Below are 107,535 nucleotides of genomic sequence, written 5' to 3'. Positions count from 1 at the left end.
TTTTTCCCTCCCAAGTACTTTACACATTTAAATAAACCATGGTTTGTTTTTTTAACCTACATACCCATGTCTGACATTATTTAGATTTCTTGTTGCTTTATCTTGTCACACTCTAGGGACTCTCTACTGCCCTTGTCTGTTTGCATGTGACTCCCGCTTGGGACTCTTAAGTCACACTGAAAGGCAGAATTAGCACAAAATTCAATTACTACATAAATAAAAAGATTTTTTTTTTTCTTAATACATCCAGCGCTGCTATTGTCGTAAATGAACCGTTGCAATGAAATGTACAGGGCAGTTCTCTCCCACCTTGTATTCCGAACAGATGAAAACCTGAAGTGGACATTTAAAAACATTTTCCATGTGGATTAATTCAAAGGCCTATGAAAACCTTAGGAAAACTTCTGTTTCCATCAGTTCACATAGTTTTGTGGCAAAACAACTCCTCTGTAGCTCTTCAGGGTGAAGAATAATGTCCAGGTCTCACACTCAGCAGAGGCTTTTCTTGACTGGACTGTTTGACATCAAAGTGTAAGATTCTCCCATTGGGCATGTTGTCCAGTGGAGAAACTTTGGTCTCCTTATGGTCCTTAATCACTGCTCTTTCACTTAATCATTCTCTGTTCAATTGTGGCTAAAGACTAGAGATGAGCCCTAGAAAAAGTCTGGGAGGAGGGGCAGGGGGACTTCTCCCATCAGTAATGAATCCTGGATAAGTCATCTTCCACATCCTGGAATTTGTAGGACCTCCAAACTATTACGGTGCCCAAACCAGCTCACAGCAATGGTTGGATGTGAAGGCTGGGGATTTGCTGAAAGGGCTTAGCACACTCACCAAGAAGGGCTCAGCTCCTGAAGTGGTGCTCTGCCTAGCCTATTGCATAGCTATGGCAACTATGAGCGAACAAGTCTCATTTCAGCTCCGATTCTCTGATGCTGTGAAATCTTGTTAAGAGCTTCTTAGCATTCAGTAGTTTCCACCTACTTTCGAATCTGAAAATTGCTGCTAAAAGGGCAATTAGTATTGAAGGTCATTCCATGTTATTTATTTTTTGCTTTCCTGGGCAGAAAGACTTAATGTGTCACGCTTTTCACTTCTCTTATTTTCACTGTTAATAGGACCAGGTGGTGTTGCTTGAATCGAAAAGTTCAAGGGCTACGACCAAAGCATATGGCTTCTATTTATCTGGTTTGTCTGTCCCCTCCTGCCAGGAGATTATGCTTGGCTGACAAACTGCATGGCAACAACAGCAACAAAAATTCTGAATTAAATGTGAAAAATAAGATGTGTTTCATTCCTCTGCTGGGAGGAACATGTGCCAGCGAACGTGTGGTACTCCCCCGCTGACAGAAGAGGTTAGAGGAAATTAGGCGACAGTTTTGGAGAAGGGCAAACTTGCAGAAAGTCAACATGTGTTTCTTCCTAACACTATCAACGAAGAATGAAATGAGAAAGGAATGGAATTGTTTATTGGAGCCTGGTTTGCCCAGTCAGAGCTCTTCCATGATTACATTAAATGAGAGTCTCTACACCCTAATGGTGAGAGAAATTATCTTCTAGAACTGGATTCATAAAGGTCGGTGAGCTGGTTCTTTTCTCAGTTACGACACTGAGTGCATTGTTCTCCACGGCATTATTGTTCTCCACTGGTACAACTGAGAGAGAAGAGGAGGCCCTAAAGGGTTTTTTTCCCCCCTCTAGGATTTCTTCACTAGAGAACTAGGCAATCCACAGAGATCTGCAAAAGTCGGTGTTAATTCCAGCTTTAGCCCTCACTCTTCTCCTTTTACTGAAGATTGGCAATGCTGAGTATTTACTTATCCTCTAACTCCTCAGTGTTGAACCCCATCCCCATTTGGCTTCAAACCATTCACAGATCTGGCAACGAATAGCTCAAAGTTTCTGGGCTTGGGCAGCAACAATATAGCTGTTCCCTGGCTGTGTATCACACAAAAGAATGTTCTTGAAGAGAAACTTGAAGGAATTCATGGAATGAAAATCACAGGAGGAAGTTGCTACAGCTGTGCATGCACAGCAGAATTCAAACACCCTTTTTACAGTCACGATGCTCTTCAAAGAAAAGAGAAGCAAGGAAAGCGCCAGGCTTCTCAGCCCCAGGATTCAGGTTTTAGCAGAGTCCTTTACAGGAAGAGGAATTAGCTGTGCCATTTGGTTCTGCTTCTGGACCTCAGTGATGTTTGAATCCTAGATTCAATTCTGGCTAATCTCTAAATGCAAACATAATGTTTTATTTCTACTGTTACGTACAGGCGGGCAGTCGTATCAACACATCCGAGCCCCAGCACCACGCCTGGCATTCCTAGGCATTCCAGATCAGCTTGTCCGTCCTGTCTGGCAGTAGTTCCACACTTACACCCTGAGCAGAACAGGGGTTAACATCTATCGCCAATAATGAGGAAAAACAGGGGATGGATGTTTTGAAAAAACCCAACCTGCGGTCTGGACTCACTAATCGCTTCGACAGCTAGGATCTATTTTTAAGACGCAAGACTATTTCAAACATCTCTTTCTAAACAGGTGAGGATCTGTGCCATCTGTTGGAGGAAGGGTGTGAAATAGCACAGCATGGATAGCAACACATCTTCCCTCCGAGGAGAAGAGCTGTGCATTCTGGAAAGGCCGTAGAGATACTGCTGTGAAAAAAAGAGAGCAAAACGCTCTCTGCATTCTTACCCACTCCGGTGGATTTATGCTTCTCCCTTTGCACGTTTTTGGGGCTGGGGGTGCATTAAATGACTTCCAAAAGCCAGAGTGCTAAGCTGCGTCCTGCCGTTTTTAAGGAGAGGTAGGGGCCCGCTGGGTTGCCGGGGGGAGCGTCCCGGGGGGGCGGTGGGCTGGGCCGGGCCGGGTGGCCGCGGCGCGGCCGTTCATCGCCCGCGGCCCCTTCCCGCGGCCGGCAGCTCCCCGCCCGTTCCCCGTGAGCCGGGACAGCAGGTGGGTCAGACCTGCCGGGGCGGGCGGGCAGAGCCCCGCGGGGGGAAACGGAGCGCAGGGGCCCGGCAGCGCCCTGACGCGGCCCCGGGGTCCCGGCACGGGGCGCGGGTCCCGCAAGGCGCCGGGCGGGCAGCGGGGCCCCGGCAGCTGCAGCACGGCCCGCGAGAGGAGGAGGGGCCGCCCCAGCCGCCGCCGCGCTCTCCCGCCGGGGCCGCTCGGCTCCAGAGAGGGCCCCGCCGTGCCCGGCCCGGCCCCGGGCCCCGCCGCCCCCTCCCCGGGCCCGCGGCCAGGCGCGGCGGCCCCGGCGGGGCGGGGCTGAGGCGGCGGCGGCGGGCGGTGCAGGTAGGGCCGGGGCAAGGGGCTGCGGCGCGGGGCGGGCCCGGGCAGGCGCGGAGGGGCGGCGGCGGCCGCTGGCGGGACGGCGGCTTCTCCCCGCGGCCCCGCTGCGGGTCCGGGCCGGGCCGTGCCGCGGCAGGTGGGGGCTCCGTGCGCCGCCGCCCCTCCCCGGCAGGGGGCAGCACCGCCCCGCGCCGCGCCCCGCGGCTCCCTGAGGGCGGCGGGGGGAGGCCCCGCTCGCGCCGCGGCCGCGCCGCCGGCCCCGGGCCGCCCCGGCCAGGCGCGACGGCTCCGGCGAAGGGCTGAGCGGGCCGGGAGGCCCCGGGAGGCCGCCGCCGCGGCGTTGGCGGGGCAGGTGCCTCGGCTGCGGGGCGGGGGGGGCTGCGGGGTTGCTCTCCTGGCGGAGAACCGGCCCCGCTGGGCAGGGGACGGGAGGGGCCTCAGGGGACACCCGCGGCGGGTGGAGGGGGGGTGTGTGGGGGGCACACACCCGCTCCTTCCCGTCGCTGCCGGCCGGCTCCCCGCAGCCCGGCGGTCCTGTCGGTGCGGAGGGCCGGGCCGGGCCTGCCCTGCCCCGGGGAGGCGGTGGCGGCCGGCAGCGCCCGGCCCTCCCCCTGCGAGGGGCTCGCCGCCCTCCGCCCCCCCGCCCCCCCCTTCTGTCAAGGAGCGGTTGGGGGGATTTATAGGAGTAACAACGGCTCGTGATGTCAGCCCGTGCCTAAAATAGAGAGGGATAGACTGCAAATCCACGGCTCGAGGGCTAAAACCTTCCAATCCAGCCTCAGCCAACACCGCGCCGATGTGAAGTCACCCCCACCTCTCGCACACGCACACGCACGCACCCCGCGGCGAGGGGAGGGCGCCGGCGATCGCAGCCCAGGTGCCAGCGGCTCCTCGCCCCGCCGGCCACTGCTGGGGGCCGCGGGGCAGCGGCCGGTGCCGGGGCGCGGAGAGCCCTCGCCGGGGCGGCGGCGGGCGGGGGGAGAGCCGCGGAGCGGAGGTGCCGGACTCCCGCCCGACGGAGCCCCCAGGATTACAAGGAATTGCGTGCTTGTTCCCAGAGGCGAGCGAGGGTTATCCCCAAGAGCCAAGCTCCTTCGCGCCCTGCTGCCCAAAACAATCCCTTGGAGTGTTGAGAAGACAGGGGGGCTTTCGGGACCATGGCGTCGACAGAAGGGTGAGGGGGACCGTCTCTTGGGGGGGAGGAACGGGAGGATGAGGCGGGGGTCCGTCATTGTGCTTTTGGTAACAGTTTCCTGTCATCTGCTTCATTGCTAATCCTCGCCCCTCACCATTCCCTACCGGAATAATTAGGCAGTGAGAGGAAAAGAGAAGCGGACATTTAGGAGAGGGAGAGAGAGGGAAAAAAAGAATTTCAAATATGAGCCACTGGAAAGGTTTTGGTTTTCCTCCTGTCACTTCTGTATTTAACCCCTGGAGCGCAGATCAAGCTTAAACCACCTGCCTGAAAGAAGTCCCAAGCGAATGCTTAACTCAGAGGTGGAGGGGGGAGCAGCCTCCTAAATAAAACAATAATAATAATAACAATCAATAGTTCCAAAAGAATTGAGGAGCTGTTCCTCCACCCGCCCCTTAAAAAGGCAACAAACAAATCCAACTTCTCAAGGAGTTTTGCAATTTTGCAGTTTTGTGCCAAATGCGTTACAGTGCTAGCAAGAGAAACGCTGGGAAGGGCAAAGGGTTATACAAGAGGCTTTAAAGAAAAGCAATCACAGTTCAGCCCTGGTAGCGTCCCTTGGAAGAAAAGCTTTGTCCCTACCCAGGACGGGACTGCGAGGTTCAGCCGCTTCATCGCTCTGATGGGGCTGGGGGCTTGTTTGATTTATGGAGTAACTGGTAGTAGGAAAGAAAACAAAACCTTTCTTTGATCTCTGGTTGCCCTCTTATAATACTGGCTAGTATTAGATTGTGTCTGGTGTGAGCCTCCGCTTTATCCCTGGATGTTGTCAGGTTGTATCAGCATGATCTGCTCTGGATAGGACTCTCTGAGGACAGAGTGCAAAAGGAAGCTCTGTTTATATTGCTTTTGTGTCTCCCAGGCTGAAAGACTCACTGATCTGATTTAAATAACCTGACACATGTCTGGGAGGGTGTGCACGCAAGTGTCCTGTTACCTGGACAGAGGAGGGGACTGGCTGTCTGCAGAGTGGCCCCTGAGCAGTTGGCCTGGGAGGAGCGGAAGGTTAGAAAGTACAAGCTCTCGTTGCTTTAGAAAAAGGACAGTCCCCCAGGTCTGACAGAGGGCAGATCTGTGGGGCTTTTCTGGCTCTTCACTGGACTGTGACAGAGGTAACTAACTTACTGTTTGCTACTGTCTTGGCTTTGCGGGGGATTTCTGCTCCAAATTTGTACAATCCTGTTTTGCTAGCAGCCCAGCAATTTAATCTGCCCTGTAGCATTTGCTGTGACAATGAAATCACTTAACTAAATACTGTCAACAAATAATTATTGGAGCCACGAGGAGGAGGAAGCAGGCTACGTGTGTAAGGTTGCAGCTCTGTCTTTTCTGTCCCTTCTGTATCCTTGGACTGTCCCAAGTTTCGCTCCCATCTGGGCGCTCTGGTCACCTGCTGTTTTCATTCCCACATCAGGTGGCTGTAGAGGTCAGTGCTTGTTTCGGGCCAGTGGGGGAATGTGGGATCTGTTGTGCAGGGGTTTAATAAGAGAAAAAATGCTGAGAGGTGGTTGTGTTAGAGGCACTTGTCAACTTTGGATGAGAGGAGGTTTTAAATGTGCGTGGAAAGAGAGGTGCTTTTAAAAGAAGTTGGCTGAACAGGTGGGCTGAAAAAGATCGGAGCACCAGAAGCAGAAAGGCTTCCATGGATGCATGCTTTTGCTTTCCTTACTGGACAGAGGTAAATTGTCAGGGTGAGAAAACAAATGAAAAATTTAGGCTTTGCTTTCAAACTTTTTAGGAAACTTCCCTAGATGAAGACAAGCTGAACCTGTTTATTTGGTATGATTCAACTAGTGCTCGGCAATAGCTGAAGGAGGTGTGGAAAACAAGCTGAGTGGGAAGCATTTCACTTGTCAGGCCCTTTTTACCAGTGGGAACTTCCCACAAAACTGAATTGTCAACTTTCCCTCCCCTCAGGTAAAAACCTGAGGGTGGAGATAAGCTTTACACTCTAAGGTCAGCAAACTCAGGCACTGTAAGGATCATCAGGGAAAGTGAATACTGACCAGACCTTGCTCAAGAAGGGCTTTCCACCAGCACCAGCACCAGCACAGGGCGGGGGAAAAGGCAGCAGAAAGCACCTGTTGCTGCAAGCAGAACCGTGTATCTATCTCAGGCACACACAGGTACACGGAGAAAGACCTGCTGGAGTTGGGGACAAACTGTACAGCACACTCCAGGTTTATGTCTGCTGGCTAGAAACTTTTGTTGAGATCTGAAGTACATAAAGGCTTTATTTTGTTGTGATAGAACTACTCCAACCACAGTCATTTATGCAGTGTGTTATTTCTCCTCTAACAGGGGACCTTACATAAAATCTCCAAATTGAGGATGTCAAGGGTATGACAGGATACTCGCCAAACAACAAAAGGCCCCGATACATACACAGAGGAAGGCAAATCTGTATCCCATTGTAAAGAAGTAGTGGTAACTTAGACCCAGGATTTGCTAGAAAAGATTTCCTTGTCCCGTGCCTTTACAGTCTTTTTTTCTTTTTTTTCCTTCAGTGTCTTATTTGGTTAAGCTTATCCATGTATGCAAATCTGCTGCCCAAATCTTTCTGTTCCAAGAGGATGACGGACAGTGGGAAACTTCAATCAGTTGAAAATGAGAATGGAAATGACCCCCAACATGGCAAAATCAGACCCATGGGTCCTCTGGGTCTACCTTGCTGTAGTTCCAGCTAACGGGGCTTTGGCTTGCCGTTGAATACACTCTGTATTCTGACTGTTAGGCTTTTCTTTTACAAAATCCCCCGATAAAGATCTCATCACTAAGACTGAGTTTTAGTGTGTCGCCGGTGCTGAAAGTGGCAAATAGCTAGTTCAAGGAGGAAGGGCTAGGACCAAGTATTGATACTGTTGAGGGTTGCTTGGTTTGATGTTCTCCGTTTAAACATCCTCTGCTGGCCATGGCGCTGGCCATGGCTGCAGACAGGGTGCTGCTGGGGGAGGTGGCCTGAGCTATGCTGCATCACCTGTCCTGAGTCCTTAGCGTGGTTCAAAGATCCAGCGACATCAGCTCATCTTCACAGACTGTGGTGTCTAGCATAGGGCTCGGTGTGTGGTAGGTTGAGCCTTAGGCAGAACATTTAAGCATTTCTTTTGTTTTTATGGATTCTGAGAGGACCTAAAGGTTAAACAAGATTGATCCCATTGATGCGCATGCTTGCCTTCAGACGTTTAAGCAAGGTCCTAAACACCTTGCTTCACACGGTTTTGTTATGGCTCTCATCTCTCGCTTTAGTGTTACTGTTTCAAAAGGGAAAGAACACAATACCTTGCTACTGTGTTGATTTTTTTTCTTAAAAAAGCACATTTGTATAACCTAGGGATAGGTTTTAGATGTTAAATCACCATGTAACTTTGTAACTCAGATGTTAAACTGTGAGTGTTTACATGATTCATTTTATTTAATCTCTTGGAATGATGCCATTTTAGATACTCTAAAAATCTAGAGATGCGTTTGTATTTTGTATACCTTTGAAGAATGGGAGTTTCAGGTGTGAAGTTTGGGTTTGGGTCTGTTCCTTCAAGAATATAGCCACTAGGAGACACTATCAGTGCATCTATAGTAGTAAATTAAAGAGAGGCAGAGCAGGTGTCTGAGCTGGGAGCTCAACCCTCTGTGTGCAGGTCAGCCTCGGAGCAGCCCCACCAAGGCTTTGGGCAGGCAGCCCTCTCCCAGCTCACATGCGTGGTTAGGGACTCAGCGCGGACCTGCGGCCGTTCCCAGTGGGCAGTTTGGATGTGAAGAGTTTAGTAATACTGATGTGGACTCTTTCATTTCTGTTGGTCTCAGTGCTAGAGAACAGTCCCGGAGCAGGTTTATGCAGAGAACAGAGATGTTACCCTGATGGATACAGGGTACACAGTTAACAGGCAAGTCTCTGTGTGTGTGCGTCTGCACCCTGCTGCAGAATAAATCTAGTGGTGGAATAGTACAATGAAATGTTATTATGTTTGAAAATACAGAAGTCTGGGTAATTGCTTAGCGTTGTGATTCGATTAGTGAAATAGTTTTAAGTGCTTCTCAATTTTATATACACTTAATACAAATGGTGTTTATGTAATATGAAATGGCATGGATGCAGAGCTCCCATTCTGTTCTGAGTAGCAGATATATTGCACACAAGCTACAGAAATTCCTGTCTTGATATCTGACTTTATCAATATCTCACTTAACAGGAAAAAAAAACCCACAAAACACCCCAGCTGTGGTCCATTCCTCCCCTTCCAACTCGACTGTTCCTACATTCTTCTTCTATAGATAATCTCTGTCTTCATCCCAAGTTTCACTGTCTCTGAAGCTACAGTTCCACAGTCATGAACATGGTTTGTCTGTACTGCCTGATCACCAAACAATATCAGTTTGGTCCAGATCAGGGAGCATATAATTTGATTTCTCTAAAATTAGCCACAGCATATAGTATGGAACTTATATGGGTTTTATAATAGCTGTAGAAAGATGATTATTAGTCAATTCAACATAAAGTTCACACAGGAGGCACAAATAATACTTTACCTGGCATCAAGCCCTGTGGATGCAAGTTAACCTGTCAACATTTTTTGAACAAATTTGAACCTTAAAGATTAATTCATTATACAGGATTGGTCTTTTAGTCATGCAGCTGTGGTGGTTTAGGATCTTGGAGTAGGAGTCCTAAAGCCATTTGCTGCATTGTCAAGACAAAGCCTGGAAGGGAGATTGCCAACATGTTTCAGGCCTAGCCCAGAGACAATGGGACACACCTAGGTGAGTCAGAAAAATTAGCTTTGCCTTTCATGGTAGGGTTCGGGCACCTACACAGGAGAGTGGGTTTTCAGGATCTGCCACAATATGTATAACAAGCGCACCCACAGATTTCTTGTCATTTGAGTTTTTGCTCTGTAATTTACCCACAAAATTCCTCTAAATGGAAACTTGATGAAATGTGCTGGCACAAATATTTAGATACTTCAGAGGATGAAATTCTCCAAGTGCTCTCACTTTTATGTGGGATTTGAACAGCATTGACTCATAATGCAGATGTTTTACCCTATGCTTTTTCTCAGACATTTTGTGGGACAGATGGAGTGGGTGTAGCCTATTAATTAGACATATCAGCTGTGGCTCTGACCTCATTGCCGAGGTCGGATTGTAAAATCTCTCATCGATTTCAATAAAATAGAATTAGGCTCTACAGAATATATCTCATATTCTTTAAAACTGGTGTGATGACACAGTAGTGCTCATGCCCTCAACCTTCAGTTTGGCCTCGAGCTACACTTTCAAAAAGAAGTTGTCACCTAGACATTAACTCAGTTTTTCTACTTACCCAGATGCTCAAGGATAAAAATACTTCTTATAAAGTCTACAGGGGCATATTTATTCTGAAATATTTGGAAAAAGCGTGTTATAGTATTGAATTAGATGTACAAAGGCTAAAGGGAGATAGTGCTTTCTTAAAAAATGGCTAAAGTTCTCAAAAGTCTTGCCTTACCATAGCTTTCCGTGAGGCAAATACATATCCTTACACCCTCCTCCATGGACATTCATGCAGGTGTATATGTACAAGTGCACTAAGAACGCAGCATTCAGAGCAGGACTGCATTTCTGTACTAGCAAATTACTGCATTTAATTTTTCTTCTTCGTTTTCCTGTTTCCCCTTGATCTACAGTCTATCCCAACAAAGATTGCTAGTAACTGTAAATTTGTGAGAAGTTTTTAAAGGGTCACAGTTTTTCAGTTAAAAAAGGCTGTCATTAAAACGAGCATTTCCCGTTTCACCTGCCTAGCGGTGTGGTTGGCATGTGGTTCCTGCTCGGTGTAGGTGACAGCGGGAGCATCAGGGCTGCGTATGCCAGGCACACAGAGCCCTAAGCTCAGCCTAGCCTGCAGGGCCAGGCTATCTCTGCACAGGAGCCAGCTCTCTGCCTGGGAGGGGTGTGGAGAGAAGGTGCAGTGCTAATGGCTGGGCCTTCATCTTTGGTATCTTCTCATTTAATACCTTTTCATTTTCTGTACGGTTTAATTCCCTTCCCCAGCCCAGTGTGTTGCAATACCTGCTGTTTAAAACAATTAGGTGTATGAGTTCTTGGACACACTGGCAGGATCTGTCAAATCCATCATCTCTGTTATTGTCCATTTGTTAATGAAAACTCCTCTCTTGCCAAGTCAGTACAATATGTCACACTTTAGCCTCCAGGTCATTAGTTTGAAATGCTATTTCCAGTGGCATACAAACAATGAAAATAAGTGTGCTTTTATATATTTAATCCTACTTCTATATTAATTTCAAAGCCTCTCAGTGTACTTAAAGCTTTGAGACAATTAGCTACAATACATGTCTCAGTGCTTGGGAAAGATAACAAACTAGATTCAAAGAGCATCATATTTTCTACCTTTTATCTAGAACATATTTGATCCTGTGTAAGCAATTCCAAATTGCTTCCTTACAAGGAAGAACAAAATGGAACCAAGACATAAAAGAATTAAGGAACACTCCTGCTAATTAAAGGCATCTTTAGGAGAATATCATGAAGTTCACAAAAATGCAGTATTTCAGGTTCACTGACATGTCTGAGAAATCAAATTCATTGTAGTGTTTTAAAGAAAAGAGGGTGGAAGGGGAATTTAAAAATGAAAACCATTTGATTTCTACTTCTTTTAAAAAAGGCTTAATATCAGCCTAAACATATTAATTTCAAACCTATTTTTCAATTGAAAAAAAGGTCAATGAAGAAAGAAAGACTAAAATGAAATGGCAGGGGCTCCAATACAGAGGAAAACATTGTGTATTAAGGAAGCATTTTGGGTTGACTAAAACAGTATTTCTGGTTTTGTGTGGGTTTTTTTCAAGTTTTGCTGACAAACTCAAAGCTTATCTTTTTTAGTGTGACTGCGACTGATCTATTTCTTGACGTTTTAAAAATATAAACAGCAAGTCAAAAATCAGTAATTTTTCCAGGCTGCTTTCTCTTCTGTGGCTTTTTTACTATTTAATTAACATGAGTTGAACTCTGGGCTATCCCTGTAGGCATTTAAATTTATACAGAATCATAGAATCATAGAATAGTTTGGGTAGGAAGGGACCTTTAAAGCTCATCTAGTCCAACCCCTCCTGCAATGAGCAGGGACATCTACAACTACATCAGGTTGCTCAGAGCCCTGTCCAACCTGGCCTTGACTGTTCCAGGGGTGGGACATCTGCACTTCTCTGGACAGCCTGTGCCACTGTTTCACCACCCTCACTGTGAAAAATTTCTTCCTTATATCTAATCTCTGTCTACCCTTTTTCAGTTTAAAACCATTAGCCCTTGTCCTGTCGCAACAGGCCCTGCTAAAAAGTTTGTCCCCATCTTTCCTGTAGCCCCTTTCAGCCCTGGGGGGCCACTCTAAGGTCTCCCCAGAGCCTTCTCTTCTCCAGCTGAACCCCCCAACTCTCTCAGGCTGTCCTCACAGGAGGGAACTCCAGCCCCCTGAGCATCTTCATGACCCTCCTCTGGACCTGCTCGGGTAGGTCCATGTCATTCTGCTGTTGGTGCCCCCAGAGCTGGACCCAGCACTGCAGGGGGAGTCTCACAAGAGCACTCACACTGCTCTGGGTGCAGCCCAGGACACAGTTCACTATCATCTGAGCTGCGAGCGCATACTGCTGGCTCATGCCCAGCTTTTCATCCACTAATACCCCCAAGTCCTTCTTCTTGGGGCTACTCTCAATCCCTTCATTTCCCAGCCTGTGTTGATACCAGGGGTTCCCCTGATCCATGCGCAGGACCTTGCACTTGGCCTCTGAATGGCACATCCCGTCCCTCAGGTGTGTCATCTGCACCACTCAGCTTGGGGTCATCTGCAAACTGACAGGGTGTCACTGCTGAAGGTATTAAACAGTCCTTGGCCCAGTACAGACCCCTGAGGGACACCACTCATCACCAGCCTCCATCTGAATATCGAGCCGTTGACCACTGCTCCCTGGATGTCACCATCCAGCCAATTCCTTATTCACCAAATACTCCATCCATCAGACCCATCTCTCTCCCCTTTAGAGAGAAGGATGTTGAGGGGGACCGTGTCAAAGGCCTTACAACAGTCCAGATAGACAACATCTGTAGCTTTTCCCTTGTCCACTGAAGTAGTCGCTCCATCACAGGCCACTGGGTTGGTCAGGCAGGACTTGCCCTTGGTGAAGCTGTGCTGGCTGTCTCGAATCGCCTCCCTGTGCTCCGTGTGCCTCAGCACAGCTTCTAGGAGGATCTGATCCATGGTCTTGTCAGGCACAGGGGTGAGGCTGACAGGTCGCTAGTTCCCAGGGTCCTCCTTTCTACCCTTTTTAAAATGAGTGCGGTGTTTCCATTTTTCGTCACCAGGGACCTCACCTGGCTGCCACGAGTCTTCAAATATCATGGAGAGTGGTTTGACAACTACATCAGCCAATTTCCCCACAGACTTATGTATGTTCAGGTTCCTCAGGAGATCACGCACCTGATCTTCTCTTGCAGTGGGAGGGATTTTTCTCCCCCCCCCGCATCTTGCGGTCCATCCACTCGAGAGGTGTGGGAAGAGAGGCTGCCTGTGAAGACTGAGGCAGAAGCGTTGCTGACTGCCTCAGCCTTCTCATCATCCATTGTTACCAGATTGCCAGTCTTGCTCATCAGGGTGGGGTTACGCTTTCTCTGACTTTCCTTTTCTGGCTGACATACCTGTAGAAGCCCTTCTTCTTATTCTCCACGTCCCTTGCCAAGTTCAACTCCAGCCACGCCTTGTCCTTCCTGGCCCCATCCCTGCACAACCGGGCAGCGTCCCTGTGCTCTTCCCAGGATGTCTGTCCCTGCTGCCACTGCCTGGGCATTTCCTTCTTTCCCTTTTGTTCCACTGGCAGGTCTCAACTCCGCCATGCAGTCTCTTGCCTTCCTTCCCTGCTTTCTTACACTGGGGATCAAGAGCTCTTGCACTCTGTGGAATCACCCTTAAAGATCTGCCAGCTCTGTTCTGTCCCCTTGTCCCCGAGGGCAGTTTCCCAGGGGGTCCTCCTGACTAACTCCTTGAACAGCTGGCAGTTTGATTCCTAAAATCCAGCGTCCTGGCTTTACTCTTCGCCTGACCCATAGCCCTCAGGACTGTGAACTCCACCAGGGCACGATCACTGCAGCCCAGGCTGCCTCCGCTCTTGATGTCACCGATCAGCTCACTTGCGATGGTGACCCGCAGGTCCAGTATCGCATCCCCTCTGGGAGGGCTGTCTGTTACTTGGCCTCAGATTCATCCTCGATGCACTCCAGGAGTCTCCTGGACTGCCTACAGCTCGCCCTGCTACTTTTCCAGCAGATGCTGGGGTGGCTGAAGTGCCCCGGCAGGACGAAAGCCTGCGAGCACAGCGCCTCCTGCAGCTGGAGCACGAAGGCTTCGTCAGCTGGCTCCCCTTGATCGGGCAGCCTGTGGTAGGCACCAACCACAAGGTTCCCTTTGTTGCCTCGGTCTCCGATTCTTACCCATAAGCTTTCAGTCTGCCCACCCGTGGACACACTTCAGAGAGAGCTCTTCACACCCCATCCATTTCTTGGTGTAGATCACCTGTCCCTTCTGCACAGCCTGTAGCCATCGACAGCTGCACTCCCCACATGGCATTCATTCCACCAACTTTCAGTAACGGCCACTAGGTCACAAGTTCCGAGCAGCACAGTGGCTTCCAACTGCCCCTGCTTGTGCCCACGCTGCGTGCATTGGTGTAGAGACACTTCAGCTGGGCTGTCGGCCGTGTCACCTCCTCAGAGGAACATCCCTTAATTCCTTTGAGGCATTTCACTGCTGTTTTCCTGTTGGCTCCTAAGCTCTTACTCAACTCCGTAAGACTTCAGGAGTGCTCCTGTAGCCAGCAGGTCTTGGAGCAACAGGCCGAGGGCCTTGCCAGCACCCCATCCCTCTGACCTTGGCATGTCGTCCCACAGCTTGTCACGGGTGAGCCTGGTATTATCCCCCTCCCCCTTCAAGGCTAGTTTAAAGCTCTGCCAGCGAGCCCCAATGCTCGTGAGCAAATGCCACCTTCTCCCTTTGAGAAAGGGGAATCCCATCTGATGCCAGCAAACCCGGTGCCGTGTAGGCACAAAAGCCAAAACTGTGGCAGTGACACCAGACATGGAGCCATGTATTAATAGACTCAGTGCATCCATTTCCTCCACTGTCACTGCCCACAACTGGAAGGAGAAGGGAAAAAATAACCTTTGCTCCAGATTCCCTTACCAACCACCCCAAGGCCCTGAAGTCTCTTTGATCGTCCTTGGATTATGTGTTGTGGCTTCATCACCACCCACACAGAAGAGCAACAATTGGTACTAGTCCAAGGGCTGTTCCAGTCTAGGAAGTTTCTTGGTGATGTGTTTAACCCAGAGAGGCAGCAGACTTCCCTGAGAGGAAGGTCTGTCTGGCATATTAGACCCTCTGCTATCCTCAGAAGGGGGTCACCTACAACTATAATATACATTTTGTATATGTATACACATGTGTGTGTGTGTGTGCATATATATGTGTGCCTCATTGCTCCATTGCAGATAGTGTCTCCTTTTTTAGCCATTTTATGTAGTAGACTTTGGTGCTGTTTCTGTCATATCGGTGCATTTTAATTCCATCTCTGTCATATATCTCCATAGTAACATTTGGCTTTTTTACCATTAGATATTAATCTACTTCCCACACTTTCATTCATCTCTGTTGTCATTCTTTTATTTTCAGTCCTTCATGGCTTCTGTTTTGTCTTTTTTTAATAATAATTCTCTTTCCTGGTCACTAAACAGTGACAATTCACCAAGACTTTCTGTGAAGACAGCCAGTTGAGAAAAGGTTTTGCCAAGTCTTTATGCTTCAGTACGATTTTGTTTAGTTTGGATTAATATGCTTCTCGCTCTCTGGCTGCATACAAAGGCATATCTAATTCTGTCTTCAGCTGGTTTACTGGTGTTACTTCCAAAATTGCCAGAAAGTTTTGAGCGCTTTTCCTGTCAATCTCAAAACCTCTTAGTGTATTTTGCAGTGTTGGTTTTCAGAATGGCTCATTTGCAGCACTCGTTTATAATACTGGTAACTATGTAGGCATAGGGGCTGCTTGCCTGTCTACTGGGTGGGCAGGATGCAACTGCCATTACCAAAGCCAAGGTCCTTGAGCTCCAGCCAGGATTTGAGCTTTTTCTTATCCTGTCATAGCTCATTATCAACTGCATCCCCAATAAGAGATAACGGACAGCACCTCTGAAGCAAGTATTTTGGGGTGTTTGTATTTAATCAGTCATCCCTTTGTCATATCAAGAATGATGTATCCAAGTGTAAAATCTGTGTAAGAAGATGGTCAGTTCGGTACCAGAACACTTAGAGAGGGTAGCAGTGAAACCTGCATTCAAACTGACACTTGCTGAAAGTGTAAATGCATTAATTTATCCCTGTACATCTACCCAAGGGAAGACAGGTAAACAGGTCTAAGGGGAGCTATATCACCTTCTCGTTCACATTTCTGTGTGAATTGAGTTAGTCTCACTTAGCCCCACTGCCAAATTTATGCTTTAGATCTGAGAGCGACTGCACCTCTGTGGTGCTTTACCTGTGGCCTCCTCAGCGTTTTTTGTATGTGGTTTCCTGCTAGTGGACTTCATCTCCGTCACGGCAGAAACCCCTGGTGTTTGCCTTTCCAATCATTCTTTGTACTTTCCTCCTGCCGTTTGCTGTGCTAAACCCAGCAGCTGAGTTAAGTTTGGATCTTGGAGATCTGCTCTCTCACAGGGACAATGACGGAGATCACCGATAAACAAGTCACATGCATGGCTGAGCTCCTGACACACTGCACATGGTTCGCAGAGGCTGTCTGTCAGGTCCTGTGTGCAGACCTCTCCATTCCTACTCCTTTGGGCAAGTGTGTCTGATGCAGCACCCTCTTAGAGGGGTTGACTGACACCTCTGTTACACCTTTCCAACCTGGAGGAGCAACACGATCTGGGACCAGTTTAGATCCTGAAGGTGGTGTAACCGTATTAGCCCAGTGTTGTAGCCAGGCTAATGACTGCCTCTTAGCCAGGCTAATTAGCTGGAGCACGGGACAGTGCTAGTATGGATGTCCCAGGTCAGACCCATACAGAGCCTGAAAGCCTGTTTCTTGACAGGTTTCTCAGTCCAAGGCAAAAAAGATCTATGTTATTTCTTCTAGAGGATGAAAATTATGGCCAGCATTCGTGAGTTCTACTAACCACCAAGTGTCTAGGACTGTGGCTGCCTTAATCTAAAAAATGTCAACACATGTGACATGCAACTGGGGGTATGAGCATGGACTAGAGGCTCTCCAGAGGTCCCTTCCAACCTTAACTGTTCTGAGATTCTGACACCACAGATACACAGTACTCAGCTGTCTCCATGTAGTGTCCTCATACCTCAGTTCTTGGACAGGGCTGTGATGCCACACACTGCTGGCACACCATACTATGTCCATGTTACTAATTTTTCATGAGATTGGCTTCAGGCTATGTATATATGAATAATAGTCCAGCCCAACAGGAATAGTTGGTCTTGATAAGTCCACACCACACTGATTAGTATGTGGAGAGCCTTAGGTGTGCTCCTAGAATGTATTTCCTGGTGTAGCTTAATTGAAAAGTAATTCAGTGCATCAGCCCCAGCACAGCTCTGCAATGCAAACCAGAGTGCAGCAGTGGGCATCGTCAGGAAGTTCATTTGTGAAGCTCACTCCTGATTTGGACTAAATTGTTAATATAAGTTTACCCCCAGCTGGTTCTTGATACTCCTCAGGTAAGTGCTCCCCAGTGGGCTGGTTCCTGGAAGGTTCTTTTCATCTCCTGGATACTCCTGTGCGTGCTGGCAGCGCGGCTGCTTCTGCAGCCACAAGCTGAGATGCTCTCCTGGCCTACTGAGGCATTTGCCTACATAAGCTGCTGGCAAACAGCACTCAGCCTGCTCGTCCTGAGGAGCACAGACTGGGGCAGAGCACAGCTGGAGGTAAACTGTAGTCTCCAGTCATATGGAATGTGGAGGCTTCTGGTACAAATTCATGCCAAATGTGCCGAGGGCTCTTGGCCCCATGCAATGGGAGAAGCAGCGTACTGAGTATGTAGGGTTGTAGTATACTTCCTCCGAGACAGAAAGCTATCTCATTAATTAAGCATCTGGTCCTTATCTGTGTAAGAACTACTCTTGCTATAGTAACTGAGAAAAGATTCGTCCTTAAAAGCACACATGTATACATAAACACATGGCATCCCCACACACGCACGCATATGGGAATTAATTAACACCTGGCAGCTATTTATATCACAGCAATCTAGGACAAGAAGTGAAAATCAAATCCGGCTCCCTCACCTGACATTTTAGGGGGGCTTAGAACAAGCAGATGGCCATGTCCCATGCTGGAAACTGCCAGGAAACACTCTTCCTACTGATATAAAAAGTGCCAGAGGAACCTTCACAGCTATTAGGCCAAAAGTGTTACAAAACCTGCCTCACTGTAATACCAAAGCACCTCAGTAGCAAGCCTTCCACTGCTGCCAGGATGAGCTGTTCCTTCCTTCTTGCTTTCTTTCCTGGCCCATTCGCAGGCGTATGTGGTGTTCTGCTGAAGGGGATTCCCAGCTGCCCTGAAGGGAAGGTGCAGGACCCTCTGACAGGCACCGTACTGGGCTCAAAGTTAAGGGTAAAAGGGCCTATAGCAGTCACCGTCTCTTCAAGCCAGTTTCTGGAGTGCCTTGAGGAGGACATTCCTGTGTCCCTTTTCTGGGAACGAGTTTGTGTCACATGGTGGCACCCTTGCAAACTGAATAACGCTTGAACTCCCACTGCAGCCTCTCTCAGGGAGGTCTAGGGGTCTTCACCCTCACTCTGTAACCGAAGCTTGATTGGCTGTCAGATGTTGAGCCCCTGATTATGTCTGTCTTGAAATCAGTGAATAGGTGGAAAGACTTACTGGGCAGAGGGAAACAGATAAAATCCACAGGGATGATCTGGTATTGTAAGCCATGGTTTTTTTAGGTAACCTGGCAGTAAACGCAAAATAATAGTGCAAAGAGTACAATTGCAATATGTTGGTTGGTATTTATCATACTTGGCTATTTTTGTCAAGATACTTTTTTTTTTTTTTCCTTTATAATATTTAGCAATGAGACATTACTATCAGTAGCAGTTAAGGATTTTGTGAAACATAAAGCAAGAATATACACAGCTAAATGCAGACCGAAGGAATCCCATTCTGGGCACCTGGATTCTTGCCAGCTTCCTGCCTTAGACAGTGGTGTTGCATTACCAAGTGCTCTCAAACAGTTATTTTGCCTTTCCACAAATGAGGTAGGCTGTTGAGTCTAGGTACCTCAGTTTCGTAACTGTGCGTGCTTTGGAAGTCTCTGTGTTTTAGGAGATAATCCACTTGAGATCTTGCTGTTCATTATTGTGCTGGCAGTGTGCAAAAGCCTGGGCTGGGGTTCAGAGCCCAGCCATATGTTAACTGCTACATAGATTTACAGTAGAAGGACGGAGTTGTCTGCTTTGGATAACTTGCAGTCTCTTACAGAGATCCAGCAAACTGCTGCAGTGAGAGCGTGGCAGTGTTTATTACCAGAACTTCTTTGTGCGCTGCATTTTTATAGCTAAAAAAAAAAAAGATACCATCAGTTGTTACAGACCTTTGACGTAGCAACCCCAGTGAGAACAGGAGTAAGGTGGAGTCCAAAACCAACTCAATTTGTAGGTTTTGTTTATTCACTAACCCACAGAGAAGTGTTTCTAATTCAAGTAACAGTGGTGTTGGTTAATCTGGATGTATTGTCCAAATCAGGAGAAAAGAATGCGTTTTCCTGGCTTGAGGGAATAGTTAAGATGTATTCATAGAAAGGCTCAAATGTCAGTATCTTTATTCCTGTCCATTTTGCCCTCAAAACATCCCGCAGAGCCGGCATATGTAGCCCTTAACAATAAAAATGTGAAGAACCATAATGTTTAATCAGTGAAGATTTCCCCTGTGTCTGAATCACTTCATCTGGATTGCCATTTGCTTTGATAGTACGAGTGATCTTCTGCTGTATGTCATGCTATTCAACCTGCAGATGAAACTGGTTCACTCCTTAGACTCCTTGACAAATTGATGTAACAACAGTGTAAGATTGATATAATTGACTTGAAAAAGTGTCAAGTGACAGTTTAATTCTAATGGCTGGTAACAGTTCATAATATTTTCTATTCGGGCTCTGCACTGAAGGTACAAAATTGTGATACCTGAATCAGTGTAGCAGCCTTCATATCCCTCCTCCTCATGCAAAGGAGGATTTCAGCAGTCAGCACACATCTGGGATCACTGGCTGCTCCAGACAGCCGTTGCCTGCTGAGTGCTGGAGGCAATGGGAAAAAAGACCTAGAGCTCTCACCTTAAACTCACCGTCTCTGCATCTGCAGGGGGGGCACTGGAAGTGGTCACTTGGAAGCTGGTCAGAGCTGATGAGAGGAACCTGCCAGAACAGGGCATGGCTTGGACAGGCACATGGAGTGGGAGCTCTGGGGGACAAAGCAATTGCCGTCTTGTAATTGTAATCTTGTGTGTTAATGCCTTGTAATTACCCTGGGTTACGCAGTGACCACACATCATCCTCTAAGTGAAGTATTTCCATAATTTTAGACACCATAAGGAAATCATAGTAGCTGTCATGTACTGTTTCTTCATTATTTGCAAGGGGGAGAGAAAGGCAAGAGAAGGAGGGTTTTAACTTCCAGCTAGTTTCCCTGCTATTTATACTTCTCTGCCATCAAGAAAGATGGTAGTTTTGGCAGCATCCCTTCTCATCTATGGCATATCAAGAGTGGGCTCATCGAGGTGTTGTTTTTCCAACCTGTTTATTAGTAATGCTGTGATACCAGAATGCCTAAGATGCGCCTCTTTGGGACTAAAATGACATGTACAGAAAGATTGATGTCTTCAATTTATCTTCCTGTTGAAAGAGAAATCAGAGACATCTTAGGAGAAGCAATGTATTCTCATCTTTATAGATGGAGAGCTAAGGTGTGTGGTTTGCTTCGCGTCACACAGGAACCCGTGACTGTGGACAGGACAGTTGTCCTGTTGCCATGGCCGGTCAGGTAATGCACAGCTGTTTCCCACACTTGCCATCCCAGGTGATGTTGGTTGCCCCTTTTCTGTCTGACTAGTGGATGAGGGGCTGAACCTGCTTCTTTGTGTGGACCTGCAGTGGCTTCCATCTTCTTGTGACAATACCAGGTTGTCTTCAGATTTGTTGAATTGTTCGGGAATGCTTAAGTTCTCCTTTTGCTTTCTCTCAGGTTCTTTTTTTTCCCCCCAAAGCTTAAAATATCTGAAAACCTGGTGACGACTATTTATTTTTAGAGGCAGACTGAATTTCTCAGAACTGCTGTTTCTAAGCACTGTTGTAAAACTGATGTGTTTATTAACAGTGGCTGATTTGTAAAACTAGGCTTTTAGACATCAAGAGTACATACCTGAAGAATAGATAGGACATTTCCCAGTGACAGGAAATACACCAGTGCCAGATGTACATCAAAGCCACCATGGAAAGATCCTTATTGGCGGATGACCAGCTTATCACATTTCACAAACCTTCCGTCACTGTTTGTTTGGTGGACTATTGCAAAACAGTACTCAGGAAAAGGAAAGTCAAAACCTATCTGAAGCCTATGGTTTATTTAACAATTCCTGGCATAATGTGTCATGTTTCAACAGAAAGATTCTTTCTCATGGCTTATGCTCTTGATATAACTTTAGATTCTGCCTAGCTGGACAGAATAGCAGAAGACAGAAAAGCGTTGGTCTATCAGTTGAATAAGAAATTAAGGAAGCAAGATAACACCCCAGTAGGGCATTTTTTACATGGCAAAGTATAAAAGAATAATGGAATATTGTGTTTTCTTGAAACTGGCCATAAACAGTTATTGTCAAGGGTCATCCTTGTTTAAAGAAGATGCTTGCACATTTGCTGAGACATGGAAGTCGTTTTTACATACATAAAAGAAACACGTGCAAGCATGCAGTGACTATTACATCCAAGTGGTGATCTGCCAGGTGTCTCTAGGACATAACTGATGAACATGGCATAGTTTTAAATTGCCCCATTTGCTGTACGGCAATATTCCTGTTAAAAGTGAAGATGGCGTAGCTATTGTTTTGTTTGTCTGTCTGGATACTACTGGCCTCAGAACATATTTCTTAAAGATTTGTTAACAGATTCTCTCCACTGTTTCACCATGTCCTGAGTTCAGCGTAAAAGAAGTATTTGGGTTCTGTGGAAGTGATCTTCACCATCCCATCCCTGTATAAATTAGAATATTCTAGCAAGTGATTTAATTTTCAGCCTTTGGGATCATTTATAATGGTTAGTGAGTGTACTAGACATCCTTGGCTTGTATTTCATCCTTAACAAATCCTTTGTCCACAGTCTCTGGAGAAGGTATAGGAGTTGGCGAAGCTGTATCAGTATCTTTCAGTGTCTTCTCAGATGAGCAGAATTACATTCTTGATTCCTTTTGAAATACTCAAATGAAGTACATGGAACAGAAAAGATTCCAGATTTTAGCCTTAAATCTAGTCCTTTTCTAAAATCCTTGAGCAAAGCTAACAGTCGTCCCTGACAAGTTGTTTCCTGTTAGTGTTTTGAAACCATCAGCATTAACTTGCTGTAGTGAGTCATGTTTGTTTTAGCAAGTGCTAAGAGGTCTTGCAAAGATTAGGTAGATTAGCAGGAACAAAGTCAGAAAACAGGCAGACAAAAGGCACATTGAATCCCACTAGGTCTACAGTGTATAGCTAGAAATACTACAGTAAATACCCACTGTAGAAGCAGTGATTTAGCTTATCAGTTTTGTGGACAGTACTGGATCTGATTGCATATTAAAAAATCCACTCACAACTCAGCAAAGGAGCAGTGACTCCCCCAGCAGGGAGGGAGACCTCCTTTGACTTACTGTTCAACATTGGTAACAACAGTTAGTAGTGTCCACCTTTATCTATGGATTCCATATCAGTGACACCACTCAAATATGTTTCAGTGGGTTTCAAATCAATGCACAGGTCTATATTCTATATGAAGATCTCAGAGTTTGTAAGTTTTGTTTAAAATGCATCCTTCCAGGTCAGTGAGATCATGCATTATGAGTTTACCTGTGCAAAAATGAAAAATGAAGAGTTATATTTCACCATCTAGTTATTATTTGCCCATAACACTTTTATTATGTTTAGTTTCTTTTTTTTTTTCTTACTCGCCCATTCACATACAAAGTGGGAGTCTCCTACAGCTAGTTTAGTGCCTGTATGGATAGAGCTTGGATAGAGCTTGTCCCGAAGATGCTTGTGGGGCCCTGGCAGGCTCAGTGAGCGGGCTCTCTTGTGCCAGTGGGTATTCTCAGTGACCGGGAGTGCAAACACCCACGTTCATGTGGACGGAGTGTTTACACACAGTGGACCTGAACATGTCTCACTCTCTATTTTTTGAACAGATCAAATAGTGACCCCTTGACAAACACTGAAGTAGGATTTAACAGTTCTGGCTACCAGCTCTGTTCTGCTTACACTGTAAGCCTCTATATCCTATTTTTTCTTCAGACCATTGGCAATAGTTGGTCACTTGAACTAGAATCAGACTTGATAGCTGTTAGAACTAATTCATAATACCAATGTCAGGTTTTTATTGAAAAGGAAGTGAGAAAAAAAGTCATAGCAGGATTTTCACAGTGCTGTCCAAATACTTCTTTTAATAGGTGAAAGGTAGGTATTCTGCCCATTTGTTCCTTTTTAAGTCTTTTCTCATTGCAAGAACAAATAAAAATTAATTGCAAAGGAATGTGAGGAAGGTGGTACACATTTAATTGCAGCTCTCCTGGCCAACTTTGCATAGTTTATTTGGGTTTGCCAGTACAGTCTGCTCTGACTATTTGCCCGTGTTCTGGCAATCACTTCTCGTCAGTTACAATAGAGGAAAATTTCTTTTAAGGTTTACTCTTCCTTCAGTGAGACTATGGCCTGTGTGGCTGGCAGGAAGAAAGCAGTGTCAGTGGAATATGCTGGTCTTTTTGCTTAAATCCAGACTTTCATAGAATATGTGGTACGTGTCAGGCATAAATTCTGATGCTTTGCTGGATTACCCATTGATCTGAAAGTCTGTCTTTAGAAGTCCTTCACAGCTACTCACAGACATGCTAGCACTCTGTCTGGTAATGTATCTGCTTGTCTGAAACAAGCTATCTGGCTAATTGGCTGTGTACTCACTACTCTGCATTAATTTTTCACGCAGACACACTTACCCCAAAGCAAAGGTGAAGTAGCTGACTATACCTTGAAAGTGCAGGATAGCCAGCATTGTACCTTTGCCTGCACTGCCCAGTGCAGGCGAGCCTTAGAGTTGTAAAGGCTCTGTTGTCCTAAATGATCACATTTTCTTTCAATTCACTGTGAGTTTCAGCAGCTTTGTTTTCTTTGGCTGGGTCCTGAATGTGACTGCCCAGATGAGGCCAGGAGATGGGGTTAAAGAATTGATTTTGACTCTGTTGGTTTCTGACTACCAGCTAGCAGTACATGAGACACTCTGCAAGTTTGAGCCTGGCAGCTAATAAAACCGCTGGATTTTATGCACAAAAGGAATTTGACTCATATGTACTTGTCTTAGAAATACAATGCAGCTGTGTTGGAGCGACAGGCCTTTACTTGTTGCAGACCTTGCCCTGTTCCCTCCGTGGTGCAGTTCCTTCATGCTGTGGGTGTAAAAGGAGCAGGACACTTGTGAAAACAAGTAGTGTGCAATTGCTTGTGGCTCTTTTTGAGGAAAAAAAAACAAAAAACCAACCAGGTAGAGCTCAGAAACGTTCATGTGACATGCAGAAATGGGGGCTAAAAAGTTAGCATTCCCAGTTCTCCCTTCACAGGGCATTTTGTTAACAGTAATTGCTGCCATACAGTAATATATAACCACAAGGACACAACACAGCTACATGGGAGGGTGTAATTAGCACGAAAAAAATGATGACTTGAGAAAACCAAAGCAAGCCAAGTAGATGCTAATGAGACTGTGAGGAAAGTGCCATAAATAGACTAATGAAACTCCATTTAGGAATACACTGACAATACCACTTCCAAGTTGAAGTTGTGGAGTGACACTTTTTCCTGCCTTAGAAAAATACAAACCTGGAATTCAATTCTGCCAACACATGGACGGAAAAGACTCACCATATTAAAAAAGAATAGAATTCATAATACTCAGATATGCTTTATAAATATACAATATGACCTATTTTGATAATTACATCTGTAATTTTCTTCAGGTGCTCCCCAAAGCAGAAAGGAAAGGAAGTGGTGGTTCATATCATAAAACCCAGCTAATCACATTTTTTTAAGAAGTCGAGGAAGATCAGTCTCTGCTGCTCCCTATTTGCTTAATGCTGCTCTATCTGGATTTAGAGTAACATTCTGGAAGAACTCAGTTTGGGACATGCAGGTGGATGCTTGAGGTACAGGAAGAGTTAGGCTTGGTCAGAAACAGAGCTGAAACTTTGTTATTGCCTCTTTGAACTGTTATCCTCAAGGTGCAGATCTTTTGAACCCTTCCTGTGCTGAGGTCGCTCTGCCTGTGCCCTGGGCTGGAGGGACGCGAGGCAGCTCCAGCTGAGGAGGCTTGTGTGGCTGCATGAGCCCAGTGCTGCGGCCGAGCTAGTGTGCCTCGACTGTCAGCTGGGATTATTAGCCTGTGCCTGGTACCATGCTAACCCTTTTGGTCAGCCTGAGCAGGGGCATCTGTTTCTGCCTGCAGTATGCTGCTCGAGCCCCCCGAGTCAGGGCCGAGGTACACCAGCCTGTCTGTGGGCTGACCTCGGCGCCTTACCTGCTGTGGCCGGAGGGATGTGGTTGTCACAGAGCTGAGATGTGATCTCCACCAGGTCTCCAAACAAGAACCTGAATCCAAAGGCCACCCCACCAAGAGCACCCATTCCCTAGGAAACTAAAATTCTGTCTAGACAATTAGATACCATGCTTAGTGCATTTAATATGATACTTTCAATGTGGATAGTCATATTCTAATACAACATAAGAGAGTATGAATTAACTTTCTCACCTATTACCCTCTGCTCACTACTGCCTTATTCACAGCTTATCCCGAATAGTGTATGCAGAGCTTCTCTTTCCTCTTCATTTGCCTTTTGGAGCTTAGTCATACTCAGTTTCTCTGATTTTTTTTTTCTTTCCTAGCCTTAGTTTTGAATCTGAACCATAGTTACCTGATGGCTTTAGCATGCTTGTTGGCTAGGTCAGAGTGAATTCAGTGCTCATGTATAATGCTAAACAAGAAACCCAGAATAGATTTCAGTCAGTGTTTGTCCATGCGTAGGAAGGTCTCAGTGTTGCTTCTGTACAGTCTTCCAGAGATGCCTCCAAACATTCAAGCATCTGATTTGCGCATGTTTGAAAAATCTCATCCTGTCTCTTGCAGGGCATGAATCCAGGCCCAACAGGCAATTTATCCTTTGGCTTCTCCCTGCTGTGTCTACCACAAGTAATGTTTTCGTGGTTTGTGGGACTGCTCCCTAGGAACTGAAATCACTCATTTCACATACATCACAAAACTGCCATTAGTGGTTGTGCGTTTTGGTCACAGCCAAGACAGGGATGAGCCCAGCTCCATTAGGCATCCAGTTCCACTTTTTTTGCAACACTGACACCCTCCACTATGTAAAAATTCACCCCGCCTCTCCCAGAATAGAAGTCCTAATGATGTTACACCATGGTGTTGCTACATCCATCATAGAGGAGTGGCTCCATTAGAGGAGCAAGGCTGACTACATGTGTGCAACTCACGCAGTAGTGAATTACATGATGTTAATAATAATGGCTTCAACCTGGTAAAAATGGCCTAAGCTACAAGACCCGTCTGAAATCATGGGCAGCCACCACAAAGCATCCCGTGTCACCATCCTCCTGACTTATTTTCATGCTCCAGGGAACTGAAGGAGCTGTGCAAAAATGTGACACAGAGTTTTATGGCCAAAGGACACAGACTGGAGCCATTCTAACTCCACACTGAGGGTGGTTGTGTGTGAGCATGTATGCCCACACACAACTGGTGCTCCATTAGGAGAAACAGATCCTATTACAATGTGAACATGAAACCCAGCAACTATTTTCCAGGAAGTGCAGTAAGAAAGAAAATGGAAACGAAGAGTATTTATCATTATTTTCTCTTAGCGAGGAGTCCATGCAGACAGTGAGATGTATTTTCTGTTTGTGATTACTGGTCATCACTCTACTGACTTCAGTGCAGTTCTGTCAATTTACATCAGCACAGATGTGACCTTGTGCTTGCCTCAGATTTATAGAGACAATCCATCATTCAGTCAGCTGCAGACGTGTATTTTATGGGGCGACCTCAACTTTAGTGTATAAATATTTACCCTTTGTCAAGACATGCACTGTTCATGTACAAAGCAGACCAAATGGGGTTTTATGAACAGAGATCTCAGGCATTACTATGGCAACCTAATACTGTCAGTCAGGACTAAATTGTTAATGATTTTCAGCAGCAGAAAATGCAAAATCTTGTTCCTGATGACTGTGTACTGTGGTGTCATGTTTTATTGAGGAAATAGTGCAAGACTTTTCTATCACTGGGATTTCACAGTACGTTACGTAAGCTATAAGATCCTTTTCCTGTTCTTTATATATTTTTTCCTGAAGTTTTGTCATCTGCTCTTAAGCTTTAAACAGCTCTAACCATTAACAGACGGGCAGAATGAGTTATGTTTAAAAGGGAATTTCTTCCTCTGAGCTTCAAAATTCCAAAGTAAAACTCACTTTAAAAAAAATTTGTCTCGAGAATGCCTCCTGACATTTAATAAATTACTATTTTAAATTAGAATCTGGGTGGTAACTATAAAAATCAAAATTTAGGGAAAGAAATGTGTCTGATGCCTGCTAGTTCTTGTTACAGCTTTTCTATGCAGAAATACCATGGTTATAAAAGTATAGCAGAAGATTTTAAGGGGTTTTTTATACATTCAGTAATCCACAAATTTATTTCCGACCAATACATATGTAGGGAAAGACTGTAGTGTTCTAATTTTTGACGAAAATGGAAGCTAAATTGATGAGCTCTGAATTTCTGGTTTTGCACTATTTATTAAGAATTTTCATAATGGATTTTCCTTGCTCAGATCTGCCCCCCCCCCCCCAACATATTTCAAGCATTTTCTTTTATACAATTTCCTGGAATTTCTTTTTAGTGTTTAGTACAAAATGCATCATGAGGATAAGAGAACAATTCACTTGGAAATGAAACCTGCCAGTGGTGTGATTTGAGGGCAGAATATTTTCCATCTTTAATATCCAGATCAACATACACTTCTGTGTTCTGGTATTGGCAAAGACAGCAGCTATTTTTTGAAGGGTCAGACAGCTCTTTTAAGCTTACAAAACTGGCTGACACAATGCTTACTTTTTCAAAAGGCTCTGAATAACTCCTGTTGTAGGACTTTATATTACTGCTTTAAAACTACTTAAAGATGTGATCCTGGTTCTCAGTTTTTCTCATGTATGTACAATCAGTTTTCCTTGGTTATTCAGATTGTTTTTATTATTAGTCTTTTCTCACTAAGGGATTTGATTGGTGTTCCAGGCAAAACTTACATTTTTGGTAGTGTTGAATATGTATTACAAAAAATGGCAGAAAGTTGTTAAAATGTAATTTAAGAAACACAGAAGTGTTAACCTCCAATATTCATGGTCTATGAATGTGTTCTAGGAAAATACGGGTGTTTAACAGATATGCCAAGGAGGAAATTTGGTAGATGTAGTTATGCTCAAAAATACTGGGGATGTGATCCTAAATGTTGAAACAACTAGATAACTGAGTGATCAATCACACCGTAATTTTTTCCACCTAGGACTAATATGCCCCCCAAATGGTCTGCCCCAGGTAGATGAGTTTTCATGTTAGATCTGGAAGGGTTGTACGTGGGTCTTTTGCAAGGCTGTTGCTTCTGGCTGGAGAGAGATCTTTCTTTCCCAGATGAGGAGCTGAGGTAGGATGCAATGCGTAACTCCACCTTGTGCCTTGTGAGCAGGGACTTGTGTCTTTGGGCCAAATTCAGAGCTTACTGTAGGGTTTTGCAGCTTAATCAAAGTCCATGGATGTCTTCTCCTTCCAACCCCAATTCTTCCCGTTGAGATGGCTTGTATGCTCAGTTGTGGCTATATGCTGATAATTAATGTCATTATCTTTATTAGTGCAGATTTTTCTGCAGATCTTCTCTTCCACTCTTCACACTCTAGCTAGGCTTTGATATGCAGGAGTATGACCAAAGACAGGTTTTATGTGCAGGGTTTGAAATACAAAGCTGATGGTCTATGACAGATATTATAAGCTCATCAGCCAAACAGACAAAAGCTATATCTGCCTGGTTGTCTATCACAGGCCCTTAACAAGTTCTTTGGAAAAAAGATAAAACGAGGAAATCAGAGCTGTAGGATGCCTCACTTTGCTGAGACACCTGGCAGGTGGCATTGATTATTTCTAGGAAAAGCAATAAACTGAAGAGTTGGCAGCTTTTTTGACAGCTGTTCAAGCTGGATCATGCTTCACTGCAAATTTATAGAGGTAGCCGTGTGATCCCATTTCAGAGGGAATGGGAGACCTCAGCTGTTGAGCAAAGCTGGGAGCAGATAGGGCCAAACAGCCAACCTTGAATGAGTGGCAGCACAGCAGGCCTCCTGGAGAAACTAGACAGGCAAAGCACAGACTCTTGGGTTTTGTCAGGTTTTTGTTAGAAGGAAGTTTTCTGTACTAGGCCACTGAAATTAGAGGGAGAACAGTTATTGACATAGGAACGAAAACCAGTGATTTTAGTGGAATTTTTGTGTAAGTTGCCTGTGCTTATCTGAGGACATCCTTCTGCTGGGCTCTGAGCTGAGATGTAGTGCTGCAGGTTGAGAGAAGTATTTGTACCATCCAGAAGGGAAGGAAACGAGTTTGCTTGGTCCTTGTGAGGTATAATTAGGAGTAATCAGATGGAAAAAAAAAACAAACAACAAAAACACGAGGGCAAAACGAGCTGTAATTTATGGAAAAAAATCCAAATGTATGCATGTATTTATGTATTAATGACGAGATTCATTAGACAGTTTTGGAGATTCTCAGGGGCAGTAGTGGAAGATAAATTTCTTAAAATTTTAATGAACAGGCTGGGTGACTCACAAGGCACACCACCTAGGAAGGTGCCTAGGAAGTGCCCAGATGACATACTAGATATCCAGTTTAGAGCTTTAAATGAGAGGAGAAAGGTCCATAGGCACTAATGGAAATTTAAAAAATCCATCCCTCCTTTTTCTACAGTGGCATCCCGTTGTTTTCTGGGGATTTGAGACCTTGCACCAGGTTCTTTCTGGAACACTCAACATGCAAAAGAGGAAGGAGAGCACTTGTTTATCTCCTGTTTCTTCATCATTTCAGCATCTGCACCACTGCCCAAAAGCCGCCTTTTATCAGGAAAGAAAATATTCCTTTCCCATTTAGGGTGCAGTCCGTGGTAGGGAACGATCTTTTTCCTAAGGCCAAGGAGTTATCCTGAAGTGCATCGACAACTAGACAGCGAGGAGGAAAAGAGGTGGCCTGTGGAGAATGTGAAGGGCCAAAACATTAGCAGTGGGGTTGTTCTTAGTGATTTTTTTAGCTTTTCAGTAAACCCGGATAGAATCATGATTTGGGAATATTCAAGGCAACTCCCTCTCACCTGTGACTGAAAGAGGAAACATTACAAATCAGATGGCAAAAAGCAGAGAAAAGGAGAAGAAGAAAAAAGGAAAAAGGGAAATAAAAAGAAAAAGATAAAGCAGAAGAAAAAGAAAAAAATAAAAATCAGTAAACCTTCATGACAATCCCCAAGCTTTGGGGATAACATGTCTGTTTTGCCTGAGCTGTGTTGATCAGGCCGTAGTAGCCCTCCCACAGGCAGGCTGGTGCGCAGCAGCGTGCGGGTGAATGGGGAAGGCCTGGGCTGTGCATGGCCTTAACGTACTGCTTTGGACACAGTCATTGCTTCACAACCCAGATAAAAACAGAGATTTCCCAAAACCCCCAGAAGTTCTGATCGTAACAAGAGCAATGCTGCTTTTTGCTATTCCCCACCCATCCCTAACATTTGTATCTTTTCCTCCTTCCTGCAGCCAGCCTCCTCATCCTCGCAGACAGCCCATGGCCATCGGCTGTCTGCAGGTTGGCATGTGTTAAACCCTACCCCACTCAGCTCATTTCCCTGCAGGGGTGTTAGGGGGATCAGCCAGGAGATTTAAGAGCTGAAATTCATGTCCCAGGAAGGGTAAAATACTACAGGTAGAGTCTTGTTTATAAGCTTTCATCAAATATTTTGGGAGACATCTACTTGCAATTATGAGGCATTCCCCTGCCCAGAGTTCAATAAACATCTCAAGCTGAATAGTACAACTAGGTGTCATTTCACCAAAAAATGTGAATTATCCAGTGTTTTCTTGTACTTGTATCCTCTTAGTTCCCTCCCTGAAATGGGAAGGAAAGGAAGATTACTTAAGCATGGAGCAGAAGAGTTCAAGCCTGGTTTTGCAATGACTGCTTTCATAAGCAGACCCTCTGAGGTTACTTGGAAGAATAAAGGCTGCATTCTTCCTGTCTGCAGAGCACATCAGGGAGCTAAAGCCAAGCCTTTCTTTCTTACTGAAGAAAATCAGACTAAGGTCTGTGCCTGAGACATGGTGAAATGGGGAGGTGCCTGCCAGAGCCCCCCCATTTTCCACATGGCCATTACTCAATACAAATGAGGAAAACATGTTTGGTTCTCTACCTCTACCCAGCTGGGAATAATCCAAGGTGTAGGCTGTCACTTTGGGACAGATGGAGTCGGCTGTTTGTCTTCCTCACAACTCCTCAGTGTGTGAAATGGCCTTTCCTGTACCCATATGGTCACTGCACATGTGGATTTCTGCCTCTGGGATCTTCCCCACACTGGAGAAATCCCTCCTAATTATTGCATGATGGCCAAGTGACCCTTACCTTTATGCTACCTGCAATAATCATACCACTGTGTTTCCCAGTACAAGGGAAGGTGGCACTCAGAATTAGCAGGGGCAAGGCTGTGAACAGGAAAGAGGTGTGTCTGTCTGTATCTCTGGCTGTCTCCCTCTGTCTCACAGGTTCAGGCAGTGGAATTGCCAATCACAGGCTCTGGTAGAAAGGCTTCAAAGACTGTTGATGGCTATGGCACTGTTTTTATTATGTATTAATATTTAACAATAATATATATCTAAAAATGCACCATTCTGTACATTGAAACGTGTTTCTCGCTCAGCCCTTCTTTTTTTCCTAACATCCTAGTTAGAGGGGCTAAGATAAAAGCAAGAAAATCTGAGCAAGCAAATTGATAAATGTTTTCCTGTCTCTTTGAGATGCAGTGAATAATTGCAGGAAGAGCAGACATATATGTGTTGTAGAGCTGCTAAAAAGACCATGGTAAGAAACAGAAGACAACTAAATGCATGTGGCTCTCCCACATTTTCCAGGTTGCGCTAGGATCCCAGTGAAGTGCTGCATGCCTTCTGGCTCTCCTCTGTGCCTGCCTTACCCTCTTAGTAGGGTAAGAGTAGATATAAAAGAGGATTATTTGAAAAAGCATTTATTGCCTTCTTGCAGCTCACCACCAATCTAAGCTAAGATTTATCAAGAGAGCAGCCTAGTCTGTGATGCAGCGAAGATTAGATGGGCTTTAACATTAAACACTTCGGAAAAAATGTTCAGTAAAAATAAACTGTCATGCTTTTATCCATGAATAGGTACAAGGACAACAAATAAGACACCAATGCTTAAACCAACATGGAATCACAATGCAAGCATGAATAAACACCTGTCTTATTTTGAGATGTGTAAAGTATGAATTGTAATACCTCTGCATGAGATGAGGTGTGGTGGTACCCTGGATTTCTGAAGTAAACAGAAATTCTGCGTAATTAATGATTGAATGGCATCGTGTTATTAAACAAGCATATATATATATATATATATATATATATTTTTATATATATATATATGTCAGTGGGAATCTTCCCACCTATGAACAACACTGAAATCTTCGGTGCCAAAAATGCCTTGATATTTGGAAAGTGGCAGGGTGCTTTACATCCCAAACAACCCTGACACCACTGTTAAGGATTTAGCATGACAAACCTGGCTCACAGAGAGCACCCTGACTCCTCTTCTAAGCACAAACTGTAAAACACATTCAATGTCAGAAGCAGACTGGTAATTAAATTAAATGCAATCAAGGAACCAAAGCCTTTTGCTCTTTTGTTTGTATTAATGCTTATTGTACCTTAGTGGAAACCAAAACAATACAGTAATCCAACCATTATAGTGTCAGGAAATAATGCTGCAAGGGACCTAAGGAGGTTTTCCATCTTTCATCTGAGACAGGATCAGTCATTCTGGTCTCATCTCTGACTGTTTTCTGTTTAAACTAGAGGGTCAGTGAAGGACATCCCCTGCCTCTGCAAGCTACTTCTGCAGAGCAGAAGAGTTTTTGTAACACCTAACCTTAGCCTTCTTGTTAAATATTATTTTCCTTCTATCTACACTACAGCCACAGACAGAAAATAGTTTTTGTCCCACAGAGCAGCCTGTTTCATAATGGAATGGTTTTCTGATCCCCACTTGGTGTTATATCTTAAATACCTAACTTTGTATGGGGAGAGCTACTTTTGTTATATTAAATCTTACAAGAGATGCAGTCCAGTACTCAGTTCCCACTGTACAACCACAGAATAACATTCCCCTTTTGTTCTGACCGTAATAAAGCTATCAGTCACTTGGTTTTATAATGTGGTATTTTAGTGATGGTTTGCTATATTCAGCATAACCTGTTTCCATTTCACCAGCAGGGAATATTCAGGGCCTCTCTTTTATATACCTTGCAAAAAGAACCCTTGTTTTGTGAAAACTTTACCTTTTTACATCTGTTCAGAGAACCGACTTTAACTCTCAGATCATAAATGGAATTTATTTTGCTTCTTACCGAAGAATGTTCGGAAGATGCCTTTGGGGACTAGCCCATTTTGCCGTATTACGGTGTTAATGTGTCTGGCACTTTGGGAGAAATCTAATGATAGTCTGCACTCTGCACCTCAGTGTATGCTCTCAAAATCACAGACTGGCCTTTGGATATAGAAAAATGAAAAGTGAAGAACTTTGGAAGATAGAGTTGATCACACTGTTCCATGGGCCATCACTGGTTGATCACTGGTCTGTGAAGTGTTCTTCATGCTCACATAAGGGAGTGTTGTCATTAGGACAGTAAGGCCAGTGATGTCTGTCTGATTTTTCAATATTTGTTTTCTTTCTAGAAATCTTACTTTATTTGTTCTACATTGTAATGTAGAAGAACTCAAAGAGTTGCAGTCAACAGCTCAGTGTCCAAGTGGAGAGCAGTGACAAGTGGTGTCCTCAGGGGTTGGTGCTGGGACTGGTGCTGTTTAACAGTCTCTGCTGGGGACATGAGCAGGGGGATCGAGTGCACCCTCAGCAAGTTCACTGATGACCCCGAGCTGTGTGGTGCTGTCAACACGCTGGAGGGAAGGGATGTGCCATCCAGAGGGACCTGGACAGGCTGGAGAGGTGGGACCGTGCAAACCTCGTGGAGTTCAACAAGGCCAAGGGCAAGGTCCTGCACATGGGTCAGGGCAATCCCAAGCACAAACACAGGCTGGACCATGAGTGGATGGAGAGCAGCCCCAAGGAGAAGGACTTGGGGGTGTCAGTGGGTGGAAAACTGTGAGCCAGCAATGTGCGCTCACAGCCCAGAAAGCCACCCGTGTGCTGGGCTGCACCCAGAGCAGTGTGGGCACAGGGCGAGGGGGGGATTCTGCCCCTCTGCTCCCCTCTGGTGAGACCCCCCTGCAGGGCTGGGTCCAGCTCTGGAGGCACCAACAGCAGAAGGACACGGACCTGCTCGAGCAGGGCCAGAGGAGGCCACGAAGATGTTCGGGGGGCTGGAGCACCCCCCTGTGAGGACAGGCTGAGAGAGTTGGGGGGTTCAGCTGGAGAAGAGAAGGCTCCGGGGAGACCTTAGAGTGGCCAGTGAGGGACTTTTTATCAGGGAGTGTAGGGATAGAACAAGGGGTAATGGTTTTAAACTGACAGAGGGCAGATTTAGATTAGATGTAAGGAAGAAATTCTTCCCTGTGAGGGCGGTGAGGCCCTGGCACAGGCTGCCCAGAGCAGCTGTGGCTGCCCCCTCCCTGGAAGGGTTCAAGGCCAGGTTGGACGGGGCTTTGGGCAGCCTGGGCTGGTGGAAGGTGTCCCTGTCTGTGGCAGGGGGGTTGGAACAAGATGATCTTTAAGGTCCCTTCCAATCCAAACAGTTCTGTGATTCTGTGATTATATAATACTGGCTGTATTTTGGGAAGAGCCTTGAGTTGAAACCTGGTGATGCTCATTGTGAATAAGAGTGACAGTGTCTAGCTGTTAGGTGTTGGAAACATGAGAACAGCAAAACCAGTGAGAAATATGTAAAGCACACATTCCCTTGACACAGGGTGCCCAGAAAGCACAGGATGGGATGAAGGTCCAATGATTTGTGTTTATCGTGTCACCGAGGGGGAATGCGAAGCAGGGCGTAGGCTGTGCAGTCCTATTCTTTATTTTCAAGGACAGATTTATCTCCTGCTCTTTCCAGTAGCCTGCCAGCCTTGTTCCCCATCCTCATTTTGTTATCTCACAAAACCCAGCTGCACCCCTTGCATTGAGCCAACCTTGTTTCTCATCCTCCCTTTTTTCCCCAAAAAACCAGTGGTACCCCTGGCACCAAAGAATGTGTTGTGCTGTTACTCAAAATTAACGACCATGGTCCCACCCACTCACACATACAAACTAAGATAAATACTACCCCAAGTTGCTATCTAACTTGCAGGGACGATAACCCGACACCAAATTGGAGGGACAGATCGATGGGTTTGTGCTCTTGCTCCCCCCAGCAGGGACGCCTTTTGGTAAGATTCCCTCGGCTACGCCGAGTGTTTACCCATGAACCGTGTGTGTGTGATTGCAATTGTTTTTCTTTTGTGTAGTGCTACAGAGCCAACCTGCAGTGTGTGCATTTATCACAGGCAATCTTAAAGAATCTGTAGATGTTGCATGAAAATAAACCATACTATTCATGAATCTGACGGCTTCTCTTGAATGCAACCAGACTTACAGCACGTGGGCTGTTTGGGCTGGGTCAGACCTATAGTCATGGTCCCAACTGGCATACCTATTAAGGGATAAGTCCAGCTGCCCCTAGCCCCTCTGATCTCTGAGGACCAGCTAGAACACAAGGGGATTCATCTCTTACCAAATTTATTCTCCCCCTAAATGCAACACTAGCTCAATATAAGTTGCAAATCTAGGTGGCATATTCTGCTTTGCTAATAACATGTTTCATTTTCATTATTCTGCTTAGCCATAAATGGGATTTAATTTGCTAGGCTATCTTAGCTTCCCTTTGTTTTCCCTCTGTAAAGACACCATTTGAGAAGTGTAATTAGAACACAGTAAGAGCTTAATATATTGTCTGGATTAAAGCACCCTGCTTTTTGATGAAATTTGTCCTAGAATCTGACAATAAAAGCACAATGGTTTATGAAGTCAGCAGTAAAGCATGACTGAAAAATGTTGAGATGATTATCCATTGGTAGCTAAGTAAACTAATTGAGCAGACAGCAAAATGCCACATTGTTGGTCAGTTTAGTTCTGTGCTGTTGTAACTCTCCTAAGGTGAGCGGTATAACAAAATTTAAAAGTAGGAATAAAGCCTGTGCTGACTCTGGCCTAAGAGTTGCCTAACTTTGCCTTAATTTTCATTTCATGTGCGTTGCTGCAATGCCGAGAGTGACTCCAGCGGTCCGTGTTCTCGCTACAGTTCTCACTGACTACAGTACAAACCATCTGATGCCACAGCGTAAGGAGAATTAGACTCTGCAAAATAAGATTTCTCCAAGACTGGTGTAATAAACCTGAGGGTCAGGTCATTTATATACTTTTTCTAAGGACAATATTTTTAAATGTCATTGTATGAATGACATTTAAATGTCTGTTCTGTGGAAAAGGCCTACGTATTATTATCATTGTAACACAGTTCCTGAGAATCATTTCTGATTTGTATTGGGGTGACTGGGATCTAGCATTCTGAATTAGGAAACACAGGATGGGTTGTCATGAAATAACATTATTAAGAAGTACATTAAGGTTTGTGCTAGCTGGTATTGTGTCTAGGACTCTGCTTTGGAAGACAGCACCTAGAGTAGCTTACATCTACCTGGGCAATTATGCAAAGTTATGGTGTATTGACAGTCACACACTAGCTTACCTTGCGTGACCTTCCCATGTTGATGATCTTTGAGTCCTAATATTAACTTTGTAAAATAAATCCTGCCTAGAAGCTTTGTCAATGTCAAATCCAGGGGAGTAGGTTGAGACAGAAGAAGGTCATAAAACAGGCAAAAATTGTTCTTAAGAAACATCAGAAATTCTCAACACCATATAATGATGCCTTAGAATTTTCCATACAGGTCTTTAAAGTCTGTTTTGCCTCTCAAGGCAAAAGGTAGGCAGCATAAAATACATGTGTGAGGTGATTATACCTGTGCTTGAAATGAGGAAGTTACACTACAGACTGATTTGCTGTCTGGAAGACTGCTGGGAGGAAGGGGCAGGAAAAAAACCCCACACTGGCTTTTAGTTTACATAGCTAGAATTGTTGAGGGATGCTATGCAAGGACCTTGAATACAGTAATGGTCAGCGTTTGCTTTCACTGGAAGACAGTCTGTGGAGAGCTCTGGTCTATGTAAGGACTACCAGAACAGGTACCTTGTCTACTACCACCAGCCCAAGATAAAGACTGTACTGCTAAGCTGTGAGACTTTCTCCTGGGTTTCTGTCCTGAGGCAGTTATCTGTGTGATTTCCAGGCTCAAGAGATCATCTGCGAGCACAAAGTGGCAGACGCCTTGAGGCTGTGCCATGAGTCTCGCCGTGCTCGGTGCTGCATCAGCCCACTGGAGTCACTGCAGCGATGGGTCTCTGGCGTGCCGTCTCCTCTGCCAGGGAGCCACTTCCCCTACACCCCTTCAATCAGGTTTCCTTATTGAAGCACAAATAAACCAGCAGTAAACCTGCTGTATTTCTGTAGTGGCCTTCAAACATGCTTCTGCATCTTAACAAGGCTGTTGTGGGCAGCATTACATTTACTGTGCTGGAAGGTGAATGGAGGTACAGAGAAGTTCAGCAGATCACCAGAGTAACAGGGAACCCATGACACACTCAAGGACAAGTCTCAAGGAGTTATAACTCTAAAAAGTGCTAGTGAACTAATTAATCAATAACTAGTTTATCTCCACTAATGTCAGTAAACCTGAGATGGCTTACACCACTATAAGTTTTCCTTTACAAGTGCCAAATTGTCCTAATAATTGCCATGGTAACTCATACCCTGATTCAAATTCGCATTTAAAGAAAAACACTGATAAAAAGAACTGGCGTGTATATCTTTGTCTTTCAGCAGCTGTCTTTTTCTCCTACAGAGCAGTCGGTGATGCCTAGAAGGAACTGTCTTCAGTTAGGCCTTTGAAATAGTTGCCAGGTATCATAAAATTCCCATGTATGTTTCTGGTCCCAGACCAGTCTTTCTATCAAGTCTGACACACAACTTCTTTCTGGCAGGCTGACACTTTTTCCCAGGGTTCATCAGTTGTGGGTTTTGGGGGTTTTTTTCTTGGCTAGATTTACAAAGGCTAGGCCTATGGGCAAAGCTTCCACTAACCTTAAAGGAAAAAGGATAGCATCAGGAATGTAACTCCTCTGTGTTTTCCTATAGCCATTGTAGTTTTGCCTTTAAAATATGTCTAAGACACAGAACTAAACATTTTCCTGGACTGATTGTTTTTATGTCTCTTTCAAACTGACAACTATGTATATTCTTAATGTTTTTCAGATTCTCATGAACTTTTTATGTTTTCAATGAAAAAGAAATAAACAGATGCAGAGATCCTGTTTGTTTTTCAAACCCAGACTGAGTAGTCTAGAAGGAAAGAACACATCAGCAAAATCTGTGATGCAAAACGTTTCTAAAGGCAAATGTTCTGAATAACCTGCACCCTGCATGTGTAAAACTAAATAGGAAACTTTCAGTGTATATGGGCTGGTAGTAAATCATGCTGGCACCTCCTCTTGTTTTGGTCACAAGAGCACTCCCTGAAACAAGGGGACTGGTTGTTCTTCTGAGTTTATTTCAGCTCATGCTAATATTGCATGCTTTAAAAATAAATCTGTTCCTTCATTTGGAGCTAAGCTATACACTACAAAAAAGTCACAGGGTGTTCTGCTTAAAGAAGTAATTAGGTGTTTGTTTGACAGTATTGTGTGGAACCTATTTTCCCCCAAGATATTGCACGTCTACGCTCAGTATCCCCAAGAGGAACTTGCATAGCCAGTTCTTTCCATGCTTCAGTAACAAAAGAGATGGGAGTACTCTTTGATGTCATTGCAGACCCCAGCTGGTGAAAAAACAGGTTTGAAGATGCAAGTATATCAATACTGAAGGATTTTTTTTATTCCTCAAAAACTTCGTAACGGAGCTAAAGAAAACGGAGCTGGGGAGTATAGTGTAAGTCTTTGGTGTTACAGGCAGGGAAAGAATGGATTATTATCTGTGAGATTGTAGGGAACAACTTCCATACTAGACAGAAGCAGAATCACTGGTCTTAACAATTTAGTTAGTCTGCCATTTTGAACAGAGCTTTATGTAATGAAGCCAGTAACGTGCAAAGCGGATGAAGGACTTGGATTTTTTTCCACATTCTTATTCTTTGTTGTGTGTAAGGGAGTGCTAAGGCACAGATGCACACTGCATGCAATTGTTAATACTGTGTAAAGATGAGCGCAAGAAATGAGGTAGAGGCTTCTCTGTTCTGTGTACCCTCAGCTTTAAATGTTGTGTTTTTCATTACAAATGCCAGGATGTTACAGTTGCCAGCCTGTGTAGGTTACTGAGAAAGAACCCAGTTGCTGAGTGTGAAAATGTACTGTGGGGCCCGGCCAAACCTCTGAGCAGTCTTCCCACCATCACTGTCATTCTTTTGTGTCCAGAGGGAGGATGGCATGCTCTCCAGATGTGCTCGCATCTGTTTGTTTTGGGTTTTTTTCCAAGCAAGATATAAAACAAAATCTATTGCCAGCTGCATTGTTCTGCTTGTGCAACTGAGGAGAGATTATGCATAAAGCCAGCAATGAGTGAAGGAGATTTGTATATACAAAAAAAAAAAAGGGATAGGCCCTTCTTCCTACTCAGGGAAATCTCTTTCCTGGCATGCAGCTCAAGATTTTCAGAGAGCAAGGAGTCCACATCCTCCTATCAGGCAGCCCTGAGGTTTGAGTACTTTCTCTAAAAATCACTAAAAGAAACAGGGATCCACCATTAACTTTAGTATGGTTTGGTTCAGGTTCAGAAGCGTGGAGCCTTAGAAGAAGAGAGGAGATCTTGGTTCTGTTTCAACTTGTCTAACCTTTAGCAAGTCACTCAAGTTAGAGCCCTGCGGCTGTAGGTGATCGTGCAGGTCTGAAGGACTGTACCCAAGGGAAACACGCTCTGCTCACACATGCAGGAGGATGCGTGCTGTGCTGCCTGCTGCATCTGGCCATCTCAGTGAGTTGGCATGGAATAAGCAGGGCCTTCATTCAAGTCCTTTTCAGCTTCCTTTGGAGAAGCTGCTGCTTGCAAAGCACTCACCTTGTGTAACTTGAGCTTTGGATTTTTCATTAAAATATAATATGATGATGGTCATGCAGCTGAAATCAACAACTGGCTGGGTCATGCAGCATCAAGATGTGCCTTAGAGGGCAGGACCATAATACTAGCCCAGAATGGCATAATTTGAACCTATACTACTCCTATAATATTTTAAATGATACCAACTGCCCCAAGTCCCAAGCAGTTTTAATGACAGTCATCAGTTCTGGTCGTTGTGATATCCAGTTACTTTTCCTGTCTGTAGCCTTTTTATTGGACATGGAAAAGGTCTCCTGAGGCATCTGCTCAAGGGGAATGGATCCAGTGGTAGCTGAGTGAGCTTTAAGACAGTTTGGGACAAGCTGAGTAACCAGACAAGCTGTTTCTTTAAAACCTTTAGCCTTGTCATCTCAGACAAGCCCATGAGATCTTGACACCATCTCGCATGTACCTGAGCCAGCACTCAGAACCTGCACATATCACACAGCCCAAGCACTCAGCTCTCGAGCTTCCACCTACTGAGCTCAGTCTCTAACGGCTGGGCATGAGGAAGATCTTCCAAGGTAGTGTCTTGCTCCTTTGAAATCAGAGGTGAAACTGTGTTATGAGCATGAGCAGAAGTGCATGAAGTAGATCACAGAACAAAAGCATCCTTGTAAAAACTACCCATCTTGTCCTCTCTTCATGCACTGCATGAATCCATGTGACAGAGCTCACCAGGACTACAACAGACTCAGAGTTGTGATAGCTTGCATCACTTCAGAGGTTTCACAGGCCCTAGCAAATTCTTTTGAAACAGCATTTGGTTTTCCCCCCATGTTTATTTTTCCTGTTGTTTGTTTTAAAGCGTGAATCAAGGTTGTACCTATTTCTTCATCGGTAACCAATCATGAGACAAATCTGCAAAAAACAGCAACTAAGCAGAGGGTGACCACAGGGAGGGCATGTTGTTTGCTGGCTGCGAATGTGTCTACAGATACACCTCCTGAAACTTTATTAAAACAGAATCTAAACCAAAGCTACTCCATCATAAATAACATTTTGTTCACTCCAGCACTTTGAATTGCTCAATAGTACAAGCTTTGTGCCCCTTGAAGGTTTGAGGTTTGAGTGTACCTGTGGCAAAGTTTGCTTTGGGTGAGGTATTTTTTTAACTTTTATTGTAGTCAAGTAAGAGAAACTGTCCTTCTTGAGGTTCTGTCCTTACCTTTAGAAGTTAATAGTTCCCATTAAAATTTCCCTCTTGCTGTTTTCCTTGTGTACACACCTTTAATGTGAAGTTGTGAAACTGGAGTGAGGACACCCACATGCATTCACAAAGAACAAAGGCATCGTTCACTCAAGTTGTTTGCATTGTTTGCTTTCATACTTTCTTATTTCTTTATTAATCTCTCATTTTGAGTCTTTAACCTACATTTCATACTTCTCTTTGGTTACGGTTTGCTTGGCACAGGTATAGCAAATTCAGCTGTTAAAAAAAATAAATGTTCTTCCCCTGATGACTGGTTGCAGTGAAATAAAAACGTTAATTCAAGCTGAAGTGAGATTAAGGTTGAAAATTTCAAGCAAGTAGCAGGAAGAATTAAATACACGTGCACAGTGAGAGAGCCCTTCTTCTAACACTTCTGGACTTTAGGACAAAACCAGACTCCCATGTTCCTTCAGACCTATGTGAGTGCTGCAGCCCTTTCTGGACAGACATGCTACTTTTCCTGCTTCAAATACCACTTGTACACTAGAACTACTCAGGTGAATGAGTCTCACTGAGCATTAGTTAGTGTATTGGGATCATGCTCTAGTAAGACAGTTAATTTTAAAAGCCCCATTTGCCTGCTTCTAGGTGAATGGGAAGTGAAGAGGGAGCGCAGGTGAGCTGCTGCTGCTTCCTTGTGCAGCACAGTGGTGTCTCCCAGCCGTGCCAGAGGGGACAAAAGGGAAGACAACTGGCTGCAGAGGAAAAGAGGTTTTGTATCCCTCCAGAGCCATACAGTTGCAGTGCTTCTATAAGACCCTTCTCACCACTGCAGTGCCCTACATCCTCTTGTAGCAAAGGATTTTAGGGGTAAGCTCTCCTGTCTCCGCAGCACCTCACACAGGGGTGATGTGAAAAGGCTGATTATTTGCTTGTGGAAAATGGCAACACACAAGAAATGTCTGGTTATTAATTCTCTTTCCTTCACATATCTGTGATGATAGACATTTTCTTCATGGCACTGAGCACTTATGCCACCAGGCATTAATCCTGTGCATTACTGTGGAGCACATGCTGAAGCCGTGGGTGACTGGCACATAAGAGACACAGGGGCCGTGATGTTCTGGCCAAACTCCACTTTAAGCTTTATGTTAAGATCCATTTTCACAGCACCATTTACACGACACTGAGAAAAAAGCATTGAAAGTGTGGACATTTCTATTGTAAAGGTTCCTCTTTGGCAGTTTTTTCTCCTTCTACATTGAAGTAAAGTAAGAGAAACATTTCAAGCCCATGGCCTGTAGGTTGGGCTGCTGGACATAAGGAGGTGAACAAAAGCCAACAGTGACTAGAAACATTGAGCTCTGCTTTTTTTAAAACGCTGTTTATGTTCAGCACAATTTTCCACATGAATTTCAAGTTGCTGGAGTTTCACACCAGATAAAACATAGTCAGTTTATCAGTATATATTTAATTTTTAAATCCTAATTGGTGTTGGGATTTTTGTTTTCTTTTTAAGTTCATAACTAGTCTATGGGTTAAATCTACTAAATAACATGGAATGGATGCAGGATTTTATACAAGAAAATATAAAATCCAGCACAGTGACCACGAAATAGAACGGGTAACTTAGCTTCTCCTGTTGTCTTTCTGGCACGTAGTGGTGGGACAGGAGAAACAAAAGTTTTGGGTTTTGTTTCATGCCATTTGCTTTTTTCTCCACAACTGCTGCACGGAGGTAGATTTGAAGGATTCAGGTTACCATTATGCAACTTGGTGGCATGTTTTCAGCGCCTTCTCCTTCAGTTGTGTATGGATTCTTTATTTTGCTTCATCTCTCTGTGAGAGATATGTGTGAAAGGAACTGCCTGCAAAAAATCCGGGTCAAGTACCAATTGTAGGAGAAGTGAGGAAATTTGAAAGTAAGATTGTAGTTTTGTGTTGTCTAATTTTTTTGCAAATGAGTTTTCAACTTTCCTGTTCACAGTCAAATACAACTGCAATGTTATGTGCTGCTTTCCACCTCGTGCTTCTGTGAAAAAATTTCTCTGACACTTTACTCTGCATGTGCAGAGTTTCAAAAGCTCTTTGAGAATCTGTAGAGTCCGAAGCATTTCTGCTGGTTTAACAAATTCTAGCATATTTGTTAACATAAGCATTTCTGGGTTTAGGAATGCTAATATTAATCCTGACCAATAGTGACAGTAACTCCTAAGGCTGCTAAAACTTTTCCACTATAACTTTATTTTTAATTGCTTATAGATTTTGCTTTTGAGGGGAAAAAAAATTCCCTAGATTTTTTGTGAAACCATATCTGCTGTAATTTTTTTTGGTGTCAGTATGAAGATCCACTACACTATGATCTCGATCATAATTCACGTGACCCCTAGTCAGGAATCTGAAAGAGTAGAAATTGTAAATCTGCTGCTAATTCAGCTTCTCACTGAGGATACACACTGAGGAGTGGTGTAATGAGCATGTCTTCTGGCAAGTAATGATGACATGTTTGTTTTGGTTTTGCATGTTTGCATTTGGTAAACCTTCCGGGATTTTTCTTGCTTATATTTTATGCAAAGAAGGGCACGTATATATTGTTTTATTTCTGTTGGACAACTGATGTGGTTATGATTCAAAGAGAAAAGTATAACATTGCATCAATAATGTTGTAAGTCACAACTAAACTAAAACATAGGGTTTCCAGAATTCTAGTCTGTTTCATTTCTTTTGTCATAGAGATATGGCCCGGGGATGAAGGGTGTTTAAGAAAATCAGGGCAATTTTGTGAATCTGATTTTATAGCAGATGTTTAAACTGCCTGGAAAGTCTGTGTGAGGAAGGAATATGTAGGCAGAGATCTTGAGGCATGCTTTATTTTCCTCCTGTGGAAACCTCATCACTTCAAACTAAACTTGGGTCAGAACTACATTGGCTGAATCATCAAACTGTCTCAAATGTGCTATGCTGTTGTCTTGCAACAATAGCTGTAATTTGGGTACCCAGGTGGTTTCTCCTTAATAGGCCAGGTTAAAGGTCATACTATATCTTGTGATGGGATGAGTGAATCATGTTAATGTCCCTTAAGCAGATAAAAATATATGGACCTGAGGTAATCGGAGACCCTTATTTAAGCGTATCTGAACTGAAATATTTTGTTCTGGGAATGTAAACTTTCCCTTGATGGATTTTTCTCAAGCCCTAAATTTTGACTAAGCCCTCACTTAGGAGTAAATAGACACTCAGTTGAGAGACATGGTAAAGTCCCATCTAATAAATTCCTTTGCATTTGGGGAAATAGAGTATTGCTGAGTTTTATGTACTACTAATTGTGGTCACTCATAGAGCCAGGTCTTTCCTTCCCATCCACATCTATGCATCCAAGAGAAGGAAATAATCTCACAGAAGTGACAGGTAAAAAAAACACAACAAAGAAAAAACCCAAGACATTAGTGGGCTGAGGCCTTTAAAAAAAATCATATAAATCATATGTTAGTGAGAGGTGGCAGCTCAGAAGAGAATTGAAATATAAGGATATTAAAGGGGCAGGCAAGTGAGAGACAAAAAGGAGATGTACTGGCCTTGGTTAACTTGGAAGACCTAATTGATAAAGAGGAAAAACATGGTTCAGGATTCAGCATGAAGGTGAGCTTTCTTTTAGGTGATGCTTATTAACAGTCTGGGGCATTACTATAGAGAATATTAATCCGAAGAGCTATTATTTCCAGGAGAAGTAAATGGGTCTAGACTGTAATGTGCTAGTCCAGTGACTTTGTAGAAAACTTGTGAATAATTTTGTTCTTAGACTCACTTCTAAGCAGAAAAACATCTTTTTGTAAAGTGTGGAGGATCAACCTTTTATATTCCAAGATAAGAGCAAAGGGAGTTGAAATGTGATCTTTGACATACAATGAATGAAGTAAGGGGCTTCCCCTTTTAATTAGACAGTGTCTGTCTTATACAGTCTTAATGGCAATAACACTTATTTCTGTTAAATATAGAACTGGAAAGAAGAGATAAAAAACAAGTAGATGTTACCAGGGATATTTAAATGAGCAACAGAAGACTGGTTTATCCAGTGAGGGTGAGGTTATGCCACAAGGTACTCCTTGTGATCAATTTGCTGCTGTACAGTAATTTTCAGTTTTTGGGACAGTGACCCAAATGTTGTACCATCAAAGAGGGCTAATAGCAAGTGTTGGTGGGATAGCGGATAGGTCGAAGAATGAGTGATTGTGAACTAGTTTCTGTTGGGTGTATGCAGTCTAAAGAATAGGCTTTTAGTCCAGAAGACGTTTGAAGCACTTTGCTTAAGATGAGCTGCAGTGGCTTTTTGGTTACACATTTGTCTTGTGCCTAGATGAAGAACTTTGATTTCCAGTGCCTCTCCTCTTAAAATGACATAAAACACAGCTTAAATAACTTGTAATAAGATTTATCAGTCATCTAGAGAAACTGCCTAGGGAACAGGCCACAGGGCACACGGGAGTTGCCCTTTGGAAAACCATGAAATATGTTGGGTTACTGCTGAAGACAGGTATATGCTGGACTTAAAGTCTTTCTACAGAAACATCAGCTTCTGCTATTTAACAGTTGCTTTTTCTTATTTTTATTGTTGATAAACTCAGCTCACTGGTAGTCTCTTACTACATCAGTGTACCACAAGTAATTGAATTGGACACAATGGCCGTTTACAGATTAAATGAAAGGGGGCTCTCTGTAGTCAGCTTTTCATTTCCATCTAGGACAGATGCTTCCTTTTGTATAAGAAATCCCCCATCTCTGTTACCGTTCAAGAATCCTTTGGGTTTTCAATGGAGAGCCTTGTGGCTCATTACAAGATTACATGTAGCCATATCACCCATAGCAGAGAGGAAAGAAAGGATTTAGGAAACGACCAAAGACAGTTTCACAGTTTCAATTGTACTTAACACTAAGGAGATTCTCCTAGGCTAGTGTACTTAAAATTGCATTCAGGGCATAGTCTGATCCCACCAAATACTGGAATTTAGCTAAACTCTTTTGGTGCCTAATGAACCCTGTATTGTAGAAATGCATATCAGGGATGAAATCTAGATAGCCTTCACAAGGTAAGTACTGTGTCTGTCCCTGCCTACTTGTTCTAAAGAGCAGCACCTGCTTAAAGCAGACCAGGTCTTGCTGATCTCTGCAGCAGCTGTTAGCAAACCCAGTACTGAAACCTGGACCCTTGTTATCATGACAAAAATGGTCTAGGACAGGGGAGAGAGGGGGAAACGGCATTAGAAAATTTTGCTTGTTAGGAAGGTTAGAGGCACAAGACCCAGCAACGATCAAGTGTAAGAATTGCCATTAAAACTTTTGCACTGTTATAAGGGGTCTCCCTAACGCTGTTCTGGTTCTTCTGGAATTTAGCAGATCTTGATAAAGTAGGTACCAAAAGCACATTCTGGACTCTACTTCTTGCTCAAACTTCTGCAAAGATTTTAATGGTAACGAGTGTAAAATCAGGGCAAAACCTGTTGGCATCATGGATAGCTGTGGGTGCTTAGTTTGGATATTTCCTCTCCTCTCCATAGTTCCTGATAGGTGCCAGTGTGAAGTACTTCTGAGGAAGTTTTGTACACATTAGCTCTAATGTGTCAGATCTAGTGTGATGGGGATGGTCTGAGAGTCCACAGAGGGTGGTTACTGTAGTCCACAGTAAGCCTTCAGGGAATGCACAATGGAAACAAAATGGTATCGCCAGATTACAGCTATGGAGAACTGGGAACCCAGGAATGGTTTGCACCTACCTCACACTAATACAAATGGCAACGCAAATTGGCAGAGTTGTGAATAATTCTGCTGGGTCTGTTAGGGTTTCCTTTCAGAATGTTGGTGGCTTAAATATGGGAGACACTGGGGTACAGCAAAATCTTCCTATACAGACTGTGTGCCAAATTAGATGCGTTTTCACTTTTACTGCATCCTCTACTGAAAGCAGAGAGAGAAAGTGGGATTATGCAAGAGTGCATGCACAACCTGCACTGAAGTTCTTTAAACTGCTTGAGCGCTTTAATTGTGCAAAAGCCAGAATTGCCAACAGGATCTGAGAGCAGAGAGGAGGGCAGGGGCAAAGCAGTCAGAGAAATATTTTTTCCTCAAAGATAGAAAATCCAGCAGAGGCCTCAAATGTACCCATAGAAAAGAAGCCCAAGCCACTGTTGGATAGCTTCATGCAGGCTTCACTAATCCCAGAGTACAAAGGTGAACTGTGAAATACTCCCTTTGTTCTTACCTCTAAGAAAATAATAGAAGGAAAATTTTATAGCCAACAAACCTTTAATTTTAGGAAGCCTATTTACTGCTTTACCTGCTTAAATCAATGCTTGATGTCAGCTTGTAGGAGTGGTCCTGAGAAAGGTGCAAGAAACCTTCTCTGTCAAGCACATGTGAAGCATTCCAAGGGCACTGTTTCATCCTTGCTCCCGGTAAAGAGGAACTGGCCTATGCCTTTAGGATATAGCCTTGTCCTTTAGCAGTTTGTGTCCTGCCAGATGTAACCAGAGTGAAGGGTATAAAGTTTCCAGGATTAATGATGGCACATTATCAGCTGCCAGAAGATGGGCTGAGCAGACTGTGTCCTCTTTGAGAAATTTTAGCAACAGGCAAGTCAGATATGAGTATCTTTGCAGCTCTAAGAGCTATAAAGTGTTTACAATATTTCACGTGTCTAATGGGTGAGTGATGGATATCAACCGTGTTGTTTTAACCTTAAAAATTTTAGTAACATTCTGTTGAATTATCTTAACCTTCCCCTTCTTTTAGACTACATGGAGATAAACCCTAAATAAGTCCAAACCGGGACTTAACATGTTTGACAAAAATACGTCTGTTCTACAAAAATACTGTGTTAACAAAGCAAACCAACTCACCTTTTAATGAGGTTAAAAGAAGATTGGCTGCTAGTGCAGGTGTGCATTTCATCATCCCGTACAATCTGTAACACTTCCTGCAAGCGCGATAACAAGATGAGTAGTTTTCAACTCGAATGATGTTTAAGAGGAGGAAGAACAATCAGAATAATGTTTCTTCTTCATATAGACAATACAGGAAACTGTGTAACAGGCTCTGGCAGAGGCTTGCAGGAGGTAATGCAGCTGGAGCAGAACTCAGGCTCCAACTTCTGCTTGATACAGATAAAGCCAAAATAAGTAAGGGCAGGAAAATTCGTATCTTCGTTCTGTCTGGCTTTGGCATGCATGAGCTAACAGGGGATGCATGAGCACAAATTGTTCAGGGATTTAGGTAGAAGGAAACTGGGGTGGTGTCAGATGAAGCTTCTTGGTCTGAACCAGCTCCTTCATGCATTGCCAAGAGATTCCTGGGGCTCTAAAGTCTGTCTTCTGGAACCTGAAAATGTGAAAGTGTTCAAAAGCAAAGAAGAATGGCAGAGTGGGAAGGTCATTCTTGGAACAAGGCTAAAGCTTTGTTTTCTCAGATAAGTTCAAGGCCAGGTTTGGGTTGGACAATGTTGTCATGTCTCAGTAGAACATGTCCCAGTGAATCCGAATGAATGGATTAGCTAGGAAACTTTTTGTATTACCTGGTAAGCAAGATGCAAATGTTTGACTATCTACACAGAGAGGATTAGTCATGGACAGAGTAAGGTTTTTTGCTTAATGCATTTCCAATTCAGGAATATTTATTCTATTTCTCTGAATAGTTTTTGGCTTATAACTCATTCACAATGAGTTGTGTGTACCTGAATGGGTGTAGCATGGCCAGACCTTCAACAAGAGGAGGTTAAACCTCCTTAAGGAAACCTCTGAGCAGTCTCCTGGCAGAACTGAGAACAGTCTATCCTCATCTGGCATAGGGCTGGCCTGTGCCCCCAACATATCGCTTTCTGCCCTGGAGAAACCATAATGGCTCTCAGTCTGCAACCCTAAGAGAGATCAAGGAGGACCTGGGGAATTCCTAGGGTGATGTCAGTGTTAAGGAGGAGCCCAAGGTACTCTGGTAGTCTTGTTTAATGGAGCAGGTTGTTGGCACTCATCCTGTGGCCTTTGATTTTTCCATCATTAGCACTAAGCTATTCTAGTATAGTGGATAGTCAAGCCCCCTGTTTCCAGAGATGAACAGCTAAAAGAAGGAGAAGCTGAGAAACATTTTATTTGATAAAAATATACAGTCAAAATGCAAAGATCCTATATTGTCATTCGAAGGTGGGATTTCATACATGGATACAACACAGTAAGGCCCTGTTTCGTAACTGCTCTGTTGTATACTTTCCCACATAATTGCCTATAGCATGTGTATTCACCCTTACTGTTCGCACTTCATGTTTATTTTTAAGCATAGGTGAGGAATGTTTGTTTATTTTCTGGTCTAACACCTATGCTTCCTGTTATAAATAATCACTTGCAAAACACCTGTGAGTCATTATTTGTACTACTAACAGATTTGCAATTAAGGCAGTCTTGAAATGCATGGAAAATGTTAAGGGTATAAAAATCTTTTGCATTAGTCTTTCCCATGAAAGTGATCAAATTGCTAAAACCGAGAGCCAGAGGCAAAAATGCAGAGGTCATTAATTATGGTTCTCACTAGCTGCCTGGTTTGTGAAGGCAAGGTCTGTTAGGTAACTCAGACTCGTATGACACCAGTAAGCCCGGTGGTTTGAGTTGCTATTCAGTGCCATTCTGCCCAAGCCTCTGCTGGCTGCTGCAAGACTGCAGCAGCTCTCAATCCACTTGGGGAATCAAGAGTGGAACTACATCAAGAGAGCTGTGAGCAGTAATACCGTCACCGTAAGCCATGAGCCATAAGCTCCTGTCACTCTGAAAGTGGACACGTGTTATTACCTGGGCCATTTCAGAGCAGTCTTCTTTCTTCTGAAATGGAGCCCTTGTGCTCTTCAGGTTACTAGAAGGAGTCACGTCCTCCTGATCAGTTGAAGGTGCTTTTTTTCATTAGGTATTTTAAGCCCCACTTGCTGGAGAGTTTAAAGCAGAATAAGGGAGATGGAGTCAGAATAAGAATAAATCCAAATATAAAATAAAGTGAATAGTATTATAAAATGATTTCATTGTCACCTGACAATTAAAGCCCAGAAGTGAAGAAAAATAGAGGAAGTTCTCACTGTCCCCAAATTTATATTAATCTGTGACAAAATTTGAGCTCCGTGCAGTCCATAGGAAATTGGATTTTGGTTTAGTTGTTTGCCTTTTGGCACCACATATCAATGCAAACGATACTAATTTTAGAAGAAACACATAATTTTGTTTTACCACCAAAAGGTGTGCGCATTCATCTCCAACAGATGGGTACTGTGTAGCAAGAGGGAGAAGACATCTTTCTCTTTGTAGGTGGTGTCATACTTACTAGGCAAAAGCCTTCTGAAGAGTGCTAGAAGTAAAGCGTCACAGCGTGCCAGGGAAGCTGAAGATGGTATTGTTTCCAGTGGACTTTATCCCCCTGCAGCTGGCAGGGGAAGTTCATTGCAGCCAGTTGAAAAAACTGTACTTCTCCCCCTTGAAAGGTCAAGTGAACCTGTCAAGAAATATAAGAAGTGTAATAATTATTCTAAGAGCAGCAATGCATTGGTTCTGGCTTGAAATTTGCTGAATGTTGCTCTCAGACGCTCCTGAGAAAGTGCCTTTTACCCGCGTGCTGGAAGCCTGCCTGTGCGTGCAGCACGGCGCAGCCGGAGTTTCTCCGCGGGCGGGTGGCGGGGGCCAACGAGGAGTGGGGAATGGCCACCTGCTACTGCATAGGAGAGGAGTGGGGACAGATCAACAGGGGACAAGAGACACAAATTGGTCAGAGAAAATGCTGAGGGTGCCTCTGCAAGAAGTTAATCCTTCGGTGTTTTCTCTGGGGCAAACATTTTGATTTTCATGAATCTGCTGGTTTCCACCAGCTGAAGGAGCTTGCTTATCACATTCGGGGGTGGCCACAGTGCTTGTGTAAATGTTCTCGAGGACACGTGTGTTATGAAAGAGAACGTGACCAGTGCCGTATGAAGGGTGCAGTGACTGAAAGGCCATGGGAGACATTTGCTTGGGTAATGACCTCTGGCCACTCACAGAGAAATGGGGTGATACTTGGGCTGCACCAACAACCTAAAGAAAGATTAACAGCAGAAGAAACTGAGTTAAGTGTTTTGAGAATGGCAAGACCAGCCTGTTTAAATGTGTGACAATAAATACAACCATGACAAACTATAGTTTTAAGTAATCAGAACATAGTGAGGTTAGTATGTCAGACTTGAGCTGGGCAGAGAGAGAGTGGGGAAGAGAACTGAGCAAAAATATGTGTTAAGTTCAAGTGACTCCCTGATGCCTGAGGAAGGTCACACAAATGCACTATCACAGATTTTTCATTCCTAGAACTTCAGAAGTATTTCAGTGGTACAAGCTTCGTCCTTGATTAGTGTCACTTTTTAATTAATCAGGCAGGAAAGTACCAGAGACTGAACAGACTCATTGTTAACTTTTTACAAGAAATAGCCTAATAAATTCTGGGGCTATATCTTCCTGCAGTTCACTGGTTAGCGACCAGATCAGTCAGCCAGATAAACATATACTTAACTTTAAGGACATGTGTAAGAAATGCTGAGCTGACACACAGCTGTGTCCCGGGAGATCACTATTCATTAGATTAAAAGACCAAAAGATTGTATTTGGGTGTGACATGTCCTGTTCCGTGTATTTACTCTGACATTGGCCCAGGGACAGGCCAGTGGACACTGAGGGGTGTCATGCTTCACACAGCCCTTTACTAGCCCTTTTCAAACTCACTTGAAGACATCCATTGCTTAGATGTTTAGTGGTGTGGGCTTTTTTATTTTTTTGGCAATAATTTCCTCTAAAAGTGATCGAGATTTTCCACAGCTCTAACTTTAGGTAAACATTCGAGTGACTTAATAGAAATCCCAGTAAAAACTCAATCAAAGCCCTTAGGATTTACCTCATGGGAGTTCATTATTGGGCTTAGACATTTTATTCCTTGGACTAAAGCACTACATCACCATTTTGCTGGAGATAATATTTACATAATATGCTTTGGAATTCAGTATGTAAAACATAGATGTAGTAAATGTGGTTGGGGTTAAGATCATTCTGTAATTTGTGATTTGAGATGTAACTGAGCATAACTCAAGCTAAAACTGCAAGCTTTCTACTCGTAGAGCACGTTCTACAAGGGTTCCCAATGCCATCTAAGGCTCAGCCTCTCCTTAAGCAATCTGGATTACAAGTCTCACAAGCAAGACTGGGAAAAATTGCCTGTGATGTGTGCTTGTTCTTTCTTTTTCTCTCCTTGTACTGAAGGAGTCTTACAGTTTATGTCTGGATAACACTTGAAATCCACAACCCATAGGCTGATGAATACCTTTTGGAAAATACTGTACTACGTGCTCATCTTACAGTCATGTCCTGGGTATCTAGAGCTGCTCACTGTCAGAGATTTCCAACTGGGTTGAATGAGCCCTCGAGTTTGACCTGTCCCAGTCTTCATATTAAAAACCATTAGGGTAAGGAGCACAGAATAATTTGGAAAATTAACCTTTTTAGATTTCCACTAACTTTGAAAAATTAAAGTTTCCATGGTTGAATTTGTCCAAGGTTAAAAAAATCCATCCTAGTTTTCACAGAAGCTATTGCGTCCTCATACAGTGACAGTAGTTGTATCATGCAGAAACCCAGTTGTTGCAGCTCAGAGTAATGAATCCTGCTGTTGAGCCTCACAACTTTTGGATATAAAGATTTGTCCTCAACACATATATACTAACTGTGTTACTCTGTCTTGAAGTGGAGCATCTCCCTAAGAAGGCACCACCAGGCTGAACTGAAGTAGTTCAGCCAAGGCTACGCAAAGTGTTGTATTACATTCAAGTGGACAACACTAAATAAGCAGCAAAAAAAAAATAGTCAAGAAAATGTCTTTCTAGGATAGAGACTTATGAAATAAAATAAATCTTCTTCCTGCCAAAAATAATCTTCTTCCTGCCAGCGCTGATATTCTCTCAACCCTTCTGCATCTGTAAAATGAGTGTAAGCAGACCTGGGGCAGACAAAAGCAGATCCTTTGATGGAGTGGCGCATGTCCCAAGGGTGTCATATGTATAATATATAAGGTAGAAAACAACTCAATCACCCATCTTCAGACCCATAGTCTTAAAAATACACTTCTTTGTGAAAGCTATTTTGTATTTATGAGCTCTCATCTTAATACTGTTGCTTTTCTTAGTGTAGTTTCCTAGCAGAGATCTCTGATATGTTGATAAGGAGGGAACAATATAAACAGATCACCCGAGCAACGTATTTATCTGAATGTCCATTCCATTTCATACAGCTACTAGAATAAATTCCTAGTCCATGTCAAGAGGAAACTTTTCCCTCTTTTCCCAAGAATGTGGTTGCAGTGTGTTTACTACTGTTTTTCATTTGTTTTAAAGATACAGTATGAAAAAAAGGCTCCAAACCCTAATTACGAAGGCACATGACACAATGAAGAATATGCTGTACACTGGGTGAAAATTGTTGCTGCCTTCTAGGATTTCCTCTGTAAGAAGCCTTTTTGGTTCCAGCAGATGGCACGCACTCATCAAAGCTTTCTGTGTGTGATCTTAAGTACTGCTCCAGGGAGCATGCTGTGCTGTACAGCTAAAATAATGTGTCACAGGAGACTCTCCTATGCTACACTTGATTTCTATAATCTCTTTAACATACTACAAGAAGTTATATGTCTTCAAAACTAAATTTCTTTGCTTTTTCAGGGCCCAGCCCAACTAATTTTTGTTGAGACTGTTTTCAAGGAACATGAGACAAAGCAATTTTGTCAGTGTAATAGTTGTGATTAAAGCAATCTGAATGTCTGGCTATAATAATAGCATATTGGCATAAAAAGAGAAGCAGGGATTCTGGAAAAAAAAAGAAACCAAAATGAATAAGAGAAAAGGATGACTAGAAGTTGCTTGAACAGAATGCATTTAAAGACAGAATATGCCATATGGTGAGAGAAAAAGCTTAAAATGTCTTTTTTGTTTTTCACCTTGTACGATAACATTGTAGTGGTCAACAAATACAGTCTGTTTATAATGTTATGCTACAAGACCTGTGCACTTTCTTAGAGGTTTCTGACACTCAGAGATTTTGGTGGTAAATTTGCTTTATAGCTGTTTAAAATTTCCTTGTAAATCAGATTTTGGAGAACAGCTGAGAAACACCATTATCTATAGTTGGAGCAGAATTAACATCTGTTAGAATACGTAGGAGCAAACTGGGACTTTGAGTTTCTGTACACTAATCCAAATTCTGACATTTTCTGCATAGAAGTTCAACTGTTTTCTTGTAGTCTCTTTAGTAGTTGCTCTTTGTGCAAACAGTTTCTGACCCTATCCACAATACTTTCTGGAAGAGAGATTTCCCCCACAGGAAGCACTGAGAACTGTTTTAGAACAGAATTAGTGCTGGATTCAATATTATGTGCTGGCTCGTGGACAACATCCCATGGAAATGAATGCATTTTTTAGTGAATTGGTTGCTTTTTATTAAGGTTATCTGAAATCTAGTCAAACTTGGGTCTATTTGTGCCCTTTGCGGGGTTTAGAGGAAAATAGTGAAAATGTGAAGGGTCAGACTTCAGCCACCAGAAGTAGGAGGGCAACTCTGATTTTTTTTTTCCGTCTTGATTTTTCTAGTTTTTCTGGTTGAATGTGTATTCCAAACCTAGCACTATCCAGTCACTTCTCAAAAAACATTTACAAATTAAAGTTTTTTTTAGTACTTTGAGAAGTAACTAGTTGTATATATAGCTTCTGGAGCATACTGGAAAAGAAAGATAAAGCTTTGGTGTGAGAGGGAACTTTCTGTTTGCAGGTTAAAACAGTGTCATCCGATACTGAAATACACTGTATTTCTTGAAATCACCTGGAAGTTTATAGCACTTCATCACAGCATATCATTAGTAAGACTCCTAATGCATCTGATGGGTAGTTCCATGCTGCTGTCAAAGCTATAGTGAACTTTCAAAGTGGGTACTAAGAACAGTAGTCATTACAGGCCAAGCAAGGAGGGTTTTCCTCTTTTTTTGTATTTTGTTCTGCTCATGGACACATATCATACTTTTTAAAATAAATCGTTGATATATAGATTGGTGAGGAAAAAAAAAAGCAATTAAGATAGGTCTTTTTATCCCTAACAGTGTCTAGAGGAATGCTAATAACTGTGTTCAGATTTAGTTAAGAATTACTTTACTATAGAGCTCTGATTCAGCCATCGGAGTTGACATGGCCACTAGAAACTTGTTCTGTGCAAGTGATATGGTCCAAAATCACGAGTGTAGCTGCTTTCAGTGACAAACCCGTGAGAATTTACTGCAGGAAAAAAGTGTTTCAAGAGCCATCACTCAAGGATAAACTCATAGGAGAACTTGCATTTTGTTTCCCATTGTCATGACAAAATTAATTCTTGCTATCTCAATCAGAGCTCCTCGTTCAGTCTGCATTCCTGTGAACTACTCTGAATTATATAACAACCCCACACACTTCTACTCCTTTCTGTCCCTAGCCAGTATGTCTAGGAGCTGCTATGTTTCTGATCTTCACGCATTCTCACTGGCTTAATCTTTGCTCAGTGCACTTGAAAACCTCATTAATTCCCCAATCATTTCATAGCCTTTTTCTCTGAGCTTTCTGGCACACCCGAGGTAGAAGCAAATGCAAGATCATGATTTTACTTGCCTCTGAGTTTCTGAGCATGTAAGTAGATAATTTTTTGCACAAAGCACATTGTTATTATATCCTTTGCTAATAATAATATGATTCATCTTTAATTCTATTACTTTTCATCTCTGCCTCAGTACATAATTCTGGAGTAATGAAGCATGCAAGTTCCCAGGTTGTTACACCACTATAAAGCCCTATCAGAAATTTGACAGTTAAAAAAAGATATTCCACGTGTGCATCATTACATAAATAAATCATAATCTTTATAGTGTATATATTATACTGTATGGTTTAAAACACACTTTCTTGATTTAGACTGTGAATGGTGGATAGAATACATACCCTGTAGATATAAATGCACCTTGTTTATTCCAAACAAGAAACAAACTGGCAACCCTCCTTCCACAAAGAACTGTTATCCTTTTAAGGTCTGAAGTGTAGAGTAAATCTGAATTTTTACCATGTCATAGTAGAATTTGCTTTTTTAGGTTGATTAGACTTGAGATTAAGCAGAGATAATAAACAGACAGAGCTGGAGCTTCACATAAATATGTCAGAGCCAGATTTAAAGACTTGTTAAATAAAAAGTTCACGTCCAGATCCTCAGCTGGCAAACAGGAAGAATCATGGAAGCTTTTTCTTTATCTGATAAAATGTGAGCTATATTCCACATTCTGTCTTCCTGCAAACCACAGCTACTTTACCAAGGCAGTGTAATTTCACCCTGGAGACGCTCACAGGGAGGGGAGCATAACACGAGTCTTTGGTTGAGTGCATGCAGCAAGAAACACTTTTGGGTCCTTCAGATGTTTCTGCAAGGAGTGAATTTCTGATCACTAGAACTTTCGTTCTAGTAAAGTGCTGGAGATCTTCCTTGCCAAGAACCATGCAAGTCCACGGGACACCTGTCTTGTGTGAGGTCTGGATAACTACCTTGGCTTTGTTCTTAGGAACTGTAACTTAATCTCCTCTGTCAGGCTTTGTAATGCCACTAAATTAGAAAGTTAGTTAACTCGCTAACATGCCCACACACAGACACTCTGACACACACTCTCTTTGAGGTTTTAAAATCAGGTTTTCATATGACTAGGTGAGAGATGCCCAAAGGCACTGCCTTGTGGGGTCCTACAGCCAGCGGGTTCATGGCTGCCTGGTGGAAGGATACCTGTAAAGCTTCCCGTGGCTGCCTATCAGACCCACCACTGCAGCAACTGCCATCTCTCTTCCTTTCAGACATCTAGGTGTTATCCTGATTGCTTTCTTCCCTGCCTACCTGACACTCCCAAAGCATTTCTAAGTATGCAGTCACGTAGCTGCTTGTAAAATACAACTGTCTGATTCTAACAGAACCATTGTGGTTCAGTGTGATCTGTTGGCTTCACGTGGTTTATGGTGCAGGATTCCTGAAAAGTGAACTTTAGTTGACAACCTCTCCCATAGGAACTTATTTTCTTTTCCATATAATATGCTATAAATTCCAAGTTTCAAGTTAATAGGAAAAATCCTGCACAGGAAGAGACTTTATCCACGCTCTGCAGTCTGTCTGAAGAGACTATTCAAAGCCATGTATGTGGTCATACACAGGATGTGTGATTCTGAGTAGAAAACAATTAATTCCTGCCCAGCAGATCCATCAGATTCTCTAATTGTTCAGATGTGTTGCTGCAGCCCAGTTAATACATAAATCAATACATTAGTCAATCAGACATAAAGAAACCCTAGGAGGGAAAAAAAAAAAAAAAAGTTGTGTCTGCTCCATGGCGATAAGTATTTGTGTAAAGACCTGGATAAAGGTCTTTACAAGGACCATGTACTTCTAAAAAAATCATGTCACATTATACTTCATTCTCCTTTGCTCCTGCTTTCACGTGGTCTCTAGAGTACCCTTTCTCCAATTAAGTTTCCTGAGCCAGATTCAGAAGCTGGTGGAACTGTTAAGGGAAGCATCTAGTGAGTAGAAACCTCCTGCCAATTCTAATGGGGTTTTAAAAACACAAACATATGGAGCCTAAGTTCAAAGATTGCAAGCTCAGGTAGATCGTGAAGAGTTGTTTTCCTAAAAGACCTCATGTAACAATATTTTTAAAAAGATAATACATGTAACTGCTAACTAATTTGGAGATAGGAGTGGGTTCATATAGACAACTCTTCCCTGCAGGTTCAGTAAGGATGCTGCTAGTCAGCTATTTATATACAGAATCATGGAATCATTTAGGTTGGAAAAGACCCTTCGGATCATCAAGTCAAACCATAAACCCAACACTGCCAACTCCACCACTAACCATGTCCCTAAGCACCATGTCCACACGTCTTTTAAATACCTCCAGGCATGGGGACTCAACCCCTTCCCTGGGCAGCCTGTTCCAATGCTTGACAACCCTTTTGGTGAAGACATTTTTACTAATATCCAACCTAAACCTCCCCTCTTGCAACCTGAGACTATTTCTTGTCCTATCGCTTGTTACTTGGGAGAAGAGCCCAACACCCACCTTGCAACAGCCTCCTCTCAGGCAGTTGTAGAGAGACATGAGGTCTCCCCTCAGCCTCCTTTTCTCCAGACTAAACAACCCCAGTTCCCTCAGCTGCTTCTCAGAGGACTTGTTCTCTAGACCCCTCACCAGCTTCGTTACTCTTCTTTGGATCTGCTCCAGCATCTCAATGTCTTTCTTGTAGTGAGGGGTCCAAAACTGAACACAGTATTCAAGGTGTGGCCCCACCAGTGCTGAGGACAGGGGACAATCACTTCCATAGTCCTGCTGGCCACACCATTTCTGACAGAAGCCAGGATGCTACTGGCCTTCTTGGTCACCTGGGCACACTGCTGGCTCACATTTAGCCAGCTGTCAACAAACACCTCCAGGTCCTTTTCTGCCAGGCAGTTTTCCAGCTACTCCTCCCCAAGCCTGTAGTGTTGTGTGGGGTTGTTGTGACCCAAGTGCAGCACCCAGCACTGAGCCTTGCTGAGTCTCATATAATTGGCCTCATATTCTGCTGATTAAGGATACCAATTAAACTCAGAGACCAGAGTGAAAAAGCAGGTGTATTTTACTAGTGATTGCCAATGTAACAGTGTAATACAGAAAACATGCAGTAAGAAAAAGCAGAATAGTGCACTTAAAGCAGCAAACAGCAAAAAACAGGGTAATGCATTAAATCATTACTACACGAGAGAGAGAATGGAGATTAAGAACAATACATCACCACTTGCATATATTATCATCACCCAGCCCCGCAGTGGCTGGGCAGCCCCGGTCACAGCGAGGGTTTGCAGAGCCTGTCCCGGCAAGGGGGAAATCCTACGCGGTGCCTCCACCCGTAGCTGAGGCTGCCAGAGTCGCTGCAAACGGGCCCAGCCTTACAGACCAGAGATGGACCAGCCAGAAAAGCTGGCACCTTTGTTTTGAGCAGAAAATTTCTGGTTTCATCCTCCTGTTGGATTCCACCCAAAGCCTGGCCAGGGCTCAGGGGGGAAACCAAGGGAGTTTCTAACAAGGCCAGATCCTTGGGTTCTCAGCCTTGAACAGGCTGAACAAGGGAAGGTGGATACATTCTCTCCTCACTCCTGATTATATTTTGTCTAAGCTGCATCTTTCACTAGCGAGTTTACAGACTTTGTTAATGATTACACACTAAACAGCTTCGGCTTGGGGCCTGTTGTTCAGGCTTCAGTACTTCAATGCTTTAGCACTTTCTACCTCAGCATACGTGGTTGTTGTAACTCAGTACCACACCTACTAGCACAATGGTTTTCAGTTCTAAAATATACAGGATTCATCTATGGGTCAACTCTGGCTTGGGCCGGTTGTCCAGGCCTTAACACTTCACCTCAGCCCATGGCTCCAGCCTGTCCAGGTCTCTCTGCAGAGCCTCCCTACCCTCGAGCAGATCAACACTCCCACCCAACTGGGTGCCATCTGCAAACTGACTGAGGGTGCACTCGATCCCCTCGTCCGAATCATCAATAAAGATGTTAAACAGGAGTGGCCCCAACACCGAGCCCTGGGGGACACCACTCGCGACCGGCCGCCAGCTGGATTTAACTCCATTCACCACAACTCTTTGGGCCCGGCCATCCAGACAGTTTTTGCCCAGCAAAGAGTACACCTGTCCAAGCCATGAGCAGCCAGTTTCTCCTGTGGGAAGCGGTGTCAAAGGGTTTACAAAAGCCCGTGTAAACAACACCCATAGCCTTTCTCTCATCCAGTAAGCGGGTCACCTTGTCATAGTAGGAGATCAGGTTTGTCAGGCAGGACCTGCCTTTCATAAACCCAGGCTGACTGATCACCTGGTTGTTCTGATATGATTATACTCACTCACATGATTATGTTAAACTCACAGATTGTATACTAAATGCTATCTCAGAGGAAACAACATCATTGTAAAATGATCTACGGAGAAAAGTTCTTCTCCCACTGCAAAAAGACAAGTCATGCTTCAGGGTGTTGCTTGTAATACCAGTCCCTAAGCCAAATCAGGCTTCATGGTAAATGACTAAATCTCCACTCAGAATTCATTAATGTCTTACAAATAACAAGAAAAAAACTACATAATGCAGTTAAAATTCAATAGAAGGGCTTAGTGGCAGCAAGAGGCTTAAAATAAACCCCTTGTTAATGCAGACTAAAGCTTATGTTACTCTTGGTTTTAGTGGTTTTGTGTGGTTTTTTTAATTTTTGTGAAGAGGTTGTGACCTGACCAGAATATTTTATTGACGTAAACAACATTTAGCAACTGGACATCACATAGCAGGAGTGATGCCAAAGTTAATGTATACTTTGCACAATAAAAGTATTTTAGCTCTTTTCATATTATCATATTGTGGCTGTATATGATGAGGTTTACCAGCTCTGCTGTGGTTTGAAAAATAATCTAAGAAAATAAAACCCCACACTACAGCACATACCATGGCACAGTGGCACAGTGTATTGCCAGATCGTCTCCCAAAAAAGCTCAATAGGTGTTTTATTGATATTAATTTAAGCAGCAGACAACTCTATTTCAGCTGAAACTAGAAGTTCCTTTGTAGGCTGATGCTTGAGCCCTAATTTCACAAGAGCTATGGCAGACTGTCTGGACTCCTCACACCCAGCTAGCAAAATTCCTCTTGTCCTCGTGATGTTCCATAAGTTTTTCTAGTCACTCATTTTTCATCCAGCAACCAGAGCAGACCCTTTCCTACATATGGGATAGGAGTAAGCCAATTGTGTGGGCAGGAGCAGATCCACGTTCCCTTCCCAGTGGTGAACACAGCAGGTGATCCTCCATCATGAGTGTAACACTGTCTCTCCAGGGAAAGCGGAAGAGATACGACACTGACCCAAGCCTTGCTGCTGACAAATACCGTTCAGGGCAGATTAAGCTCTCATTCACTGCCATGCAATTCCACTTATTGCTAGGACAAGCTCTCTTGGTGAGAATTCACCAAGATACCTATGCACCAAACTTCACTATACCATTTTTGCCATGACTTTTCAGCTGTGAGTACATTTGAACCACCTGTCTGAGGATTAAGTGGTTGGCAAGAACACATTTGCAACTTGTTCACTTTTTATTCCGAGGTCAAGAAAGCTAGTTCAAGTTTCTACCCTGCCCCCCCTCAGAAGGCCAGTCCTCCTAGAACAACTGAACAGATATTGAGATTTATGCCTGCTGTTTCCTCATTGCTTCAGAAGAGAACATCTAGCTCAAGAGATGTTCTTATACCCTGAACTAAAACTTAAGCTAGTCCATCTAAGGTTTTATCAAGAATAATAACTCTTGCAACCTAAATTGAAGTAATTGCTACAAAACATAAACTGGTGCTTTATTCATGGTATTCCAGCAAGAAAATATTATTTCCCTAAATCCTTCCGAAATAGTTGTTGAAAACCTGACTCTTTACTAAATAACCCTTAATAAACATCCAAGAGCTATTTTGTCAGGTCCCCCAAAATATGTGGACAACATCATTCTGTCATCCTACTCTAAAATAGCCCTTTACAATATTAACAAGAACCTCTGCTCTAAACAGCTTGCTTACCCACCCCAAATTAAGCTCCAAGGCAGTGCTAACCAAAGCAGACTTTTATACTGAGAATTACCTGCTTGATTAATTGACACAGTTGAAATGCCTTATACAGATTAAACACAGTCTCTGCTAATATACCCTGTCCACAGCATCTGTTTTCACTAGCCCTGTTATGGTCTTTGTCTATATTTTTCATTTAGATGAAAGATTTTTTTTTTACTTCCAGACTCTAATCTAGCTTTTCTAAGCTGGGTATTTGGGAAATACAGAATTCTTTCCCTATAACTGAATGAAAATAAAAGCACACTGTCACTCAAGCACTGTATAAATTGTTAACCCTTAACTTTTGTGAGGAAATGAGTTATATTTGTTAACCAATGAAAAGAAGCAAACAGTTTTTCCAACCTTTTAGGCCTAGAAACTTCAGAGGGAATACAAGAAAGAAGCAGTTGTAATGAAATAGAACAGCAGACTTTCCCAAAGGGAGGTAAAATAAAACCTAAGAAAAATGCTTAGAGGAAATGGGAACAAAAAATCCCAGGGACCCTGCTGTTTTAATAATGTTTTCCTGCATTTTGACGCCATTATGCATAACACCCAGCAAGAGAAAAAGACTACAGTTTAAAAACTGCAGATAAATAGATTGTCTCATATAGCACTGTATATCTCATATGCTAAACTAACTGTAAGTATTCAGATAGTCTAAAATCAAATGCCTATGAACATATTTTTTCTTGTACCTTGTGCATACTGTGGGTATGAGGGACAGTGGAAAGACTAAGTAGCTAATTTCCTGACTGTTCAGGCAAGACATTGTTTTCTTTGTTAAAAGGCAGTAAAATTGCAGTTTAATTCTGATACTCATTTCTGTTAATACACTTACATATTGCCTTGGCATAGTAGAGTGTGCTTGAAGTCAGTGAAAATACAGATTGTGTTCACTTTGAGACACTTCTGTATTCTCCTAAAGTGGATAAAAATCAAATCTCCAGGGCTCAGAGGAGTTCCGCTCCTTTTCTGGGGATAAGTGCTGCCTCAAAAGGGAGAAGAATAGGTGACACTGTGTTAGGCAGAAGATCATAATAATTCAAAAGCCACTACATGTGTCTGGCTCTTGGTATGTGCAGTTTCATGTGATGTGCTGTTTCATGTGACTACATATTTTCCTGTATTTGGTTCATTTTTTTATAAATACTGTCAATGTTTTCAAGCACCCATAGTTGGCAGAAAATATTACCTTCCCTGAAGGTCTCCGTTCTTACAGTTCTCTGTGGGCCTATTTTGGAACTTAGCTGTTTGGCTGCTTGTCACTATGACACATGAAAATAATGAACAGAATTAATTTATGTTATCATGTTCTGGGTTCAGTGAAGTTAGACTAAAAGAGATTTTGGTCTGATGGGTTTCAGATGAGCATTCAGAATGCTTCGTTTGTTTGAATAGCCGCAGGAGCTCAGTGCAGTGGAACAATGATTTATTTAACCAAGGTAAGCATTTGCATGTTTGAAAGATCACAGCTGTTAAAATGCATTCTGCACTGTTTTGTGATACTTACTTATGTACAGAGGTACCGTTAACATCGAGATCGCATTAGTGGTGTTCAGTTGCTTAGGGGGGACTCATGTTGTTGTACACTTCTGGCTTTGTATGTGAGTCACAGCACTGCCCATGAGTTGAGGCGCAGTCAAGCTCCACTTTGTCATCCATTAATTTGTTCATTCAGTGAGAAAATCTGAAGCACAAGAAAGCCTTATACATATTTAAGCCCCTTCCCTACATGCTTTAATGTGGCACTACATCCTTCATGGTATGGAGAAAGCTGTGCCTGTGAGCATGCACTAATGTCAGTGACAGACAGCAGAGGAGTAGGACAGATCCAGAGGGATTCGGTCCGTAAGGGCCCAGATTCTGCCCTAACTTACATCTGTGCATATTCCATTGATTTTAATAGGAACTTCTTGCAATTATGTCATTATGTGACTGCAGGTTTCAGGTGCGAAAAGTTCTGCATTCTGCTGGAGCTAAACATTGTTTACAGGATGCAAGTAGAGGCACAAAACCAGCACAAGGAATGGATGAATACAGGCTCTTTAGGGGGGACAGGCAGGGGAGATGAGGAGTGGGGGGGTCACCCACTCCACAACCAGCTGGAGTGCATGGAGCTCTGCTTGGGGATGGGTGAGGTGCCAAAGGAGGGCTTATGAGTCAGGGTTAAAGAGGGCAGGGACAGGTGACATTATAGTGGGGGTCTGCTGCCGGTCAACCAACCAGGAGGACTGAGCAGATGAGGCCCTCTATGGACAGATAGGAGCAGCCTCATGTTCACAGTCCCTGGTCCTCATGGGGGACTTCAGCCACCCCAATATCTGTTGAAGGGACAACACAACAGGGCATAAGCAATCCAGGAGGTTCCTGGAATGCCTTGATGAGAACTTCCTTCTCCAAGTGATAGAGGAACCAATGAGGAGAGGTGCTGTGCTGGACCTTGTTCTCGCCAACAAGGAAGGACTGAGGCAAAGTGTGAAGCTCAATGACAGCCTTGGCTGCAGTGTCCATGAAATGGTGGAGTTCAAGATCTTTAGGGCAGTGAGGAGAGGGTGCAGCGAGCTCACTACCCTGGACTTCAGGAGAGCAGAGTTTGACCTCTTCAGGGATCTGCTTGGCCAAGTAGCATGGGATAAAGCCTTGGAGGGAAGAGGGGCCCAGGAAAGCTGGTTAATATTCAAGGATTACCTTCTCCAAGCTCAGGAGTGATGCATCCCAACAAAGAAGTCAGATAAGAGTGTCAGGGAGCCTGCGTGGATGATCAGGGAGATCCTGGATGAGCTCAAACACAAAAAGCCTACAGAGGGTGGAAACAAGGAGAGGTAGCCTGGGAGGAATAGAGAGAAACTGTTGGAGCAACCAGGGATCAGGTTAGGAAGGCCAAAGCCCTGATAGAATTAAATCTGGCCAGGGACATCAAGGGCAGCTAAAAAACCTTTTAGAGGTACATCAGTGATAAAAGGAAGACTAGGGAAAATGTTGGCCCTCTCTGGAAGAAAAAGGGAAACTTGGTCACCTGGGATATGGAAAAGGCTGAGGTACTTAATGACTTTTTTGCCTCAGTCTTCACTGGAAAGGGCTCCAGACACACTGCCCAAGATGCAGAAGGCAAAGTCAGGGCCTGGGAGAATGAAGAACTGCCCACGGTAGGAGAAGGTCAGGTTCAAGACCATCTAAGGAACCAGAAGATGCACGAGTCCAATGGACCTAATGAAGTGCATCTGCAGCTCCTGAGGGAGCTGGTGGATGAAGTGACTAAGCCACTGTCCATCGTATTTGAGAAGCTGTGGCAGTCCGGTGAAGTTTCTGCTGACTGGAAAAGGGGTAACATAACCCCTATTTTTAAAAAGGAAAATAAAGAGGACCTGGGGATATACAGGCCAGTCAGTCTCACCTCTGTGCCCAGCAAGATCACAGAGCAGATCCTCCTGGAAATAATGGTGGAGCACATGGAAAACAGGCAGGTGATTGTTAACAGCGAACACGGCTTCACTAAGTGCAAATCATGCCTAGTGAATTTGGTGGCCTTCTACGATGGTGTTACAGTGTTGTTTGATAAGGGAAGAGCAACTGATGTCATCTACCTGGACTTGTGCAAAGCATTTGTTACTGTCCCACACAACATCTTTGTCTCTAAATTGGAGAGACATGGATTTGACAGATGGACCACTTGCTGGATAAGAAATTGGTTTGGTCACACTCGAAGACTTGTGGTCAGTGGCTTGATGTCCAAGTGGAGATCAGTGACAAGTGGCATTCTTCAGGGGCTGGGACCAATGCTGTTTAGTATATTTCTTGGTGACTTGAGTGCACCCTCAGCAAGTTCACTGATGACACCGAGCTGTGCGGTGCTGTCAACATGCTGGAGGGAAGGGATGTGCCATCCAGAGGGACCTGGACAGGCTGGAGAGGTGGGACCGTGCAAACCTCGTGGAGTTCAACAAGGCCAAGGGCAAGGTCCTGCACAGGGGTCAGGGCAATCCTGAGCACAAACACAGGCTGGGCCATGAGTGGATTGAGAGCAGCCCCAAGGAGAAGGACTTGGGGGTGTTAGTGGGTGGAAAACTGAATATGAGCCAGCAATGTGCGCTCACAGACCAGAAAGCCACCCGTGTGCTGGGCTGCATCCAGAGCAGGGTGGGCAGCAGGGCGAGGGGGGGATTCTGCCCCTCTGCTCCGCTCTGGTGAGACCCCCCTGCAGGGCTGGGTCCAGCTCTGGGGGCACCAACAGCAGAAGGACACGGACCTGCTCGAGCGGGGCCAGAGGAGGCCACGGAGATGCTGGGGGGGCTGGAGCACCCCCCTGTGAGGACAGGCTGAGAGAGTTGGGGGGTTCAGCCGGAGAAGAGAAGGCTCTGGGGAGACCTTAGAGTGGCCAGTGAGGGACTCTTGATCAGGGAGTGTAGGGATAGGATGAGGGGTAACAGTTTAAAACTGAGAGAGGGGAGATTTAGATGAGATCTAAGGAAGAAATTCTTCCCTGTGAGGGGGGTGAGGCCCTGGCACAGGCTGCCCAGAGCAGCTGTGGCTGCCCCCTCCCTGGAAGGGTTCAAGGCCAGGCTGGACGGGGCTTTGGGCAACCTGGGCTAGTGGAAGGTGCCCCTGTCTGTGGCAGGCGGGTTGGAATTGGATGATTTTTAGGGTCCCTTCCAATTTAAACCATTCTATGATTTTGTGACTCAATGCATAAGAATAAAGTTCATTTTCATGAGTCAGAGGTCAAAGAGATTTTCATCATCTAGTAACTGGATAGAAAATTTCTGGTGCAAAATACTGATTTTGTCATGTGCTACACAAGAAGCTTCTCTTACCCTTTACAGAAGTTTTTAATTTCATTATTGTTTCCCCTTCTCTCTCCACAACATATTCAAAAGCCTATAACAATACTTTGTCTTTGGTCTGGTGATAAAAATCTCATTTCTAAGAGCAGTGCTCACAGGGCATATGCTTTGATAATTATCCTTTGTGGTACCATTTTTCATGTGATGATATTCTTCTGTCAATACTTTTAGTTACTGATCTGCATGGTTGTCGTATTTTAGTATTGGTTCTTTTTCTTTAAAAAATCCATACCAATCAGAATTTCAGTCCATGCTGAGGGTTCACTTACAATCTTCAGGAGCTGGAAAGTATAAACCCCGTATTTTGCACTTGAGGGATGCACACAATATGGTATTAAGTTCCTGGATATTTAGGAATGTCCTTAAAGAGCTTTGTGTCCTGAATTTCCTTCTCTTAGGGGGTATTTGGATATCTACATTTTACGTGGCTGAACTTTTGAGGAAGATGGTTGCTATCATGTAAAAGCTCTGTGTTGTTTGACCACCTCAAGCAGGGCTGGCTTTGGTTCATTTGGAGTATAATCCTGAAGTAGTCACTGCAGCTGTGGGAGTAGGTCCACCATCCTTGCCCTTTATGAAGCTTTGTATGCTTACCAGACTGGGAGTGGAAGGGGGATCTGGCCAGAAAACAACATGCTGTCACTTAGGAATGGATGGGAATAGAAATAAGGCTTGAATACAAGAACAGGACAAGAGGCATGCTTCTGTGTGGGAGGACATATTTCAGCAGTGGTGTCAGGGGAGTGACATGCTGCTGTTGTCGGTGGATTAGAGAAAAGGCCCACAGCTGAGGAAGCAGATATTTGTGAGGTGACTTTCCGTTGGACGGCATGAAGCTAATAGGCATGGCATCAGGTGGGAAAGAGTCTGGGAAGCTAGACTAAACCTAGCCCAAAGCAAAACTCTAGAAAGACATATAACATCACCAAGGTGCTTCTGTTTACTATCCAGCAGGGACAGGGAAGGGATCTGAGCCCTGTACTCGGCACTGGTGAGGCCGCCCCTCAATGAGTGGGTTCAGTTTTGGGCCCCTCACCCCAAAAGGCCATTGAATGACTCGAGCGTGTCCAGAGAAGGGCAACGGAGCTGGGGCAGGGTCTGGAGCACAGGTCTGCTGGGGAGCGGCTGGGGGAACTGGGGGGGTTTAGTCCGGAGAAGAGGAGGCTGAGGGGAGACCTCCTGGCCCTCTGCAACTCCCTGCCAGGAGGGTGCAGAGAGGGGGGATGAGTCTCTTGAGCCAAGGACCCAGCACCAGGGAATGGCCTCAAGCTGCCCAGGGCAGGGTCAGGCTGGCTCTGAGGAAGGATTTCTGTGCAGAAGGGGCTGTTGGGTGTGGGAATGGGCTGCCCAGGGCAGGGGGGGAGTCCCCATCCCTGGAGGGGTTGGAGAGTCGGGTTGACCCAGCGCTGAGGGATCTGGTGGAGTTGGGAACGGTCAGGGTGAGGTTCATGGTTGGACTGGAGGAGCTTCAAGGGCTTTTCCAACTGCGATGATTCTGTGATTCCAGTTCACCTAATTATTTGCTAATGGAAGAGCCTCCAAGATCTTCTTCTGAATTACTTTCAGCTGTCCATATTTCAGATTTTCAGAGGAATATATGATCAACCTGTAGTGAATAATAGGTGTAAACAAGTTATACACTCGTGTTCAGAGTGCAAGTAAAATTAGATGCAATCTCCAGTTTCAAAGTTTGGATCCCAAGTTCCTTGACTTTGTGGCACACTTCCACCAGTGATTTCATGGCTCTGTGACCCATGTGCATGAGAACTGTAGTCTCATCTTTCTCATAATTCCTCAAATAACTGCTATGCACATTATCCCCTGGCTAATCCTTATGTATCTCTGATACTTGAATTCATAAGTCTTCAAGAAGGAGGCATGCTTCACATATAAACTCTCAGAACGTGCACTGATATTCCCGTTTGTTATTCCACCATCAGCAGTACATTTCCTTGCAACCATCATTGTAAAATATTTAAAAAGGTATGAAATAAAATTTATAACACTTGGAGGGCTTTTTCCCCTTTAAAAAAAAAAAAAAAAAAAAAAAAAAAAAAAAAAAGGACTGTCCTCTAATGCATTTTCTGCTGGTGATACTTTTTTGACAACCAAATATATTGGAAAGAAATGCTGTTTCACTTTGAAAGGGAAAATCATGGAACTATTTGCATCAAAATGACTGAATTCTTATTACAGGTCTAACCGTAACTTTCTGAAGACAAGAAACTATGTTATATATAACAAAAAAAATGTGTTGATTCCCTGGAAGTGGTTTAATACTGAGAACATTGAAACTCTATATATCTTTGCAGATCTGTTTTAGGTCTGTAGACCTCAGTCTGCTGTTGTAGAGGAAGATTTGGTTTCCTTGTTCTAAAATCTTGTCCTAATCTGGCATAAGACCAGATCTCAGTATATATATTTTCTTGATAATAAAAAATTTGCTTTTTACCCATTTCTCATATTTAAGTAGACAGCCTTAACTTTTATGGAAACTGTATGTTTTGTTTGTTGTAGTATTTTTTTTTCAGGTACATTTTAGTATTGTGTATATAAAAACAGATTCTAATGACTTCGCAGGAGTTGAGAAAGTTAGAGGCATGGCTTTCGAAGTCCTGCACTCATGTGCATATCACTTAAATATAAACCAGAGTTAGTCAAAAAACTTTTTCCTCTAAGCACTGCCAATTCAGTGAAACCAAAGGTTTTCTTGGGGAATGTGTAGTTTTCTGCCTTATTTTTTAGTAGCAGTTGTTCAAGTCTCATTAGAACCAAGTTGAAAAAGATTCTTTTGACCTCAGCATTCTTATTACATTATAATAAAATATTAATGTTGAAATGAAACGTTTTGGGAAGATTAAGCAAAATATTCTGGAATGCTTTATTTTACAAATAAATCCTCATTTTAAAATCTTTTCCTGAAATGGAATTAAATAAGGTATTGAAATCTCCATTTTCCTGCTAATAGAAACTTTGTTTTTCAGCCAGCTCTCCTACTTAAGTAGACAGCCATGATCTTTGGATCATGAATTTTCCAGATCAAGACCAATAGTTTAGTCCGTGAAACCATTGGGATGATGCGTCCAATGAATTAATTCTGTTTACATCTCCACCATTTGAGAGATAACTGTAAAAAATACCTTAAAGCTGCACCTTAGAAGGACAAACCTTTGCCATTTCAGAGGCTTCTTCAGAGCAGTATATATACGGTGTGTGTGAAATGTGGGAAGAGATGGAATATGCGTCAGATTCCCCAGTTACATATGATGGAAGTAATCCAGACTTTCCTCTCACTTTGGCACCTTGTGCTATAACTTTTACTTGATTTTCATTTTTTTATTCTAGTGCCAACAATATGCCTAAGCAAGTAGAAGTGCGGATGCATGAAAGTCACTTAAGTCCAGTGGAGCACAGATCCAGGAACATATGTGTGCAGTTCTGCCAGTCGCTCCACAGGAATCTGCTCCTGACTCTGACTGTGTTCGGTAAGCTGCATCTGCTGCTCTCGATGTTCTCTGGGCATCTGTATTTGCTCAGGTCGGTCCTGTCTGTGGTCATCTGCTGTTCCAGCTGAACAGCCAGAGAGTAAACGGGACGCCCATAGGCATTGTCGCTTTAGGTCAGGTGTGCAGGGGATTACTGACACAACAGGGAGCTAACCCACACCAGGCAGATAACATTCTATATCTGGTTTTGAATGGAGTGTAATCTCAGTCCCCAGGCCTGTCAGATCAATGCCATTCAGTAGATCGAAACGCACTACTCATTTTTTCTGTCAGTTATTTGAAAAAATGCAAAAACTCTTAAAAGTTTCCTTGCCTTCATCTTTTATCTCCCAGTTCATTCTCCAGTGCTTTTAAGGTTTGTCCCCCTCTCTGTAGCTGTAAGCCAGTGCTCCGTGATCTCATCCTGAATATTGCCTCTGGCTTTAGCAGCTTCCAAATATGGAACAGTTTGACATTTTATTGTGGCTCACTGGCTTTTTGCCTGTTTCTTTTTCACTGAAAGCCTAACGGACAAATGCAGCAAATTCATAGACATACTCTATTTTGTTATTGTTTGAAAGACCAGCTGCAGCTGGTCTTGAGCTGCACATTTCACATCCATATTTTTCAGCCTTCAAAACCCATTCTTCCATAGTGTTTAGACAGTATTTGCTTTGAATCATCTTAGAAGTTTCTTGATGCGGTTCCAGAAGAAATTTTAAATACACATACATTTTCCATTGTATCAAGCTGGTCCTTCGGAGAGTCATAGTTGCTGCAAATCAGACTTTGCTGTCAAGTTTTACTACACTGGAGACTCGGGCTTGGGATCAGGAAAACAAAGGCATCCTGGATGTAAACATAAAATATCCATTCACAAAGACCATGTTATGAAAGTAAACATGACCTTTTTATTCGTTAGACTACGCTTTAACAGCTTCAGTCTGGGGAGAGGAGTTTAGGTGTTATCAATGTACAAACCTAAGTAAGTGATGAAGGGATTGTTTGGGATTTGTGAATGCTAGCACAAAGAGAAGAGAAGGATGGAGAACATCAACGGGAGGGAGTAATAAACAAGTATGAAGAATCAAGGCTTCTTCAGTGACATGTGCAGTGTTCCAGATCAGACACTCCCTTCCAAAACCCCCCAAATGAAACTTGAATCTGTTTTCTTCACAAGACTATTCTAGCTTTCCTGCAGGGTTTGTCTTAGGCTGTAAAATAGCTCCTCTTGCTGATCTTGCTTTCAAGTGGTACCATTCTTATGTTGAGAGCTAGATGTCATACTCTGAAGAGCTGGGTCTGAAACCTGGCTCCTCTGTCAGTTCTGTATGGCCTTATATATATCACTTCACACCTCAGTGCCTCAATTTTGCCGGCTGTAGAATGATTATATGAACATCATTTTATGATTATATGACACCAAGCTGTGTGGTGCAGTCGACACACTGGAGGGAAGGGGTGTGCCATCCAGAGGGACCTGGGCAGGTGAAGAGGTGGGACCGTGCAAACCTCATGGAGTTCAACAAGGCCAAGGGCAAGGTCCTGCACATGGGTCGGGGCAATCCTGAGCACAAACACAGGCTGGGCCATGAGTGGATTGAGAGCAGCCCCAAGGAGAAGGACTTCGTGGTATTAGTGGGTGGAAAACTCACTGTGAGCCAGCAATGTGCGCTCACAGCCCAGAGAGCCACCCGTGTGCTGGGCTGCACCCAGAGCAGGGTGGGCAGCAGGGCGAGGGGGGGGATTCTCCCCCTCTGCTCCGCTCTGGTGAGACCCCCCTGCAGTGCTGGGTCCAGCTCTGGGGGCACCAACAGCAGAAGGACACGGACCTGCTCGAGCGGGGCCAGAGGAGGCCACGAAGATGCTGGGGGGGCTGGAGCCCCCCTGTGAGGACAGGCTGAGAGAGTTGGGGGGTTCAGCCGGAGAAGAGAAGGCTCAGGGGAGACCTTAGAGTGGCCCCCCAGGGCTGAAAGGGGCTGCAGGAAAGGGGGGAGAGACTCTTGATCAGGGAGTGTGGGGATAAGATGAGGCACCACAATTTTAAACTGACAGACGTAGATTTAGATGAGATCTAAGGAAGAAATACTTCCCTGTGTGGGTGGTGAGGCCCTGGCACAGCTGTGGCTGCCCCCTCCCTGGCAGGGTTCAAGGCCAGGATGGACGGGGCTTTGGGCAGCCTGGGCTGGTGGAAGGTGTCCCTGCCCGGGGCAGGGGGGTGGGACTAGGTGATCTTTAAGGTCCCTTCCAACACAAACCATTCTGTGATTCTATTAATTATATTTGACTATCCCTCACTGTACTGCAAGGCCTACACAGTATTAGTAAACCTCAATAACATTATGGTTTGCGGCAATTATGTATTTGAAGAAGCAAAACAGTACATTAGGTGTAAGCTCAGCTGGCAGAAGATTCTAGATCAGGACCAGTTCTCTTTAATCATGAGATACATGTTAAGCATGTTACATCCTCATATTAATCAGAAGCTGATTCCAAAACCTGTTTATATCAAAAACTGGCTGCCTTGTTTAGCAAAAATTAGCTGCATTTTTCTTCTAGGCTGTTCTGGGTAATCAACGTGTATTCAGATATATATATGTTACCTACCTGCTCTCTTTTATTCTTCTTCCAGGTGTCATCCTGGGTGCACTGTGTGGGGGTCTTCTTCGTCTAGCAACACCTATTGACCCTGACATCATCATGTTAATAGCCTTCCCAGGAGATATACTTATGAGGATGCTAAAAATGCTGATCCTCCCTTTAATTATCTCCAGTTTAATCACAGGTAAGTTCTATTAGCCATAAATACTTGAAGATGCTTGCTACAGATATCACCTGGTTTGCTTTTTGTGGTGTAGGAAGAATAGGGTGATCCTTTCAGGGATTTTGCAGTTGCAGTTTGTATTTCAGAGTTAACGTCTGATTAACTTAATTGGCTTTAATACGTAGGTGTTCCAGTGGATTTATTTTCAAACACATGCACACATACTACCTTATTGAACATCAAAAATTTCTTAATACGCTATTTCACCTAATTCCTGGGTTGGACCTTGCAAATAAGGTGGCATGACACTAGCGAGCCTAGCCTAGCCTGTGGTGTCACCCACGCGTCATGACCAGTTTACAGCAGTCATGGGCAAAAGGGTGGTATGATATCTTCTCTGTTTTTCAATACCTCTTCTGTGATTAGATGGACTCTCAAATGGTTCTCTTTAAATTAGTAGCAGCAGTCACTGTTCACATAAGAACTGGAGAGAGAAGCTTCAGTAATCTATCTGGTGGTGAAAATTTCACAAGGACAAAAGTAGATACTTGTAGGCAGTCATTAAACTTTGCAAATTATAAAGGATTTTATTTGATTATTATTGAATTGGGTATTGAGTCTCAATGTATTTGTTTGTTTCTTAAAATAAAACACCTGCAGGACTGTCTGGTTTAGATGCTAAAGCAAGTGGCCGATTGGGTACAAGAGCCATGGTCTACTACATGTCCACCACTATTATTGCTGCTGTGCTGGGCGTGATTTTGGTTTTAGCCATCCACCCAGGGAATCCGAAACTCAGGAAACAGCTTGGTCAAGGGAAGAAGAATGATGAAGTATCTAGTCTGGATGCTTTCTTGGATCTGATCCGAAACCTGTTCCCTGAAAATCTAGTCCAAGCATGCTTTCAGCAGGTAAATCTTTCTACTCTTTGGTAATACTTTTTACATCTTTTACTTACCAGGGATGTCTGTAGAGTTAATGTCATTTTTTAGGCAAGTGACCGAAATGATGATGCGCAGGTCTTAAGTCTTGAGCGGGTAAATGAAAGAACATTACAGCTGCTTTGGTTTATGTTGTAGTTATTTAAGTTAATAGTTTTTTTAAAAGGAGATGATTTTCGGTAAACTTGTATCTTTTTCCTCACTTTTTGTACAATATATATAGTCATGAATGCTCGCTTGGGGCTGAACAGCTGATGCATTGTGGGATCTTTCACCCAGATTGAATCTGATCTTGGTTGTTAGTTACAGAGCTGATGGTTCTGCAATGCCCTGTTTGTAATATATGGATAGTCTTCATTCCGGCTGGTTGCCAGTGGAAATGTACCACAAAACCCACTCTCATAATTTCTACTGCTGTATTAAGAGTTCAGACGAGGTGGAGATGGTACCGTCAAGCAGCTGACCCACCTACAGGTGGCTCCATCAGGCCAGGTTTAGAGCATGCTGGGAATGAAGGATGCTTGCATCATGTGTCACTTGCTCTGTAGGTAGATAATTTTGTCTAAAAGCTTTTCACCGATGCTTAGTCAAGCCAGCTTCTCTTCGAGGGGTAAAAAAATTAAAATGCGTGTTTCCTAATGTCTGCTTAAGCCCATTACTTGTATGTAAACTGCTTTTTCCTACAACTAAATTGTTTGGCAGTCATGCAGAAATTGTTTTTTTGGATGGGACAAGGTTTGTTGCCAAACCTGTTCTTAAGTGTTCCCATGTGAAATGGCATGATAGCTGGAGTTGTGTTTATGGCTAAAGAATTAAGTGAAGAGGGGGAGGGGAGAAGCAGCCATGGCGGGTGGAAGAATGGAGGGCAACCTAAGCTGTCAAAAGGGCTTGAATTACTTAACTTCTTCCATAGACTTCCACATAAAAACACATAGTTCCTTGGGGATTTAAAGAGAGAACATTCTCAGTATTTCCAAGTCATCATGGGAATGTCAGTCATGTGGTCAAACTGTGGGTGGCTTAACATCACATGTAATGTGAAATGTATTTTTGCAAAATTGAGTGAGGAGAGAGCAGGGTGCTTATGGATTTTTCTTCCTTTCCCTCATTTGAACTGTGGAAAAGAGGAGAATCAAATTTCTGGTCAGTTGAAAGTGGTCAAATATCTCAACAAAGGGACAAAAATGTGGGAGAAAGAGGAATTAAGCTACCCGTGTCAGTTTTCTTGAGGCCTCAATATTGCTTTTTCAGTGTGAGTAATATCAGTGCTTAGATCACCAATTCCATTGATTGTTTTTTAAAATTAGTCAGAAAAGCTACTGAGCCTTTTGGCTTTCCAGTGTTTAATTTTATCAGATTCCAAACTAAGTGCCAGTGAAAGCCTCTGCCATAAAGTCACCTTTCATTTGCAAAGTCATGCTCCCTTCCAAATGGAACTTGTGCCTTCTATTAGCCCTTAGCTTCTCAGTAAGGAGCTAGGCTTTACTTGTCTTTTTCTTTATTTAGGAAGAAAACTAATTGTTTTTAATGGTGTTAGCATGTATTTTCTCTTCCTACATTTATCCATGACCATTCAGTGTTTCCAGGTTGCCTTAGAAGGAAGCAATTTTTTGCGGAAGTCCTGCAAAGAGTGATTTTGCAGGGTGCACAGCAATGGTACTGTGTAGCTGTGGTCTGTGGGGGAGTATTCCATGCCTTCCCTTGCAACCAGGCAGAAAGCAATGAAGGGATTCGCTTGTGATTTTTAGACAGTTCATTTGCAAACTGAACTCTGAACCATCATGGGATTTCTGTGTATCTTGAATTTTTGTATAGTCCACAAGAAAGTCTTAATTTATAGTGAAAACTGCTATTCCAGAAGAGACTTAAGATCCTTTGTGCCATGAAAGAGAATAGGACTATCATCTATAAATATGACAGTGACATTTAAATGGTTTTCTGGCCTCAGACGTTGTTGGCAGAATCTGAACTTGATGTTAGGCTCAGCATTTTTAGTGGCTGTAGCCTTGTGCAAAGAAGGGCTGAGGACCTTTGACTTTAAGTGACTAGTGGACTTTGTGAGCTTGTGAGTCTAACATTTTAAGTTTAATTTCTGTGACTCTGTTCTTACATTTTGGATACCTCACATCAAAACTATTCTGTTGACAACATCCCTCAGATAAATTTTAACTCAAAAAAAAAAAAAAAGTAAACATGCAGGAATGTTGGGTTGTTTCACGACAACTGAAGAATTTCTCATACAAACCTACGTAGGTTTTCTGTCTACATCTCCCTCTCTGGATCTGGACAGCAGGTACTACAATGTCCATCTCAACAGGAAAGAGGTGCAAATGTTCTTTGAAAGCCTAATGCACTGTTCCTGATGTCTTGCTCAAACATGTTTTTAGGAGCAAGGAAAGTAGGGAGCAGGTGGGAAACCATGGCAAACTGGTCATGCTTCCTAATCATTTTTTCTGTCCCAGAGCCATGAAGAGGTAGGAAAGGCTCAAAGTGTGAAGTGGGAGGAGAACATCCCTTCTAAAAGCTGCAAGTCACAGATCTCTTTTTCCACTCCTTCCTCCCTTTTTTGCTAGCTGTAAACTCAAGCACATTTCACCCCCTACCATTCCTTCCCAGCTTTCTCTTGACCCTGCCAGGAGTGGTCCAGATCCATTGACATCTTCTTTTTGAGGTGGTCAGATTTGATTTAATAGGTATCTGGCAGCTTTCATAATTTTTCTGTTATCTGTCACTCACCATATTGTAATTAGAGAGCTCAGAGGACTGTGTGTATTCCATTTTGAGCTCTCACAGTCAGCAAGTGAAGTGTTGGAAATGTTCTAAGTTTTTGATTCAAGTTAACCATCAAACTGTAATAACTTGAGCTGGGCAGACTATCCTCAATAACAATCCTTACTGCAAAGTTGCTGCTGTAATGGATTTTAGAGGTGCCTGCCTTTTGGTCCTCAATGGTATCAGCATGTAACATACAGTCTGCGAAGCACCATTTGTGAACCATCTGGACAAAGGGGCTAAATAGCTGTAAAATGTTACATTGCAGTGTAAGGAACAAGTATTTGCTATACTTTTCACACTAGAGTCATGAGGAAAAGTCCCAGGACTTTATGACACTTGGAACTATTAAAAAAAAAAACCCCACTTATTTTTGGAAGAGGGGGTAAGAGGTTGTGGAATGCATGTCTAATCCTTTAAAAATATAGTTCCTTGGAATTTAAAGTGAAGATTCCTTTTATTATTATTTCCTGATCTCCCATATGGATTACATTCAGTCTGTTTCCATTCTCATCCTCCCTTTTTAATGCCTTCAGATCCAAACTGTCACCAAGAAGGTGCTGGTGCCACCACCCATTGAAGAACCAGCTAATGTCACCGACTCTGCTTTTGCTATGATGAATGAGACAGCACCACCAGAAGCCCAGATGATCATTAAGAAGGGACTTGAATTTAAGGATGGCATGAATGTCCTGGGTAGGAAAACTTTTTGCCATTGTCAAATATGTACATCATATGTATGACACAGCTTTTGGCTGTGCCTGGGTAGTCAGTGTTGTCTGATCTGCTCTTCAGTGCAGGTTTAGTCTCCCCAAATAATCATCAAATGTTATAACCTACTGGCTGCCATTTGGTCTCCGAGATGAAAATCTGATGGTCTTACTAGAAATATGACTGTATCACAGAAACAAACAAGTGAATTATTCTGGATTGGCAGCTTTGCAGGTATTGATTGGAGTACAGTGGGGGAGCATGGAGGAGGTACCCAAATTATCCTTTCATCCTAGAAGCAGCTTACCTAGATTAATACTAATGCATATTGGCAAAACAGTATGGGGAAGAGCTTCAAGAGCCAGTGCTTTACCCACCTCCTGATGAATCTGAGCTCAGTTGTTTCCCAAAGGTGTCTCAGGCACGCTGAACTAGGATTTGGCTTGAGGCAGAGTCTGAAGTGAGAGGTGAGGTATGAACCGCACCACCCAAGAAAAATCCCAGAGAGGCTTGACACATCTCTGAGTCACAGCTCCCTCCTTCTTTCATCTTGGCTGCTGACCTTTACCAGCTGCAAATTAGGAACAACTGTCGTTATGCCATCCTGTCTGGACAAGCCAGCAAGTGGGGGTGGTACAAAGGCTTTGACGATCTCCCACCCCTTCCTGAAGCACCTGTTTAGACTGGAGCGGGGGTGTGGGGGAGCAAAGAGCTGCCAGAACTCTTCTATTTTCTCCTCTGTGCCTAGACTCACCATTTTGTCAGCGCAGAGAGAAGTGCTCCTCCTTTACCTTCTTAGTTTCTGGTTGTGGGTGAAGTCAGTCACAAATTAGCTCTCAATTTGTAGCCTCATTGGCACGCCTACTCTTGAAGATACCCATGCTCAGTGTCAGCATGTCCACAGGGCTGAAGCTGGCACCCGTGTTTATAGGCGTCATCCTCAAAATGGGACAGTATGTGGCAGTACCTAAACTACTGCTTTATCTCACCACTAAGCCATCACTTTTTAGGGGGAAATGGTCCCTTTACGGGTTGCCTACAGCTGCTGTGCCTGCAGAGATTCTCCAGGTGCTGGTGAGTTGGTTGGCAGGGGCTGCTTTGCTTAGATGTGGGGGAGATAACATCAGCAAGCTGATCAGAGATGATCTGTTTCTTTGCAAAGCAGCCTGCTCTCCAAGAGCCAGGAGCCACTGCATTCTGCCTGCCTCCATGCCTCCTCCTTCCACTCAGTGTCTGTGGGCAGAGGAGCCACTTTCTTTCAAAGCTGCAAATTGGCATTTTGCACCCTGCGTGAGGCAGCAGCTCATTGCTCATGCTGTTACCCTCAGCTGCCTTTTTCTCTCCCGGAGCTCTGCTTGTGCATGAAAATGAAGCAGTATTTCTAATGTGAGAGATGCATTACATTCAGTGCTGGACTTGGTTTGTGCAAGCTCTGTCATGGATAAAAAAGGAGCTAGAAGGTTGAATACAATGCCTACAGAAAGGAGTTACACAGTTTAGATGGGGGATTTGCTGTAGTATTTTGACCATTGACTCTCAAATGTTGCTGAGCTTTTTAGTGTGGTGTGGTTTGGTTTTGAATGAAGTAAAAATGCTGGGGAATTGCCATCCAGCTTGCATAAACTGTACAAGCCAGGCAAATTCCCGCAGATATGAACGAACTTGACTCTTATGACTAATGTAGCAGCTCGTTTGGAATTAACAAACAAAACCACCTACTAGCATTTTCTGATGCGGAGCCTGAGTTCCAGGAAGTTACTTGGTCTTTGACTGAAAAGCTTTTCATCATTTCTCTATGCTCTGCAGCACACAGACATACACTTCACTTCCCTATTCAAGTGACTCAACAAAGATAGCTTGGTGCTAAAGAATGGCTTTATATCCAGGAGACTGGATTAAAAAAAAAAAAAAAAACAAACAAAAAACCAGAGAAAAGTCTGATTGCTAAACTCAGTGTGAGGATATGAGGCAGCCTGTCTTTTCCCAGATTACTGGTAGCTGAAATTCCCTTCTCTTGAATGCTTTTGTGTCCTGGTGGGTTTTTCCTTGAGAATTTCCCAGATGAGTTAACATGTTTGTTAAATAGTGAACTCATATCATGACTGAAAGTTCGGCCTCAAAGGGTGGCTAAAGATTCAAACCATCTATCAGTATCAGTTATAATCCCACTCTGGGTGCTGAAAATTGCTGGATGGTAAAGGTGAGCATTTGAGACACAGCTCCAAAGTAATACATGACAGAGGCACCTGGTTTTTCACCCTGATAGTCCAATACTCCAGATTTTTACACCTTAGCATTTAAATTTAGGAGCCAGATGTTACTCATATTGAATTCTATGATTATGTATCCACTGATACCTGGTTTCAGTGAGGTTAATCTGTTCAATGGGAGTTCCGTGGTTTAGCTTAAAGTGCAATACCCACCTTCTCCTCCCACCTCCACCTTCTTCAACTGGAATACTCCTGGCCTGCAAAAGTGATGTTCTGGGGCTGGTTTTGCCTTTCCCTGTACTCCAGGACTGGCTAGTCTGCAGGTTGAATCTGTCAAAGGACTTTTGTAAAGATCGAGAAGAATGCTTTTGGTCTCTAATGACTGTTTTAGCAACGGAGACATGATATGGTGCTGTGTTGCCTCTCCCATTTGCCAGGGGCTGTGAAGTTTCTAAGAGTTGCATGGCACTGAGGAGATTATGGCATAGATATTTTTTTGATGATCGGATCAATTCAGGAAAAAACAAAACAACATAGTTGAACTGTGAAACTGGAATTTATTAAAATATTGAAGAATAAAAGATATTATGAATATGATCATGAAAGTTGAGAGTGAGTCCATGTTAAAAAGTCCCAAGAGATGTGTAATATACTATGGTTCTGAAGACTGGATTAGCAGGTAGTATCAAGACAGTGACTAGACGCAAAAACTTCCTAAAAAACATGGGTTTGCTTTTTTTTTTTTTTGTCTTGCAATTTTTTCCCAATAGGTCTGATAGGATTCTTTATTGCTTTTGGCATTGCTATGGGGAAAATGGGAGAACAGGCCAAGATGATGGTGGATTTCTTCAACATCCTGAATGAGATTGTAATGAAGTTAGTAACTATGATCATGTGGTAAGTTTGAAGTTCTAATTTCTAAAACAAAACAAGATTTAAAAAACCCTCATAAGACCATCATATAGCATATAGTGACCACAGTTTATTAGTAAACAATGTTGTTAAGTAGTTAATTTGTTTAAGCCTTGAGAGGTATCTTGGAACCACAACAGCATTATTTCTATTTTCTATTTGGTGAGGATTATTCAGGCCCCAATTTGAAATATTTCTGAAGGTATTCTGTTCTTTGTTTATTGAAATCCAAGACATGCAGGTACCAGCAAAGGCCTTCAAATGCCACATTGATTATGAAGTTCATTATGCAGAAGGACACCTAAGCAAGCAACAACACCCCACATAAGAACATCCAAACATCCAAATCTTCCTGGGACATCGCTCCTGGGATACCCTGGGATATTCCCAGGGTAGTAGCTAGGAGGTATAATTACAAAGAAGCCTGGAAACACACTTTAGTCACTGTCTTCTGTAGTAAAAATATTTGACCACAAATAAATTCCAGTGGTTTTCAGTGATGTATAGTCCCTCCACCCATAGTTTCTGCAGCAAGTGTCTTACAACGTCTCCACAGTGAGGTCACTGCAAGGTATCCATCCTGGGTTTGAAGTATTCCCATTTGTAACAATGGGACCTGTCTTGCCTTCAAGGGAGTGACTTTACCCATTTAAGACTGAGCCCTAGTTTACATTTCTGGAAGGGCATTCTCTCTCTTTTTTGGAGATGTTTCTTCTGAGGGCTTCCCCAAAGTTATTTGTATGCAGTGCCAGGTGTGGCCATATCACACAAAACCAGTTTATCAGAACATAAAAACGCATTGCTACAACTGGCATTGTACTGCTGTGCTTCATGTCTCCTGGGTCTTTAAAAGCAGAAATAGTCACTCCAATACAGCACATGTATCGTGGCTCATTGCTCCCTGTGATTCCCTGGTGTCCCTGGAAGTGGTTTCCTGAGTTACAAGGCTATAGTATGCCTCTTCTGTGGCTCTAGATGGACACAGCATATAGAAAAAGGAGCAGGGTGCCTGAAGTGCAAGTCTTCACCATCATCAGTGTTTCAAAGGGAGACTGTTAGGCAAGAGTGATGCAGATAGCCACAGCGATGTGGAAAGGTGTGGAACAACAGAAAGAACTTGAAGCAATGACTTTGCGTTCCTGCTATGCTTCAGCTTTTCTGTAGGTGATCTTGCTGCATAAAAACACAGTTGTTCACAAAACCCTACTACTTCCAATAGTTACTGTAACCTGCTGCTCTCGACTATATAGAGACGGTGACTATATTCTCTTCTCCAAGAGCTAGAATTTACTCTTACTTCACTTAGCACCAGTTGTACACCCAAGACATAATACCTTGCCTACAGTATAAATTTTCTGTTGTATTCAAGTGTTGCAATGGCAAGAAATCATTCAAGTTTCAACAAATTCACTGCAAATGTTTATTTTTTACTGGTGTACTTTTTATTTCTCTTTTCATGACAAAGGAGATTGATATTGGGAATTCCACTTATTCATTTCTGTCTAGAATTTTTAAAGAAATGTTGTGGCCACAAGCAGGTGTTTTAATGTGTTCATAAAGACAAATGCACTTCTTTATGCAGAGTTATATTTGGTCAGGTTTATGATTTCTCTGCACAGAGAGCTGTAACTCCCGTGGCAACCCCAGAGTCTCAGGAACATGGCATTGCTACACAGACACGAAACAAATCAGACATCTGGCTCTGACGCCATGTAATTCTTCATAAGAAATACACTTCTTCAAGTCCATTGAAACATGGCTTCTTATGATATACAGCTGGCCTTGCATTTCAAGTGACGGAGGGCTTTCCAGGTTTTGGGCACATTACTTGAGAGACCACGAGATGTTTCTTACAGAAAACATGAAGCACTTTTTTATTCCGAAAGTCAGTTTCCTTTGTATTGTCTTTAATTAGGCATCCAAATCACTAATCACTTACTTTTGAAAATATACATTACCATTTATTTTCAGAGAGGCATTTTTTTTACTGTTTCTCCACATTACACACATTACTTTCTCCCAGCTTAAGTTTTATAAAACAGAGAGAGAAAGTGAATGTCACTTAACATTATGTAATAAAGTAACTTTTACCAATGCAGCTATAAATGTTGTCTTCTATCCGTGCACTTCCAGGCATGAATATATTTTTCACTATAGCTGATTATTACATTTTAAAAAATAATATCCATTCATTTCAATTTTTTTTTATTAATGAACTGTGCTACCATTATCACCCTATTTAAAATTTCCATTTATGCCATCAAGGAATCACATGACTGAGGTGACAAAAACCCTACCCTAAGTAAGAAAGCACATAATTCTTCATTAAATCCATAAAAGCATTTCTCCAAATTATTGAAAGAGCATAATGGAAACATTTGCAGCTTTCAAGACAAAAGCAATTAATTTCAACAAATAGTTTAACTGAAGCAAATAATGCAACTCCCTGAAACCAGAGAAGCGATGGACTGTAAAATTTATGTATTAAGAACAAATACTAGACTATTCTTCATAATCATCCAAGCCTGTAGTATTCTTGTACAATGTTTTTCCAGGATCAAAGACTATTCCGGAAACGTATATTCTGTTTGATGGCATGGAATAAAATGAAGTAGATGGGAAATTTGCTGGAGATGGCCTTTATTTTTTTAAAAGATGTGAAAGCTACCCCTTGAATTTCCATCAATTCCCGATCTGCATCTCAGTGTTGAGCCTGAGAGCCCCCTACTCTTTCTCCAGTCTGTACTCTGTTGAGCACAATTTTTATGACTATGCTGCAAAAACTAGTTCTGTCTATGCTTGTTCTCTTTCTCCAGGTATTCCCCTTTGGGCATTGCTTGCCTCATCTGTGGAAAAATCATTGCAATCAAGGACTTAGAAGTAGTTGCTAGACAACTTGGCATGTACATGGTCACTGTGATTGTGGGTCTTGTCATCCATGGAGGGATCTTCCTGCCTCTGCTCTACTTTGTGATAACAAGGAAAAGCCCATTTTCATTCCTTGCTGGGATTTTCCAGGCATGGATCACAGCACTAGGCACAGCTTCCAGGTACACTTGAGAAATAACAGCTTGGTTTATTTTTTAGCAGATTATTAGCTGCTGTTCAGAGATAATACATCTGCTGTTCTGACCTTTGCTGCAAAATCATTTTATGCCATTGAATAAAAACTATTTTTGATCCAGCCACGTTGAAATAAATAAAAATAACCACACGCCTTTGGGATTTTTTAGCAAGGTCATACAGCCAACTGCGGAGAGTTGGGAGATCCACTTTTTGGTTTTGTTTCTGTCACTGGCTGAATGATTTGTGAAAATTGTGTTACCTCTGTACTTGTTTCCTCAACTAGGAAACAGTGATAATTCTATTTATTTTGAAAGCATGTTAAGACCAGTCTCATTGTATTGGAGAAAAAAAAATAAACAGTGCTAGGTTTTGAGAAATAAATGAAAAAACATCGTATTTTATTCTTTCATCCATTTTGGCAGAGTAAGGGGACTTCAGTGAAGAACTGAGCATTTTAGACTGATTCCTAATGCACAGAACAGACTCAACACAGTGTGTGGGCAACTCAGCTCAGTAATAAGTTGATGCTTGGCATTGGGGCCGTTAGTAGATCTTGTGTTGAAAATATTTTTCAGTTAATTACCATATTTTAAAGTGTTTTTCTGCAATAAATGTCTTATTTCTGAAGAAAATTTAATCTTCCATTTCAATTAAAAAGGTGAAAACAAAAAACCCAAGTTCAAAACTGACCATGAGAAAACTGAGCAGTCTTCATTTCAGAAATGCCTTGAAAGAACCGTAATTCATCTGCCTCTTTGGGTCAACCCAAATGACTGTGCTGAACAGCTTCTCCCCTGATGAACAAGATGCTCTGGGGGGTCCTTGCTGATGTGCATAAATATCTGATGAGACAGTGTACACAAGATGAAGCAAGACTCTTCTCAGCAGTGCTCGGTGACAGGATGAGAGGGAGTGGGCACAGACTGGAACACAAGAAATTCTATCCTGAACACAAAAAAATCTTTTTATTGTGATTTACTGTGACAGTGATTGAATGCTGACACAGGTTTCCCAGAGGGATTGCGGAGTGTCCATCCACAGAGGTACACAAAACCTGTCTGGGCATGGTCCTGGGCAGTCTGCCCTAGCTGCCCTGCCTTGAGCAAGGTGCTTGGAATAGGTCACCCTCCAGAGGTGCCTTCCACACTCAACAATTCTGTGGCTCTGTGATAAACAACATAGGATTATAGGAGGTATAATCTGGCCAGGATTAAACCACAGTTTCCCTAAATTCATTGAAGTGTTTGAGTTTCCACTTAGATTTCAATACAAAATTTACAGTGTCCATACACAGGATGGGGTTTTTTTAGCATGAAGTAATGTTTTTCTTCTGGAGGACCAAAGTGGAAAAATGAAGGAGATTCAGAGTGATTCCAGCATATGGATTTACTTGGATACTATCTTTACCACCTGACTGCTCTCCAGATCTGAATTACTGGCTAAACAGAAGCGGACTAGTTCATAGCACCAGCACCACAGACAAGTGACCACATGACAACAACCACCATCATATGGTCTAACCCGGTACCTCTGGAAGTTTCAAATGCTTCCTATTCAGGGACCTATTAAAGCTCTCTGGCCAGGCTGAGGAACCATGGAAGGCATCTACGTACTGTGCTCTTCTAATAAAGGAACCTTGTCCCCATGGTCTGCCCGCCTGTCCTTGCTCATGGTGGCAGAACCGAAGGGGCAAGATATTTGCATATTCTCTGCCTGCTGAGCTCGTCGGGGTTCATGGCAACAATGGTAGGGCATGGCTGGTACCCATCTTGTTTAACAGTAAAGGTAAGGTGGGACTTGTATTTCTGAAGAAAAAGAACTTTATCTGGTTGAGTTTCAATGTGTGTCAGTGAACGACATTTTATATTCTATTTTTCTTTTAGTAAGATATAGGAATACCTTTGCTGTAGGAGTCAAAGTGATCCTGGAATTTACTTGAAAACTGACTAGTAGTTGTTGTCTAAACTCACAGAATATTAAGCATTTGATTACCTTTGATTAAAAGCACAGTAAAATAAATCATAATTACAAATACATTTGTAAAGGTGCTAGGATGCAAGTGATTGGTACTGTGTAGCCGGCTTACTGATACCTGTTAAAAAAATCACCTCTGAACAAAGAATGGTCCAGTCATTTGAGCACAAAGTGGGGATCTAGAAGCTTGTATCTTCTAACTCATGTTTCCATAGGTGTGGAACAAGAGCAGTCATTTAGGAAGTGACTCAGGCATCTGCCAATTCCGAAGGGTTTGCGTTTTCCATAGATCCCATGCGAGATAGGTCAGCCACAGGTGCTTCTTCCAGATAACCTACAGCGTTTATTCTGACACTACATTTTTATAGTTAGGTATCTCACTCATTCCTTAAGCTGCCTTTTTCATGGTTTAATTATCTGTAAAATGGAAAGATTACATTTTTTGTACCCAATAGCATCTCTATGGTAGTGGATGAATGAATGAGTTGGAAAGACCCTGAAGTTGCAAGGCACTAGCACCAATATGCTGCAAGTATTTATCTGAGAAAATTTGGTGAGTCTAGTCTTTTATTCTTCTATGAGCAAATTAGTATTTTTGTAGGGGCAGTGACACCAGAATTAGTAGGATACAGTGGTGAAGACCTTTGAGAGATTCTCCTGACTCAGCTGAAGAAAAGCAAATAAACCGCAACAGATGTGCTCCAGCTGCTTCTGTATGAAACACCAATTAAAAGGAATTTCCCCAGGTCAGCTTTCTTTTCAGAACAGCTTCTCAGGCAATGACCAACTTAATTTAGTGGTGGACTTGACCTCAGAGATAACACAGAAAAGTAAGGAACAAAAACATGTTCCTATGTTGGGTTTCATGCACAGTGCAGCAAGTCCTTTGCCTGAAGCAGGCAGACCTGCTAGGGAAGGGAAGAAGTAGAAGCTATTTGAGTCTATAGGGAACAAGATATTTTCATTTATAGGGAACAAGAATATGTTCTGTTTTCAGCAGTATTTTTTGATGAAGGTGTTTGATTTTGAGCAAGTGAATGTCATAGCCTTAACTATTCCCACAAAGGCGAGGAGGCACTGTGGATCTGTGCAATGAGCTGTTCCCCTCTTCCAGCCATCTTTTGGGTCTTTTCCTATCCTTCAGCTGTGTTTGATATCCTTTCCTGTCCTCCGGTGTCTGGGAACTCCGTGGGCTATATCTTTTTGCCTGGCTTTTTCATTCTTTAATGCAACACTGATTTCTCCATTCAGATCAAATTCACAATCAAAGAAATCATAGAATCATAGGATTTGTCCCTATGCTCATAATTCTGTCCATCAGAAAGCATTTGGAACTTGTTTTTTTGAACAAAATGCAAGAATTAATTCATAAATGAGTCTGAAAAATTAATATCCACTGTCTCAAACTCTCATTCCTACTTCGAGTCATGTTCATGTCTTGGCTTCAGTCCCACTTCCAGCTAAATGTAGGTTTAATTTAAAAATTGGGTAAAAAAAGCAGACAGTGGAAGTAGAAAATGTAAATAATCATAGCAGAATTTCTGATGTTACTCCCTTATGTGTATAGATTATATGGTAATTCTGTTTTCTTTACTTTCTTGCTTTCTCTCCTTCAGTGCTGGAACATTACCTGTCACATTCCGGTGTCTTGAAGAAAATTTAGGCATTGATAAGCGTGTAACAAGGTTCGTTCTTCCTGTGGGAGCAACTATTAACATGGATGGAACTGCCCTTTATGAAGCTGTGGCTGCCATCTTCATTGCACAGATGAATGGAATTGAGCTGGATGGAGGCCAGATAGTTACTGTGAGGTCAGTTCAAAATACTTGTAGGCTTTGTTTCTACAGACTGTAAAATGTGAAGCTTTTGGTTGGATGTCTTCTCAGTAGCTGTGGGTTTCCCTGTGAAATCCATGGATCTCTAATAATGATATGCAAAGGGATGGCATATATATGGGTCCTGGTTCTCTGGTGACATGAATTTTCTATCATTTGCAGCTTTAGTTCTTGCTAGTGGTGTTTTACAGAATTTTGCATTTGACAATATGATGTGAAATACAGCATTCCCTGTGCAATGCAATGCTTTTTTTTAGTATAGAGGGACACTACAAGTGATTGTAGTGGGGCATTAAGAGGGGCATTAATTTTCTAGAATGTGTCCTTTTTTATATATTGGAAGAGAAAAGCGTAGTTAAAAAATGTATCCGTGTATTTACATTTTCCCGTACTTCTTCTGTGACTTTGGTGAACGGCACACAAAACCGACTGAGAATAGGACAGCCTGAAGGTGAGATTGCCTGTAGCATAGTCTGGATACTCACAGCCTTTTTATCTCTAACCCAGCAAATACTAGCTTTAGTCTTTTCATATCAAATTGTCCTATCTTGGACTAAGGTGACTCTCTGCCACATAAAATTAAGAATGGATGAGTGAATATTTTTATATCCTGTTTACTGTAATGGAATTTTAAGACTTATTAGTTAGAGTAACTAATAAAAAACAATGGCAAAGTTATCACTGCTGCAGCTAAAGTGGAAAACTTGATGAGGACACCAGGCCTAACATTTTGAATAGTTAAAATGGAAACCACAAGTGAAGGCTGCCAAGTTTGCCTTCTTCCTGTAGTTTTCATTCACCCACCTCTCTTTTATCAAACCCTTTTAACACTAAAGAAACTCCTGCAAAGAGATGTCTAATTCTGTTTCTTGCCCAGCTACACTAGTACCACATTTTCCATTTCTTTACTTCCTGCCCCAACCCCTGAATTAGTGAAGTCAAGGTTTGTAAAAGGTTCAGGGCTGCTTCTAATGAAGGCAGTTGCTCGACCTGCATGATGCATATTTGTTCCTAAGACTAAAACCAGTAATTTCAGAGATGCCACATTTGAACTAAATTGAGACCAGAGAAATTCAAGTTAGGGATTAGCTATTGTCCAAGAGAACCTGAGTTACTCCTCTTTTACTCCTCTGAGGAACTGACCCATTAGCTCTTCCTGATCTCACTGTTTCAAGGCTGGTGTAGCCAGCTTTGTGACTAACGCTTACTAAGCAGGTGGCAACTTTGGGCTCTTTTTAAGAAAACCACTGGTTCTCCTGCACGTATGCAGTATAGCATTTTTGCTACAGCAATATGACCCAGAGATAAACTCACAAAGACTTAATTAGCCTTTGATCAGCCCTTGTTACTTCATATTGGTCATATAGATCCTCTGATTTCCTGTCTTCTTTGGGAGAAGGTGGTCTTGGAAATGATAGTTAAGCCAGACTCTGTTTAGACTTGAGCAGTGCTAGCTTGATTCTCCTCCAGACTTGTAAGTGCTGCTGTGGGAAAGTTGGCAGGAGTATTTCCTCACAGAGCTTGGAAGCAATCCCTTAGCAGTTCAGACTGGAAGTGCCCAAGGAGCTGGCACCAGGCGCAGAGCCTGACGGCAGAGCAGAGCATCCTACCTGTACACCTGCTGGACCTGTATGGGCGTTTAGTAGACCAGGTAGCACTATAACCCGGACACCTGACAAACACACTGCAGCTTGGATTGTCTGGGTCACACCCAGCCGTCTGCCAGCTCTAAATCAGGCTAACATCCTCATAGACTAGTTCTGTGGCTAGCTGTAGAGGAATTCACCCCTCAGAGATGTTTTCCCCTACTTCTGTGTTGGAAGCACTTTCAGATTTGTAGGGTACACCCACAGTAGTGCAAGCATGTTACTCATTCCTGTGTTTAAAAATACAGAGATAACTTTTTCTTTTTCCTTTTTCCCTTCCCTCCCTCCCCCTCTTCCTCTCCTTCTCTTCCATGTTTTTCTCTTGGCTTGTTCTCTGACAAATTTATTTTCCATTCTTCATAGGATTGTCCAATGATGTTGGTATTTTTATGGTTTGTATTGTATTTATACAAACATTTGGAGCACAGACATTCACTCTGCTGGTCTTAAAAAAAATGAGAGGCGAAAACAAAGACAAGTTTGGATTTATGAAACATTCAGATGAATGAAGGGTGATTTGTATCTAGGGTTGGTACACCACTGGCTTGCACTGTGGGAGTTTTGGATACCAAAACTTTTAATCTTCTGTACTTGATAATAACCACTTTCTCTCAGCCATTTCCTCACAAGTCAGTCTTCAAGTACCATAAATAACCAGAAATTAAATACTCTGAAAATTCAACCTGTAGCCACCAAACTTCAGCAAATCCAGATGATCAAAACTCAGGATTCAACACCCTGGATGTGTTGGTAGAGCTCAGAAAACACCAGGACAAAGATTTGGATGTCATAACCAACTTAGAAAACTTAAAACTCTCAGACAGCTCTCTTAGAGCTCTCAGAACAAACCGCATAGATCTGGCCTTCCCTGATGAATATTTTTTGAGAAAAACAAGCATGAAAACTACGGTGAGCTTACCGTGATTTATAATATAGTTGTTAGTTTTCTGGGAAGAACTCATGGAAAGTAAAGTATGCAATGCAAGTGCATATTCCTTTTCCTGCTACCCCCATTTGATTTTTGTTTTTGCAGTTTGACCGCCACCCTTGCAAGTGTGGGAGCTGCCAGTATTCCCAGCGCGGGACTCGTCACTATGCTTCTGATCCTCACGGCAGTGGGCCTCCCTACCCAGGACATCAGTTTGCTTGTTGCTGTTGACTGGCTTTTGTAAGTTGTGGTGACTCCAGTGCTTCATGCAGAAAAAGTAGTGAAGTAATACTTGTCTGTAGTGCTTTTCAGCCAATGACCTTAAAGAACTCTAAGACTCTCCTCTACAGATGAAGCAAAGGAGGAAATAAATAGGCTGTTTGATGAAGCAGGAGACACTTTCTCAGCTGGTACACATTTTCATAGAGCTACTGAAGACAGTTTCTATGAGCCAAGGATGTTCTTGTAAGACCCTTGAGCTCATGCTCATGTATTTTCTTCCTAATGATGCCTCTCCATTACAGACATAGCTCAAGAACTGTTTTCTGATCTTTGCTTTCGTATTTCTGTTTCTTATAGTTTTGGTCTAAAATTAAGGACAAATGCTGAAAATGCAGGATGTTATTAGCAAATTTCAAGGTGGTTTGGGCATTTGTAATATCAAATGTTTTATGCTCATAGCGGGGAAAGTCTATTTCTTTTTGTACATAAGAAAGTAAAATACTTTTAAGGAAGCAACTGTTCTAGAGAAGGATATAAACCAAAGACAAATAAGAAAGCTGAAAGAGAGAAGGTCATTCCCTAGTTTGATTTTACTGACAGATCCCTCAAACTGGAAAGACTGACTTTCATTTTCAAGGACTTGAGATTGAAGTCCTTCAGTGCCATTGCAGGTCCTCTGATGAGAAATGGGTAGTTTTCCAAGGCTTTTGTTCTTCAACATTTGAACAGAGAAGCTGTAAATATAGACGGAGCATATGCTGAGCCGCATCCTTTCTCATGTTGTCATTTAGCAATGTGGATATCTCTGTCACCTGCGCCAAGCTGACAGGGACTCTGTGGTCCTCTAAGTTGTACCGGCCTCTAGAGGCTTTTATATTGTCCTGTACTGCTGCAGCACAGTATATTCTGGCAAACAGCTGTCTTTCCCCTAATATTCTTTTACGCAGTAAAGACATATATTCCTGTTGTGCCAGCCATGGTGCCCAGAAGGGGAGATGTAAGTACCACTCCATACTATTTGTGCATTTCCTCCTACACTAGCAGCCTCAGCTGCCTGCTTGTGGTAGCTCTCACTTCCAGATACACCGCTAAAATTATGCAAGAAGGAGCAACAGAGTTGAGAATGTGAAGATTAAATAGAAAATTAATTTTCTCTCATCTTTTGGCTTATTGAGAAGAATTCAAGAACTTGGTCAGCCCTCTGACATGTATTTTGGATCTACTGCTATACTCTATCTGTTATTACCTATCTTGTCACTAAGGGTTGTGAAGAATAGCACACAGCTCCGATTTCTGTTTCAGGGAAAAATGAAAGAAGATATCACAGCTTGGGAAGGAAAAGGGAAAAGATGACTTACATATTTTATATATAACTGAATATTATGACTCAGAATGGTGAAAAGAGGCAGGGTTCAGCAGTCAGAGTACAGCTAGTGTGGGGAAAAATGTGATATTCTGTGGGTTTATTATATTTATGAGGTCATGGTTGAAAACAGGAAAGTGGCATAGGAATCTGCAGCTGGGAGGAGGAGAGCAAAAGGGAGGTGCATACTCATTTTAAATATATGTTTTTTCTGGCTCTCAAAGTAAGGCAAAAAGGTAGGTTTCTGCAGCTGGTAGGAGGATGTGCAAAAGGAGCCTGTGGTTTGTTTGGTATTTTAGGGAAATGTCATTTAAAAATATTCCTGTGGACTGAGAAACTCTGCCCACACTAGCAAACCTCAGAGCTGTAAGTTTACCAGCAGTTCTGATCCACAATAGGTGTTGCATTTCAGGCTCAGCTTCAGCAGCATTGTTCCCACTGGCTCATCCAACCCTGCTTGGGAAATAACCACGCCTGTACTGTGGAGCTGTAGCGGTGACGAACCTAAGTATAGGAGGGATAGCACTTCTGAAAGAAGTATTTCAAGGTATCTTTCCAGGCAAAAAGAACCTTTCAGCACAAACAGTTGGGTTTGGATCCTTCTGACCTAACAATCAGCAGTGCAATTGCAGCATGATTCAGAGTTGAAAGGTAGAGGGAAAAGAGAAAAGAGATAAAAAAGGAGATGAAAAGCTCTGTGTCATGCCACTAGTGCTGCGATGTTAAGATAGAGTTTCTTGGTGGAAGTGTTGTGCTAATTAACATATGTTCAACAGCCAATAGCTTTATTTTCCATCTTCCTGTGGTTGTGTTGTGGTAGCCATGACGATCTAATCAGATATAAAACGATGCTGCTGACATTGCCGATGTTAAGAAAAGGCATGCAAGAAAACTTTTGAGCAAGCTTTTGGGCACGCAGATCAGACCTAAAGAATATATGAAATGAAAGGTCATAAAAGGATATTTTCTTTACTTACAAACATTGTCTTCTTCCATTTCTTTAGATCATCAAATAATGTTACACCAGCATTTCTGACAGAATGTAAAAGAGAAAATAGTAAGATATTTAAGACCCAATTCCAGCCACTTTTCTGGAACCAGTGTGTAAATGCAACCAGCCATGTAGAAATATTTGGAATAGCTCTTTTATAGAATTTCAATTCCAGATAATGAAGGATTTTCAAAACTGACCTACTTTATGAGTTTTTCAATATTTCTGATGAAAGAAGATATCAGATCGTGAATTGATTTACAATATTACCATCATCTGAAACTGTGGTCTTACCAAAACCAGTTTTGAATGATTTGGTCATGGTGTAACACTAAGCTGACTTTTGATTGTTCTTAAACTTGGCACTCTGTCTTTGAAATTGGAGCCAAAAGGTTTCTGTATCAATTTTTTCTCAAGCCTCTCCAATATCTAGAGATGAGGTTGCTCAACCTTTCCCCCTCCTACGCGTACATACACAGTGTGAGCTTTGCACCAGGCAGGTTTCCCAAGATTTCACAACTCTCCTAGTTTTTCAGTTTAAAACTAAGCACGACACAGCAGTGACATTTAATAGGACAGTCTTTATATGCCAACAGCTGGAATAAAACCAGCTTCTTTTGCTCTAGCCAGAAGCTGGCTACTTTCCAGATGTGAGACTGACAAGCTTAGCAAATATCATAGCACAACCTCAAATACAGTGGTATTTTGCTGTGAAGAGAAATTAAAGAAAATGGGCTTGGATGACTGATGCAGTATTTAAAACTTCATTCAGTAACTCAGAAAAAGATTGCTTGAGTTCTGACTCTGTTCCTGGGCTGAGATCTAAATTCAGAATATTCAGACCCAGTGGACATCTGGATGTTATGAACAAGGCCTTATATAAATCTAATTAAACTGTAAAAAGCAAGAGCTCTTTCGCAGAATGGCAAAGAGGTAAGTCAAGTTAAACATGTCAACTGGTCTTTGACTTAGCAGGTGTGCTAAGATTTTAATCTCCTTTCTAAAATCTAGTAAGGTTGATATACCAGGTTTTCAAGCTTTCAGAGAACAGGAGTAACGTTTTTGTGTACTAGCATGCTATATAGGTACTATCACATTAATAACAAGGGGGTTTGATTCAGGTCTTCAAATTTCTATTCCTTTCATCTACACTGTAACATTCTAGTTCTTCTGATTTGTGCCAGTTTGAGGAAATTAGGCATTAACCCTTATCAGGATTTAAAGAATCACTTCCCAATTATTCCAAAGCACATTCTTACCAGATGTTACGTTGGCTTTTGAGAGACAACTTTGATTTCCAGTCCCATAATTTTTCTCAGAAGTCGTTATGGACCGTGTGGAAGTAGCTGTGTTAGGGCAAGTCATTTACTAGATTGCAACTTTCCTATACTGATTTTGTTTACATCGTTCCAGCATAGCTGGAATTAATTGGTTGGTTGTTTTTAACAAAAGAGAAAGTACAATCTTCATTGTTCTTCTTAGGATGTTCTTTGGCCCAAAAGAGGTCGGTGGCACTTTGCTGTCGATTCCTGACAGACGAGACTTTGCCCTTTGTGTTGTAAGGAACTTGTTTACTTGTTTACTTGTTACTTGTTTACTTTGGTTCAAGCAGTACAGCGTGTTCTTCAGCAGTGTGCAGTTTGTAGTGCAGAATCTCTTGGCTAGTAGTACCCGCAGTACCTGGAGTATCTCCTCAAATGACCCTTTCAGAATTTGAATTGTGCCTCAATTATATTTATGTATTCTCTCCACCTTATCTTTCTGGCATCCTATACTATGCCTCCATTGTCTGCATCAGTGAATCCTTTCAAAATTTAATACCACTCATACAAAAAGAATTAAGCAGGTATTCTTTTTGTGGCTCTATATTGCCAGGTTCAGTATATTTCATGGTCATAACTAAAAATTATGCTCGGAAAGTCATATTTTCCTATTCTGAACACTGACCAGGTTTAAAACACTCTTCACAGGTATGGGATGAGAACGTATAAAGCATTTAATTTGTGTGAAGCAAAACTGGAAGGATGTTTTCCTCCTATCGATTATTGATTGGTTTGTTTTTTGGGGGGATTATTGGAAGGTTTTTTTTCCTTCTGGGTGTTCTTTGGATGACAAAAAAAAAAAAAAAAAAAGGAATTGTTTCAACTAAGATATTACACCACAAACTCCAGATATGTAAGCAGGATAATGTGGAGAAGGAGAGGAGAAACTTGAAAGAGAATATAGTTCCATAGCTGGGAAAGGCAGATTTACAGATAATTAGAGCAAAGATATTAAAAAGGGCTCAAAAAAGTTTGTATGTCATGTTTAATGAATGTTTATCAATTTGAAGTTTATATATTTAGTTTGGGGTTTTTTTCCTCAAAAAAATCAGGAAAAGGAGATGTCACACAAATCTAGTCCCAGAAATACTAGAAAGGCTGTTTTCAGATGAATCACTGTCATGAGAAATGAAGTTTTCCATGCTGGTTTTTCTGTCAATTGGCAAATGCCCACATTGTTTTACCTGCCCATTTTGTGTAAATGAGTCTTCATGGATATACCTCTGAGAATTAATCAGTGTAGTCACTTCTCTGAACTATTTGACAAAGCTAGACTTAGTTGCTGCAGTAGCTTTAAATTGCAACCCTCGGTCAGAAGTTTTTTACAAGTCTTATGTTTAGTTCAGATACGAAGAGGCAAATTAGATTATAGTTTATTTTAACACCTGTAATACTGCCAATACAGCCTGCCTGCGGTAGGAAGGATAGCAGGAGCCCTTAGTCCTGCAGTGCTCTGTAAGACCATCTCCCATTGTAGCAGAATTCTGGGCAGGTTTGGGGCAGACTTCTGAAATCAGGGAAAATCCACAGCCATGAGTTCAGTGCTGACAGATAGAGCCATACTCTAAAGACAAGACAGGAGAAAGGTGGCATGTTTGCCCAATGACATTCCATCCAGAAGGCGCCGACAGACACATTTCTTTGTAATGAAGCACGTGAGCCTCCGTTGGCACCCTCCTACAACGAGGGACTGGAATGCTGTCATGGGCTCATCATTTTGTAGGCCATGACCTATATTTGGTTGGCTTATATACCAAGCTCTGGCATACAGTAGTGTGAGTGGGCATGTTGCCACACTAACAGATGATCATCTGTAAAGATGGTGCCAGGAGAGGAGCTTTGATGGCCTGAGCCTTATGGAGATACTTGAGGAATTTTTTTCCCCATAGTTTGCTCTCTGAGAATAAAGGGAGAGGCTGTTTGTTAATCTGTCCCAGAAACGAGAACACTTCATCAGATCCAAAATCCTTTCCTCTGGCTGCATTAAGTTCAGGGCTGTGATAAATTCAGATTAAACAAAGGGCAATGATGTGAGCCTGGCACACTGACATTGAAACCTCCAGCTCCAGAAGCAGGTGCTGGGGAGATCTCAGTCAAGCACAGCTCTGCAGTTTGGCTGTGTCTCTAGCACAAGTTCTTTGCCAAAATCCATGAGTACGAGCAGCTGGGACATGGGAGTTTGCACATCCTCCCTGTCTGAACAAGTCCTCTGGGACAGCAAGTTTTTTCAGCTTTTTGAAAGCTCCCATCTTGCTGTTCTAAAGATGCCTTAAACTTTCTGAAATAAATGCAGTAACTTAACATTATCAGGGCTGCCATGCCCTACTTTTTCTTCCTTTCACGACATTCAGCCTGTGCTTTTTGCTTCTTTTGTAGGGACCGGATGAGAACGTCAGTCAATGTAGTGGGGGATTCTTTTGGTGCTGGCATTGTCTACCACCTTTCCAAGGCAGAACTTGACACCCTTGATTCCCATCATAAAGGGCACGAAGACATTGAAATGACCAAGACTCAGTCAATCTATGACGACATGAAAAATCATAGGGAAAACAACTCAAACCAATGTGTTTTTGCAGCTCACAACTCAGTCATAGTAGATGAGTGCAAGGTACCTTTCACATTTATGGATATTGAGACATGTATATAGCACTGCATGCTTTATTTTATCTTATTTTTTAACCTGCATGTATTTTTCAAATTGTTCTGCAAATAACAATGTGACAACAAGGTTCATGAACCCCAGACATTTTGAATGAGTTTGAGCAGTTCAAAAGATATTTTTTTGCACTCTTCTTAAAAGTTGTCATTTGAGGGGGAAAAAATCATGTACATTGTTTACATCTCAAAAGGCAAGATGCAGCGTATTATGGAATATGCCAAGACACAGAGAATGTGGCATCACCTTCAATGGACATTTACTTAATTTTTTGCAACTTTTGGCAACAGAGAACTTAATTGCCAACCCAAATAAAGGATAGCTGCAGTTCAGACAGAGGTGTTGTCATTTGCTGACTGCCTTCCATGATATGCTGTTCCAAGACGGACGTGTTGAATGCACTTTAGCATCAGAATGCTCCTGCACTCCTACAGCATGCTTACGCTTTGCTTCCGTCATCGTTCATGAGTCTTTCAGACACGATCATCGTAGGCTCTCTCTAATCCTTGCTGTAACTAACATGATTATTAATAGTAATAATAACGTCTTGATCAGAGCAAAGTGAGCTTGAGAAACGCCACCAGTTGAAGGAGAGCACAGCTGGGGAGGTTAGCGGTTAATTTTCCTAAGCAGCCACCACTGGGATGGGGCAGTCTAAAATCAGGAGAGAGTTTTTGAAAAGGAGGAGAAAGAGGCTGAAACAAGCTGGAACTTTTCATTTCGTAGACGCTTTTTAAAATTTATTAACACTCTGATCTGATCTAGTGAACCTACCTTAGCCATTTATCCAAACAGATTCACTTTCATCTTCCAGTTGCCACAACTGATCCAGTATCTGTCTATGAATGCGTACACTAAGTCCATTAGCAGATCACCATATATATTGGGAATATAAGTTCTATTCTATCACTTTCACCTGTCTCCAGCCTGGCTGGAAATATTCTTTAGAATATGTCGTTTTCTGATGCTTACTTCTACATAATGTCAGGCCAAACCTGCATTTCCAAGGGAAAAAGTAATACTGAATTCAGGGAAGTAAAAACTTTCATCTTATCCTCATTTTTTTCCCTGAATCTTCCAATTTTTAATAAAATGATTTTTTTAAAAATGAAAACAAATATTTTTGTTCTAATATGGTTCTCCCCTTCCTTTTCTGACCCAATAATTTTCCACGAGTAAAATAAAAGTAAAAATTTGAAATGGAAAGACAATACATGTTTACCCAATATTAAAAATTATCATTAATTTGTATTTCTCAAAAAAGGAAAGGACACAGAAGAGATAAAAATTTGAAGGAAGAAGGGAACTCCCAAAAAAGGAAGATCTCATTTGATAAAAGATTTTTTTTCATTAAAAATAAACATGAATGGACATAGACAGACACACACACACTTTTTGGTTAACTTTTGGAAAACTTTTTTGGTTAACTTTTTGGAACTTTTGGAAAACCGTTTTTCAGTGAAATAGACCATGCTAATTTCAGTGGGTTTAAGACAAATTCAGCTACCACATATCAGTCTGAATCAGGTTCATGGAACTGAATAATGATAATTTTATCTCCTTACAGTCTCTCAGATTTGCACAGAGATGCAAGTCATGCCAGAGAGTAGTAGCCCGCTGATGCAATACTTGCTGCACTTTTTTTTCTCCTTCAGTTTGTCTTATAATTTCCCTCAGTTGAGGCATTAACGCACCTCAAAAACATGGATAAATGATGCGGTATCTCATCCTAAGCGCACCCTTTAGTTACAATTTGGGACCAGTGCTTTATGAGCCAGAAGTGTTTGTCCTTTTCCATTATTTTAGGTTTGGTCTGCTTGCAATCTCATTTTGCACTTTTAAACTCATGAAAAGAGCCAGGGTTTACTGGATTGAGCACAAGACTGACTCTGAGCAGGTCACTTGTCCATGTGTCTGTCTGCAAGCTGCCAAAAGGATGTGATGTTATCGTCTGCTTTATAAGCTGAGAATATAAGCTGACATTTACAAAGCGGTTGGATCATGTTGAAGTGGTCTACAGCTCCCAAGTGTCAGAGTAGCAAAAGCAACAGAGTGTAGGATGTGGGGCTTCAAAACAAGCAGCTGTTAAATCTGAAGAGACATCTCTTCATCCTGTCAAATGCACTGGTGGGTTGAAAAGCTTACTGCAACTCTGGTTGGAATTTGGAAAAGCTAATCCACTAGCATGTCTTTTCTATTTCCTTTCTGTAATATATTCCATGTATAACACTAATAGTTTATAATTTTGCATGGTCAATGTATATTTTTACTAAGTAGTTTACCTTTATATGGAGGTAGAGTGGTTGTTATTGCACGATATTTTTGTATTTTTTTATTATCGTATTTCACATGACTCTGTGTGATTTTCATTTCTGAGTAAGCTGTTCATTCCTGTATTTGCATGTTTCCCTCTTTCAATTATTTAAGAAAAAGCTTGACTTTGTTTCAAAAATCAGTGCATTTTGTCATGTTTCCATGTCCCAATGCTTCCATGCATCCAGTTTATCCAGCATGGGGACTTTCAGCTCTGTCTTTAAGTTTTCATTTGAAGCTGAGGGTGTTGACTTACAAGGTAAGTTAGGAAAGAGTGAGCCATCCATTTAGAATTAAATGAAAGGTTCTCTCACAGTTATAAAGATCCAGATTGCTTTTGTAAAGTTAAATTGACACCTTACCTTTTTAAAATTTTTAAAGTCATTTGGCTGGAACTATCTTTTTTAAAGCATGGGTTTATTTTTAGTGATTTCTGGGATGCAGTGTACTGGCCAGTGTTTACTGAGAGTTGGTAGATCACTAGAGGTCTTCTACCATACTTAAAAACTAAATATTTTAGCACCTATCTTTACAGGCAAGGGTGATGTTTTGTTGTACTTTGAGACAAAACATAGCATTACTACGAATTTTTGGTCGGACTATACTCAAAATCTTTCAGTACATTGTTAGAAATAGTGGTATGATGAACAATACTTTCAAAACGTATCTTTTCCGCCATTTCTTTAAAGGTGGTGTAATTGTAGGTGAGTTTGTATAAATACGCATCTATGATTATTCTGGCCTTGCATATTTTTCATGTCCTTGCATCAGCTATCCTGCTTTTCTAAGGAATTCTACTAAAAAATTATGACTTTTTACATTTAAAAAAGTAATCTTTTTTTGAAAGAAATCCAGACAAATCTATGGGAGATAGAAAAAATTAGAATCTGAAATACTTATTTTAAAAAAACCCAACCTACAGCAAAGGCTTTTTTTCTATTACTAATGTTTTCTAGTCAGTATAATAAATGAACAGGAGTCTCACTATTTGGGAGTGTTGTGAATTCTGAATAAATACATTTTACATATATAGTAAGACATGGAGAATGTAATTCCTGTAAGTATCATGATCTTCCCTATAAAACTCAAGACTTTTCTTGTCAAAGTGCCTTGGTCTTTAAGTCGGTTGTTGATGATAATTGCTTGCAGGTAACACTGGCAACTAATGGCAAATCTGCAGACTTCAGTGTTGTTGAAGAAGAGCCTTGGAAACGTGAAAACTGAGGGAAGAGATTCCTAGCTCCATCTTTAATAAGCCCTGAAGCTATCTTCTGGCAAAAGATATCACAATTAAAGAAGATTTTTCTTTTTTCTATTTAACATCTACAGTTTCTGCTTACTTAATTTCTTAAGTGAAACTTAGCAAAGATCTCATCACGTCATTGTAGTGTCTTTGCCAAGCAATGATCCATAACCATCTGTCTCCCTTGTGGTTACTGTTTGGATGATGCAGCTGGAGAATACTCCATGCAGCGCAGTGTGCTCTCACCCGCCTCCTCTTTCATTCAAGACACAGAGAATGTAAATGCTGCAAAATGGGAAGATCAAAGTGCCAGTACGGTTCACTACAGGGACTCAGGGTCACAAATACAAGAGAAACATAACACCACGTAAACCTTCAAGTGTTTTGGTGACTCTTGTGGCATACCTGATCTATTTAGCACTGTATGGCTAAAATATCTTTTGAAAATGTCCATAAAAATTTCTATTTGTTTTAATAAGATCAAGCACTGTATTTTTGTGCCTAGTTGTACTTCAAACCGAACTTAGATCCAGGGGCAAGATTAGTTAATGTATAGAAGTCAATAAATTATCCCAGACTGTTTGTTAAATCAGTACAACTAATATTTAGCACCAAGACAAGACCTTAGATTTCTATGTGCATGTGATATGTTTTCATCAGCTGTCCCACGGCAGGTGCAGCCCTTTTTTTGCGATGGGGCTGTGCTGCTTTGTGACCACAATGCATCATATAATACAAGACAGTATTGTTGCGGGAGTGGTAGTTCCTTCACTAAATCTATGCCTGATGTACAAAATACAGAATGCCACGGGCTCAGTTAATGCTATTCTTGATCCAAGTAGGTAGCACCTTACGACTCACCCTGATCCACTGATGTTGGAGGGATTCCATATGTGGACAGGACTACTCAAGTAAGGTACTACTAAAATTGATCACGGATGTTTTGATTGAGTACTTAATAATGAGCTCTAAACAAATTCTGAATCCATTACTCTAAGAAATAGAGAGGTTTTAAATGTGATCATCAGTAGCATTTGGTATGAAGTGAAAGCCATCTTTCAATTATATGTCATATTTCAGAGAATGGCTAAATCCTGAATTCACTGCTAAGTCAAATTCCATATAAGGTTAATAGAATTTGGCCAGGGTTAGGACTGAATGAAGAATAAACCAGAATTTCAGGATTTAGACCAGTACATTGAATATACAATCTCTCTTTCTTTTGCAGAGTAACAATTCATGTAGCTCTCTAATGTGAGAGAAATGTTTCTTAGAGCACATGGCATCTGAATTAACAGGATGGTGTTTTGTAAATATAGTACAACTGACTCACCCTGTCAGAAGAAATTACGGTCACAATAATCACCCTGTGAAGTGTTTTTAAAGGTGCTTGTTAATACTCAGCAATTTTAAGACACTGGTGAATGCCATTACACTATTAGCAATGTTCTATAGCAAAGCTGAGCCACGTGGCCTTGGAGGCTCGACCCACAGAACAAGCTTTGTGCAATTTTGGGGGGAGCTCTCAGGGGTTCTCAGAACGAATCAGAATATCAGCATACAGTGAACTTAAAAAGTGGCAGAAAACAGAGCTGAAACATCTTGTGTCTGTGCTCAGACCTGTTGTGGGTTTGAACAGGAATAATGTGTTTAACTGTAGAGTGGTATCTGGCTCTGTAGAAGCTATTAAAATATAAATATAATCTGCTTTTGCTCATCTGCATTCATATAAATATCTCCAAACATGCATATGGACCTGAGCCAGCCAAGGCTACTTGCATGATTAATGATGTGCAAGATCAAGTCCATTGTCAGAGTATCCCTCATTTAAGCATTTGTTGTTATGGAATTTTCTTGCCGTTGTATTTTTGTCCTTACTTGCACACCATGGCTACGGTCCTAAGCAAAACGGCCTATATAATTTAACAAATATTGAACCACTGTGAATTCTGTAGGCCTCTAACATGTCTTAGAGGTGGAGACCTTTTCCAGAGGCCTCCTGAAGCATCTTAAGGATTTTTTTTTGTGAGAAATGGAATTACAGGATATTCAGAGAAGTGGTGCACAGGTTATCTTCTCTTTTCTTCATTCATTAGTTCATCTGGCATATCCAGAGTTAACCTATAGCTAGCTGCTGCTTCTCTGAATTTGCATTTGAAGACATTTTTACCACTGGGTTATGTGCCAGAAATTTTCCTGGGATGGTGTGTGGGTACTCTAAAATGTTCCCTAGTCTGAGTGTGCTGGCTCACATCAAGTGAAATTTGCTGTGACTTGGGTGGTAGATATATCCAAGAATAACATGCAGTGTTTACCCCGGTTTATATCCAGCATTCTCTAGCTGTTTCATGGCACAGCTCGCTCATTAATAGAATTTCCATCCTCTTCACTGTAGCAGTTTCTTAGGAGCAGCCACACTGATTGCCTGCCTTGAAAGTAGCTTTAGGAAACTGTCATCTGGTTTTAGCTGTCATTCGAAACTGTTTAGCAGTTGGAAACAAATAGGAATGCCAGCAACAATGTGACTCGGCAGCTCCACAAAATTACATATTGAGAAACACTTTGAATATGCTTTCACTTACCCACTTGGGATGTATTGTCCTTTGAAGAGTGCTTCTTTGGATGGAGACTAGGTGAGGAAGGAATAAGATGCTAGAGAAACCCCACCCACACAAGGGAGAATAAATTTGGGTCTTTTGATAGGACTAGAATAGCAGACTGTGATTTTAAAATAGTAATTCTGTAGATACGGTAACTCAGGGACGTTTCAAAAGATAATTACGATGGTATTTCTATATTTAAATGTGGATGTAAGAAAAGGAGAAATGTTTTTGGTAAACTCCTCTGCTTTTAGCCTGACTGAATATTTAATGTAGTGTTACTTCAGCGCAGCACTGTATTTAACCATCAAAAAGCTTTCAGTTTCTCTGGGAAAATGTAACACACTCTTGGCTTGCATTTCTCGATTTGCTCATTCCACATGAGGCTGTGTTGCTACTTAACTAAATAAACAGAAAATAACCCAGGGACCGGCCACTTCAGCTAATACAGGGTTCACGTTTCAGCAGGCAGTGTTGGTTACTGACCAGTCTCTTTTTAGTTTTCACTAGGAGAGTTGCTGCATTAATTTTCATCTGGCAAATTTTTTGTATTTGTTTGCAGTGCTGGGGTGGCAAAGTTAAAGGAAAAGCACAGTGGAAAGTGATATGTTTTCTGTGTCGTTCCTAAGCAAATTAACATTTCTTTCTACATTCATCTCATTTGCTGCTCCGTTGGTTCCCCCCGCCCTTGGCTGTGTAACTGTGCCATCCTTTGCCCTTTGGATTGCTGACAGCACACTGGCACATGGAAAAGTCTAGACCAGGCAAAGGCTCAGTTAATTGCATGCTTAATTAAGTACATGCTTATGCATCTGCTTTATGCACTTACTGCTGAAGGTAGGTCAGCATTCTCTAAATATCTGTTCACTGAAACTAAAGCACACTGTACGTTAAAACTGCAGAAGAGGTGGAGCATTTTGCTGCTGAATTGGTTTCTTCATTGCTTCCCTTAGAACACAAAGGCTGCATCAGCACTAGAAACATGCATGGGTCTTATACACAAAGGTGCTTCAGATAGGTGGGGGATAAGCCATTTGAACCATATTATGCGATGTGGTCCTTCCATCTGAATCGGTGAGAAACTCAGTATGTCTTTGAAAAACTGTGTTTGCTGTAGTAAAACCTGTGCCTGCGATGCTCTGACTACATGAAAGCCCCACTGAAATCTGTGGGAGTCACGGGCTTCCAGGAAAGGTCAAGTCCTTTCCTGTCTCCATTAAGCTATAAGGCATTTCACAATCCCATCCTAGGGAATAGTCTTTGTCTGCTATGTATAATGACATTGATTCTCACATCCAGAAGTTTTCTGCTAAGATGATGCTTTTTTTCCTAATCGTTTCTATGCTACAAGTCCAGCAATGAATTTAAAACTCAGCACAAAAATAAGGGTACCTATCATTACATTTTTTTCTCTTTCTCCCTTGAGATACAGCACATCTCCATTTCTTTCTCAAAGCACATGGAATTCCAAACTTTATGCCACTATAAAATGTACAAGTAATACAGGTTTCTGATTTGTTTTCCATCACTCCCAGGGCCATTAGTTTTCCAGCAGTAGATACTCAGAAGAGCAGACTGTTCATCTGAGGAGCTGCAGCAGCAGTGTTTGAACAAATTTATTCTGGCAACTGCCTGAATTTTCTTTGCTTCCTCGCCTTCACTTGTGTTGTTTGCAGCCTTGTTGTAGCAACACAGCAACAGTCACACAAATCCCCAAAACCATAGGCAGTATTACACCTCACCTCTGACATTCGCTTCTGTAATTATCTTTAAAAAGTCTCCGAGCTTTAGTACTGGGCTCAGAAGAACACTTCTGTGAAGATGTAAAGATATAATTGTTTCTTTCTCATTTCATTAAGTTCCATTCGTCTATTTTTATTGCTGCATTTGAATTAATTTACAGAAGGATAAATAAGGGCACTTTATAAAACTGTACTGTAATATTATTCTGTTATGAGCCAGAAGACTATCCTTGATTTTATTACTGTGACTTCTAAGGCCATGATTAAGATATTTTTCCTAATAGTTATTATGATAGGTGTGTAGTCCATTGGGACAATTCACCTCAGCTATAAATCACCATATAAGACTATGTAAAAGCTCCTATTCCCAGCAGAAAGCACTCTTGGGAAGATGAGTTATTTTATTCTCTCCTATCATACTGATGACTTTGAAGGAAAAATATGTACCCGATTTCCTTTGTCTGAGTAATGATATATAGAGAGTGTAGCTTCAAGTAATGGAAAAAAAAAAAAAAAAAAAAAAGAGTTGCAATACTGAAGTGTCAAAGAAGGCTGTCCAACTGTAAACAAATTGTTCAGCTTCGCCATATTATTTTTGGAAGCGTTATGTTCTTGCTCACAATTTTCCTGAAACAATGTATGTAGTATAAATTCCTTCCAAGTCATTGATCTTTCTCGCCACATGGCCAGCAAGGCTTGTCTCTCTGTGGCCCTCAAAGCACAGACTCTGCCATTCTGCACACCTAAGGCAGGGCTCTGATAAAGTCCCCAGCAGTGGTGTCTGGGGACAGACTGGACAGTGGGTGCCTCCTTCATTCTTTCCTCCTGGTCGTGTTTGATGTACAATTGAAACCTGCTGTTATGAATGAGTCAAACTGCTGCTGATGTCCAGGCGTTGGTAATCCTTTTACTTCTTGTCTGAGTGGGCTCCCTGGCACAAGGCTCTGAGGAACCATCCCTCACATGTGCCCACCATCCCAGAGACATCTTCCTCTGCTCGGGGGAAGCCTGGTGACTTCCCTCTACCATGATGATACAAATCCTAGTGGATAAGGTGTTTGTGCAGTTGCAACTACAAGTCTTACAGAAAACCCAGGCTCCAAACATTGAAAAAACCTAAAGCATATGACTGAGCCACTGAGTAGGTCTCTGTTAGTCCAGGATGGAAATAACCAACAGGCTAATGAGGGATTTGGGGAGGCAAAAAGACTTGTGAGATTTCTCACTTCACCCCACCTTTGATTCCCTTTCACTTCTAGCTACATTCTGCTGCAGAGCCAAAGCCGATCGATGCCAGAGTGTCCAATCCTTCTAGTCTGATTTTTCAAAATTCAGGAGTCCTGCAATTGTTTTTAATGATGCTCTATGGCGCACACCATTACGTGAAGGGAAACTGTTGTAGGCAGCATCACACAACCTGGATTGCATGGTACCTGTATATTGCTTTGTAAAATAAATAGTATAGTTCGCAGGGATTTTTGTATCATTCTTTTCTATTTTTTTCTACAGTTTTTCAAAGACTGTGTGCAAACTGTGTTTACGAATTGATTTTGCAGTCAGTATTGTAGACTATAGCATTTCCATTTTGGTGTTTTGTATGGGCTTGTGAGTTCTTGTATACTACAGGTTGTCCTTCCTTCTTAAAGTCAATTGCATATGCTTCCATCCAGCACAACCTGATCTTTTCTTAAATATATCCCATTTCCTATGATCTGGTGTGAACTCTAGCTTGTAGAATGCATGAGAAAAAGCTGCATATGTATTTATATTGTTAAATATTATATGCTGAATACCGATGTAGTTATTAATACAGGTTTTAGGGGTTTGTACATGTTCTCTGGAAACTACAGTGTAGACTGAACTAAATTACCTAGTATCTGTAATTTACAGACACACTAATATTTTCTTACAGTGTTTTCTATATGACCGTAAAAGGTAGGGGATTAGTCCTTTAAAGGTGATATGTACCTTAGAACAAAACCAGTTTCTTATAACATTTAGGATCAATGAAATATTTTTGTGTTATGTTTAGGTATGCATTATAAACAAAGCACAAAATGCAAGGAGCAAATAGGAATTTCAAGATGTCCTTAAATGCTGCAGTTCATTATGGAACAATGTTGTAATAATCTGAACAATCTTCTAGATTGACTGCCTTGGGCAATCGTCCCTCATTTTTGTCATTTTTCCTGGTGTTACCTTTGCCAAATCCGGCAATTCTTTCTTAGGGTCTGACCATATATAATTGACTGACTCAGAATACAGTTTATAGAAAACTGGAGATCTGGACAGGCAAAAAATATGCTATCAGGTACCCAGTCCATCTTTCTATGATACAGTGTATATGTGTTCAGCCTGGGGAAAGAGTTCGTGATTTGGGTGGGCACCTACCTTTGCCTTCTTGAAAAGGGACCAACAGAACCACCATGGGACCAATGTAATTGGGTAGCATCGCACAAAATACCTCCTGCTTTCTTATGTATTTTAAAGAGAACAACCACTATATTTTTTGACCAGGAAAAGTGAGAGTTGCTTCTTTATAATGGTCATCTGTTCCCATTAGGCAAATACCTGTTGGCATTAAGGCCGTGGCTGTAATATTTTCTATTTAATTAACAAGGAACTGTTTTAAGAGGAATAAAAATAATATAAATATTCATAACAATTATATCACAAAAAATATTTTATGGCCTACTAGCTCTTTGACTGTGATTCAAATCAAAGAAAACATTGATTAGCAAGTACTGCTGTCCCAGTGTGACTGATACTTCTCTTCCA

General features: G+C 42.4%; 1 protein-coding gene across 3 annotated transcripts; it reads left to right on the top strand.

Annotated features, from left to right (window-relative positions):
* Positions 1–4,119: 4,119 nt before the first annotated feature.
* Positions 4,120–105,270, top strand: SLC1A2 (solute carrier family 1 member 2). Of its 3 annotated transcripts, none has more exons than XR_012633846.1 (11): positions 4,120–4,469; positions 70,407–70,546; positions 73,179–73,331; positions 73,971–74,221; positions 77,560–77,719; positions 80,715–80,841; positions 83,673–83,906; positions 87,513–87,707; positions 90,411–90,545; positions 96,580–98,986; positions 100,322–105,270. XR_012633846.1 is itself a non-coding variant. In XM_074909346.1 (11 exons), the coding sequence occupies exons 1-11, from the start codon at positions 4,453–4,455 to the stop codon at positions 100,394–100,396; spliced, it is 1,719 nt and encodes a 572-aa protein (XP_074765447.1). In that variant the 5' UTR covers positions 4,120–4,452; the 3' UTR covers positions 100,397–105,270. The 3 variants fall into 3 exon arrangements, 1 of the variants encoding a protein (XP_074765447.1); XR_012633845.1 differs by having other exon boundaries at positions 96,580–99,431; positions 100,322–100,412; XM_074909346.1 differs by having other exon boundaries at positions 96,580–96,811.
* The last annotated feature ends 2,265 nt before the right edge of the window (positions 105,271–107,535 follow it).

This window comes from Athene noctua, chromosome 6 (genome assembly GCF_965140245.1).
Source record: "Athene noctua chromosome 6, bAthNoc1.hap1.1, whole genome shotgun sequence".
In the NCBI taxonomy this organism is placed as follows: Eukaryota; Metazoa; Chordata; class Aves; order Strigiformes; family Strigidae; genus Athene; species Athene noctua.
The sequence above is the reverse complement of the archived record's forward strand: the minus strand, read 5'-3'. Positions and strand labels throughout refer to the sequence as shown.

What these genes read in the sequence shown, in the direction of transcription:
- SLC1A2 (XM_074909346.1), top strand. An exon ending in TCCAAGCATGCTTTCAGCAG is followed by an intron (nt 74,222 to 77,559) that starts GTAAATCTTTCT and finishes TAATGCCTTCAG; the next exon opens with ATCCAAACTGTCACCAAGAA. An exon ending in GGATGGCATGAATGTCCTGG is followed by an intron (nt 77,720 to 80,714) that starts GTAGGAAAACTT and finishes TTTTCCCAATAG; the next exon opens with GTCTGATAGGATTCTTTATT.